The sequence below is a fragment of the Excalfactoria chinensis genome, chromosome 2 (assembly GCF_039878825.1).
Source record: "Excalfactoria chinensis isolate bCotChi1 chromosome 2, bCotChi1.hap2, whole genome shotgun sequence".
NCBI lineage: Eukaryota > Metazoa > Chordata > Aves > Galliformes > Phasianidae > Excalfactoria > Excalfactoria chinensis.
In genome coordinates this window covers 11,528,478-11,672,656 of record NC_092826.1, presented here as the reverse complement: position 1 = coordinate 11,672,656, position 144,179 = coordinate 11,528,478, and the positions used below count along the sequence as shown (strand labels likewise).

General features: G+C 44.2%; 1 protein-coding gene across 3 annotated transcripts; it reads left to right on the top strand.

Moving 5' to 3' along the window:
* Positions 1 to 63,016: 63,016 nt before the first annotated feature.
* On the top strand, positions 63,017 to 130,314 carry ZHX2 (zinc fingers and homeoboxes 2). 3 transcript variants are annotated; one of them, XM_072329326.1, is made up of 4 exons: positions 63,017 to 65,968; positions 95,103 to 95,168; positions 120,277 to 122,925; positions 128,913 to 130,314. In XM_072329326.1, exon 3 carries the CDS (start codon positions 120,432 to 120,434, stop codon positions 122,919 to 122,921), a length of 2,490 nt encoding a protein of 829 aa, XP_072185427.1. In that variant the 5' UTR covers positions 63,017 to 65,968; positions 95,103 to 95,168; positions 120,277 to 120,431; the 3' UTR covers positions 122,922 to 122,925; positions 128,913 to 130,314. The 3 variants fall into 3 exon arrangements, with proteins under 3 accessions (XP_072185427.1, XP_072185426.1, XP_072185424.1); XM_072329325.1 differs by having other exon boundaries at positions 63,017 to 66,274; XM_072329323.1 differs by lacking the exon at positions 63,017 to 65,968 and adding an exon at positions 66,514 to 66,640.
* The last annotated feature ends 13,865 nt before the right edge of the window (positions 130,315 to 144,179 follow it).

The window sequence follows — 144,179 nt, the reverse complement described above, 5'->3', positions numbered from 1 at the left end:
TGAAAGTGGTAAATCATCACTCTATTAAGATATGTGGAACAGTAAACTAATTGCACAGATCACAGATTTTTGTCATGGTAGTAATGACAATGACCTCTTACTGCCACAACTCAGTAAAAGGTAAACTACAGTGATTTAGTTTGTGCTCAAAGCTACACATATATTCACATTTGCAAGCATGAGATTTTAGGGTTAAGATCCACCATTATCATTAATCCCTTGGTAGCAGAGAGTTTAAGACTTCTATTTTCCCTGGGAATGTCGTAGTAGCATGCCTTTGACTACCTATGAAACAAACGCTGAGTGTCACTCCACACTAGCACTTCTAAGTTCCTGCTATCTCCTAATTATTTTTCTACATTCCTGGTGGCTACCATCTCTGTGACTTTGCCAGAAGAATGTAATTTGGTGGGGGACGCTGGCAAGGCTTTGGTTTGCAAAGAAAATATCTGACTGCAGATGGTACCATGAATAAAGGTTATAACATCCAGGAGAGTTAAGAGAATATGAAGTATTTGCTGTTTATTTCTCATAATGCACTTGTTTCAGGATGCTTGAAGAAGCCAGCAATGACCAGGTTTAAAACAAACCTAAAGACAACATTTCCCCTGGCACATAAGCACAGTGTAGGATTTCTTCCAGAGAATGCTGTGTGACCTCCAGACATGAACCAATTTTCTCAAAAGACCTCCACCAAAATTCCTGGAGCTACCCTTGAGTGCTAAAAACCATCCTTGGCTTGGTGCTGGAAGCCCAAATTGCTGGCCATGAGAAGTGAGGAGGGTAAGCTATGGAAAGAATGATGTAAACGAGCAGTCAGTGATGTAGTTTTCTCTACTGCAGCAGCTGCTTCAGTAATCAAAGGGTGGTGGGAGAAGTGTGCTCCATGTTATTTTAAATCTACCTGTGAACACCCAGTTCTTTACACTCGAGCTATGGTTGGTAAGCAAAGGTAAAGTTCCAGTTACTTTGTTTTTAAGTCTTTTAAGAGAATATATTCTATACAGGTTTTGAAATCCATTAAAAATTAAATTCATCTTCAGCAAAACAACTTTTTATACCAACACTGTAGTAAGCTTGTTACTATTTGTGTATACTTTTCTTCCAAAGGTCTTAGAAAGAAAATGTTCCTTTTTTAAGCTATTTTTACTAGAAGAGACATATTTTATTATGTTTATTAGACTAATAACTTATAATTACCTATATGGAAAAGAAAAGAACCTGCCTTTGAGGCACTTATTCATCGTGAATCTTTTTTTTCCCCAATGTATATCTTGATTCAGGAATGGTTTTCACACCAGCTAACTCACCGTCAGCATTCATTTTCATGCTTTCATTTGTTTAGTTATCATGTGCTTCCCATTTTCTGAAATATGATTAATGAGTGAAAAGTATTACTTTAATTGTACAGCATACATCATCTGAACCACAAAAATATAAAACTATTGCTGACCAAGATCTCAGACAGATTCTACAGCTAATCAAGCTCTCCCTGCCCTGGAGGTAGGCCCAAACCAAAATCTCTGCTCCAGACAATAGGAGGCTCTTGGAAACTTTCAATCCAGAGTAAAACATCATTTAGATTCACATCTAATTATAACAACCTGAGCTTAAAACACAAATGTAGTGTCTCTTCTGCACCTTTGCTGTGCAGAGTCAATGGCAAAACTCTTACTTTCTCCAGCAGTAAGATCAACTCAGTAGTGGAATCAACAAAGATAGTTAGGAAAAGTAAATGTAAAAAGGAAGAAAGGAATGAATGAATCACGATTTATTTTCTTTTTTTGAGTGAAAGACAAAATTTCTGTGCCCGTTTTTGTTAAAGGGAAAGCCTGCTTTCTGGATAGGAATGCTTAAATGAGTCTTACCCCTCAACACTCTAGAAAAAGAGTATTTCCAAATCCTTTTGTTTTTCTTGCAGACTTTTAACACATAGGCACTTCTGTAGTTAATCCACAAATAGCAGCTATGTTAATAACATGCTGCTTTCTTTTTTCTTGTTTCCTTCTGAGCTTTTGAAGATCCCCTTGGCATTTATTATCACTGTACTTAAGTATAGACACTTAAAGTGCCCGAAAGCAAGCTGTGTAGGTATAAGCATATTAACATGGATACCACCATGCTGACACTGATTTTGTTAGATTAGCTACACAGCTGCAGGGAAAGCAAAAGGACTTCTGGGCTCAGGCAAAGTCTCAGCTACACTTATTTGTGAATTCCTGATGCCCACATTTATTTCAGTCCATAACCTCATGTTCAGGACATAAGTTGATTGCTCCATTCTCTTTCCTAGTTTCTCAGTCTTTATGCTATCCTCAAAATACGTAGATTTTACCCATTCTTCTAAGAAACCCACAGTGTATATGGAAAATACACATCATTTTCCAATATGAGAATGTCCCAGCACACAAGCCAAGAAATGTACATCTTGAAGCCTTAACGGATTAGGTCTGTTTTGGCAGTTACTGTAAATACAAAGGAATTCCACAGAATTTATAACCACAGTGCAGTTTAACGAGCCTTCAGGTTAATATCATATTCCCTCCCTTCAGTTCAGACTGTGTGATCCTTTCAAGAGGGATGAATTATCTATAAAATTCTGTAGAAAAAAAAATAATTAAGATTATTCATGGACCACATGGTAAACATTGCCTTACTACCTGTCTGTAGTGCAACTTCATTGCACCTAAGCGTATACGTGCATTCCCACACATCCAAAGATACCTGGGAAAATACTTTCTCTTAAGTGAGAAAATTGCTCCATCACAAAATGCGCAGTGTGGGAAGAACAAGTCTCGATCCATGACCATTTTGTTCATCGTGCTGGAACACTGCTGAAAACTGAGCTAGAGTGTTTGTAAGATATCAACAGAAACTACTTTTTCATTTGAGATTTAAAAGTTTTCTTAACATTCATTACATTGATTTTGCTAATAATTTTCACACACCAGATGCTGAGGTCAAGGAGAACCTATCTGACCTAAAAATCACAGCAATAAATTCTGCAAGACACTAGGGAAAGAAGAAGAGACTGTGCCTGCAAACACAACATGGAAAGTAGGTGGATTTCGCAGGATAATAACCACAACTGGCAGTATATCAGAGCTGTACTGCCCTGAGTAGAGAAATTTCCTCCTATTGGGAAAGGTGAACACTTGCTAATGCCCTTTATTTAAAGTTCCCCTCCTGTAAACCCACAACGCATTCAGTGCTACAGCAGAAATGGCACTGCAATAGTTTGAAATCAAAAATGCATCACGTGACAAAAGAATGAGGCCTAATAATAATCAGACCAGGTTAGAGTCCAATATTCCACAGGGAAAATCCATTTTCATACATGCTATTGGAATAGGCAGTCATGTCAAGAGTGTGTTTGCAGCAAATTTTGAAGATGTCTATTATTTTCCCCAAGTATTTCAGTGTGGAGCTCCCCTAGCCCTGAGATGCCCCATTGCTCAGTAATTATAACACTTTCTTTCCACATTTTCTAATTAGACATTTTAAACAGTTCTTTTTGGCATGATGCTTTAATTCCAACAGTGGTCTAATTTTGGGGGGGAAAGATACTAAATTACTCTTAGGTTAATTATATAATTAATCTCCTCTAGAACTAAAAGCATCTTGGCATAGAAATGAGAATAGAAAAAAAGCTGATATTTAAGAATTACTGATGTAAAATTTCAGACACTCAGACATTTTGGTCAATAGCAAGATTATCACATAGGGGCTCTGTTGTTAATGACGTCTGACCAAAACCTTTAGACCAAGGCAGTCTTATTTGGGAAAGCACATTCTTTATCATACATACACTCAAGAAATTTGCTTTAAGTTAAAAATTAAAATTAGTTTTACGAGATTGAGTTCCTTTGCAATTTGCAAGTATTGATAGATAACCATATTGACTGACTTTTGGTCAAAACAGTTTGGCAATATAATTATTCTCCTTTTTCCAGGTAAATCGCATATGGGAAAAAAATAATTGAGACAACTTCAAATTGGAAGGAAAAGTGGGAATATGGCAAAGTCAGGAAATTGCAAGCTTTCAAGATGAAAGCACAGCTTTATATTTGCCTTCTGGTGTCTACCTCTAATAAAATAGTTCAGATTTTAGATCATTCTCTGTTAAACATCAACTGATGCAGAATAGAATTACAAGATTTTGTATGTTGTACTTCTTGAAGATACAAAGATCACTGAGATTAGTAAAGCTTGTTAATTTACTTCCAAAAATACTTACAGATGACAATAACCAGTTCTAATTCAACTTAAAAGATCAGAAAAGATGATTTTTAATTAATTTAATTATTTTTTAACTTGAATCAACCAATAATTTCCCCAGGATGACATTGATTCTCCTATTTAAATAAATGGACTTGCTTCATGTAAACAAAGGCTCTTGTGAGGCACTTCCTCAATGAGATTTGGCCAGATTTCATGAACAGCTCTGATATGAAACTTCTGTGAGGAAAATATGAGAAAAATGTTATTAATTAGAACACAAAATGTGTTTTGAAATTAACCTAACATACCTCATTCAAATGCTCTGGGTGAACCCTCCCGCCATTGGAACCTATAATTACACAGGCAGTTTTGGGCCATAAGTTTCCCTTTAGCCAGTGCTTTTAACTAAATGTCTTGAGTCTGCTGGCTTAAGATCTGTAAGAAAACCTGCTCTTCTGCATCATGCAGGTTATGCCTGTTCGTAGGAACGTAACAGGAAATGTATCCCTCAGACTTCCCTCCTCTCTCTTTTCCCTTTCTTTTTGAGGTCATCCCTGCTGCTCCCATTGGGTTCCCTTGGCCCTGGCCATTGATCCTGCCTGTGATGTTGTGCAGCACCTCTAGAGGAAAAAAGGTTATGCAAAGGTTATCTGTGAGGGCAGATTATTTGATGACTTCTTTTCAATCCTACTCACTATAGAAGAGGTTGGATTATCTGAGGGCTGGGTCATCCACAGTGCCACAGGACTGATCCACACCCTGGTGATGTCAAGGAGCTTTGATTTCCTATCTGATGGCAGTAGCCCTTCAAAATACTTTCATCTACCTCACTCTTAATTCACTGGTTATCTTGTGCCAGTGCTGCATCTTTGTTGCTTGTACAGTGCCTGTCTTGAAACAGCGCCAGTTTTGAAAATAGGGAGAGTAGAATTTGAGCCATGAGTGTCCAAGGGAGATGAGCAAAGGAAAATATCCCTGCTCCACCAGATTCCTTTTTGGAGCAGATGAAATAACCAGAAGCTGGAGCAACAGTGAAGCAGGTGGTATTCTCTTGGTAAATCCCTACGTCCCCAGCACAGTGAGCTGTCATTATAAGGGAGCCAAATCTGCATTGAACCATGATAGCTCCCAAGGACCATGTGAGCAATTTGCTTAGAGTTTGAGATGTAGCATCTTCTTATTAAAGTGACCTTATTTAGCCTCTGGTCACTTTTGAAGTTTCCAGGGAAGAAAGAGTCTCCTGCCTGAGAGAAGAATTGCAGATTCAATAACTAAAGCACCTCTAAGATAACGTTGTTTCTTCTCTCTTGTGATTACTGCGTTGTATGCCTGGTGGGGCCTCTCCAACCTAGATTTCTAAAGAAAACTGAGTGTTTTTCTTTGAGCCAAGTGAGGAGGGATCGATGCAGTTACTTTTTCAGTACTGCTGGTAAGGCACTTCAGCCATGTTGTAGATGCCTGAGTACATAGAAACAGGGTATCAGTCAGCATGTCCCATTCTCACCCTCACTGCCTGTCGCCAGGAGCCTAAGGGATGCTTCATGCACCTTTCATGTACACACAGAGACACACATACACATACATAGACAGACATACACACATACATACACACCCTGCTGAGCTGTTTGTGCAGAAGAACTCTCCCTCTGCGTGCTCTCCACAGGGACCTCCTGCTATGCTGGAGCAGCCCATCACTGATCACCTCCATGCCTTGTCTGGAGGCCTCTCACCATCTGGACCACCTGTGAGAAAATGTTTTCTTAAAGAGGGGAAGATTAAGGAACGGGGATTTACACCTCGGTCCCCGAGGTAATTACCAGATGGCAAATGGCTTGTTTTCACTTGATGATTCAGAGCAACTGAACCAGGCCTACCGAAGCAGCTTGGATTTCACCTCCAACCAAGTTTGTTGCTTTACAACCCAAAGGGTTTGCTTCCCACTCTTCAGATAATGATTTTAAGGCAGAGATCACATTCAAAGCAGAACCCTGGTGCTAGTTGGGTGGACGGCTGCATGCTGCGACCCCTGCCCTAGTGCTTCTCATATTGTGTTAACTCTTTTCTTGCCACTGGTGGGTCTCACCCAGAGCTTGTGGTGGGGATCTGCTCATCTGAGTGATCAAAGAAAAAGGTGGCTATCTCTCCCAGAAGTTAGCAAAAAGACTGTAAAAATGAGGATTGTCATCAGTCCTTCATTTTAAACTTTATGCGCTGATCAGAAAGATGAAATTGAAGTGGTTGCCTTCCGAGGAATTTAAGCTTTTCAAAAATAGCAGTAGAAGAAACAATACTAATAGTGAGTATCAATGAAACAGGAAGTAACAGAACACATTCCATGAAAAGTTGTAGCCAGTGCTTTATTTCATTTAAAAAAAAAAAAAAAAAAAAAAAAAAAAAAAAAAAAAAAAGAGTGAAACATCTAATTAAACCTAATATAAATGTTCTATTTAAGGCCTTCTTGTAAATGTAAGCTCCCTCCCCTAAATTGAAGTAACATGACATTCAATTGTCATCTTCCAAAATGCTAAAGCCAACTAAACTACAGATTTGATGTCTAATTTGGCATTTATTCTGTTCCTAAATCTTCTGCTAACTTTCTATATGTTAGCTGGAATATACAGTACAATTTGTATGGTTTGTTGTTGGTTTCTTTTCACTTCATAATTTCTATTCAAAGAGTTTTCTGAAATGAATAACAAATGCAAGCAATCACCAAAGAGAATGCCAAGTAGTACTGGGACCCTCTCTAGCTTTGCTTTACAGAGTTTCATTATGGGCTTGCTGTAGCAATTGCCATAGCAGTTTAGTCATTTGTCTTTTGGCCTTTTCTCATTCACTGCCCTGCCTCATAGCTATGGGAAATAAATAAATAAATAAATAAATAAATAAATAAATAAATAAATAAAAGAGATTATATTATATTATTATATAATATAATATATTATATAATATATTATATAATATAATATATTATATTATATTATTATATTATATATTATTATATTATATTATTAGCAGAGGTTTGTTGTTGTGGTATTGTTTTGTGGTTGTTTTTTAAGAGATAGGCTACTGGTTAGGCTGCGGTTGGACTTGATGATCTTCAAGGTCTTTTCCAACCTGAGTAATTCTATGATTCTATGATTCTATGATTCTATTAGAAGTTTCTTCCTTAGCCCTGCCATACAGGACGTATTCTCTCCCTTTGATGTATTTTTTTTCTATCGGTTTAGAGGTTTCTGTTTATATCCTTTTGAATTCCAGGATTTCAGATTTCTTATTTCCATGTGCTGGAAGGGTCATATTACTCCATTTTCTGCCTTGGAAGCTTATTCCCAGATCAAGAGAAACATTTTCAGCTGAATTAAAATATTGCCTTTTCAAAGTATATGGTCAACCATAAACCAAAGCATTGAGAAACAAAGCAAAGTTGTCTGTTAACTGGTGCCCAGATAAAAGCAACCCAAGGAGCTGGCAGCTTCAGAGTAGAGAGCTGGGTCAGTAGAGAGCTCTGCAGAACACTATTCATTCCTCCCAGGGCATGGAACACATCAGCCTCTAGAGGTGTCTGCCAAACAAGGTTGTGCTAAGTGCCTACCACTTAGGTGGTGACATTTACATGGGATGTGTCTCACTATATATGCAGATGCATTGAAAATAATAGATTTTTATTATGATGTGCCTTTTACATTTTCCAGTCAAATGCAGGACTGGTGCTAATCAGTACCTTTCCTGTTTCATTTACACCTTAAGGGGACCAACGTGAAAGTGTGTTACAGTACAATACTTCAGTATTAACCATCACAAGTTAAGTGGGCACCATACTACTGATTACGTTGATATGCTGTCCAGGTGTTGGTATTGATGGACTTCTACTTTAGGCACAAGTTTGATTACACTGAGCTTGTCAGTGCATGTGGGAATATCTGAGCAATAGAACCTGCTCCAAGAGTCTGATGAAAAATGTGACACTGCATCTAGTTTCGGATGTACCATGTTGCACTGTGATTAATGAAGTAGAAAAAAAAAAGAGCTTGGTCCATGCTCCATGGATTGTAACTCTCTACTTCTTAGGCATCAAAATCTACATGCATCCAATCTAAAACAATGGACAAGGACTATTTTTTGGCTTTACATACAGTAGCACAGAACAGTTTGCATTCGTATGTCTACACTAGTTTTTCACTTAAAAAAATATAGAGAAATTAATCTAAAGTCCCTTTTAGAAAGAGTTCCTGACCTGTTCCTGAACCATGCTGGGACTCCATCTGGGAGAATATTCTCTGGCATGGGCCAACACCATGCTAACAAGGAAGCCAACAATTACACAATGTAGGCTATTGTAGGACAGTGCTCACCCTATGCTCAAGTCTTGTTTAGTTTAGTTACTGATAGCCAAAATAGCCAGAATATAAGGCAAGGATTTTCCCTGAAATTAAAGTCTGGAAAATTCAACTCAGCCTCTGTTGATAGACTACATTACTTGCAAGATCTTTAACATACCCTAGCAACGGGCACTATAAAGGCTGTTGAAACTCAGGAATAACAGGAGCAGCACATGCTGGTTGGGAAAAAGCAGGCAGTGCTAAAGCATGTCTCTCCTTCCTGACTCTACTTGCCCAGATCTGCCTAGTCCTGAGTTCAATGAAGAAAAATCCCTCCACATCATGTGCTCTGGGCAGACACACCATGCTTGTCAGCCACCAAAGTGCACACTTCAGGCTCCTCAGAGCCCAGACCAAGGAGTGAATTTTCTTTTTTTTTTCACTCCATTCTTGTCAAACAAACATGCCCTTTCACCTGGACCAAGTCCATGCAGGACACCATGGAGTTACATATTATGATGTGGAAATGTGCCTAACATTGACTGATGCCAATGCAAGGTCACAGTCAACATGTACTAGTGGAACAGAGTAACCAGCAATAGAAACCCTTCTAGCTCAGTAGATCAAGATACAAGATCTGATGCTTGGCAGCTGATGGGACAAAGTCAGGACTGGTAGATGTGATGTTTATATGAACAGTGATAATGGAAATGACATACGGGACTTTCCCTTTGTTTTAAGACAAAGGGTGGCACAGCAATGTCAAATAGTTTTTATTGTTTCAGTGCCTTTGGTGAGTCCCTGCTATTATACATGTTGCTTATTTAGGTATATACGTGTTGCTTATTTAGGTACCAAAGATGTACACTGTCAAAGAAACTGAAGTCTAGAAGGCAGCATCTTCTCCTGGCAATGGAAAACATCAATGTTCACTCTGCGTTTGAAGAAAGGTCTGTAATGAGCATTATGCTTGCTAATGGTAAACACTTTGGAAGTTTACAAAAGCAAGGTATTACAGTGATATCCAAAAAAATAATCATGTGCCATATTTTTTGAAAAGAAAATTGACATGATAAACAGCAGGAGTAATTTATCTACTGCTGTATACATGGATGTATACGGTATACATGGATGACTCTCCTTCTCCAGCACAGAGGAAAGCTGAAATTCAGGATCTGAAATTTATCTTCTCCTTGCCCCAGATCTCTGCTGCTTGTGTATCAGTTCTTATTAGAAATCAGACCTTTATTACCAGCTCTTACTGTGTTGCAGCATTGTTCAATATTTTTATCTAATTTAGGCAACAATTATTTTAGACCAGTTTATGATATGACATCATCATCTATTCTCCTTAATAACTTTTGAATCCCTAAGTCAAATTGCACAGGAGGGAAGATGTCTCAAAACCTTTACATTCCTACAGTATTCGTGGAATAGACAGACTTGCCTATTGAAACCATCTTCTATGAAAAAGGCATCATTATAAGATCTGGCGTAAGACAATCTACTTCTACACTTATTCTCTAAACAAATGTTCTTAAGGAAATGTAGCTACTCTCATCATGCCACTTATGGCACTGCTTTGTGGATAATGGAATCTAGGCAGGTACACATCAGAGGAAGATACCTAACTCAGCTTGATGAGACAGTAATACAGTGAAGCAGATACTCAGCCTGCATGGAGCATCCACGACAGCATCATTTGAAACTTGCTGTTAGAAAATCACAGAGATCAGTCTGAGCTTTATGTTACTGTGTCAGGTGACAATAACAGTTGATTGACTAAAGTGCTTAGAGCAGAAGACAAGCATGAGAGTTGTCTCTACAGTAGCCCATAGCATAACAGGCTGTGTCCTCCATCCTATGAACTACCTCTGACTAACCAGTCACCTTGTTAAAGAATCGCCATTGTTGTTAGAACTCATCCCTCTTCACATGGTGGATGGGCAGGAAACTGCCTGAAATAAAAAGGCAACTGAACTATATCTGCTTGATTCCTCAGTGATCTAGAGCTCTGTCAAGATGCTTGCATGACCCCTTTCATAGTTGGATCTGATCCAACCATGTTCTAGACATGCCAGGACTGTTACCTGTGGCTCAAAGACAGCACTGCATTGTAAGTAGCTCCACTGTTCAGGCAGAGGGTTGCACTGATAGTTGTATTTAGTAGTAGTGTCTAAAGGTGGCAAAAAATTCTCCACTTATGAGGACTTTGGGTAATGATTAATTTCCACTAAATGAAAATCAGGTTGCCTCGGATGTTTAAGTTCTGCTGCATCTTAAGGTCACTGGAGCTTTCTCAGATTGTGGAAATTCATTTCTGTTGATAGAATAAATTGCCATAACAGTACTAAAAACCACAAGATTTCCTAATGATTTTGATGTAAATTTACCATTGTATATTCACTGTTCTAAAATAATCTTGCATTTCTGAAGCAAAATATCCACACACAAGACCATCAACAGGGCACAGCAGCCAAACAGCATTGCTGAAGTCAGAAGTTCAGAGCTCACTGCAGACTACTACTCAATACCACTGCCCCCAGCAAGAAATATTTCATGACTGAGGTACAAAAATCAAAGGCAAAGATCTATTTCAAGCTTTATTCCTGCAGCCATTAGTTACAGAACCTGACCTGTCTGGACCAATAATAGCCCAAAGGTCTTTGATAGGCTTTGACTTTAAACTTCATTATGAAATTCAGATTGCAAGGAGAGTCTTTGAATTTCCAGAGGATTAAATCCAGGAGGAACCTAGCTATATGCAATGTACTGAAAGCACTCTGTGTACACAGGGAAAGCTGAGCCCAGTGTATTTCAATTTGTGATGTAAAAATACAGTGCAGCATAAACACTAACATACAATTTACATTGCAGTTTCTATGACCTGAGTTTCGGTTATCTGAAACATCTTTTATATTTCTCCCCAAAAAAATAACGGGATCATTTTCTCTGCTGCCTATTAAGTAATCTGGAAGTATCTCATCTGTTTTTAAACACATATATGCCTGAATTCATATCAGCTCCTTTTAGAGAATAGATCCGCATGAAACACACCTCACCCTACTTATCATCAGTTCATACACTGAAAATGCAGGGCAAGTTAATGATGATAATGAATCTCAGGCAAGTTTTGTGTTTGCGCTTTCTTCTCCCCAGATGGCTCACCCAGCCCTAAACCTCGCAAATACATAATACCATTCCTTAGAGTAAACATTTTGTAACTCAATTTTCTTCCCCCAAGCAAGCAAGCAGATGAATGGCCTTGGTGGATTACTCTGTAACAGAAACACTCATAAGAGGTCTGTGATAAGCAAGCCAATGGAAATGGAGTAGTGCACTGTTTAAAATCATCTAAACATTTTCTCTTAACATGAAACATTTTAAAATGTGTAGCTCAGTGTTTGATGAAACACAGTACCCTGTTGTCTGTAGCCCAGTTCTAGCCCCTTCTTTAAATGTAATCTTTTATCAAAGTCACATATGTTTTCAATAAATTCACATGTGGATGCAGTTACACCAGGAAAACTGATTCACAAGTACTTTAGAGGCTCCTCTATCTTTCAGGCCCACCTAAGTTTCTTTCAATTTTTTAGAATATTTTTCTAGTAAGCGTACGGAGGGAAATAATCAGTTTTGCTTGCTTACAACACAGCCTCCCTCCTCTGAATCATAAGTACAGCATTGTTCAAAGGAACAGCTGGTACCAACTCTGAAAGTTTAAGTGTTCCCCTCCAAACAAAAAACTCTGTTGAGTCTGTTAGTCATCATCTCCCACAGGTATTGATTCAAGGCTACAGTTCTGCCGATTTCTACCATGTCTAAAAAGATTACTTGCAAGGTTTTCAGAAAGGAACATTTTCATGCACAAGCAAACATACAACTGTTTCTTTCTTGTCTGCTAATCTACATGATTCTTGTAACTTTCCAATTTATTTATTTTTTTTTTTAAACCACATGTAGGGCAATCACGCTTTAATAGCAATAATGGAGCACTATGAAGTGGTTTCTGCAGCAATGGATTTACAAAGATAGTTTTGCCCTCAGGAGCTTAAACTACATTAACACATAACTTTGCTGTAAATCCTGCTCAGTTCTGCCAGCTTTTTCTACCAAGAAAGACAAATTCAGGGGTAGGGTCTGTTTAAAGTATATTTTCAGAACTGAACTCCTATTGCACCAGAGTTTCAAAGCAAGCTTAATATGGGTCACATTCTCATTTCCAGGAGTCTAATTTTATTGCTCCCTCCAAGCCATGCTAGATACAGGAGCTCTAAAAAGCACTTAAGCCACTTCAGGGACTGTGCTTAGATTGTGCAGTCAGCTGAACTTCTGCTAACAACAAAATAGGAAACTTTTAACTTCTTTCACTGTTTTTTAAGGACATCTCCTTGGCAGCAAATGTTTGAATATAAGCAATTTGCCTTCACTAGTGTCAGACCCTGATTTCTGCTGGGCTGTGTAGATGTTTCCCAAGACTCCTTTCAAGCAAGCAAAGTAGTTTAACCATATCCCACATAACCATCCAGTGTGAAATGGTGGTTTGATCCTAGACACCAAAGTAAACTACTTCCTCCAATTCATTACAAGAACCTCCAACATTAGAAGAAGTCAGGAAGAAAGTGGGGATTCAGACACTAGACTTCTGTGGCAAGGATCTAATATGACCAACATCCTTAATCTGTAGCTGAAAAGCAAAAACTATAAGGATCAAGGAGTTTCAGGAAAAGATTTTGAGTTTCAATTGCTCTGCTGCAGAGAATTTCCTAGATAAAGTGGAAATAAATAGTTATTGCTGGAAGATGCAGGAAAGCTGGAGGTGCCCAGATCTTTTCAGTCAGAGATCTGTATTTGTAGACTCTGTTTGGACTTGAAAAACAAGTATTCTTAAATTGCTGACTGGCAATTTAAGACTATAAAATAACAGACAAATTGAGAGAGGTTGCAAAAGTTCATTTGCCACATGGTCTGTGGATCAGCCAGCCCTTTTCTCCTTGGTGAGGAGACCTCTTTGTTGCTATGAAACCAGATGGCACACAACAAGGTATTTCATGCCATGGAGTGAGGACATGCACTTCCTGGCTATGCTGTTGGGCAACTTATGGGGGTGGCAGCAAGACATCACTCAGCCCAACAGATGGAGAAAGGTTATCTCTGACCACTGCCTTTTCCTGACTGACCTGCAGCCTGTGCAAAACCCATGTGTAGCTTCAAACGCCATGCTGATCAGTGCAGAGAAATAAAGTGTGAATGTCCTTCCAAAGGAATGACTATCCAAGCTCCACATCATCCCCTCAGTGACTTGTCAGACTTGGGGATCATTGTAATTTAAGTCTGGATCATAGTAAGCATATGAGCATGCTGACTCTTAAGCAAAAGAAAATGGGTGTAGACTTTAAAAAGGCTGAACACCCTGAGACAGATCCAGGAAAATGTTTAAAAACATGCTTAAATTTTATTCATGTGGAATCAATGGGACAAAATATGTAAGTTAAAGCATGGACATCACAACACAGTGTTTGCACCTTAGATGATCAGAATTTGCAAAGAAAGGCTTTTCTCACAAAGTTACAGATGTACAGAGTAAGAAATGGGAGAAGTAGAGTATGGAATACAGCAGAATCAAAATCATAGAATCATAACATTGTAGAATCATGGAATTGTTTGCTTTGGAATGGACTTTTGAAGGTCATCTAGTCCAACTCCCCTGCAATGAACAGGGACAGTACCTTTAGAATAAAATCAATGGACACATAAACTGGTCTGCTCCCACTAGGCTGGTGCCAAAGAAGGCTGTCAGCCCATCACCTTCACCAGAAGTTCGTGCTGCACAAAAACTAACCATGAACCCAGGAATTCAGTTTCCCAAAATTACATGTAGAGAATGCAGATGCTTATGTATACTCCTGGTCCTAAATGAGCCTAGTAATTACAGTAAATGTAAAATAACTTCAAACTAATATACTTGACAACATCACATCCTGTAATATGAATATAGTTCTGATTCTGTTGTCCAAGGGTTTTCCTAAGATTTTTGAGAAAATTATAACATTTTAATATGTGTTTTTCTTAAAATATACCTACTCAAACTAGTCTGACTGAATCTGACCTTATTAGAGGATATTTGTATGAATAAATGGATTTAGAACTCTTTTACAAAGTTAATCAGCAGACAACTTCCACTCCTTGGAGGAAAATTTTGTGGGACACTTTAGGGGCATTTATTCATCTGATCTTTTGAGAAAGACAGAGACAAAATCTCTCTGGATGCCCTCATCTGTGGTTGCACATAACCTATTTTCTCTTATTCCAAGAAAGTTCTATTCTGTTCAAAAGCAAAGGTCCTATATGATTGTGTTTATAACATGAAATCCAGAAGTTAATGTTTCACTCTGCCTAGTACAATTGAAAAATAGTAAGTGAAATCTAACAGTAACTTTGAGATCTATTTGAAACCATCTTCCCAAGTTTGTCTTTCAAAAATCAGTGTCAGAATACAAATTTGTTTTACTTGAAATTTAAATGATTTATAATCAGTGAAGTTATTTAGAGCAGCACATCTTCACAATAAGTTTCCTTACAGCCATACTCAACCTACTAATTATTCCACACTGTTTCAAGGGAATCACAAATCTCATAGATGTAGATGGAGATTAAAAAAAAACAACAGCAGGGTTTCAGTGGAACTGCTGTGGTTTTATACTGAAATAACAAAGCAGAATCTGGTCTGGAGAACTAAATTCCCATGGAAATCTTCATGACAAATTCAGGAGGGGTATAGGTTACATGGTAAGTATAGGTTGATCAGAAATTGTAGAAGTGCTGAAGTAGTGGTAAGCAGGATCTTGGACTATTTTATCCCCCAGTGACTGCAAAAAAAAAGGGGGGGGGGGGGTTATGAACGTACTAAGGAACAGAGAGTAGAAACTAAAATGAGAAATGAAGAGAAAGCGAGTCATTCTGCTCTCTTGGCTAAAATCCCTCTTATTCTACAGATGAGGAGCTACTGACTTCGCTACAGAGACTCTTCTCATTCCACACTACTCAGCAGTGATGGTGGTACATGAAGGGAAACTGCTGCCTAACACAGAGTAAAAACAGTTTCACTGTCTTCGTGTTCTGTTACTCTCCACATATTTGAAGCAATCAGAGGGTAGGACTTCAGGCAGGGAATACAGCTGCAAGAACAAATCATCCTTCAGGGCAAAAAAATAAAGGTATCTTAAGTAAACCTTCATCAAGGGCAATACTTCCAAAAATGCATCAAAATGTGAACATGTCTACTTGTAAAAGAAGATCAGAAGGACAGAAAACTGGAAGAATATTGTGTGTAATTCATTTCTTAAGTAATTCATTTCTTAAGGGGAAAGTCAGGACAACTCCCCCTCCTTCCCTTTTTAGTCTCCACAATGTCCGGTTCTCTGGTTTAAAATTCAGTTCAGGACCTTCCCAGACAGGGAATATGATTTCCTCCCTCCATTATGGATTACTCTGGTTTGCATTATCATTCAATAAATATATTGCAAAATTGTTATTTGCCTCTGTTCACTGCTTTTGGGTTGTTGGAGTGATCTTAAAGGCATCACAAATTAAATTACCAGATTCCACTCTGAACACATCAGGGTACATTTGGGGAGAGAAAAATCAAGCAATCCCACTGCATCTGGTGCTCAGTGTTTCTATGTTCCAGTAACAAACTGTGCTAATACCCTTCTGGAAAAGCATCAGTGAGGAAGAATTTGCCCAATTAACTGTAATGACCAGCGCTGTTCTCATAGTCTTGCAGTCAACATGATGCTTGAGGGATTTTAATGTATGCAGACATGTTTTTGATTAGGTGATCTTTGTTTTTAGCAGGAACTACCTAAGTCAATCATGGTAAATGATCAGAACCTGGGATGAAATCTAAGAACTGTATGCATTACTTGTGTACAAAATCAGTCCTGACTTTCAAGCAGGTATGCTGCAAAAAAAGGGATAGGCTTATATAGGAATGGATTTTTCAGGTTAACCATACAAGCAAGTAAAAGATTAATCAAGTATTGTCAGTAGGCACTTAGAAGCAGCACTGCGGAATCACAAACAATGCAATGGATAAACCCATTCTATTGAGACACTGGTCATTGCATCATCTACTAAACAACCAAAAGAAAAAAAAAAAGAACATTGCTTTTCTGGGTGTGTGTTTTCTCCACAGTGCAGACATGCGGGGATGAGTCCCATGTGAACTCATGGAGATGCTCCAGACAGGGATGAAAGCAGCAAAAGTGCATGAGAGAGAACCTTTCTGTGCAAGAGATGACAGGGACAGAGTCAGGCAACCTCTTTTACCTGCATGCTGTTCATTGCTACACGGAGAACACCAGAGCCAAGACAGACAACATCATGCAAAGGTGTCAAGATGGTCCTTCAGCACTGCCTGGAAGTCTCCCTGTGGACAGCACCTCTACAAAGATCTCTCTCCTTGAATCTGCTGCACAGAGTTGTTGACTGATGTGTCCTCCTGACTGTAAAGCACAGAAACACAAATCAGACCCTCTCCATGGGTTGACATGGCACCAGCAAACTACTAGCAGTGAAAACTGATGCAAATTCCTGGATAGTAGAGCACGATCTGAAGCAAATAACCATCTGCGCCTCTGAGGAGAACTCTACAATTTCACCTAATTTTCATACAACCCATTTCGTCAGTGGTGCAGGGACAGCCATGAGACCAGACCAGGCTGCTCAGAGCTTAGGTCTTGAAAAAAACCTCTCAGGATGGAGATGGCACAACTTCTCTGGACTGTATAGTCCTCCCAGAGAAAATAATTTTCCCCTTTTCAAGTCAGAAGCTACTGTTTCCATTTCAGTCTTAATATTACAAAAATATGCAGGGCTTCTCACTCACCTTTGCCTTCAGTACTTAAGAGCTAGATATTTTAATACTACACCAGCAACTGTTTACTGTCTTGGGGAACAACTAATTTACATTCAGAGACATTCTATAACCATATACAGCATCTTGCATCTCAGTGTCCTTTACAGTAAAACAGACCCCCCATGCTCTTAAATATATATCACACAACCCTGCCTTAACAGGCGGTTTCGTCCTTGGTAAATTCTGGAATCTGTTTAACCACAAACAGAAAATACAGAAAAAATAGTTTAGGAGAAGACTTGGGAAATGCTGCAGGAATTTGGCTTGTCCTTCTGTGGTGATGTTTCACTGTGAAGATCCTTCATCAGCACTTCCTTCAGAAAAGTCTTCGTTCTTCTGCAGCTGAAGACACCTAAATAGTAAAGTTCAGCAGCTCACAGAGATGTTAGTCAGAATTTGGTTTCTCAGTCTGATCAAGAAGAAGAAAAAATGTTTTTAGTGACTGAAATCCAGATTTAGACACCTCATACAAAGTTTCTGCAATTCAGAAATGCCTTTTTCTCCATTTTTTGTTCTGCACACCATTACATATTACTTCACTAAACTCAACAGGCACTACTCAGCAAAGCACAACACAGTGGGTAACAAACTACTTCTTGGATTGGATTTTGAAGTGGTGTTTCCTGAAAAACACCTTGGGATGTCTTCATTCAAAGAATCATAGAACAGCTTAGGTTGGAGGGGACTTTAAAGATCATCCAGTTCCAACTCCCTGCCCTGGGCAGGGCTGCTACCCACCAGCTCAAGCTGCCCAGGGTCCCATCCAACTTGGACTCAAACGCCTCCAGGGATGGGGTATCCTTCTCTGGGCAACCAGTTCCAGTGCCTTACCACCCTCTGAATAATTTCTACCTAATATCTAACCTTTTAGTTTGAAGCCATTATCCCTTGTCTGATCACTGTCTACCAACGTAAAAAATTAGTCTTTCTCCCTCCTGTTTCTAAGCTCCCCTCAAGTACTGGAAGGCTGCAGTAAGGTCTCCTGGAGCCTTCTATTCTCCAAGCTAAGCAAGCCCAGTTCCCCCAGTCCTTCTTCATAAGAGAGATGTTTCAGCTCTCTGGCCATCTTCATGGCCCTGCTTCGACACTTTCACTGTACAAGAACGATGAAGATCACAACTCTTCATCACTTCAAAAACACTCACACACCATAAACAGAACAAATTTTGTCAGAAGAAACAAGTTGTAATCTAACAATGACCCATCAGAAGCAATGATTGCTCTTTGTTCATCTGCACAACATGTTCAAATGCTTGCCTTGTAAACACAGTCTCGAAATGTTTGCTAAATTTTTTGTCTCCACCTCTGCTAAAAGAGAAGAATAGAGACACCAAATGGTAAACAAGTCTCAAGCTCTGGTTCACCTCCACAATATATTTGAATGAGGAACAACAGAAACGATTATGTATTTTTTTCTAGGATTGTTCAGTTGCATGGATTATAGTTCATATTTTCTGGAAGCTATTCGGCTGCAACTGAGCACTCTGTAAACAAGAACAGATGCTCTGTTACTAGTCAGTACCATTCTCTGCTACACCGAGCTAGTGTGCTACAAAGGAATATTAGTGCAGTGCTTAGGGCTGGGCTTTTTGCCTTTTAATGGACAGTATATCATAATGAAGAAGAGTGAGCAAAAGAAAAGAATCAGCAACAGCTTTCATAATTGAGACAGTGAACTAATCTGGTGACAGGATTTGCTTAGAGGCTCTGGATATTTTATTTTGACATTCCAGGTTAATTTCTGTTGTTTTATCTGTCTTTAGTGCAATTTGCAACACTCACAAAATAACACAGTAACATCAGAGAGCTATCTTCCAGGAAGTAACCTGGATTCCACACCAAACCCATCAACATCACTACATCAACTGTGGGAGAGAATCTTCACCCATTGCCTGGACGCCCCTGGCCAACATTCAGAAGGATGGGCCATCAATTAAGACAACAGTGGAGGAAAATGCAAGTTCTCCCTCAACTCCCATGCTTAGCAGATGAGGCATTCCTAGGCTACCTCAAAGTGTTTTGACCCTCCTGCCACCACTGAAACAGTGTGAAACGTTTTCAAGACTCTTTGCCAAAGTTCTCGGAATACCTAAAGGACAAATATCCATGAGATTACTGTTGTAAATAGCCAGAAAGAAAACAAACAAACAAAAAAAAAAAAAAAAAAAAAAAACACAACAAAAAAAAAACAACACAGTTATTTGTGGTTCTTCCCCACTGGTCAAAGCAAAACTGTAAACAGGTTTTTATGACATTAAGAAGACAGTGATAATAATAGATGGACAGTCTGAATCGAGCACAGAGATGAAAATGATATTTGCTAACAGGATTTTACACTAGTTCAGCAGTGACCCTCAAGCAATTGTTTTTCCTACAACTGATTTCATGGAAGTCCTGAGCAGCTTTAGCTCCCCTGACATCACAGGTTTGTGTTCATGAGAACAACCTGCAAATAGCTGAATCCAGTGGCAAGGAGAGCATACAGTGCCAACATGGTGTTTTCCAAATCTTTGTTTTTCAAAGCAGATTTTCACAAGATAGAAATAGTCCATTCAGAGTATGTAAACAGTTGATACTTCAGTTTAAAAACACTGAAGGTCTTACCTATCTCCTTAAGATATTTTTTTCCATCTTCTTTACTTGTTACTTAATGGTGTTTCACAGATAGAAGAGCTCCTTAGTGACAAAGTTAAATCTTACCATTACGAACACAGAATACAATTCAGTAGGCAAAAAAAGCTATGTCTGTTAATACCTCATGAGTGAAAGTTGAGCTGTCAATTAAAGAAATACTTCCTTTCTTTTGAATGTTGGAGAGTAGAATTAATGCCACAACTCAATTGCTATGGTACAGTGTAATAACACAATTATGAAGCTGAGAAAATCCTAAAACTTATTTTGCTTGGCCTCCAGCCTGACAGTTTTCAAAACTGTGCAATGGATGAGTATGTTTCCCATTAAAAAATTATTTTTAAGCTTCATTCATTCAAGATGCAGGAAGAGACAGTTCATTGGCTTATCCATTTCATCTGAACATCACTTGATTTTTTTGCTTGGCTGTACTCACATTACAGTCTTCCTAAGTAGCTGCAACAATCCATATTCAAGTGATACCTCCATACTTGTAGCAGACAGCAATGAATTACAAACCTGTCAGGTCTCACACTCTGAACTTAGGACTCACACAGACTCCCCTCTGCAGCTGGGCTTTCTTCTTGGACATTCACTGTGCATCACAGCAAGTTGGCCCTGTCAATGAACTGCAGGTCCATTCCATCCAAAACAAATGGAGAGATTCCGGTCCAAATGAAAACATCTGAAGACAAAAATCATAGAATCATTAAGACTGAAAAAGACCACTAAAATCATCTAGCCCAAAATCTTCAGGCACTACTCCAGAATGGCATTTGTCCCTTGTAGAACTGTTTTTTCTAGATCCACCCAAATGTCATGAGTACTCAAGAGCATCTCACAAGTTCTGAAACTGAGCCCTTGACTTCACCTTGGCTGAATCCCACCTACAGAGTTCAAGGGTCAGACCTTTTCAGCTGCAGAAAGGAATCCAACTCTCAGCTAGCAGTGACTGTTTTCCTCGCAGTAAAATGAGTCATTATATCCCAATAGGCTATATATATGCATAGTATATAAATTAAAACAAAACAAATTTTAAAATTAAAATAAAATAGAAGATGGGCTTATGCTATATGCTAGTCACATTCTGAGCTAGTTCAAAATTTAGAAGACTTCAAGATTAAGGGCTGTATGGGTCTTGGATGCTGATTCCCTATCATGGGAAGATGGCATCTTTTCAAAAACTACAAATCAGACTTGGGCTCATAATACTGCTAAAACTGTGGGAATATTGGAATAGAAGGATTGAGTCAGGACTGTTTCCAAGTATTAGAAAAATATTTGAAATCAAATTCCTAAATAGAAAAGTCTGTTCAATGAGGTACATGGAAGAAGAGTAATAATAAATCATCTACTGTATTTGTAATAGTTCATTTTTCTTTTCTTATTTTTTCAAAAGTTGCTCAGTTGATCACCATTTTAGCTTCTGTGTGGTCCTATTGTGATCTGTGATCAAAGCTGATCATGATACTTGTCTTGATACTAATGATTCTAGTGTGTCCATTTATACTGCATCTTATTTTCATTGCCACACAGACTCCAACACTGATTAAACCAACCACAGAGAAGTTGTACAAGAATTAATTATCAAAGACTAACTGGGAAGCAGGGAAGATTATGAGGAGCAGGTGAGACCAGGGTAGGCTGAGACATCAGACCACAGGTATGAGTAAGATCATGCCTCATGAGGTGAACCAGGGTTATGCACATCCCTGGAATGTCCAAACAAAGCCATATGGACAGGGAAGGTCTCAGTGGAATCCATGTCCAGGAAGGGTAGAACTGTGACAAAGCTGGAGACCAGCATCCTACTGCATCTGTGGGACAGGGATGGCCCACAATGATGGCCCCAAGTTATGTTGAAATAAAGCTTCAACACCATGGACAGAAGTGGAAGGACATTCCAGACGAGCCTGGTGAGGCACAGTGTGGACTGTTAGTACCCTTGACTGTAAGTACTTTGTAGCCTTGAACTTCATAATCTTAATAATACATCAGGAGCCTCGGGTATGATTCAGCTAAAGAGTAAGACACAAGTTTATGTTCCTGCAGGTATTCATCATATCAGGAGGTTCAGTTCCCATTAAAGTCACTGGAGACACAGATCTTATGTCCTTTGGATCCTAAGGAATCCATTAAGATGCCCAGCCAGTACCCATAAAGTTCAGCTGAAAAATAATACAGATGAATGCAGACAGGTTAAGACACCTGAATGCAGGTGCAGAGTCTCAAATACCACCATCATCATCCAAGATCTAGATCTTGATTCAGCTGCTAAACACAGGGCTCTTGTGACAAGGAATCCTGAGATTCCAAGACAAGGTATCCTGAACATCTGAGACATCTGCAAAGTGCTGATAGGTGTGACATAGAACCAGTAGTGGACAAGAAGATGGAGGTGCAGAGCGTTACTAGGAAGTATTAGGTACCTCCCAGGAGCTGTTTATAGACACAAGAAGAAAGGTCCTTACAACATGATCAGTGTAATAATTCAGTTCATTGGGCAGTGAATGCCTTGCTTAACTTGAGTGTATCAGTTTTCATGGAGGGTAATGGTTGTTGGAACCCTTGCAAGCCAAAATGAGGTAACACCTGAGCTCAGGTGAACAAGCGAAATATAGCAGAAAGCGTTAAATGAAAGAAAAAAACTACATGGCCCTTTCTGTTGATGAAGAGATGTTCTGCCAAAGAGAAGAGTGGAAGTCAGAAGAGATTCAGTGTGCAGGAGGACGTGTTAAGATGGGTAGGAACAAAACCTGCTGGCTGAGGGGGGACAAACTTCAGGGAATATCCAAAGTATTTTACAAGTGGCAGCCAGAAAAATCCTGGAGCTGATAAGAAGGCATTAAAGTTCTGGCAATAGACGTATAGATTGCTCTTTCTTCCTTTTCTACCACTCCCATGGACTTTACCCAATAAATCTTAGCGGGGGGGTTACTGACTGCTCAGTACATAACCACAGTCACGAAGGGTATTTTGGTGTCTTTCATTAACTCATTTAAGAGAGCAGTGCTCTCTGAGCATATTATACAACCACAGAATGGTGGATGATGCTCACCAGCAGTTCTTTTTTTGTTTCCCTCTTGGTTTGGATTTATTTAGCTTAGTTAATATTCAGCCTGAGGAGCTCACTTTCCATTTAGTCAGATGAATGAAGCAGAATTCAGAGCAAAGACTGCTTTCCACATGCAACCAATAGTCAGTTTTCAAATGTATATGTCCTGCTACACCAGGTAGGACTCATGGATCAGTAATGAGGGAGTGAAGTACTACCAATTCTAAGCCCATTGCAAGTGCTGCATGGTCACAGGTCACAAACTGTTCTTAGAAAAGAAGGATGTTCTAAGGAAAATCAGGGAACTCGACCTCAGTTTCTAGCTCTGCTGCACCATGGTAAGAAGTGTGTTATGGCTCCTCAATTTTCTAGCACGCTGATTCATGTCCTCTTCACCTGCACATGACCATATGCTGAAGTGCACTGCCAAATTTGCTATATATTGCATTTAACAGTTATAGCAAAAGAAGAGACATGGGTACCCACAGTAAGGGGATTTCAGTGTAGCACCAGGCTGGAGGCAGGGACAGTAATGAGAGACTACTGAAATCAAAAATGGTAGGTGTCAAATATTCTATTTTACCTAGAGCTGGAAAAGATCTTGATGACTCCAAGTGCCACAGCACCTAAGGATTAGGAAGCTGTCTCCAGCTGAGTGACCTATATCATCAAAGCTGGGGTCCAGACATCACTGGAGAGAATCAGCCATCCCAAAAGGCAATGCATAAAGCCTAATTATCTGTCTAGATATAGGCATCAGGAAATGCTAGCTCTATCTAAACAGAGCACCAGTGTCTTAGTCCTGATGCCTTGCCTGTTCTAGGGCCAGCAACATGCATGCTATCTGAATCCATGGCACTGACTGGGCCAGGCTTGCTTTTCTGACACCATTGGTAACACCAGAAAGTTCTCCCAGTGTTATCTTCTACCCTTTTGTAACCCACTGCCCAAGGACTAGAAAAAAAACTATTTTAAGGTTTTCCAAGCAGCAGAAAGACTTTAGGCCTAGTATCCTACCTCCTGGCAAGCAACCAGCCAATTCTTACACTAGCAGCAGGGCCACTTCTTCCTTCCATCTTGGTTCAGCATCACATAGGAGCTCAGCACCCGGGCAAAAATCCAGCCTTTCAGGGTGGTATTTGACTGCAATAAGCATTAGGCCACACTTTCCTTTTCTGAAATCCCTTGGCTTGCTCCCTTCACACTTTCCAAATTCTGCAGCTAATGAGGCTGGGACCATACAGACAATAGCCACGGTCCCACATCATCTCAATTAACATTTTTCACCCTTTGCGCTGCATGTAACGAAGATCCTGTGAAAGAAATAATATATGTTAGGGTATAATTGTTTTTCTGCTCACTCCCCCTATGCCAGAATGGATTAGTTCTCCTTTATTATGGATCCTTTGTCAACCAGCCCAGGGAACTATAGCTTTATTACTGTGAGTTGAAATTATTATGTCTATCTTAACAAGAGAAAACATGGCTTTAATTTTATAACAGATGATCTTGAGGACTTCAAGCTTGCTCTGTCACTGCAGTTGGCCATAACAGTCAAACTGACTAGTTTTATTGCAAATTTAAATTACAAAAATCTCATTAAGTTCTGAGCACTCGCTATGTAAGACACATGTATCACACAGCCTATTCACATTTCTATGGTATAGGCTGCTTCCTTATATATACCTGGTTTTGCACAAGAGCTCAAGTGCCAGCCTGGCCGTGTGGAATGAAGGTTTCTGTATGGCTTTTGCATTTTGCAAATAACTGCTTTTCTTTTAAAAACTGGTTATTTTTTTCTCTTCCCTTTAGGTGGCTGCTTTCTTCTGCACCAAATCTGAGAAGGCTCTGCAGACAAAGAGTGTTGCCATCATCACCGCTCCCTGCTTTTTCTCCTGCCTGGGATAACAAAGCTGGTAGCAGAATGCTCCTTTTGAACAGGTTCAGCAGAAAGAATCCAAAGTTCAAACCCAAAGCATGAGAGTGTTGTCCAAATGCTTTTTGAACTCCAGCCTTGCCCACTGCCCTGTGCAGCCCATTCCATGCCCACCACCCTCTGGTGCAGACCCGGTCTCTGACCCCCACCCTCCCCTCCCCTGACAGCTCTATGCCGTTCCCTCAGGCCCTGTCACTGTCACACAAAGCAGAGCTCAGCGCTACCCTCTGCTCCCTGTGATCAGTCGCAGCCACCATCAGGCCTCCTCTCAGCTCCTCTGCTCAGGGCTGAACAAAGCAAGTGGCTACAACCACTCCTCATGCATCTTGCTCTATAGACCTTTCACCATCTTCATAGTCTACTTTGGACATTCTCTAATAGTTTTACACCCTTCTCATATTGCTGTGTCCAAACCTGCACCCAGTGCTCAAGGTGAGGCCATGCAGCACAGAGTAGAGTGAGACAATCCCTCCCCTTGATCAGCCAGCAGTGCTGGGCCTCATGCACCCCACTGTCCAGTTGACATTTTTGTCTGCCAAGGCACGCTGCTGACTCCTGACTCACATTCAACTTGCTGTCAAGCAGAAACTCCAGATCTCCTTTTAGTTGTGCTGTTTTGCTGGTGGTTATTCGGGATTCTTCAGGCCCACCTGGCTTCCAGATACCAGTGAGCTTCAAGCAGGAACATGGTGCATATCAGAGTGTTTCTTGTCTAGGACCCACTCAAGTCCACATCACACGACTTACAGTCACTGATGGCTCCATCCCAAGGACTGACAAAGCTGAGTGCCTGTTTCATCTTAATCAACTCCCACTGACTAGCTTTAACTACTTCTTATGAATTGGTCTTATAGCTCTCCAGTTGTATTTTTCCTGCCAAGATTGTTCATTTAAATGTTTTTCATTTAAGTGTCTCAGGAGCATAGTTCATATGACTCCATATAAATCTCGAAATTTACAGCTTGTCTAAGTTATACACAAGATGGTCAGGAAATTATGCCTAATGGATGACTGTCAGCAGCAGATTATATGAGAAGTGTACAGGACAGGTAACAATAAGGCAAGAGAGAAATACAGAGACCTGTGGGAAAGCAAAAGAAGGAGTAGTGTGTCCAGTCACAGGCCGGCATTTATACCAACTTAATCACATCAACTGGTGGTGCTGTTCTTACAGCATTTTTCTATTGGCAAGAGCAATCGTTATTATGCTGATAACAGCCTAAAAATATTAGACTTTGCTACTGAAACTTAGGGAAATTGAACAAAGCAAAAAAAAATACCTTTTTTATTGGTAGAGTCTACTTCTAAATCCAAAGTTGACTAACTCACCATCCCACCAGCAGCTCTTCCCACAGTACTTAACTTCAGTCTGAGTTTGCTCATGAGTGAAGACAACATGGCAGGTGAAGATAGGCATGGCAGATCCATGCCTGATAACCACATAAATGTGCTTAGGCTTTCCTCCCTCTGTCTATCCCAGTCCCAAGGTCAGCACCTTTCTCTTTCATTGCTGTTTTCAACTGATTTAAGTTCTCTGTCTTACCCAGGCAGACAGTAAGGAGGTTTGGTTTTAATAATGCAGCTGACAGGCAGAACAGATCTCAGAAAACCTATTTCTGGCAGCTCTCAATGCCCTCCCCTTTTAACCCTGATAAGAGGTGAGTGTAAGAGAAGTTGCTGGGTTGCAAAGTTCTTGGTGTAGCATGAGATGAAAATTACCAGCAATGAAAGAGTGAGAAAGAAAAAGATATTATCCTGGAAATTCAGAAAAGCAAATCAAGAGGGTCACAATAAACCATCAGGGAAAATGTTCAGTGCTTAAAACCCAGTTGCCTGCTCCTCTCCCATCACACTTACTTAGATGCCTGGTCACTAAACCCATCTACCCTGGAGTGCTTTGGTCCCAGCCTCCAGCAAAAATAACTCTGTTTCAAAGCAGGATCATATGCTGAGGGAAAACCATGGGCTATCCTGCTGGACCAGCTCAGACAGTCACAGATTTCTGCATCCAAATTGGTCATGTAGCATGGACAGTGGTAAAGATTTGTTCCTCCCTTAAGCACTTCTGTAACAAGAAGATGTCTGAGGTTCAGTTTCAGTAGAGTCTGTGGGTGCATATGGTTATGCCACTGTTATGTGTTTAGTTATTCCCACTTTTTAATATAGATTCTGTCTCTTCTTCCTCCAGTACTTGCTTCAGATTTGATCTTCCAGGCAGGACATTTATTCAGCTGACATGGAGCTAAACAGCTGTGATTTGAAGTTAAAGTAGACTTTTTAAGTGAATCTTGTTGCGGAGAAAGTTTATGTGAGAAGAGGAAAGGTTTATCCTGTGTTTTTCCACTACGACACCCCAAAACCATCAGCTACCATCCTTTTGCCTTCAGCACTTCTTCTTTTGCTTTTCTTTTCAGAGGGCTAGGATCCAGGTCCCATTCCCTCTACACTTTTAACAGGTTTTGAACACTCAGTCAGGAGCAGTAGTTTTTTCCATCCATTACCTGAAACAGAAACTATGCTCTGCCATCATATGGCAGGAAAAAAAAGCAGTGTCCATTCAGGGACACACTGCAGAGAAGTCACTGCTAAAATAGACATAGAAACTGAAATATTCACTACTGACAAAATACAACTGTCTGGCTAATTGTTAAAACTTCATCTTTGGCTTGCAGCTTATTTAAGTTAATAAAGTCTGAGGTGCTCGAATCTTGCAGAATTGTTCTGAAATAGGCACTCTAGGTCTTGGTTTGAAGTCTCTACATATTTCTACCTCAAGCTCAAAGAAAGGTGAATCTAGTCCTTAGCACAAATATTAGGAGGGAGAAAATACTGCCTTTCATGCAGTGATTGTGTCCTTGACCCCCCACACACATTTTCCTAGCTGATAGAGTTTTATTTGCATTTGGGTCCCTCTAGTGGAAAAAGGAAGAAGCCCAAAAACAGCTGTAAACTGTGTGTGAATTGCTTTGTCTCAGAACTGCACAATTTGCAACTGGTGGGATTTCTGTGTGTTTGGATGTGCTGGGATGGAGCAGCACCACCATGTAGTAGTACAGACTGAGAGACAGTTCTGCAGTCGTAGGATCCTAGTGGACACCAGCTGAATGTGGATCAGCAGTGCCTCCTTTCCAACCCAATAATGAGCCATATTAGCAAAAACGAAGCCGTTGGGTCAGGGGAGGGAATTTTCCTCTCAATCCAACAATAGTGCAGCCACTGTTTCTGGAAAATTGTGTCCAGATTTGGGTTCCCAGACACAATGCAGACATTGACAGACTGTAGTGAATCTCACACTTGGTCATAAGGGCAGTCAAGGACTAGAGCACACATTGTGGGAGGAAATGTGAATGATCTGGGCTTGTTCACCTTGAAGAAGAGACAGCTCAGGGGAGATCTTGCTGCCATCTACAACTATCTAATGGGAAGGCTTAGTGAAGATGAAGTCCATCTCTTCTCAGAGATGGATGGTAAAGAGATGCAAGTAATATTATAAAAAATTACAAGGAAAAAGATTTCATCTTGAGCATGGTTCAGCACTGAAGAAAGTACCCAGAGAGGGTGGGGAATCTTCAGCACTGGGGATGTATGAGACTTGACCAGAGGCCCAGAGCTACAGAGCTTTGATTTCCAAGCTGATTCTGATTTGAGCCAGGGGCAGGTCCAGATGAAATCCAAAGGCTCCAAGCAACACGAATTATTCAGTTTTACATCTCTCACCTACTGAATAATCCAGCTAGGCCCTGGTCTTGGTGAAGAGAACTTTGCAAAGGAGCAGCAGCAATTCAAGAAATTAGACAAAAAGACTGATCCAACATATGAAATCACATAACAGAGCCAGCATCAGAAGAAAAACTGTCCATCTACATTCATCCCACTGAACCTCAGGTACCTGTAGTAGGAATATGACCAGGTACCTGTAGTAGGAATATGACCATTAAGTCCTAACTCACACTGAGTCAGCTTCTATCTCCCCATCACTGAAGAAGGCTAAAACACTAGGATTAATTTCTTCACTGACATATTCTCATCAGCAACTCAGAAGCTTTGGTGAGCACTTCTTTCATGCTTCAAATCAAGACACGCTAGTATTTGGAGATGACATGAGAGGACTTCAGTGGGTAGAAGAGGCAGTTAATTTTTTCGCACTTCAGAGTGTAAAAATGGTTAAGTTTATTTGAAAAACAAATTGCTGGCAAGCCTGTTTGCCACACTAATTGTTTCCATGTTCTTTGGGTTGTTATTTCTGGTTTTGTTGGTTGTTGTGTTGTTTTTCTTTTTTTGCTAGTTGTTTCTTCATTCTTCTGGAGCTTTTTCTGACTACATAATGTTATTAGGAATTACAGCCTTGTTTTATTTTCACTGAAATGAATGGAGAACTCTCACTGATTTCTCTGCTGCCATACTGAGAATTTTATGGCCTGCTGCCAGCAGGCTTCCACAGCAGTCAGCCCAAAGGGTTCAGCAAACCCTTCTCCAGATAAATGTGTTAGCTGTCTATGCAGATGGCTGCATGGGTATTTCCTCTCTTAGACAAAGGCTGAGCTTTGTGCCATCCCCTCATCTCACATGCAACTGAATGCTCTCTATAAAACCTTTCAACAAATGTTCAACCAGTCCCAGTGGAAAAGTTGAGGGTCCAAGGGTTAAAAGCTGGCAGAGCTGAGAGTTCAAAACAGCGTTAACTGTGAAGGGCCAGGAACAAAATAGAGATACCTTTATACCAGGGGCTTCCTGATCTCTATAATTATCAATAGTAGAAATGCCAACCACGATAGGAGATTTAAAAGCTGGTCAAAACAGAGGGACCAGATTCATTCCTCCTCCTCAATAACGTCCTCACCCATGTGGATATCTTGGTTTCCATCAAGTGGGACTCAGGGGAGAGGGGAAAGCACCGGGAGAATGAAGGCAGGACTAAGCCAGCAGAAGGCTTTAGCCCCCTAGATCAGAAATATAGAGCAGCTTCAGTGGACCTCTTCCATCCTTCTCTACCCTGACTCCTAGGGTGTGAAAAAGGAACAGGAAATCACCAAGATAAGAGAGATCTGAGAAAGAAAAGGAAGAAAACACAGAAGTGGGCCATTAGGGAAATGAATGCCAGACCTTTGCTTAAGCAAATCTATTGCAAATTGCTTTCCTAGATAGAGATGCTGGTGCACCTTGAACGCAGCTTCCCCATCCAAGGCTCTGATCCTTTCAGCTCCATGGTAAGGGGTGGAGTGCAGCATACAGGCCTTGCTGGTATATCACTGGTATCAAATGCTTTTACAAGCTGCAGTTAAAAAGAGAGGCACAAATGCATGATGTCAGTATCTCTGATTTCTTGGCAGTTGTACATCCATTGAGTCCATGTCCATGTAAGCTGTATGCCTTCATGCTTACCTCCTGCTTACAATTACATACTTCCCATCACTATGATAGCTTTACAGCCATCTGATCACTTACTCACAATACACAGCACCAGATACCAGCTGCCCTAGCCCCTGCATCACAGCCCCCTGCAGGCAAATTTCCCATCCCACTGCCAGGTCTATTGTTTGGAATTACACCCTGGGCTCCCAGCCCACTAGGACAGCTTTGCATCCTCACTGCAGGACCTTCACAGCCCATGGCTTTGCTTTCTGGAAGCATCACTCCATTCCTCAATCTCTACTGCCTGTCTCTGTGAGATCTCATTGGTGGTTACTCCCCTTTTGTCCACAATAGTGAGTGATCCAGTGTGACCCAGCAGCCTCTGCTCCTCACAGGAGACTTCTCCTTTCATAGAATCACAGAATATCTTGAGTTGGAAGGGACACATAAAGATCATCGAATCCAATTCCTGTCTCCTGTCTCATAGTAAGAGATCAAAGTTTGAGCCCAGAAGAGCTCAATTGGTTGAAAAAGTAGTAGTAATGTAAATCTGATCAAAATTAATCCAAATTTTGTGCTTTCATCACATTTTACTACAGTTCTTGGGGAAAAAAAGTAGACATATCACAGTGTTAAGATCACTCTACCATGCAGTTTTAGGTGCTTGCTCCCAATAGGAGAACTCAAGTTTCACATCAAAACATTTTTTAGGAAACTTTGGTATGAGCAAAGAAATATTTTTCTCCAGAATCTGGCCTGCAATTGGCTGAAATTTGCTTCCAAAATTCACTGTCCAGAGCAGCAGGAGAACTGATGGGTTTCAGTTGCAGCATTTTAAGCACTGGGGAGATTCAAGTGAGGAAAAAATAGGTCTTATGGAGGAAACATGTTTGGCAATTCAGGCACTGCAATTGCTACCAGCTCCACCTATAACATGTTCAAATTAATATAGACCACATTGTCTGTAGTAAAACGTAGATTAGAGAGCTCAAGTGTTTCCACTGTTATTTGCACTGATCCTTGCCATGATCCTCTTTATTCATCTATGAATAAAAACATCAAGCCTAAGCATTTCTGGCACTTCATATAAAACTTCCCTTTTCTCCCACATGTTAACGTGGAGATTCGCAGGCAACCAGCCAAGCAGACCGAAGAAGCTAAATTCGCTGTATAAATAATTCAGGATCAAAACCACTGGTGGTAAATCTGGAAAGTCACCATCTGACCTACCATATGTGGTTACTATGGAAATAACTTTCTCCTTTAGCTTAATGTACTCAGTAGTGGGAACCATTTCCCTATGATTCACATGAATCTCTGGCATGTGCTCCACTGCTAAGCACCAGCAGAAAGCTGCTTGTTGCAGTGATATTATAATACCTTGACAAGATTAGAGGGCTGGAAACTTCTACAACTGGCTCTGAGATATCCACAGATGAAGTTAAAATGCATGTCAGCAAAAGCAAATCAGAAGAGAGCTTGGCACCAACTCTTGCTATATGGTCATGTCAAATGTCAGAAATATCAGCCCCAAGATGCTTATAAACCTGTAGCTTGCAATGAACAGGCACAGCTCACTTCCAACCCAGAGATGAGACTCACAGCCACCTGCCTGTGAGATGTGCTCTCGTTTGGATCTCAAGGAAGCATTTGTCACTGAAGGATTAAGCACAGTGCACTGATTCAAGAACTCTTGACTTCTTACCTGTCCTTGCTGCCATTACACTGTCTGAGGAAGTCATTTCTCTTGCTAATACTATAAAATGAAAATGCTTACCTGCGTATACCTGTGTATTCTCAGTGTTTGAAGAGTTCAAATGGACTGGTGACTGTAGCATCAGTCAGGAAGAAAATAAAATAATTTTGGGATTAGATTTTTGGAGGTTTGGGATAAAAGGAAGAAGGGTCAGGTACTGGTGTCCTCAGGGAGCCTGGCAGGACAGAGGGCAGATCTTTGTCCCTGGGTTGGCAGGTGGAAAGCAGAGAGACTTCCAGAGAGTTCAGGTCTCAGCACCTCCAGTATCTCTCAACACAACATACAGTGTTCCGAGTCTTTGATGGAATCCACAAGTCTGCAGTCAAAGAGTGCAAATCTGGAGAGTCCCTTGGCATTTGGCTCTTCAGTCATTCCTGACTCACGCTGACTCCTTGCTTCTCTCCGCATCATTTCCTCTTTTCATCATCAAGCAAGAACACAGGGTTTCAAATTCATACAAAGTCAAGCAAACAAAAAGCTCAAGAAAGATTCTTCATTGACACATTTGGAACAACAGTGAGCATAACACTTTGGTGTGATTTAAGTTAAGTGTGATTGTTTGCTATCTACAGACATGGGAAAGCCATCGTTTGAGACAGCTGTCTCACACCACCAGTACCTACAAACACAATGGAGATCACATACAGCCAGACATGATACAGATTGTGACATAAAGATGCTTTCATCATTTTGTTGATAGAATTTGACAGTATATGTAAAACTATCAATGTGACAGTGAAATGTAATTGTCACCCAGGTATTCAGGCATCCCACTGTTCAAGTATGACAAATTTCAGTGCCTCTGGCAGAGTTCATTAACGATTCATGGACCCAAGAAAGGGTTCTCAGCTCAGCTTCTCAGAGCACTGAAAAGCTCAGCTGCACAGCTGCTGTACAGGCAAAAATCCAAATGATAAGTGTGAAACACACAGTGTGGCTCCCAGAAGAAAAATAGGTGGTGGAAATATCCTGTGTTTGTTCATATTTTATTTGTTCAGGTATGTGAGCTGTGTCCCAAATGGGGAGCAACACTGCCTTTTGCATTTACTGGGAGACCTGCTTTTGTTCAAAATCTTTCACGTCCAGATGTGATGAAATGTAGTGTTCTTGATTCTGAATTCAGAGTCTCTTTCGTGAAGAGCTTAGTCATGACAGAGGTGAAAAAGCCTTCAAATGGACCAGTTCTGCCGCAGCTCTGCAACACAAAGACCATCAGCCTACATACTTATACCTATTACCTGAAGAACTGTGCGTCTTTCAAACTCAGACAAATAGAGCTTGATCATACCTGTTAAAACAATATCAACAAAACACACATCAAGAAGTAACAAAAAGTTCTTCACTGTAGATGTTAGCAACATGAAAAACCTTTTGATTTGGTCTCATCTCAGCGTTGCCCTTTCCCCAGGTGCCACATGTAGCACAGTTTCTTGTTTTTTTCTGGGCAGATGATGTGCCCACAGCAGCATTTACTAAGTGACAGCAAAGACACCATGTGCTATCAACACCTCTTGGGAACTGGTCTGGATAAAACAGACAATGCAGAGCTCACCTAGTCCAGAAGGAGTGTTGAAGGCAGCAGACCATGGAAAGGGCCCTTCATCTCCACCTTGATCTCCACCTCCATTCCTGGAGCAGGTGGGCTGCTCAGCTCTCACAGAACAGCACAGGGAAAGGACAGCCCCAGGGTGCTGGCAGTACCCTGGGGATGATGTCCCCACACCTTCACATGCGGGGCGGCTGCAGGTGAGAAAGGGCTAAGAGCTACCTGCACCCTATGCAACTATCTCAGTCTGACCATTTGCATTAAATGATTGCATTCTGCTGTGGGATGGGGGACAGTACTCAGTTGGAGGCAAATTCCTGTCCTAAGGTCTGCCAGTTTCACATCTTTGTTATGGTTGACTGCAAGGCACGTGAGTTCTTTGTGAATTATGGAGTGGGATGGCACAGAACTTCCTGGGCCAGGCAATCTCTGTCAGAACTTTGAGTGCTACAGACCTATAAGGCAGGCAGATAGACCTCTTGTAAGAAAGTAATGACCCTGAAACCTTTCATTACCTCGCAATCACATATGATTAGGCTACATCTCCTTACCTTCTTAACTTTCATGTGAGAACTACTCAGTTGTTTAATTCTGAAAATGATATATGGTCTTTAAATGGGCAAAGAATCTCAATTTCCTCAGGTGCAATTAATATTACCTAGTCTAAGCAGACCTACGCTGCATATCTGAGAGCTCTGCACTTAATTCTCTCCTTTCCTCCAGCACACTGAGATTCAAAAGCCACTTCAACAATGTAAGCCACAGCTGAGCATTTTTGCACCATGATTTATGGTGTCCAAACTAAGTACTTTAGTAGAGGAAAATCCTGAGCTCACAGCTGTTGATGGATAATCAGTCTGTATGGTTGTGTCCAGCCATTTCTAAGGGGATGCATAAGAACTTGCATTACTAGGACAGCCTCACAAATAGTCCAGCAAAAGGTTATTTAGTTTCGTCTAAAAAAATTCAAGATTCATCCAAAAAATTTCAAGTTTCATCTGCTGAGAAAAGAAATGTCTTTGGCCCTCAACCCAATTTGCAAATAAAAAATGCCATGGCCTTTAGCTGTCAGGAACCAAAGAAATCATTGTTTCACTTTTGCATTGTTTTGTTTGTTTTTCAAGAAAAACAGGATTTTTCCACATCAGTTTCTATTTTGACAATGAAGTGATTTGTTTTAAAGCAGAGTTTCCAGAGGAATACTCCAACTGGTTTTAGCTGTCTGCATTTTTGTCCAATAAAGAAACAGAAAATGTCAGGGCAAGAAGCAAGAACTGCAGAACCACAAAGATGAGAGATCAAGAATGCATTTTATTTGGCTGTTTCCAAAAACCTGTTCCTCAATAAACAGCAGTTCTTAGTTCACATTAATCTACAGATCCCAAGTCACATTTCTCAAGACATTTGTCCTTGAAATAAAAAATCACTACTTTCACTTGCTTTCCAGAAAAAGGATGTACATACACTTCACATGCAAAATTATTTCTAGCCACCCACACTTCAGTTAACTTCAGTAACCACATATTCCAATTTCCATAACCCATTTTCTTCCCTACTCTTTCTCCTCACTGAACTGTCAAATCCTTCATTGCACTGCAATCTCCTTTTCCGTATAATTTCCTTTCAAGAAACTCATCTATTTTCAGGTGCTATCAAATAAATAATCATTGCCAAAATTGATCACCGAAGCTGAAGTCGGAGCTTGCTACTTCTCCATTCCACATTGTCACATACACACACAAGCATAGACATGAAGAATATTAGGAAAACTCTGGCACTGAAGTAACTCAAAGGACTTACCATTTTGGATTTTACTTTCTCTTAAGGTTATGTTACTGATTAAGGCAATAGATGTTCATCTATCTGACTAATAACATTAACACTGTCAATAGCTGCATACCTCCCTCTCCCAGTCTCAGCCCACCCAAAGTACTGTATCCACCAGAGTACCAACTGCATTTAGCCAGGTGACCTAAGTCCCCATGTACCCATCTCCAAGACCCATGCTGGCTTCTGAATGCCATGTGAGGTACCCAGCACCAAACCCCACACATGGAGTGATGCAGGCTGAACATTTATCATATACAGGATCTCACTGAAAAGACACAGCATGCTCTACAAGAAACTGAATTATTCATTTTCCTATTTAACTTTCCTATCTCCATTTTTCAATCTAAATGAAGTTGCTATAAAATCTCTAATCCACTGTAGCCATATACATCTATTTGGTGCATTACAGAGTGGAATAGGAGGATAAGAATTTCCAAAAGCACAAATGGAACGAAAGGGGCCAACCTTTGTGACAGCAGAACTCCATTTAAAGTAGGTTCCTGCTTTAACCTAAGTCTGCTACTGTTCCTTGCTTACCAGGTAGTGTTTTGGTAAGCCCATCCCAGATCTGCCTGGACAATCAGCCCAGGGGCACACTTGTGGTAACAGCTGATTGGCAAGTTTTCTTTACAGTGGTTTTTTTGCGGAGGGAGCTGGGGGAAAAGAAAAAAGACCTGGTTTTGTCATAATTCATGCATTTTCAGAAATACAATAGCATCTGCCCTAGGAAAGAAATGAATGGCATATTGTGAAGTTCACATACTCTATTTTCCCCTTTTTGAGCAGCAGTTTTGATTTTCTTTCTCCTAACACAGAATTTAAAAACAAAAAATCAGTATCCAAAGTTATAGAAGATGGAAATTAGGACCAAACATTTTGTCTCATTTATCTGCCTTCCTGGAATTTCACTTATTGGGAAAAGGCAGTCTTTTTCTTTCCAGTTGAGAATGGAAAATCGGACTTTCCTTGAAACAGAAGATCTGGTCCACACCCACACTATTTGCCATCAAATGTGCTTACAAGCACTAGGAAAGGATTTTCAAATAATCAAAACCATACCCAACTAGCCCAAAGCTTCATCAGTGTTACACAGAGGAAATAGCACTGATACATGTGATGAGGCTGAATCCCACAGTGCAGCATGCCGTCCCAAACAGTGGGTCTGCCCCAGCATCTTCCTCCATTAGAAGACTCCCAGACTGGAAAAAAGATCAGAAAGTAATGCCTTACTTCCACAGACAGGCATCAAAAAATTGATCATATCCGATCACATCTTACATAAGGAGATAACAGTGTTTGGAAAGGGTCGGTGTTGGTGACCTTTGAGGTTTGAATCAGAGCTCTGAAGAATCCCTCAGAGCAGAGTAGCTGGATTGTCTCCAGATCAGGAGATCATTTCTCCTTTTATGTGACAAAACTCTGGCAGGCTACAGAACGATTCACTTCCAAAATTCAGAAACCTGAAAGCATAGTTACTGCAGCAATCACAGAAACTTTTAAATTAGATGGCATAAAAGGTTGGGTCCACATTACAGTTAAATTAATGGGTACAAATAGACTCTGGATTGAGCACCCAGTGCCAGCCTCTGAGGTCTCAGTCTTCCCCTTACTCAATAAGTAAGGGGTTGTCCTATTAGGGCACGTACCAGGAATTTTTTTCCACCCCCAAATAATTACAAGGAAGAGAGAAATTCTCCACTGAGACAAAATTAATGAGTACGCAGGGAACTGAGTGCTATTACCACACCCAAAACAAGTGAATCATGGGAGAACACTTTGAAGAATGTCACGTTTTACAAAATGAGATTCCCACATTCTTTTTTGAGGTGTTTCAGGGGAAGAAAAGCGCCCATGATGTCACCAGGCCTGTCATGTACTTCAGCTGGACACACACTACCAACTATTCCCGGAGCGCTGATATAATTTTGGCTGTGTCACTCTTGCTATGTCAGCTGTGCTGCTGCAAAAGCAGCTCTCGTGTCATTCCAGCTGGGCTGTTGCTGTCTTTCAAATTCCTCATCGTGTGTGACGCTACAAATGGACAAGTCAGGAAGGTACTCACTGTAAATAATATTTTAATTGCACGTTTGGGTAGAATCATAGAATCATAGTATCAGAGAGTGGCTTATGTTGGAAGGGACCTCCAAGGTCATCCAATTCCAGCCCCCTGCCATGGGCAGGGCTGCCAACCACCAGACCACACTGTCCACCATCAGACCACGCTGCCCAGGGCCCCATCCATCCTGGCCGTTAACACCTCCAGGGATGGGGCACCCACAGCAGCTTTGAGCAGCTGTGCCAGTGCCTCACCACCCTCTGACAGGACTGATAAAGTTAGGATTGATTATGCTTCATTATGCTTTAATACTGTTAGCAGCTGTCACAGAACCCCATCTGGGGCTAACGGAATTAAATAACAGCCTGAGTAAGATGAGGTTTTGCAGACTGATGTTAGCCAAATGTGTAAATGCTTGCTTGCTCCAGGTATCCACTGAATGGCTCCATGGATAAAGGCCTCCAAATAGGTACTTTGCCTGAGAGAATGGCTTCTGTTTCTTTTGAACATTCCACTTCTGCAATTTAAAACAGGTCAAACGGGGCCTCTTGTCATGTGATGGACATAGAAATTCTAATATTTGCCAACTCCTCCTTTAAGCAGCAGTTCTCCCCTGGTAGCTCCAGTAGATGGAGCAGCTCCTGTCCAAGCTCCACTCCCCAGGCTCCTGCTGCAGCAATTCACAGAATCATGGAATAATTAAGGCTGGAAAAGATCTCTAAGATCATCTAGTCCAACAATCAACCCATCACCACCATGCCCATTAACCACATCCCTCAGGACCACATCCACATACTTCTTGAATACATCCAGGGATAGTGACTCCATCACCTCTCTGGACAACTTGTTCCAGTGCCTCACCACCCTTTCTGGGAATATTTTTTCTTAATATCCAGGCTGAATCTCCCCTGGTATAACTTATAGCCTGGTACAACTTATAGCCATTATCTCTTGTCCTATAAATATTACCTGGAAGAAGAGGCTGACCCCACCTTACTACACCCTCCTTTCGGGGAGCTGTAGAGGCTCCCCTAGGCTTCCTCTTCTCAGGCTCTATTTCACACAAACCATCTGATGTCATTTAGCTCCTCAGTGAGTGAAATGCAGCTGGGGTGCAAATCTTATAGAGGGGGCCCCAAGACCCCGTCCCAGCGGCTCACTTTGCAGCCTAACACTGATACAGGGCTCAGTGCAGCCAGCCAGGAAGTAAGCCAGGACCTGCAGTTCCATCTCCATGCCATGATGCAGGCACAGTCCTCGGGCCTGACCTTCACCTTCCTTAGACTCCAGAGCATAGTTATTTAATGGCAGATTTTGAATTCCCATGCTTCCATTGAGCAAACCTTGGTGTCCACTTTCACAGCCCAAAGCAATACTGTGTAATTCAAGTACGCTTTGCCTTCACCAATCTTTTCCAGAAGCAGACACGCTCCTGAAGCCCAGAATGCCACTGAAAAACTAATCATATCAAAGACAGCTCTCTATCAGAAACTGAAACTTACAGAACTAGGAGGACTGGTGCTCACAAAGAGGGAACCAGAAGGTGCAGCCTCCAGCTCATTCCTTCTTCCTTGTTTATGGAAACAGGAGGTAGAATGAGGTAGAAACCACCGTATGGGAGAAATCAGCTATGCTGTCCTAAGCAGGAGAAAAGAAGAGACCTCGCTGAGAACAAAGATATTGAATGAATATCCTTCTAGCTACACTGAAAGTCAGTCATCTTAAACAGTGACCCCACACAACTGAAGTCAAGTATTTCTCCATTGACTCCATTGACTCCATTTCCATCCCCAGTGGAAATATGAACTCCTTCCAGTTTGAAATGAACCACCTATGTGGAAGTACAGATAAATCTAAGATTGTGAATTTAAGTACTGAATAAATGTAAATACTCTGAGTTGCAGTCAGACTGCTGCATTGCATTTCTAAAAGAGAATATGGTTTGTTGCTCTTTTTTCCTTTTTTTTCCTCCTAAATAAATGAACTAGAGGGGCAAATCCAAACTTGAACCAAGGCTAGGGTCACAGGTGACGAAGTGAGACAGGGTGTCTTGGTTGAAGGAGGAAGACCAGTCTTGGTCCTACAAGAATGTTATTGATATCAGTGACTGCTAAACTCAAGGAGGGAAGGCTCAGACTACATTTCAGAGGGAAGTTCTTTACAAAGAGAGTGGTGAGGTGCCGGCACAGGCTGCCCCGAGAGGTTGTGGATGCGTCATCTCTAGAGGTGTTCAAGACCAGGTTGGATGGGGCCCTGGGCAGCCTAGTCTAGTAGCCTGCCTACTAGACTAGTAGTTAGTGGCCTGGCCTGTGGCACGGGGGTTGGAACTTGATGATCTTTAGGCTCCCTTCCAACCCAAGCCATTCTATGATTCTATGATTCTGTGACTGTTGAATCCTTCTTCTGCAGTCAGGGATTTCTCTGCTATTGTACTGGAAGGTCAGTGGCTTTTCCTTTGGATAATTTTGAGAATATCTTCCTTGTCCTAGAATTTAGCAGGCAAAAATTCGTGTGCTTGTGAAGACTTGCAGAAGGTCTCTGGAGGTCACAAACAGTCCCACTAACGCAACCTGCTTTTGAATTCATCCTGGATGAAGATCTTACCCTTCTTTCTTTGCAAATACTTAAGGAAGTTCTTTCATAGGAGAAAATCAGGGCATCTCACTGTTTCCTGAGGAGGATTAGTTAGATCACCCCTTTTTTAATCATTTTAAGATTTTAGGGCAAGGAAAATTATTGTAAATGAGACAGAGCGAGATCCATCATCCCTTCAGCACTGAGCATGTTTCTCTGTACGCTGTAATTTTAGCTTTGGAAATTCCAGCAATGTCAATCAGAGCAAACTGAGAGTCCCAAAGAATAATGAAATGAAATGAAATACACATTGCTGCATCTAGCACAACTTAGGAATGATTTGAACACTAGCATGGAATTTTTTACAAAACCCTGAGGAAGTTTTACATTCTGTAGTGTCAGCAAACCAGGACTAACCATCCCTCCCTCCCTCTGCAGAAATTCATTAAGAGCTATAAACACCTACAGTAAACCTAAGGATTGTGAATACTTCTTCAAATGCATGTGCTGGAGGATTTTTGATATAAATCCCAGGGTACCCTCTCTATGATTATATTTTATTATACTACTTAAATAAGCTTTAAAATATATACCGAGGAGTAGGTAAATTGACTTCCATAGAAGCTGTAATACAGTAACAAGAGTCCACAGGAGGGAAAACCTTCACTGGAAAAGGGTCTTACATTGTTGCATGTTTCAATACGCATTAATTATTTTAGCTTCATTTTTATGTGTTGGATGAAAAACTACTCTCTGAAAATTATTCACTGAGTTTCTAGGAGTTTTAAGAAAACAATCTAGGATCTTTTATGGAGATGGACAGCTGAAATAATAGCCATCTCCAGCCTAAACATGACCTCCACTTCTCCTCATCACTGCTGCAGCCCATTGAATATGCCTGGAGATGATACCCACATCCAGGTGGGATGCCTGTGGAGATGCTGCATCCCCAAAGGCAGAAAAGTCCACAGGCAAAGTTCGGACCATGAGGTCAATGCATTTTCAGTCTCAGGACATGCCTGCTGCCAGCTCCCTGTCTGCTCAGTGTTAACTGATGACACTGAACTCAGTGGATATGCTCACTTATTCACTTACACTCTGCTTATTCACAGCTCCATTAAATACCGCGTGCTTGGACCCTGAATTTGGAAGCCAAAAAAATATCACCAAGATGGTGTAATGATTGCCTAAGTGTATGACAAAGGAGAAACTGGTACAAAAAGAAGAATTATGGAAGTGCACTGTAGTGCTAGTAAAAGCAGAACACTGTAAAAAATCAAGCAACTGTGAACTACTGTGAAACCTCAAGTCCAGTGGACATAAAATGAAAGGCAGTATAATATTTAAGTCAGTTATTGAGTCAAATTGAAGCTGTGATGGGACTTAGACTGTATTGGCATTCATTGGGCTACCAGTCTGAAGGCTCCTGCAGCACAGCATACCCCATTTCATAGAAATATCACAGCACAAATACCCTCATGCAGACTGCACAGAGATGCTCTTCCAGAGAGGTTCTAGGAACCCACAAGACACCAGACTGAAACAGAAGCAATCCTGCCTACAAGGCCTCCCAGCTAATCTCAATCTGACCTATTTGTGACAATTCCCCAGTAGAGGCAGCTCCATGATCTCCCAGGGCAGCCCATTTCTCCCAGTAGAGCATCCCACCCACATCAGAGACACTGTGCAGATGTTGAGTATTAATGCCAATATCTATTTATTTAACAGGTTTGTTGAGAACAGAGAATAAGGGTTAATTTACAAACTTGATCTGTTGCTTCCATCTCGCTGGTGCTCATTGCATCGGAGTGCCTTTCTCATTGGAGCCACGTGGGTCCACATCTCCTAGCCCATAGTGTACCCCAAGGTACCCAGACAATCATTCAATCCCATACAAAATGCTGTGAACCAAACACAAATGGTCTAGGGCTTTGAGATCTGTTCTATGCCACTTGAAATGATGAACACAGTACAGACCTGCATGGAAGTTACATTTTTATGCTAACCTATAATTGTCACACATATGGGAGTGTAGTGGGCTGGCCAGAAATTTTTCTTGAGTTGCTGTCCTGGATCAGAGCAGAAATTGATATATCTCACACCCTTGCTATTTTGTTTGTTTGGCTGTCATTTTTTTGTAACCCAGCAAGTACTCTGTGTGTCAGAAGAAAGCTTTTCAAATATCACACAATACAGTACAGATCACAATACAGTACAGTTACAGGTACAGATTGAGCTAAGCCCTGCATTAGATTTCAGTGTTAAATCTAATTTTTAGAGACTGGATTATCCCAAAAGAGCAAGATAAACTGCAAAATCTCAGAGCAAAAATAAGTGTTTAAATAGCTTTAAACTAATTTAGAAATAAATTTGGTGGTGGTGGACACAGACAGAATTAGCAAGAGATAGGTGAGCTCCATCTGTCTCATCTTAGATCCTGATCCAAAGGAAAGTTTGCATTTCTAACTGGCCTGGATGTAAGGAAATCTCTGTTAAATCAGTGGGATCTTAGCATCCAAATAGAAGCCAGGCACACCTCTTCTAGCTTTCTTCCCCCTACACCAGCTCAACATTCTTGCATCCAACTTCAGCCAGACTTGGATGAATCCTGATCTCCTGATCCAGAAAATATTTGTATTTTGACCAACAGATGTACTGATCCACTGCAGTCAGGCAAGTTTCAATTCTGTATGATCACAGAATCACAGAATGGCTGAGGCTGGAGGGGACCTCTGGGGTTTGTCTGGTGCAGCACTCCTGCTTAAGCAGGGCTACGTTGGGTATAGTCCATCCTCTTGGCTGAGACCCCTTACAAGTAACAAATATGTTAGCTATTTGTGTATATCTTTGTATGGAAGATCCTCCAACATATCCTAAGAGGAAATCGACGTTGTTGCTGCAATATGTTTAATTCCAGATCTTCATCTTAGGAAGGGGAAATAATCAAAGAGTGGCAATTCCAAGTTCTCTTGTGAGTAGCCACCAGAAAATGACTGCAGCCATCTGTCCTGTGAAATAGGTATGTCAGAAATGCCATGTCATATTGAGCTCCACTAGCAAACAATTTCCTGAATAAGATCAGCGATGACATCTCATTTATAGATGTCCCTGAATGCTAACCAATGTTAAAGACTGGAAATTAGAGATACATAACTTTTGGGGTAAAACTCAGTTCCAGATTCAGAGGGAGAAGCTTAGGCATCCACATGTGTACTAGGAATGTAGATTCACATTGAAGTCATTTTCAGAACTTGGTTTTGTTGGACAAATATAATTGTCTAATGATGTTTGATATGTTTTGGGGGATCCAAAAGATCCACACAGAGTTGGATAATATGGCACTGGACCAAGATAAGCTTAGTTCTTCCCTGAGCAGAATCAGAGATCAAGCGTGATCTCCTGAACAGATATCCTAAAGCACCTTGGGCCATGCTGCTAGTGACTTAGTCATCTAATGAAGGCATTTAGTGCCTGCACCGTCTGTGGAGTGCTCCATTGGAGCAATGTCTGGCTCCAGCTATGGCTCCAGGAAGGTCTCTTTGAGGTCCTGTGCCTCATCTGCCAGCCCCACACAGTTAAGTCAAATGCACTACAGCATCTCAAATGCCATTCGGTGTGTTAGAAGGGGCACAACTGATATCCCTTTATAGTTAATGGAGAGAATGTAGTTCACGTTGTTTAGACAGCTTCTTTGTCATTATATGAATCATATAATGGATGTGACTATTGCTATTCACTGAGCATGCAGAGACTCCAAATGCTGAACACAGATAAAGGCATTACTGTTACAGACACCTTCATCTGATGCGGTGAGAAACGCCCCAAGGAGCATAGTTCCTCATGTTACAGGGTTTTTCCTGGAGGATGTTCTTCCTCCTGTATCAAACAAAAAAAGAACCCACCAAAAACTCATTTTAGCATGGCTGATGTACATTTTAATATCCTTAATCATAAGAAAGTTGTAAACACCTTTTGTTCAGCAGGATTCTTTCCCTTTGGTAAAGAATACAACATCGCATTTCAGAGATGGAAGTCTTCATATTTTTCATAAAATCTGAATTCACTAAATTAAGTTACAGGCAAAGGTGAAAGAGTCGAAGTTATCTGATATAACAAACTGCAGAAATAGATTAAGGGATGAACATAAATAGAATTACATGCTTCTCTGCAGCCTTTACCAATGAATATTCCATCCAGTCAAAGTGAATACATGCTTGATAGAATCAAGGAAAAATGAGTGGGATGGGTAATTATTGAATGGAACAGGTAGTGACATCTCATCACTAAGGTCATCAAAATGGGCATTCCAAAGTTGAACTAAAGCCTGTAAATGAATAATTGAGAGCATTTTAAAAATGTGGTATCCCAGGAAGACAAGCTACCACAGGTACCTAACACACATTGCAAGACCCAAGTGGGAAGTGTTCCAAGAGGAGCAGTGATTCAGTCATTAAGAGTATCACAAAACAAGCTCACACTTTCCATTATTTACTTAAGTCAGTTTGATGTGGGCCTCTGTATACTGAGAATGTTTGAGTTTATGTAATCCTGAGAGATGGGAGATAACCTCTGAGAAGAAAGTCTGGTTCACCGTTGTTTAAATTTAATGTTAGTTTTACAGAGCAGAACAACAACAAAAAATAGAGAGATTTGTTTTTAATTTCTAAGCCAGGAAAATGCAGACACTCTTCTTGCACCAGATTGGGCCAAATATTATATCTGATTACAATCAACAAGTCTGACTTCTACACAGAATATGAGAGTAGCAAAGGGTTATTTAATATATATAAACTCTCTGCTTTTTGTCATTTTCCTATAGCAAAAGCAGATTAATTTGGTCCCTGCTAGCACATGAGAGAGACATCACAGGAATCAAGAAACTTCGTAATGTCTGGTTGTTATTTTTGGTTTCAGGTGGGCTTTATACTTACTGGAAAACCCCAAAATCTGATAAATACCAGCATCTACCCTTGAGTTGTGTTAAAATATTAGGCAGAGAGAGAGATTTTAAATCACTTCAACAAGTTCTGTCAGGAATTCTGCCTAAGATTCCAAGCAGCAAATGCACAACCAGTTGCCACAGTTCAGCTGAGGGGCAGTTTCCAGGATGTGACTGATTCCATCAGCTGAAAAGTAATAGGACCCTGCTGAAAAGGGATTATGGTGGACACCATCTGAATAAGAGTCAGCAATGTATTCCCAAAGAGAAAAAGAAAAATCTTCATTTTGGGCTATATATGGAGAAGCAAGGCCCTTCAGAGAGCATCAACGTTTGTCCATGTCTGCTTGATGTTAGGTTACTGGCTTTGCATTTTGGACCTCCATCTGGTAAAGGATTTGGGCAATCCTGCTATCTCAGGATACTAGAGAAAAAGACCTTGGAGGAGATACTGAGGAAGAAGTTTGATCAACAAGAGTCTAAGGGACAACTTAACAGAGGCCAGCAGCTACCTTAATGGGGCACTACTAGAGTTACAGGCTTGGAAGGATCAAGTTGGACCCTCCGTTACTAGGCAGATAGGCAGCATGAGCAAAAACTTTCTACAGAAGGAACTGCCCTGAACTAGCATACACAAAAACAAAAGCAATGCCATGCCTCTTAAATCATTTGTCTGTGAGTAATGTGAACTGGTAATGTCTGTGTTTTGGTCAGAAAGAGAAGGCAAGGGGAAGAACTGGCAGTCATAAAAACACATGTTCTGGTAGCAGTGAGAAGGCACCATATAGCTTCAATCTTATCAGCAAATTGGCTTCTTTATGACAAAATACCTAGTGACAGCTTGAAAATATGCTTTTGAAAGGGAAAAGTAACTTTAGAATCATAGAATCATAGAATCATAGAATCATAGAATCATAGAATCATAGAATCATAGAATCATAGAATCATAGAATCATAGAATCATAGAATCATAGAATCATAGAATCATAGAATCATAGAATCATAGAATCATAGGGTGGCCTGGGTTGAAAAGGACCATAATGATCATCTAGTTTCAGCCCCCCCCCTCCCACCCCACCCCACCTCCCCCTCCCATATGCAGGGCCACCAACCACTAGACCAGGAACTTTAGATATGTATTATGAAGACAGGGACAATTAAACACTGTTCTTGCCTTGTTCACACCTGCAAAGTGCTCACAGAAATACTCTTCACTGTTTCTTAAGTGAAATGCCTCCCAGTGCACATTAAAGCACAGACTTCCAAGAGCGAAGAGTAAAGAAAGCCTGCAGTGATCAAGAAACTTTACACTGCATACACTTGGCCATTCTGATTCGCTCTTTCCTTCTTTGCTCCTCGAACACGAGCACAAAAGGAGGCAGAATTGTATATGCAGAGCACCGTTCAAAACTGCACAGTCTGCCCTGGTTGTTTTGTAGATCTACAAGGTTTAAGGTTTTGGGTAGCGATAAAAACACAACCTGCAGTGTTGCAGAAGAGCAATTGCAGAATTGCCATTCCTGCAGCATGCCTGCTGATCCACTGATCCACAGCAGAGCTCTGTGATAGCTCTTGCTTTCTTTTTATGGTTTAAATTAAAGAAAAAAGAAAAAGAAAAAAAAAGAGGGAAAGAGAGATCAGCAAAGTACAGATACTGAAGTGCAGTAAATGCTCTATTCTTAATCTCCCCCATGGGTTTGAGAAAGTAAATGAAAGCCAAGTAAAGGGAATGGTACACAAAGGACCGTATTTTCTAAGTGCAGCTCTTAAGACGTCACCCATTACAAGTCCCATGCACATTAGAGCCATTTGTGTCACATTTGCACTTGCAGATTGAAGGCCTCTTGTGCAATAACTGTACATTTTACACCAGTAGAGCATTGACACCTCAAGCCAAAGTGGTCCTTTGAAACAGAGGCAGCTCTGCAGAAGTAGATCCCACTGTTTATCAAACACATTTTTCTTGATGTGTTTGAGATGCTTTTCCATGCATTAAAAAAAGCAATTCTTGCATGCACAGTACAAGAAGGGCTACAGGGGGGAGGTGGGGAAAAGTAGGACTACAGTCCTAATGCAAAACTCTTGCTGCTGCTTCACAAGTTGTTGCAAATGAATTACCACCATTTACAACATAGGATATTACAGTAAAATTGTTCTGATTTCAGGAACCTTTTGTATATTAGGCTGCAATTTAAGTCACTGCAGGTGTTGCTGAGCCACCTCTGCAAAAAGTGGAGGAGGAACCTTTGTGAATATTTGAAAACAAAGCAGGACACAGAAGTGCAACTGCCAGGTTGGCCCTATCCCAAAATGCCATGAGGAAGCATCTTCCTGCACAAATGCACATTTCAAATGCTGGAAATGACTGAGAAAAAATAAATAAATAAATAAATCTGAGATTCATATTGACACAAACAAGGGAAAATAAATAACAACTATGAATAGAGTTGCCAGGTCTGTACATATCCCATATGGCAAAAGGCATAGCCTGTCTGAATTACAGGAATGAGTGCCCGGAATATGGATGATTTTAGTAGAAAACTTAGAATACAGAAAGAATAATCTTGGCCATATTTTGCCCATTAAGCTCCATGAAGTGCTTTGGGATACGGAAATGAGTGAGAGAATCCCTGGCCAGATTCCACTTTGGCTTCTATCTAATGCAGCCAACTTCACAGATAATTCTTGTACACCCCCCGCTCCAACAGAGCATTTACTTAAATAACTTTAAGTACATAATTATCCCCCCTCCATTTAGGTATTTAACAAACGCTCAAGTTTTGCTGGAGCAGAGCCCCTAGCAATAAGAATAAGCATGAATACAGCAGTAGCCAACAAAATAAATACCTAACTTTCTGCCATGGAGTTTCTTCAGGTAAGGGACTCTTGTCCTTGGTGGGCAAGAGTTGAGTTTATGAGACTTTGCCAGCCTCTCAGTCATAGCAATGGGATCCAGTTCACCCAATAGCAGATCCTCCCAGTGCAGGAGCTGACGTCTTATCATCATCTTAAACTCCCTTTGTAAGAATTTGAGAGAAAAAAATCTGCCCTTTAACTGTTTGTCATGTGATGTCTTTAGAGGTCTACCTGGTGGAGGGCAGAATATATCCTATAGCCTGTATATTGAGGCCCAATCTGGGATAGACATGATCTTTAGGGAATGAATCTTCTTATCTACTTGCAGAAGGCAGGGTTTTTTCTCCCAGACATTTTTGGGGGAACAGAGACCCAGAAATGAGAGTCAGTGGGAAACCTTGACCTGTCCCAGCAAAACTGTGGCTGTCACACCACTTTCTGGAGAACAAGGAGAGCAAAAATCCCTACTTCTCATCAAAAGTTGATCTGAAAATCAACAGAAGGCAGCAAGTTGTGTCCTGAATGGGTACTAATCCTTCCTCTAGATGTGCAGAGCAAATGCTTCATGAGATGGCTGCCAGATGACAGCAATGCCTGGGACCTATCTATCTCCACCCCCTTGGACTGCCCATCCAGAAATGAGGTGGAGACCTCTCCCCTCACCTCCATCCCCTGCCCTTGGCCCAAAGAATGCCTTTCCCAGTTCTGTCTGACAGGGAAATGAGAAGTGATATCAGTGTGTGTTACAGTTCTGCTTGTCAGAGTCCAAATCCTGACTAGATGGGATGACCCTGTATATATAACTTACCACTGAGGAGATGAGAAGGACAACCCAGAGGCACTGAGTTACTGATGGTGATATGTGTCACTCCTAAGGACACCCACAACCCAAACAGCCCCTGAGAGAAAACAGTGAACCACTCACAGCCCCATTAACTGGAGGGGAACCAGCCCAGCTCAGTGCCAGTGTCCTGGAAGAGGATGCAAAAATCAGCCAACAAAAGAAGTGTTTACCCATGATTTTCCTATATCACAGATACTACCTCTGTGATCATCAGGGCTGCAGGCTGGAGATGGGTGAGCCAAATGAGCTTGAGTGGTAACTTGGTTGAAGGAGGTACCCCAGTGAGAAGCACTTGACAGTTCTAATTAGATCTTATCTTTTGTGCTGGCAGTACTGTGATTGCAGTTCTTGTTGAGGTGAGTTTATCAACTCTGACTCTTATGCTGTTTGTTTTCTATTGAAGTTCTTTTATCCTCAGCTGGTTTAAATTACTTAGAGGTTCTATCTCAGGAGCAAACTAGGTGCCCAATGGCACAACAGTGATGTTCCCATTGTAAAAGCTGCTGTGCAACTGTCTAAGGCAGAGAGCCCCACTGCTCTCCTTTTTACGGCTGGAGAGCTGAGGTCCATACAGACCAGCTAGCCAGTGTCCTCTGTGACATCTGTAGCAGGAGCAGGGATATAGCTCATTCATCTTGAGCATTATCCTCACAGCATCCTTAAGCAAGGACTGCCACTCACTTGGTTTTTATCTACCTTGCAAGTTTTGTGGTGTCTGGTGAAAGAGATGAATCTCCAAGTGCAAGCTGCAATGCTAAATTGGGATGCATTGCAGGTATGGTGCTTTAGTCAGGAGTGGATGTGGCTACGCTGTGTCCAACAAAAGCTCTCTCAGATTGCTTGTAAGATCCTTTGTCAAGCCATGCTGGGTTTAGATGAGACCTAGGTCAGGGGCTATGGAGATGCTGTCCAAGAGGTCCCTGTAGCTCATGTAGGGAAGAAGCCAACTGTGTTTTCCACAGAATTCACTCCTCATCCCTAGCAGCTGTGAACAGAGGTGATAAAATGCTTCTGGAAAGTGAGCACTCTTCTGATGACTTCCAGGTTCCTCCCCGGTGAGCAAAGAGGCCCTTATCAAACATCAAGAACACAGGTGAACAGCTGCCATGGGAGGAAACCACAAAAGTTATGAGGTTTGTTTTTAATTCTTCCCCCAAACTCAGCTCCATATGTTGCTACATTTTTCCAGCCTCTGCAGAATGATTCATGTGGCATGTTGCCTAACATTGCACAAAGTGTGCCCATACGAGGTCTCAGCAGTGCGTGGGAAGAGCTCTGCATAAGGCCGGTCCTACCTCTCCAAGGACAGGCAGGACTTGCGCCGTTGCCCATACTACTACTGCTGCCCTTGTTCCAGTTAAATATGGAGACCCTAAACAGCCTGGGTATTTCTCAGCATGCGGAGCTTCAGGACCAATCCTGCCTGAAGTTCCTGTCCTTTCTGCAATGCTGTTTCTGCTGTTGCTTCTAGCTGAGGGAAGGCACTGTAACTCCAGGAGCAAAGTCTGTCTCCTTGGCCGTAAATATCTTGCAGATAATCTTCTGGTATCTTCAGCCAAGCACCGTGCGTGATGTTCCCACCTAGGTGGTTGTCCAAGATTTGAAGAGCAACAGAATACAAACAGTATCTTCTACCTGGAAACATAATTGCAAACTCTCCATTGATTTTGCGCCAAGAAAAGATGCACCATAAAACTCAAGCAGGCTATTAATGAGAAAGACATTAGCAATAAAACCCATATAACTCTGCACATAAAGATGAGTGATCATTATGAGAGCAGGAGACAGAGATGCAAATGTTACGTGTTGTTTACTTGAGGTGGTTTTGCTAATATTTGGAGCTCTACTGTAGTAATTCTTCACACGAATACAACAAGGCTCTGCTGCACAATTAGACCATCTTGGATGTCATCTGTCCTTTTTCACAAAACACAGGTAATTTCTGGAGGGAATATTTGGGACTCAGCTGCTCAGGACTGGGTTCAATTGTTTTTGCAGCAGCATGACATGAGTGTATGTTAAAGGTATGTCAACTCCAAGGGTTGCAAATAAACTTAATAAATTGGATCCACACTGACACCACATCCTGGGGGGTGGAGAGAGAGCATTACAAAGCTGGCTAAAATTGTACTGAAGTTAAAGTGTGCCTGATGCAGTAAAAGTCTGCATCTGGTGGTGAGATGTCTGACACAGTGACAAGGTGGACAAGGAGAGGGCAGTGGAAAGCATACACCTTGACTTCCATGAGGCCTTTAATGTAGTCACCCATGGCATTCTTATCATCAGATTGGTGCAATGAGGGCTGGATAAGAGGATGATAGAATGGATGGAAAACTGACTGTGCTGCTGCTGGACTCAAGGAGGTTTAACCAGCAATGCGATGTCCAACTAGCAGTCAGCACTGGTGGTGTCCCTCAGGGACCAGCCCTGGGACCAGAACTGCTTCACATCTCCTGTAATGACCAGCAGGATGGGACTTGAATCTGCAGGCTTGAAGATACCAAATCAGGGAGTAGATGAGACACTGGAGGGCAGGTTGCTGTTCAGTGGGACCTGGAGAGGTTGGAAAATGGAGTGGCCAACTTAGAGACTTGCAGGTGAATGGCTCTTCCTCAGATTGTGGGTTCTCACTTGATCCCCAAAGATGCTGTGCACAAACAACCCTCACCCAAAGTCTTAGCTGTCTCATGTGTCAAAGTCCTTCCCATCCAAGCACAACATTGCTGATCTTACATCTAGAGCATTGAGAGTCTGAATACCTTTGAATATCTCCAACTGAGCCTCTTGGCCTGAGTCCCTTTGGTTTCAATTGGCAGTTTCAAGAAGAAATAGCCAAATAAATCCAACAATTAATTACTAATTAATTTTAAAAAGAAAGATTTTCCTCCAAAATGCAACCCTCAAATAATGGTGAATTTCCCCATTATCCAGTGCTCTGATCTGGCTTTGTATTCATCATATAGCAAACATGCCTGGCAGGCAATGTAAGGAAAGGTAACCACACAGGTGTTTTCACATTGTCTGGGCCAGGGGAGCTCTTTGACAGGCTTCCTGGCATATGCCGAACTGAGGCCAGCTCTGCATGGGGCAGCTGGAAGGATTAGGCCCTTACTGAGCAGTGAGAAAAGGTATGAGACAAAAGTGGAAAAAGGGGAACCAAGAGGCTGTTATACATGGGTAGGCAACCCTGAGCCTGACTGTTTTCTTCCTCACCTTTGTGTACAAGTTTGCATGAAAATGGCAGCTTCTAGCCCACATTCTATCAATGATGTCTAACTTTAGGTGTGTATGGTATTCACTCAGCCTTTGCGTCGCCCAGAGGTTTGTCTGCTGAACCTGGACGGCTCCATGCCCTTCATTTGTCCATGCATGGTGTTTTGTATCCTGCCAAAACACCCTCTGCAAATGCATCAGATCAGGGAAATTTCTAGTGTAGAATTTCTTCACGGAATTTCATCCCCATTTGGTGTGTTTTAGGGTTGGAGTCACGTAACAACAAGGCTATCAAGTACACAGTGGTGCAGCATTTGAGTTTTAGTCTTGAATCTGAAGTTTTCTGGCCTGGCTCATGCACCTGTAAATGGAAACTGTGGTATCCAAATTCTTGAAAGTATATGGGATGGAGGCTGGGGAGAGTTTCCTACACCATACCCAAGTGTGAGAGAGTATCTCCTGCTAAGAATATGGGGGAGTTGGGGTACAAAATCAGGACTAGGAGGAGAGAAGGCAAAGTCTCCCTCTTTACCCTCCCCAAAACACAACATTCATTTTTTTTTTCTGCAGTGCTGAGTTCTCAAATAAACTACTTGTTTAAGGCAACAAGCTGAGGCATTTACAGTGATGCCATTCATAACACAACAGTTAAGCATCTGTTGGCTCTTATAGTATAATCTTTATTCTAGGCTAAGGGAAAAAGAAAAAATCTCTAAGCAAATTTGGGTGAAGAGCTCTGACCCCAGAGCCCAGAGGCAGCAGATCCCTCTTTCTACTAACTCAGATTTGTCCTCACTGCACCGCACATTGTTTGCACAGCCATTTGTAATTTTGAGAGTCCTGTAAGGCAGTCAGACACAAAGGAAGCCCTCACTACATGTCAATTTTTCCTCCTCACTTTAGACAATTTAGGCCACATGCTAATGGACACACTGAGGGAACAGCCTCCAGTCTAATCCAAGGTTTCCAAACTTTCTGGACTATCTGGCATTCAGACTGCTTCATTTACTCCAACCTATAGCTTGTACTGCCATGGATCTTTCTTATCTCAGCTTTCAATAGGAAGTGGTACAAAGTGCCATGGTTCTGCAGGTTAGTCAGACTACTTAAAGATGGATCCGGGAACTGACTAATAACTAGGTGCTATAAACTAAACTCTGTGGAAATCCATAACTCTCAAATGCCCCTGCATTTCTGTCATGCTCTCCTGCCCATTGTACATTCTCAGGAAGAAGCACTGGGCAGGTAATAGTTGCAAGAGCCACCCAAAACATTGCACAATTAGTCTGTGTCAATAATTTGGGGCTGAAGTTCAGTGACCTTAAAGGTCCTTTCCAATCTTAGCCATTCTATGACTCTAAGCAAAGAGCTAGAAGAAATATCCAACAAATGCCCTCACCAGAGACACCATGTAATCCAGACCACCAGCTATCAAGATCTCCTTTGATAATAGTTTATAAATGTCCATAACTCATCACTCCTCCTAACAAGCAGGACCTGTGTAGCTCCCAGCTCCAAGGCAAAGTGGCACAGCAGTTCCAGATGCTGGCAGTCCAGGACAGAAACTGGCTTGTCTACAGGCTGTTGTTTTTAGAGAAGAAATTCAGGTTGCAAAAGACTAAGTGTAATTTGCCCCCTAAAAATATGGAGCAAGGTTATTTTCTAAATGCATTTCTCCAGTGTCCTTATCTTCACTGCTGAGCTGCAAAGGAAGCTGTGAAACCACTAGCATGGAACAGCTCTATCCCCCTTTACCACCACCACAGCAACATGTCCATAAAAAGAGTGTTATCATTTAGTAAGCAGTTTTTCCTTAACCAATTAAAAACACCTTTTGGCAAAATGTATCTACAAAACCAGATATTTTTAACTGCTTCCTGGAGAGAGATGCTCAAGCTATAATGTGACCTGAAGTTTTACAGAAGTTCAAACAACAAAAGCATCCACTGCCCAACATCAAGCAGCAAAAGACAGCCAGGTTGGCCATTGCCTCGGGCCAGAGTTTCCCCTTTGGCAGCAGAGCAGCTCAGACAATACTTTGGGAAGACGCACTGAAAAGTTCAAGTCAAAGTTCAGCTATTTTGGAGTAGTTAATGTTAAAAAAAAAATAGCACTTTAACACAGGAAAAATTCCAGGAGACTTTCTCACATGCATTCATCACTCAGAAAAGCTGCTTATTCAAACTTTCCATCCTGGTTATAATTATAACAGCACCTTGGAACCCCAATAAGGAGAGCCAGGCTGCAGCGGGCACATTGCACGCGTATGATAAAGAAGACAGTCTGTTCTCTTCGTGTTGACAATGAAGCAGATAAGAGAAATAAATAGAACAGTTTCAGAAGGACAAGCCGCAAGGAAAGCGTCAGGCAAAATTATAATACCTTGAGTAAGCTGCGAACACATGGAGATTGCTTTCTAACTGGTATTCTTTCAAAATGCAAACTGTACTGCTTGTCTTCAAGTGGACAGAACAGTATCACCAAATCCTTCAGTACGTTCAGCACAAGCCTGACAGCTACCGATTAGCCCAGCCATTAACTGAACAGCTCAGGGAAATAAAAACAGCCAGAGCATCACGATCCTCAGCACTACTGTGCTGATTAATGTCGTTCCATAAATTACCGCTGGGCCACCTGTACCAGTCTGCTTCCCTGCTGTTTAAAGTTTCTTTGCTGTGTTTCAGTTCCAATAGAAAAGTCTTCTGATGATGATTTTAGAATTTTAAAAAATAAATCTTCCTTCTTCAGAAAGGTGCAGGAGGCCCTTCTAGCTTACAAGTAATAGGGAAGTGAAGCAGGTCTGGAGAACAGAGGCCACTTTTATACCATTTGCTGTACTTAGATGAGGCTTGCGCTCACCTTCAGAGGTCAACAGAAGATCTGTGATGGGTCCCACTGTGCATAGCTTCATAAAGCACTGGTGTCTAGAGATGTTTTAAAACATCTGTGTTACTGAGTCCTGGACTCACTTTGTCAATACAGATATTCATACCCACATATAAAGCCTTGCGTGCAAGTTCTCTAGCTCATGAACAGTAGTTATAAAGATATGGCAGCAGAATGCACTTGCACTTTCAACAGAAGCAGGTAAAATAAGAAAGAAGGGAGAAAAGATGAGGAAGAAAGACATGTTTCTCTATTTCATTATGTAGAACTGCTGAAAATGGAAGAAGAAAACAAACCTGAAAGGAATCAGAAACACAGAACTACTAAAGTTGGAAAACACCGCTAAGATCACCTAGTCCAGCCATTAACCCTTAATCATAACCATGCCCTCATAAGACCCATAGAATCATTATGATTGGAAAAGGCTGCTAAGAACTGAGTCTATTCCAGAAGGAAAGATTTCTCAGGAAAGACAAAGGTTGGTCAGACCAGTAGGAGGGAGAAGTAGATGTGTAGCCCTAAGAACCTGGGCACACCTCCTAAATATCCACCCATGACAGGTCAGAAAGATGGCACCCAGTAAACTGTTAGCCATGTCTTGGGAAGTCCTCACAGGCACCAGCTGAGCTCTGGAGCAGATTGCTCAGAGAGGCTGTGGATGCCCCATCCCTGGAGGCATTCAAGGCCAGGCTGGATGTGGCTCTGTGCAGCCTGGTCTGGTGGTCGGAGACCCTGCATATAGCAGGGCGGTTGAACTCAATGATCTTTGTGGTCCTTTTCAACGCAAGCCATTCTGTGATTCTATGATTCTTTGACTCTATGAGCATCTGAGAACCAGATCCTAGAGCATCCCAGAAGCATGGAGCTCAGAATTTCCCTTACTGCTCTTAATGCTCACTCTTTTCTATCTTGTAAATGTATCCAGAGATGCTAGAGAAAGAGCTCAGAGCCTCTCACCACTCCAAGTTCCATCAGATCAATGTCGCATGCTTCAATACTTCTCTATCAAGGTGGTAGATGCAGCACTACAAGCTTGGATCACCACAACAAACCCATGAAACACAGGAGAAGCAAGTGGTGTTAGGAATATTTGGATTAGCATCCATTTCACAGGGAACTGGCAGCTCCAGCTGCTTTCTAAGAAACACCATATTGATTTTAATATGTTTATTTTCTGTGAGCGTGCTGAGCACCTCTCATCACCACATGGATGCAGAAGAGTCTTTTGTCTTTCCCTTCCCTTCCCTTCCCTTCCCTTCCCTTCCCTTCCCTTCCCTTCCCTTCCCTTCCCTTCCCTTTCCTTTCCCTTCCTTTCCTTTCTTTCCTTCCTTTCCTTCCTTTTAATACCAGATCAGGCTGCCCAGGGCCCCATCCAACCTGCCCTTGAACACCTCCAGGGACGGGGCACTCACAACCTCTCTGGGCAGCCTGTTCCAGCACCTCACCTCTCTCATAGTAAAGAACCTCCCCCTGACATCCCCTCCTTCAGCTTAAAACCATTTCCCATTGTCCTGCTGTTATCTGCCCTTTCAAAGAGTTGACTCCCCTCCTGTTTATAGACTCCCTTTAGGTACAGAAAGGCTGTAATAAGGTCACCCAAGAGCTTCTCTTTTCCAGGTCCTCAAAAAGGGCTATTGTGGCAACAGGTGCAAGAACTATCTGACTGCAGTGCTTCCTGTAATGTGATATGCACCCGTTTTATATCCACCAACAGAGACGCCCACTCCAAGCAACACTACTCCCTTTTCGGATCCATAGGGCACCCCCACCTTCAGGGCTGCTGGTGGAACAGCCACCAGACAGATGTACCAACAGATGGTGCTGGCAGGCAGGTGCTGTGCCCAGTCCAGCCTTACAAACATACATCTCCATTTGGTTCTTCCCATGAATAGAAGTTAATACTTGTCTTTGAAGAGATTTCTTTTTTACCTGTAACAAGGTAGGGGATGTTTTCTAGGCCCCCAATGAAGAAAAGGAAACTCTTCAACTCAAGCAGGAGATGCTGGTGTGTGGTACCTCTGGGAAGTAGTGGGTTAACATTGTAGGCCTCTTCTGCATGTGATTTAATATGGTATTTGTTCTTAGTTGCAGTGTGTGAATCTTTAATTACACATATACGACATTAAAGGCAAATTAGTATAGTCAAAATTCATTTTCTTTCCAGAGCCAGTCAAAAATAACCAAAGAGGTAGTAATTTGTTTTTACCACGCAGCAGGTGGTATTATATCCCTCATTAAATTATGCAGATATGATTAATATTAATCTACATTTTACCACTATCCGTCAAAATCAGTATCCATCACAACATCCTTAGCACAGCACTTGTTTTGAAATGCATTTCATCAAAGTGTTGAGACATAAGTTAAAGTGGTCTCTCTGGACACAGGGAGACCCTTGTCTCCCAAGACAATATAGCATTTGGGAAATCATTAGCACAACCTACTAATTTTTTACCCTACTACTGACTTCCAAAAGCTGTTACAAATAAATTCAAGGGGCTGAAAGAGAGGGATCCTTTATCTTTTTCTTTTTAATACTGAAAAGATTAGATGGGTTATACAATTCATAGCCAGAGAAATAATAGAATCACAGAATCATAGAAAAGCTTAGGTTGGAAGAAACTGTAAAGATTATTTAGTTCCAAATCTCCTGCCATAGGCAGGGCTGCCCACCACCACTCAGGCTGCCCAGGGCCCTCATCCAGCCTGGCCTTGAGCACCTCTGGGGATGGGGCACCCACAGCTACTCTGGGAAGCCTGTGCCAGTGCCTCAGTGACCTCTGAGTAAATAATTTCTTCCCAACATCTAACATAAATCTTCACTCTTTTAGATTAACACCATTCCTCCTTGTCCTTTCACTAACCGGAGTGTGCAAAAAAGTCAAGTCTCCTCCCAGCTTGTAAGCTATCTTCTAGTACTGAACGGCCACAATGAGGTCTCCCTGAAGTCTTCTCCAAGCTAAACAAGCTTCAACCTTTCTTCATAGGACAGGTGCTCCAACCTTCTGATCTTCGTGGCTCCTCTCCAACAGCTCTGCATCTTTCTTGTACTGGGAGCCCCAGGCCTGAACACAGTACTCCAGATGGGACCTCACAAGGTCAGAATAAAAGGGGACAATCACCTCCCTCTCCCTGCTGGCCACCTCTCTTTTGGTGCAGCCCAGGATACAGTTGGCTTTCAGGGCTGCAAACACACATTCACATCCTTATAAAGGTGTGTGCTTTTACAAATCACACTCCTAGTGCGTGCCCTCCCACTGCCTTAGCCAGGCTTCTCCCTGGGTCACCCCCACGCATCACAGCTCCCAGATCCCATCCTGCCTGCTCAGCTCTGGATACAACACCGCTGTTGGCAGCAGGATGCTAAATATAATTTGCATGTTGTAATGTAAATGCTCCCAGAGGTTGAAGCATCAGATTTTGCATACAGTATCATTTTTTTTTGTTCCCCAGACACACTCTGGATGCAGGAAAAACAGTATTTTACAGGCAGCACTTGAGCTGAGCTTAACCACCCCTGTGGAAAAATGTCACCATAAATTTGACACTGAACCAGGGTGACATTTAAGGTGGCCACTGTGACAAAATATTTTGCACTGAGAGAGCTGCTTTTCTGGGTTTTATCAAGATCAGAAAAGCTTTTCTCTTTAGTTGAAGTAAATACACGCAGCCTAGCCTGTAATTCAGTTTGTTCTCCAGCAGCTCACTTTTCAACTCTCCAGAACCTCCTGGAGATATTACTAGCATGGCCTTTCAGCAAAACAAACTCCTGGAGCTTCCCCAGCTCATAAGGAGAATCTGTGTGCTGAGACCCAAGGGCAGATCATGTACCAAAAGGGCATTAGCAACTGCTGGCTGAGCCACGGTGGCATAGAAGCTCCTGTTTATTTGTGTGAGCACTGCAGTGCTGCTTCAGTATTTCTGACAGCAATACAAGCACACAAAAGCAGGAAAATCCCTGCTGCCATTGCTAAGATGCAGGCCGTTCAGACATGTCTGCTGCAACATGCAGTGTGCTGGGCTGGGGCCGGCAGCAGAGACAAATGATGGTCATGGAGCAAAGCCAGTAGGTTTATGCTCAGGAGATCTGGCTGTGTCGCAGGTTCCTTGCATGGTGCTGGCAAAACTCAGCATTGGTGATTATGAACTCTTACCCAGTGCCAAAGGCACCGGAGAGTTTCATCTCCATAGGGGCTGATGGTGTGGGTTTGTTGTAGTGCTTCCCAAATTAATCTTTTATGTGTCTTGAGACCCTGGTCAAAGCTACAGAAATACTCTTATTTTTGAATTCATACAGCCAAAGACCAATAAGCTAATTACATCCCTCTTCATAAAAGAGAAGATATCAATCTTCTTATATTAAATCTGTCCAGAGTAAACAAATTTCTCTCCTCCTGCTGTTAAAACACGTTGCCATAAGTGTATAATGTAACATCTGACCCGTTTCTCTTGCATCTTCCTAGATTAGGGTCAGTCCATTTGCACTTCAATAGTTCCAGGGCTGTACTGCAGTGTCTGGGGCTGGAGCACAGCTCAGCTGTAAAAACTTGCTGGAGGCTGTGAAGCAGCATACAGAGGCTGGGACAGGGAGTATTTTTAAAGCCAGTTTTGGAAAGAGAAAATCATGGTGCTTGATTCCATTTTGTTTTCCTCACCTTTTTTTGGTTGTGAGACTGAAAATTTGTGAAGGTCTTTGAGGTCAGCCCTCCTAAATGGCTGACAGGCAGAACTGCAGCGAGCATTTGTGCGCAGACAGGTAAAGCAAGCTCAGATGACCTGACTGATAATGCATGTGGGCTGTATGGATGATATATGTATGAAAAGGGATAGCAGAGGTACAGATGTGCCGGGACTTTCAGCTTTGTGCACCAGCTCTACCGTAAGGGACAGGGGAACCAATAGCAGCCAAAGGCTGTGTGCTCTGATATCTCCATGCAGATTCTGGCACCACAGCTCCGGTGGGGTCCCATGGACATTACCAGTATATAGAAATATCATGGCCTAATACTTCTCTGCTGCAGAGAAGTGTGTAATTTCACCTGGATCTTCTCCCCCTCTTTCCCTGAAATCCTCTCCTGTCATGCTCAGCTTTGTTACATATCATTCAATAGGCACATATTGTTTAAGTCCTCAGAGAGAACTCCGTATCCATTTGGCAAGGAATAAAAGAGCCAACTCAGGCTGCATATTCAGCTTCCAGATCTGCAGAGAGGTGGCACATGGTGTCACCAACCCGCCTGCATTCCTGGATTGGCAAATATCCCCATTAGTTCTGTTTGTACTGTTGGTCTGGATGTTCTACAGTCAAGGGGATAGATAAAGACATAGCCTTAAGATCAGTACTATAGACAAACATCCAAACAGCCTCAGTGAATTACCTAAACATGCAAATAGCTTTCTAGAAAAGCAAACTCAGTTTGATGGTTAAAATCTGCTCCCAAATCCACGGGAATCACTGAAAGACAAGAAAACAAAATCCTCTACTTTGAAGCAGAGGCTCTGATCCAGCTCTTTGGTTAATTAAGAATGGATAATGCTGCCGTGACACCTGCGGGGCGGCCTTTGGTCACTAATCCCCTCCAGTTGTCACAAAGAGTTGCAACAGTTGTCGCCCTCTACACCAGGCTCAGTGGGAGGCAAGGGATGAATGCCCTGGCATGCAGAACCGTTGCCCCAGTCCCCTTATCTGCTGGATGGGGCCAGGGCATAGCTGCAGGGTGTAGAGGTGAAGCACGCATTGCCAGCAGCCATGTGGTACCCAGCTTCTAGCAGGTAATAGGGAGTTTGGTCTCCAGCACTTATAATCTATGGGTACACAGGAAAAAATATATATATATATATTAAAAAAGAAGGGAAAAAATCATTAAAACATTCCCAGGAATTGAGCTAGTGTAATAAAATGACTGCTCAGAGAAAGTATCTATAAGGAGAAAAAGGTTTGGCTTTCAGGTGGATGATGCCCCGGCCTAGCATGGGAGTCCTGAGCTAGTCCTGGGGAAGGCTCTCACCTCTCTGCTCCAGGATAAATCCCACTGTCTTGAAGCGCAGAGCCCACTTGGGTTGATGCAAGAGCTGCTTTTGTTCCTCCCCCAGAGCAGCCCGGACCGCCTGGTCCTGCAGTGAGGTCATAACTCAGGGCTGATCGCATCACAGCGCGTTGCCATGGCGATGCCTGAGCTGTCACAAAAGGATGAGTGTGATGATTTCACAGCAGATGGGCTGTGAGGGAGGAAGCCCTCATTTAAATTTTAAAAATTGCTTTGGTAATTAGCAAGAGCAATAGGAAAAAAAAAAAATGTTTTAAAAAAAAAACAAAAAACAAGGAAAAAGAAAAATCCCTGAAACTGGCACTCTCGGCAAAGGGTAATGAATGCTGCAGGAAGGGGAGGGAAGCAGGGGCTGCGCTCCCACTGCCCAGCTGCAGGATCCCCCCATCCCAGCACATCTCACAGCCTGCTCAGCCGCTCATCCAGCCAGCCCCGCAGTAGGGAAGGCAGCAGGCAGGTGAGGATGCTGCGGGATCGGGGCTGCATTGTGGCACCAAGTGCCCAGGGGAGGGGAGATGTAACCCCCTGACTTCACCAGCCCTTAGCAAGGAGCTGGATGGGGCCCTCCAGGACCCTTGGTAATGCAGCACATGAGGAGCATGAATGTACTCCTGTCCTTGTGATATGAGGAACAGCTGGAGTCCCTGGCTGTGCTCAGCCCAGAGCTGAGGGGAGGCCTGATGGCGGCTGCAGCTCCTCACAGGGAGCAGAGGGGCAGCACTGAGCTCTGCTCTGTGTGACAGCGACAGGGCCCGAGGGAACGGCATGGAGCTGTCAGGGAAGGGAAGGGTGGGGGTCAGGGACAGGGTCTGCACCAGAGGGCGGTGGGCATGGAACGAGCTGCACAGGGTGGTGGGCACAGCTCTGAGCTGCCAGGGTTCAAAGGGCAGCTGGACAGTGCTCTCAGACATAGGTACCACTTTGGGGTGGTCCTGTGTGGAGACAGGAGTCAGACTCAGTGATGTCCTTCCAACTCAGGACACTCTGAGAAGCTCAGCAGCCCCCAGCAGGATAAAATCTCTCCTCTGCCTGCAGCAGCATCTCAAAGACTTTGGGCTGAGTCCTATTCATCGAACAGAGCAGACTCCAGGGAAGCAAGTTCTTCACTCGTCTGGTGACTAACTGTTGATCTTCCAAAGAATAAGCCAGATGGTTCCCGTGAGAAGTGATCAGCTTTCCTAGAGTCTATGAACCAGAAAATGACAGAGTCTGGGCACCTCTTGCCAGGACCTGTCTGAAGCTGATGTGATGAGCACAGGTGCAACAGAAGCCTGGGGGATCTCCTCCACCTCAGCTCATCAGCCCCACAAACTGAAGGGACAGCTTCCCCCAGTTTAATGGCATCACAGAACATAAGGTCAGCCCTACAGATTGTGTTCAGACCTCAGCAGTGCTTTGCACTTCTGCAAAGTCCTTTTAGCATCTCATTCTGCAGACAGCGCTCTGCCTCAACTTGAAAGAAAAGCAAGAGGACTGACAGAGTGCTTTAGCAGAGGGGAAAGGATGGTTTTGGTAGTTGTTTTGCTGAGAAAAATTATTTATATAGGTTGGGGAGGGAGTGGCAAATATAGTTGGCTAAAGAGCTGTGCATTGACCAGCAGCCAATGCTGCTTCCTGCCATGGCACTGGGATCAAGGTCTCCACAAGAGAGGGGAAAAAATAGCAGTGTTTATCGGCTGACCTCTTTTAAAATTGCTCTTACCTTAATTTCTGCTGAGGGCCATACCGAAAGCTGGCTTTCAATGCATAATGACAAACAACTGAGAGCCATGGCACTGCCGTACTGGTGTGGGGGTCGAAGAAGGGTGGGATGCAGTTAGCAGCAAGGTGCATGCCAAGTAGTTGCAGCCTGGTTGTTCCTGCAAGGCAGCAGCTCAGCCTTCAGCCCAAGGCCTCCCCTGGAGGAGCAAAGACATCCCAAAGCTCTCAGCTACCCCCCCTGCTACTTGCATCCCATACAAAAACCAAACCCCTAATGCCACAGTTCCAGGCAGCACACACATGAGCAGCACGCAGCCATACTCAGCAGAAAATGACTCTCCGGCTCTTTTATTTATATGCCTGTGTTTTGGCTTCTGAAGGATGCACGTCTCCTTCGAGGATACACACAGAGTCTCCCCGGAGCACAGATCTGAGCTGTAGCTCAGGGAAAGGGAATGAGATCTGCTGTGCTGACTCAGCCTCGGCTGCAAAGGAATAAACAGTCGGAAAGGAACCATTAATTCGATCAGACTGAAACATATGTGACAATGCATATGTCAGACACTCATCTCCTCACTGTAAATAATATACAGATACATTGCAGCACACAGTTCATTGTCTCTGACCAACGTATTACTTCACAGGGGAGTTTACAACTTTATTTGAGGTCTTTACAGAGCGGATGTCACCTTAAATCTAAAGAAAGTGGACAGAGGAAATGGGGAGAGCATGAGAATTAAAGCAAGCCAGCATTCTGCCTATGCTTTCCTGGGAGGCTGTGTGCACACTCACCATGCCCTGTGATTGGTGTGCCTTCCATAGTACTATGCACTGAAAAGAGAGGCCTTCAGTAAAAAAAAAAATGCAAACTTCCTTTTTGCATTTTCTGTATAAGCAATTTCCATTTCCTGATGATACCCAGCATTGTTTTAATAGGAGGTTTCCAGAGATCGGTTACACACAGAATATGTTACATGGTGTGTAAGTGAGGAAGGGGATGCAGCAGTAGGGGTTGGGCTCTGCTCCTCATCACCAGTGACACAACACATGGGAATGGCCCAAAGCTGTACCAGAGGGGGGCAAGACCGGACATCAAGAACAATTTCTTTACCATGGGGATGGACAGATACTGAAACAGGATTCTAAGAAGTGGCTGATGCCTCGTGGCTGCCAGTGGCAAGAGGAATTTGGACCGTGCCCCTGTTAATTAAGAGGTCAGGCAATTGGACTCAATGATATTTGAAGGTCCTTTCCAGTGAACTATTCTGTTATTCTCTCCTATTCCATTCTATTATTCTATTCCATTCTGTTCCATTCCATTCTATGTCTGACAGAGGGGCAGAAGTCGGAGATAACCTGCCAACTGTTTCCTAAAGCACAGCATCAGGGCTGAGGTGCCACATGAGTTGTTGGTCTCATTGCTCAACATTCAGACAGAGGAGGAATTTGATGACTGAGACTGAGCTCCATTTTGTGGGGCATGGGAAAACATGAGGTCACAGAGAATCATAGAATCATAGAACTGTTTGAGTTGGAAGGGACTCTTAGAGGCCATCTAGTCCAACCCCCCTGCAATGAGCACGGACACCTACAGCTTGATCAGGTTGCTCAGTCTCAAGCCTGACCTTGAATGTCTCCAGGGATGGGGCATTCACCACCTCTCTGGGTAATGGGTTGCAGTGCCTTACCAGCCTTATCATAAAAAGAAAAACAAAAACTTTTTCCTTATATCTGATCTAAATCTCCTGTTTTAGTTTGAAACCATTTCCCCTTGTCCCATCTCCACAGACCCTGCTAAAGAGTCTGTCCCCTTCTTTCTTAAAGCACCTCTTTAGATGCTGAAAGGAGCCCTGGGCACCCTTGGCTTTATCTCCACGATCAGTTCCTCAGAGCATTATCATTGAGTACACAATGGCCTACACAATAAGTAGCTCTTAGCTTTTTCATCGCGGTTGGCAATAGGAACAGTCACAGTTTTAAAGCCCGCGTCCTCCTCGCTTCAAACCTGTGCTCAGTTTGAATGACTTCGTACGACATCAGCCGCGTAGTGGGGAAGGCAAAGGAGCCTGCGAAGGGGCCCTGCGCAGCGCAGACTGCTTGAGCCCAATGGTGGGCCCCAAAGAAGGCTCCGGGCTCTTACCCACGGCCCCCCTTTGCACTTAAAAGCACCAAGGGCAGCACCGCCTCATGGGCCAAAGGACCCTTTGCGCTCGGCAAGGCAGAAAAGAAAAGCTAAAGAGGCCTTAAAGTAAGTGTGAATTAGAACAACTGCAAGGAGAGACTTTTCCACCATCGATGTGGCCCGTAAAGAACCCTTCACATGCACAAGCGTAACGGTCATTAAAACACTTTGGCTTTTTCTTGTCTTAATCTTAGGAAATTGAGACCGTAGAAAAACAAAACGTTCATCTTTCAGGGGAGAAGGGGTTGCTAACATAGATAGGCTTTCTTTTTTTCCTTTCCTTCCAAAAGGCAGCTGAACAGCTCTTGAAGAGTTAAAAGACTCGGCGGTATTTATAAGAAAGTGGAAATTCCATTTAAAAAAGAAAAGAAAATATAAAAGAAAAGAAAAAATCTCACGGGAAAACTCAGAGCTCAGAGAGCATCAGCGGAGCTCAGAGAGCATCAGCGGAGCTCCGGCGCTTATCGCCGGGTTTCCCGCATCCCTCCCACCCGCAGCCGGGAGCTCGGAGCCGGCCCGGGCTGCAGGCGGGCACGGAGCACCCCATCCCGCCAGCAAACGCTGCACAGACCGCGCTCCGTCCGGCACTCGGATACACGTCCGCTCCGATAGGGGTATCCCTGCGAAGAGATCTCTCTGACATTGCCTGGACACAAGTACTTTCTGTTCGGCAGCGGGAACTTGGAGCTCCTCCGACGCTGTCGCGCACCGCCATGGGACGCGGGCACGGCTGAGCCCTGGGAGCCGTCCTGATACCATCAGGATGGATGTGACGGGAGGTTCCGCCTCGCATGCAGCGCGCCCGGAGCTCCGCGGTGCTCTGCCGCCCGCGGTCCCGTTACCCAGAGCCGGCTGGTACCCAGCAGCGTGATGCGGACGGTGAATTACTTCTTGTCGTTAATCCACCGAAGTAAAAAACAGAGGATAGCCCGGCTGCCGTCCGCTACACCTCCTCGATAGCGACGCGGAGACACGAGAGTTTAACGACAGTTTTAAATGGGAGATAGGATTCCCGCGATGCAGCAGAGCGGCACCGCTTGGAAACACGCAGCACCTCCCGCAAAAGCCCGACTGAGCGCCCCGCAGCCCACCTCGCTCCGGGTGCGTCCCAAAGCTCCGGAGACACCGAGAGGGGCAGCGCAGCTCTGCCCCGGAGCGCCGGTGTTTGCCGCGCGGCCAGCGGCGGAGCCCACGCTCGGAGCACGGAGCGGAGGGGGGATGCGGGGGGGCGTGGGGGGGGGGGCGTGGGAAATCCGCTTGGCAGCCCCGGAGGAGGCGCTCCCGGGGCCGGGAGGGGGGGGGGGAACCCAGAGCAGCGCTCCCAACTTTCCGCCGTGCCGAGAGACCCCGGCGGCCGCGCCGGCGGTGGTATCGTATGCAAATACGCAGGCTGACGTCAGAGATCATGTGGGTTTTGGCGTAGATCCCCGCCGATCGAGGGCTCCTTTTTTTTTTTTTTTTTTTTTTTTTGCCTTTTTTTTTTTCGCTTTTTTTTTTTTTTTTTGGCCTCTTTTTTTTTTTCTTTTTTTTTTTCTTTTTTTTTCGCTTTTTTTTTTTTTTCCTTAATTTCGCGCCGGGGTCGGGGCGGTACGTACGTCCGCGCGTGGCGGCTGCCCGCGGGGCCGGCGCGGCGGGGGCGGGGGGCGCGGGGTCCCGCGGGCGCGGGGCTCTGCCGCGGCGGCGCGGAGCGGAGCGACGCGGAACGGAACCGGGGGGGAGCGCGGAGCCGCGCCGCTCCGCCTGGGACACGCGGTGCCGCCGCCCTGAGCGCAGGTAGGAAACTTCCCAGGCGGGGTTCCCCCCACCCCACCCCCCCCGCCCTCCTCCTTGCCCACGCGCGCCGCCGCCCCGGTCGCTCGCACCCAACTTTTCCTCCCGGATAAAGCGCTCCGCTTCTGGGACGCCGCTGGGGCTGCGGGGCGAGGGGGGGGGTTACCGAGAGGTGGGAGCCGGGAGGGGGCTCGGAATGGGTTTTTTACGTTTTGTCTCGTCGCAGCGCCGTGCCCCCCGCGCAGCCCTTCTCCGCGCTGCCCCGCAGATCGCAAGTTCGGGGAAAGGGGGGACGGCGACAGGAGGAGGCGGGGGGGGGGGAGGGGGGAGAAAAAACATGTCTACGTTTGTCTATGTCGACATCAGCAACACAAAATATGGCGTCCGCTTTCGACAGGGCGTTACGTAGAGGCGAGTAGAGCGAATTTGTCGGGGCGGTGTGTAAAAACGGAGCCGGCGGCTTCCAGTGAGGGGGAACAACAGCCGAAAAAAAATGAAAAAGGCGCCTGGGGGGGCTGCGGGTGTCGGGCAGTGGGGTCCAGGGGCCGCCCCGCTCTCCGCGGCCGGAGTTGGCCGGGACTGTCGTGCCGTGATTCCGTGCGGTTTTATTACCCCCTCACCCTCCTCCCAACCCCCTCCGTCTCCACCGTCTTTGCGCCGAGCGGAGCTCTCCGACCGCGGCTGCCGGGGGGCAGCGGGGAGCAGAGGCGGCAGCGCCGAGCCGCCCGCCCCGCTGCGATCGCGAAAGTCTCTTGCTTGTGCCCCTTAACATCGGGATCGGGAGATTTCGGGAAGCTCGGCCTTGGACATGTCGCGTCCACTTATTTATTTATTTGTTTTTGGAGGGGGTGTCCTTCCTTTTGGTTTCAGTTGTTTTCCAAAACCGTGGTACAACCATCTCCTTATTTATTTATTTATTTTTTCTTCCCTCTCTCTGCTCCTCTGGGATGAGGGTGCAAGCGCAAGGCTTCAGTTTTGCCCCCCTTTGCTGGGAATAAAACTTGGAAGCTCAGTCGGGATGCATGAAGAGCTCCACCTGCCCGGCTCTGGGCTCCTGCTGCCCTTCTCTTTTACTTTGTGCCCAGGAATCCCTCACGCTGGAGGTGTCACCCTAGTTTTTGCCACTTCCTGGGGTTCATCGGGCACCTCTCCAATGGAGCATCCCCACAAGCAGGTGCTCCTTTATGGTTTTCCTCCGCAAAAGGGAATCTAGATAAAGATTCTGGGCTCAGAGTGCAGAAAAGGGACAAAGCATCCAAAGGTGTAGGGCTGGGGGGAAGAGGACTTGCAAGGTGTGGGACAGTGTTGGGGTGCGGTGACTCCAGCAGCTGCTGCTGTGGTGCTCTGCCTGGAGCCATCCTACAGCTCAGCTGGGGCTGTCAGCTGGGCAGGCACGGTATTTCCCACTTGAATTTTATGTCCCGTCCCAATCGAGCATCGGTTTGAAGAGTTTTGGCTTATCTTTTAGAAAAGAAATGACAGGAACTCTAGCAAAGTCCGTTTCCAAACTCGGCTTGAGAACTAAGATGTCAAGTGCCTCTGTAACAATGTTTTACAACCGATGATTGTAAATCACTGTTGCTCATCATCTGGCTCACCTACAGAGAGTTCTGTTTGTTATAAAACTCCGGGTTAAGCTTTGGGCAGGGGTTGTTCCCAGGCTGGAGATGGTGTGGATGGGAGCAGTGGGGGCCCAGCTGTCCTTAACTGAAACTCGGTTGGAAGTGGCACTGCCAGAGCGTGCCTGGGTACCCAGTGGGGTGTTGGGAGCAGCCCGGCAGAAGAGGGATTCTGTTGTTTAAGAGGTATCTGTGACCCAAGTTCTTTGCCTCTGTGATACATTTCTATCCCGGTGAAGCTTTTCTCATGTAGATGTGGCTTCAGTCAGTAGGAAGAGGTCAGCAGCCCTTTGAAATGCAGAATTGCAAATGGACCTCCGGACTGGTTCGAGCCAGCTAAGGGCCAGCAAGTTGCGAGAGTATCAATGCTAAGAAGCCCATGCATTTCTAAAGTCATTGGCCAGTTCCTACTTTGCTTCGGTGTGTCCGCTGCAGAGATGCAGGGCCGCGAGCTCTCGGTGTTTGTCCGTTCCTCTGCTACCTGCGGTGAGCTCAGTCCCGGAACGTGCACAGCCCGCAGCACTCAGCCCAAAGTCCTTGTGATTACTCACCTCCATAAAATGACGTTTCTCCTGCCTGGCCTCCACGAGAAGTTCTGCTGTCTGAGTTGTCCTCAGCTGTGGGTATATGGGAGGAGAGCTCTCCTTTGGCCACTCTGTCTGCAAGTCCTACAGATCTGATTTTCCCTCCTCCTGGCCGCAAGCTGTGATTTCCAGTGTCTGTAGAAGCAATAACCCATTGCAGGAGACAGCCCAAGTTGGCAGTGTCACACTTTGATTCTTTTTCTTTGACAGGATTTTAATGTGTTTTTAGTGAAAGCCCCAAAATAGAGAGCTGATGTTAACTATGACAAGGGGTACTTCCTTCTTTGTACATTTCAAACTGCAGTAGACCGGACTGCAGAACCCAGCAAGTTTAGTTCACCCTCATACAAAACAAAGCACTTATGCCAGGTGTGACAGTGTTTGCATGTGTGACATCCTCTCCTGTTACTCCTTTCCCTCTGCTCTGACTGGGATCACCCTCAGAGATCGTGCTTGCAGGCTGTTGTGGTTGGGATCTTGTGACCCATATTTCTGTGCGTCCACTTAAGAAATGAAAACAGCCACTGAGAATAAATAAAAGTAGCGTTTTGATTATAATTTGGTTAGAAATGGACGTGGTCTCGAGTGAATTTCCTGAGATTTTAGCATGGCTGTCACGTGGCAGCAGAGCTGCATTTACTTTTTATGTGCAGAGTGTAATTTTAGTTGAACTTTCTAGTATCACCATAATCCGGAGAGAGTGACTGTAAAGCCAGCGCTGTGGCATGCACATGGAATCACAGCATCACAGAACTGCAGAGTGTGGAAGGGACTGCTGGAGGTCATTGTGTTCAACCTCCTTGCTAAAGCAGGTCACACAGATAGGCATCCAGATGAGTCTTGAATATCTCCATAGAAGGAGACTCCACAACCTCTCTGGGCAACCTGTTCCAGTTCTTAGTTACCCTTACTGTAAACAACTTCTTCAAATCTCTGTTACTGCTTGTCCAAGTAGGTAATAAACAAAATAAGGCATTAAAGGCTTTAGCTTACATCCATTAAAATAATTCCTGATCTTCTATCAAGGTATGTGTGTGTGCGTTCTGTCGGCTGAAACTCACATGTGTGGTGTTGCTGTATGTAGGTCTGGAGCTTACTGGAAGTGCCAGTTTTGTGTTTTCAGAGGACAGCAGCAGGTTTTAGGTTCTTGTGTAGAAGCTGCAAAAGCTGTTGGTTTCCAGAACATTGAAAGTACTTTTAACACACAGTGGTGCTTGTTGGTGCGGAGCCCCAGATGGGATGACATGAACTGGGCCCTTGCAAGGTAAAATCAAATGAGTTCAGTTCCAGCATTGTTGTCCTCAGTTCAGGAATTGCCATTCCAGCCTCCTCTCCAAGACTGCCATGGCTTTACACATCATGAGGTTGGCTTGGTTTAGTTTTTCGGTTTGTTTGTTTTGTGATTAAGAAAAGAGACCCTGTTGTTTCGAGAAGCACTGTGGTTCCTCAGTCAGGACAGTTCACTCAGCAAGCTGTTCTCTGGAACTGAGAGATCCCCCAGAATGACTCTGAAACAAAACCTGAAGTCTCTGACTGCAGAAGTTGTCACTCTACATACACCAGCACCACAAGCATGTTTGTGCACTGGGAGACCTGGTCTGACAGGACGATGTGTGGTTTCTGGGTGAGATGTGTGAACAGGAGGGAACTCATGGAAAGTCCTCCTGGAGGTCCTTGGAGAGTTTGTACATATGTATGTATGAGGCACTGAGGGCCATGGCTTAGTGAGCATAGTTGGGATGGGTTGATGGTTGGGTTAGGTGAGATTTGTGGTCTTTTCCAACCTTAGTGATTCTATGATGCTATGAGCATTTCAGTGGTCAGAATTCCACAGCCACACCAAAAATGTGCACCTCATGTGAATTCACACTGATGATGGGTTTGCCCACCCGGATCCATTCATGGTTTTGATGAGCTGCATCAGCAAAAGTGCTGGTGGGACTTGACCTGTGCTGTGTGTTTGGCACTGCAGAAACCACTGAAGCTATATGTATTATTAAGTTTATTGATATATTTTTATATATATATTTATATGTATACATGTAAAATGTTTAGCATTTCAATGTGATTTATGGTGTGGTCCCATCTGGCATCAATGGCAAGGAGAACTAACTTCACATCAACAGAGGGAGATGAGTTTGGAACTCCTCCAGTGCCCAGATTTGCCCATTGTGGGCCTCAAATCTCAGTTTTCCTTCCCCTTTTTTCTCCCAATCTTTCTCTCCTGACCTTACTTCTTCTCTTAAATACCAGATGCTTTTTAAACTTGAAACCTCAAGTTACCTGTAGATTTTGGCATCACTTCTGTTGTTGTTAATTGTCTGTTGTTTCCACAATTCTCTAGTAAGTGCTTGCTGTGTATTTGACTTGCTGGAGGGAGAAAAAAGAGATTTTCTTGCATGTTCTACGTCAGTGGCCGTAACCCCTCAAGTTCAGGATTGTTTCACTTCTCGTGCAGTCTGATGCGTGGAGGAGGAAGCCGGAAATCCGATGGGTATCTCTTAAGCAGAGCTGAATAGGAAAAAAAATAAATGATTCCTTTATTTTCACATAGAATCTTTCTGTGATTTTTCTATCTAAATAACACTCTGATGAAGCAGGTTCTGAACTGAAGGCATTGTTCAGAGGGGCTCAGTAAAACACCAGTATTTCTCAAGAGGCCTTGTGCCCCATCTCGGTGCCTCCAACCCGTGTGTTCCCTTTTCTCACTCTCCCAAGTTCTAGAGATTATTTTTTTTTTTTTTTTTTGTATCTCTCAACCTAATTTCATGCTTATTAGTTTCAGTTACTTTCTGTTATGCTTCATTCAGGCAACAAAAGTGGGAAAATACTCATTCTTTAAAAAGAAAAAAAAAACAAACCCACAAACTATTTGCAGGAAGAAAATCCAAGCATAACCAGCTCAAAGCAGTGAAGGGTTTTTGGTTTTGGGGCTCTTGGTCAGAAGAATTGAGGAGTGGCATCTCCAAGGTTTGCTTCCTTGCTGGGGAGCACTGCTGATCCGCTCTCGCATGAAATAAAGGAAATTTCTGATGGCTGCAGACTGAAGTGTTTTTGACAAGATGCTTTCCCCATCCCTCTTTCTGCCTCCCACCTCCAAAGCAAATATGTTTTGTTGTTTGGTATTTTTTCAGTATCCTCTCCAGCACAAACTGTCAGGAATCACAGGGAATTTTTACCCATCTTTTGTCTCCTTGAAAAGTGATGTATTTAAATGATATGCTCAGAGCGCGCTGCTGATGAGGGCTCTGGTGCCTGTTGTCCTCCACGCTGTGTTAGTTTCCTTGAGAACTGGGGAAGCTCAGCCCAAGGCAGTGACACCGTCCTTTGTCCTGCATCCCTTCTCTTGTCCCCACCAGGCATTCCTGTGGCATTTCCTGCAGCCACACTGCCGATGCCATTTGTCATTACTGTCACACGGCACAGCTTTTCTTGGGGAAGTCAGTGGTGACAAGACACTGGAAGAGCATCATGTGGGGTTTCTGTGCCAGAGATGGTATCTAGTTGGGCTGCTGGGTGCTGGGCTGCTGCTCCCTGGGGACCTGTGGGATTGTGTTCAGCTGGCAGGAGTCAATTAGCGTGATGCGGAATCACAGAATGGCTTGGATTGGAAGGGATATCAAAGCCCACCCAGTTCCAGCCCCCTGCCTTGTGCTGTTTGCCTCCCACCAGCTCAGGCTGCCCAGGGCCCCATCCAGCCTAGCCTTGAATGTCTTCAGGGATGGGGTACTCACAGCTCTCAGAGCAGCCCTTTCAGTGAAGAATTTCCTTCTAACATCTAACTGAATTTCCCCCTTTTAGTTTAAAACGATTCCCCCTTGTCCTGTAACTATCAGACCATGTAAAAAAAGTCAATCCCTTTCCTGCTTTCTTCAACTTTCAGGGAACTGCTTTCTTCAACTACCTTTACAGGACATCTTTTTTGTTTGGAGTTTAGGGCATCCTTGTAGTTCTGCCATCATTCAGAACAGTTTGTGCCTTTCTTGCCTGCGGATCTGCCAGCATCTCATCTGTGTGCTTGTAGTTAAATTAGGGGTGGTTTGAGAAATACTGCTTAGGGCAAATACAAGTTTCAAAATCCACAGTTAAGCAGATACAAAATAAATAAATAAAATCTTAGCTCTCTGTAGTGTTTTGCTTTCAAGCCTAAATGTTCTTGAGGTGCCTTAAATTCTGCTCATTTGTCCTGTTATCCAGTATCTCAGTGTTTAGCTCTACTTACCTTATTTTCATGCTTTCCTACAGTGGGAAAACACCTCTGGGGAGACAGAGGGGCTGTCTGAAGCCTGGTGGGAGACTGGGCTATGCCGGCTGTGACTGCTGCTCCAGGGTCTGTGCCCCTTGGTGCCACGCGCCTGCAGAGCCCGTGAGCCCCCGGCGCGCGTCTGAGCCAGAGAGCGATGTCACAAGGCATTATTTATGCTGAGCAGAGCATGCATTAGCTCCAGCCCCCTCTCTTCTGACTTAGAAGATCAGAGCACTGAGTTTCTGGGTTTAAACTTTATCTCCTGAAGTCTGAATTTGTTTTCTTTCCCTCCATTCTTGCTCCTTTGTAAATGGATGCTCTTCACTCTGTAAGGCACTCAAGAGCCCCATAGGGTGCTCAAGTATGGGTGCTCACAGCCAGATTCAACAGCTCCAGCTCCCAACCAAGCTGAGTACACCCTGCTCAAAAATCTCCAGGGGATGGGCACACATATACACACATGGAAGCCACAAACCTATACAATTTCACCTACCAAAAAATGGTCAGTGTCATTTAGTGAATGGTCTGTTCAGTGGCTTTCTGTGTTGGAGAAGCCATGGCAAGGAAAAGCCTTTTCGCAGGGGGTGGTAGGGTGCTGGTACAGGCTGCCCAGAGTAGCTGTGATTGAGTGAAGGACCTGCTCGGTAACATGCTATTAAATATGAAGCACCTCACTGAAAGTATGTGAGTTGCATTGCAAGGAGGGCACTGGATTTTTGATCCTAGTAGTGCTGTCTCCAGAAACTGGTGTTATTGCAGTAAAGGCCTGTGACACTTCATGGCAAAGGATTTGGGGCTGTTTGCAGAGTGCTGTGCTTGCAGAGGTAGCAGCGAGCGAATGGGGATGGAAATAGCATCCATCTCTGCCACCCGTCTGACTTTTTGGATGCTTTGTGCGCATTGGTACAAGGTGTAGTTTACTGTGTTTCAGAAAGGATGCATTTGCACAGGAAACCACTGCATGGTGGACTGTTAAATCCTGTGTACGTTTAAATTGCTTTTCAGAAACAGTGGTGAGGCACTGGAACAGGCTGCCCAAGGGAGTGATGGAGTCATCATCCCAACAGGCGTTTAGGAATCATGGAGATGGGCCTCTGAGGGTCATGGTTTGGTAGGCATGGTGGGGGTGAGTTGTTGGGTTGATGATGACTAGGTGATCTTACAGGTCTTTTTAACCTTAACAATTCTGTGATTCTGTAGCCAAGGGTTGCACTTTGATCATCTGTTTCCCTTTGCTACCTTGAACCCAGCGCATCCTTCCCTGTTGCCTCTCCCTGGTGCAGCCTAACTGGAGGATACTTCATTGCCTCCCTTTCATGCATGGCAGAAAAAAGGATTGTTACCTGCTATGGTTTATTACCAGTCCTTTACAATCCATGGATACCCATCTTAAAGCATTGCTCACCTTCTTTGTGTCTGCTTGGCTTGGCTTGCATGGCAGCTCGTTGAATGTCTGGCTGGTCCTTGGATGATCCTTGTGCCTGTTGGGTGTTTTAAAATCAGTTTAAAAATACTCTAAAAGTTGGAATCAGCAAATTTTAACCCACTCTTCTTAGTGAAATTTCACACTACTACTTGTAGAGGAGGGAAAATATCCATAATCACGTTACTTTCTTTTTTAATGAAAGGGAAAACTAAGATAGGAAGCTGAGGAAGTAACATTCGCAGTTGAGTATATCTTTTCAGTCATTAACCTTTTCTGACTTGTCAGCAGATTTAAAATACCCATTCTTGAATTATGTAAAACATCTGGTATGAGGGTGAGGGAAAGCCCAATGCGCATCTGGGTTTGACAGGATTCTTCATTCATGAAGTTTCATCCTTAAAATGATTTAAATAGTTCAAGGCGTTGAAGTCTTTAAATCAAGGTTTATGATGGCTCTAAGGTGCTCTCCAGTTGAAGCATGAACTAAAGTTGCTTGCTATGGACTTTAAAAGGAAGCACTGAACATTTATTGCTAGTTATTTACTTTTTATTATGTGTACACAGCAATATTTTTTTCAGAGTATGTTTGGTAAGTGACAGCTTTTAATCAAGTTACAGAATAAAATAATTGTTTCAAATTGGATGTGGTAAACCCTTATTCTACAGGTCTTCATACAGGGATGATCTGTTGAGGCTACCCTTGATCTACATTGAAATTAAGTGGGCAGTCTTGTCTAAGGGTAAGCAAAGACAGGGACCAGTTTGCTTACAATCTAGCATGTGTTGTGCCAGGAGGTTCTCATCCAGAAGCACACATTTTAGGTGAAAGCTGGATGTGAAGACAGAGAATCCTTTTGTCTCTCCTACCAGTACCTGCAGATAGCTTGGGCATTTAAAGGAAGGGCCCTGCGCTGCAGTTGTACTTGACTTCAACACTGTTTAGCAACTCTGTTCTGAAGGGCAGTATGAAGATTATGACTTTGAAATTAAGCTTTCTTTTTCCATATTATTTCTTCCCAATAATTGCAAGGCTGCTGATGGCCCAAAGTGTAATCTGCACTCTGTTCTAAGGCAGAGATTGCTTACAAACCCCTCAGTATGTGCTGACTAGTAATGGGTCTGTGTTGTCCTTATCCCCCTCAGGGTCATCAAAGAGCCTCCTCCCTACAGATCGTTGCTGCTTTTTACAGACCTCTAACAATTGGTCAGCAGGCAAAGCTTCATGTATGAGAATCCAGCCTTGATTCTCAGGCTGTGGGAACAGCAGACCAATGAAGACCACTTTCTGGTGGGTTTGGCTCTTGAGGTTGAATTCCTTTGTCCTGTTCTCTAAATGGCTTTGCTCACCAGGACCTGCCCTTTCACCACTGGGGCTGCACACATACACCTGCACATACACATTGCGTGTTTCTATCTGGATACCATGCTGAGTGGTCCAGTTGATATACTGGAAGGAAGGGAAGCCATCCAGAGGGACCTGGACAGGCTGGAGAAGTGGGCCCATGTTAACCTAATGAGGTTCAATAAGGCCATATGCAGGATGCTGCACTTGGGTCGGGGCAGTCCCAGGTATTTATACAGGCTGGGGGAAGATCTTGAGAGCAGCCCTGTGGAGAAGGACTCTGGGGGTCCTGGTGGATGAGAAGCTGGACATGAGGCAGCAGTGTGCACTTGCAGACCGGAAGGCCAACTGTGTTCTGGGCTGCATTAAAAGAGGAGCAGCCAGCAGGGAGAGGGAGGTGATTGTCCCCCTCTGCTCAGCTCTTGTGAGGCCCCATCTGCAGTACTGCGACCAGGCCTGGGGTCCCCAGTACAGGAAAAACATGGAGCTCTTGGAGCGGGTCCAGAGGAGGGCCACTAAGATGATCAGAGGGCTGGAGCACCTCTCCTATGAGGAAAGGTTGAGGGAACTGGGCTTGTTTAGCTTGGAGAAGAGAAGGCTCTGGGGAGACCTCATTGAACCTTCCAGTACTTGAAGGAAGTATATAAAAAGGAGAGGGAATGCCTGTTCACATGGGTGGATAGTGACAGGGCAAGGGGGAATGGTTTTAAACTAAGACAGGAGGTTTAGGTTGTATACTGGGAGGAAGTTTTTCACAGAGGATGTTGACACACTGTAACAGGTTGCCCAAGGAGGTTGTGGATGCCCCATCCCTGAAGGCATTCAAGGCCAGGCTGGATGTGGCTCTGGGCAGCCTGGTCTGGTGGTTGACGACCCTGCAGAGAGCAGGGGGGTTGAAACTAGGTGATCACTGTGGTCCTTTTCAACCCAGGCCATTCTATGATTCTGTGACATGCTTTTGGGACGCTGTGCATATGTTCCAGTTTCCTCACCCAGTGCAGTACTGGGACAGCAGTGCAACTCCTCTGCAACAGACTCCACCTCTGGGGCCTGCACAGGGGTATGGTCTGCAGAGGGGCTGGGCGCAGCTGTACGGGGGCCTTCCACCCATCTCCACGGTCCCGTCCTGTTGGGGAGGATCTGATAAAAGGATCGAGCTGATCCTTCACATTATCACACTGTAGTGAGTGGGCAAACACTGCTGTTCTCATCTTGCCTGTACCTCTGAGATCACCAGCAGCTGTTTCATTAACTATTAATGGCCTGCTCATTAATGCTGTAAAAGCCTACGACCAATCTTGCAAATTTTCTGGACTCTTCCCTTGAAATATTTATGACTCGCTCCCTGTGCAAAAGGGCAGGAGCAACAGCAGTGAACATGCCTTCAAGTTTTGTTGAGCATTATTAAAGAGCTCATGAATATGAAGAAGTTGGCTGCTTCTCTCTTTTTTTTGGCTTTCTGAGCTCGCACTGTGTCTGGCTGCAGTGGCACAGGCTGCCTGTAGCACACGCTTGCTGCAGTGCTGCTAGTTCAGTCGCTCCCTTGGTGCCCATAACTCCAGGCACCACAGCTGCTTCATAGTCAGGCTGACCCACTCTAGTGCCTGCTCTTAAGAGTTTTGGCTGCTTTGCTTGTGATCTGTGGGTCCTGTAGTGCTTTTTGCACAATGCCTTACAAAAGCCAAGGTGTGAAAATTCCCTCCAGAAGAGGTTATGTTACTTTTGCTTAATAGATGGGGAAATTGAGGCACAAACATTGAACAGTTTGTAACCAAGCAATAGCAGAGCTATATAGAGCTATAGCTAACCAAGCTAGCAGAGGATGGAATGTTTTGCCAAAACCGTCTTGGTATTTTTGATTAAAATCTGATTAGTGTGAAAGAGGGAGGATTCAGGCCAGGGAATATTAGCAGGTTTTCCGTGTGCTTGGAGGAATTCTCTTGCAGGCAACCTGAGCTTGGTGTCAAGTGACCTTCTATCTCCTACTTTTTCCCACTTCTTTTTTTTTGCTCAGGTTTAATGTGATGTGGAGCCATTGGGAAACTGAGATCCCCATGCCATATCCCCAGTAAGCACTGAGTCCCTTTGCAACCACTCCAAGTGGAGGTGCCTTCATCACCCTTTCTATTCTCCTTGAGCTTGGAGCCTGATCTGCTAATTCAAAAGCCACAAACTGTGTTAAGCCTGGCTCAGGGAATCTGTAAGGCTCACAGAGGTGCAGACTGGGAAAGCTTCAGTCCTGGAACCACTGACTATGAACTTGACTCCTTGCGGGTAGAGGATTAGATACTATGTCTCTGAATGTTGAGTTCATGGCGAGATTGAATGGGGCCCTAGGCAACCTGATCTAGTGTCTGATTTAGTGATCAGCAACTCTGGCAGGGGGATTGGGACTGAGTGATCTTTTATGTCCCTTCTAACCCAAGCCACTCTGATTCTGTGGTTCTGTGGTTCAATAGAAGAGTGGTAAAACAGAGATAGGAGCCCCATGAGGCTCCTGGAAGCTGACAGTCCCACAAGGCTCCCCAAGCCTCCTCAGAAACTGCTGCTCTCAGTCATTCCCATCTCATGCCAGACAAGGCTTCTACGTGATCAGACAGACGAGCACTGAACAGTGCTTTCCTTGTGAAAGTGTCAGTTGTTCTGACTCTACCGGTACCAAGGAGCAGCAGGAAAGTTATCTTATTTGGATTCTGGAGATAAAATGGTCTGTCACATCTACCAGCAGTAAGGAGCCTGTCCACTAAATCTCAACTGCGTTCAGCTGGTGGTGCACCAGACAGATTAGAATCTATATTTCTTTCCCACAGATGTCTGCAGAGCAAACAGTGGTGTAAATAAATGTGAAAGGCTTTTCTTTTCTTTTTTTTTCCCTCCTTTATTTTTTTGTTAAAAGATAGATTGGCTTTAAAGAGAACAAGTATGTCTTGTGGACTGCCTTTACCATAAGCCGTTTTCTGAAGTGATTTCAGAAGTGAGAACTAGTCTGTACACAGAGTTCAATGTCTTTTCCACGTGCAGCTGCCCTCTAAAGTAAAAAGCCTCTGGTGTGTCTGGAAGATGGGGTTGTATCAGGAACAAGCAGCCTGTGGTGCTCTGCAAGCTTCTGTACTTGCAGATAGCACTGAAGTGGAGCGAAGTGGCAAAACAGATCCATGTCAGAAGCACTCTCTGGTAGAACATTCTTATTATTATCTCTTACAGAGTGCAATATGTTACCCACATCTTATCAAAGAGGGTTTGGTTGCTTTCCTGAAGCTGTTACTTTTAGATGATGAAGCAAAGTGTAAGTGGGTCCAGGACAGAATTTTAAAATCCTATCCTTCAGTAAAGTCATGTTCAAGAGTTTAGCTTGACACCTTACTTTTATACTGCAAGAATAAATCAAGGTGCCTGCTTGGGTAGCCTGGCCGTAGGTACAGCTCGGTGGCACAATGTAGTTGTATCATGCTCTGTATGGGACTCCACCATCACGCTGTTCTCTGGGAAAATCCCAATGATATGCTTAATGTTGCTTGGGTTTTCCCTCAGAAGCAGCATAATTGTCTTTCAGGAAGACTTCTGGGACTGTGTTGATGCTAGAGTCGCATCCAGATCTTGAGTGATTCTCGCTGCTCTATTGACGCAATTCCTCCACAAGCCGGAAAATAAGCAGATGTAAAAATTGGGTCCCTGCCCCTTTACTGGTGGAGTTTTTCCAGGGGCAGTTGCAGTGAAGGCTGCAGAGCTTTTTTCAGTTGCCCATTGTGCTATTACCTCTGCTTTTATAGGGCTGTTCAGTTCCTTCTGGTCCTGAGGGATCTTCCCTCTCATCTTACCAAGGGCATGAGGCTCCTTGTATAAGTTTGGACAGCCTTTCCTTTACTTCTTCCATGGCAATTAGGAGGAGTCAGCCCAAAACAGACTTCTCCTCTCTCAGTTTGGGACTGAATCACAGGTGAGGGATGTTGCAAAATCCTGAGCAGAGGGAAGCCCAATATAGTTCAAAACACTGGGGACAGCATCCTACCAGAAGCATCAACGATCAAGTATCAATAATGTGAGAAAACACAACATTTGCAGTAAGTAGAAACTTAACATCCTACAAAATAACTGGAAGAAGAACTTGCTTTATCTGGCTGTCCCTTCTACAAATGGTGAAGCTCTTTGAGGAGTGCCACAAGGGCTGAATTTTGTATTTTGTAAAACAAAAGTTGTGATGCATGCTGGAAAGTTAGATTGCATCTCGTTTTCTTCTGAAAATAGCTTGGGGTTACGCCATGCCTTCACTGCAGACTTCTGCCAGCAAGGCTGTACTGGCCAAAAGCACAAAGAGGTGTGATTCCTGAGTGACACATGCATGCTGGCATGGCCCCAAGGAAAGGCTTGCTTAGCTGGAAAAAACCACCCTTCCTCAGTCCTATGAGGTTGTTTTGCTGTGCTTTTGTAGAGGGTGGGCTTTCTGCATTGGCTCCATCTACTTTACCAGTATGACGGGGATATTCATCTGCTGCTGAGATGCTTCTTGTGTCGTGATGTTCTTAGTACCTATAATTTTTAAAGGAGTGCTTTCAAATTCTCCTCCAGAACAAAGAGGTGAAAGCCACAGTTTAATGTTGCATGTCCTCTTCTGTCAGCTCTCTTTGTGGAGCCGGTTTTGATGTCTCTCTGCTCTCTGGGATAGGGCACAGCAGCTGTTATTCTGACTGAGTGCTATTTAGTACTGGATAATGTTGCAAGATCCAAAAATAAAAAGAAGAAAAATATGTGGACAGAGGAAACAAAGTACCATTTTACCTCTTGGACAGAGCATCTCCCTTTCCTCTGCCCCCCTAGTTCTGAAAGTCCATTAAGTTTCTATTCAACTAGTCTGGTTTCTCAGTACACTATAGGAGGCCCTGATTTCCACGTGGTCCCTAAGGATGTGCCAGCTGAGTGCCATGGGCAGCTAAGGCGACACCAGACTTGCAAGCCTCTTATTAATCTGTTTGTACATTTGGAGTTACCTGTTACCTTTAGCAGAGCTGGTTGAATAACTCAATCTTTTGGCATTACCCAGTTAAGTCTCATATCAGATCATAGTTTATTGAGATGTGATTGTACAGAGGAAAACATCAAGATCACCAACTTGGCCTTTGTGGGGATTGTGGACATGAAATAAGTATGTGGCAAGGCTATGATTTTGGCTTATTTTTCTCACATAGTAAGAAAGAGAACTGTGTCATCTTTGTATCAGTCTTTCCTCCCCATACAGTGAAAATAGTCATTTATTCTTCTTGTAAAGCGGGCCCCAAAATGATTTTACTAAAGCAAGATCCAAGCCGAATGGAAAGGTGCTGTGGAGGAGCTGAGCCTGAAGCACTGAAATGTGGCTGCTGTACCACATATATGTCACTGCTGAACTGGGACACGTCACGTCCCAGAGCGTGAAGCACTCATGTTTAGCTAGTCTCCATAGATCACAGGGCATGGGACCTCAGTGCAATGCCCTTAATCACATCTCATTTCCCCATTCCCCCTCTTCCATACTTCGTTCTGCCAGGAACTCATTCTTACTGGAGAGATTCATACCAACATCCCAATGCTTAAAAACAATATTCACTATTTTTACCTTTTCATATATATATATATGTGTGTGTATATATATATATATGTTAATCTAAACACTAAGCACAAAAGAAGTTGATGAGCAAAGCATTTAAATGAATATGCAGTCATTATAACTGATATCAAGGCACAGGAATGCAAACAATCCAGTGTGTGGCTTGATGCTTTTAGCTCCTGACCCTTTGTCTTGTTTTTAATTTTGAGCACAGGAAGGGGCCAATATATGACCATATGCTTACAAAATGCTGGTTGCAAATGCCTTCCAAACATTGTTGTCCTAGTAATGATATGTCATGTATGTGTCACATTTTATCACATCGTGAACGTATTCACGGGACTACAAGCATTACTGTGTTTTCTTGTCCTATTCTTTGCCATCAGTAACATTATTATTATTATTATTTCTTTTCTGGAGAATTTCTGAATAAACAGAAAATGTTATTTATTTGAGTTTGTTCGGTACTGGTGGAAAATTCATACCCTGGGCAATTCACAAGTATATTGTAAGGAAAGTGTTAAGCACGTGCTTAAGCATCATTGCTGTTGCTCAAGTTAAGTGTGTAGTTATACCTTAGGACCTATTGCTTCTTTCCAAACATTGGTCTTAATGCACATTCTGAAAGAAGAAGAATTGATCTCTGCTTGCAAGGTTGTAAAGTGGGAAGTGTTCCTTGAGAGGAGCAACAATTAGCCAGAGCTGATGCAGGTATTACCATGAATGTTATCTTGGCTGTACCTTTTCATTTTCCAAAGGTAAGATCTTTTCAGCGTGATCTGAAGATTCCTTCATTTCCAAAAAGCAGAAAAATTTCTCCCCTTGTGATTTGTTTTCCCTTATTTCTCTTGTCATGTAATTGCCTTCACATGCTTTTAACAAGGTTTTGAAGCTAACACCGCTTTGAGGCAGTGATATCTAGGCCAAAGAGGTTCACACCTCTCTGGTGCGAGTGAGTTCTTGTGATTTTTGGGGAGGGAGGTCTTGTGATCAGGACACAGAGGAGCAGGCAGTCGAGGCTTCAGGTCCAGATTCGATCTCTGTGGCTTCCCTCCTGTGAGCCTTTGGCAAATGCAAGAATAATGCGAACTACATATAACAATCTTTAAAATAGATCTCCCTTGGGGAGAGTGTGGATTAATTAACATTTCAGAGGCGCTTTGAGCTCCTTTGATAGGTGTTGCAGTAATGCAAAAGGGTTTTTCTTCTTGCTAGATGTAGGCTGTCTAAAGGACAAATTTTAATGATGTTGATTTACCTCCTAAGAGCTTCTTTCTAAACAGAGGACAGTTTAACTTCTTACGTATGTACCAATATGAGGTTTTACTTCCAATTTAAGCCAAAATAGCAAAACAAAATACACAGTGCCTTAACCAAGACTGGATCTGGTAACTTCACATCACAGAGGCACATGCTGATAATTTGCCAGTAGCCTCAGGGCTCTGATAGCAATTTACCAGATGATATACTGAGCCTAATTTGCATCTGTATTTACTTAAATGCTTTAATTAAGATTATATGCACCAAACTAAGATAGATCAGAAGCACTACCCGGTATTTGTTGGCATTCCATGACAATAAAGCCCTACCTTGGTTGCTGTTTGCAGACAGTATAACCTGACAGGGCTTGGAGAGATCTTAATCTTCCAGCACCACATTCTGCCTTTATTTTAGTACCAGAGGTGATTTGAGCATCTTGAAGCTACAGATGAAATTTGGTCCATGGATGCTTTAGGTTTCAGGCAATGCTATGTAGTCGTGATTTATTGCAATTTATTGCGTATCTTGCAATCCATTCATGCTTTGTCACACATGTAAAATGTGAAACCCCTCTGAGGACAGTAGGAAAACATTTCAAATATAGTTTCCACCAAGAATGAAATGTCTGAGCAGGGTGTTACGGACCCCTTGTAGTGCTAAGAGCTCTACATAAAGGGATTTCTGGGGCCTGGTCATTTCAGTGGAATATGTGTGGGTTTGTGGCAGAGTTAGTATCAAGGTAATAGAGACACTGAGGGTTTTGCTTTGTCCTCTGCATTTAATCTGGGAAATGCTAGCATGTAAATCAATACAGGCTGAGTTGCGTCTAATCTGAGTATTTTGCTCTGCAACAACAAAGGTTGCAATGGGGACTCACACTGGTCACTGTTGCTGCTTCTCCATAGTTATTGGAAAGTCATCACAGAGTGTCAAAAGGAGACAATTTCTGAGGCAAACTTGTACTATGCCAGGTACTTCCAAACCACCATTTCCTGCACTGAGGCGTTGTGTATAAATCTGAGCACAATATTTGCCTGTAGTTGTCTGTGAGTTCAGTTTAAGAGAGTCTGCCCAAGTTCCACGTGTACCTACACCCTATCCCTGACTCATTTGCCCAACAGCTCTGTCAAAGACAACCACCCCATGTATGGTGACTTGCTATGGAACAGGTGGCTAAAACCTGCTCATTGAAGTGCACGTGGAAAAGCACAAGCATAAAAAGCATTGTGGTAGTTACACAGTTGCCTGAATAGTTAAATACAGAGGCCATAGGCAGAAAAGGGTTTGGGGTGTGTGTGGTGGTGAGGAGTGGCCAGGCCTGTGGCCCACAGAGCTGGGCGCTGGTGTTTTGTGAGAACATGGCCAGGCATTACTTTGTGCTGTTGGGACATGGAGACTTTAATGGAGACATGGGTGTGATAAAACCAAACTTCCAGTCAGCCTTGCTTTACATCATGTGTAATAAGGAGATCAGAGTATTTCCCGCATTAGATCTACTGAGGTGGTGGGTCACTGATACTTGACAGGAAAGTGATGGAGGCAGCTGAGGTAGAGCAGTCCTGCACATCCCCATGGAGGTGATGGAGAGGAGGGACAGGTCTGTGTTGGTCTCTCATCTTGCACAGGGCCAAAAGGAGCTAATGGAGGAGCAGCAGGCTGGAGAGGTTTCTTTTGAAGCCGCAATTTCTCTCCTGTTTTAAAACTCACCACTAATGCTTTGAGCTTTCCCAGTGCTGTGAGCTGGTCTTTAATCAGTTGGCCTTGTCACAACCTGTATGTATTTTAAGAATCGTGCCAACTGTTACTGCTGCAGGGATACATGGAGATTTTGTGGAGAGAAGCCTGGCCTAGTTTTTACGGCACAGCTAGGAAGACGTTTTCATTTCCCTGTTTAATGTGATTCTCCCCAGCCTAATTTTTCAAGGTGTTTTCTTCGAAAGATTGCAAAGCTCCAAGCAATCAATTAATAACAGCAAAAGGCAGAAGGCTGGATATAATACAGCAACAATTCTGCAATTAGCAGTGTATTAGAAACTGCACTTCAGCTCTGAGTGTAACATGACTTGACGGGGAGCAGAAAGGTGGCTGGTCCAGGATGATGAAGAGGTTAAGGCTGGAAATTAGGAAAGATTTCTTCTCAGAATCGATGTTGAGGCATTGGAACAGGCTGCCCAGGGAGAATGTGGAGTCACCAATCCCGAAGTGTTCAAGAAAAGGGCAAACGTGGTACTTAGGGACATGGTCTGGAGCAATCAACAGCATGGGTTGGTGGTTGGTTTAGAAGATCTTTAGTGATCTTTCCAATCTCAGTGATTCTATGATTCCATGATTCAGACCAGCCCCTTGAGCCCATTTTCAGGAGACAAGCAGGATTTGGGGAAGCGTCTCCTTGTACTGAGCAGGAGCTGCATCCATGTCTCCTCATATTGCAGTGGGTAATGATGACCTTGTGATGCTTGGAGTAAAAGCAGATGGAGCTGCCAGCAAAGTGCTGGAGCACGAAGAACATAGAGTTTAGCAGGGAGGCATGAGGGAGAGGGGAGCACCATCCCAGTGTTGGGGTTTAGTCATTCAGGTATCCAAAATCATTTTTCTGCTGGGTTGGGAGTGCTGATGGCATCACACAGATGCTGTAGAGGAAACTGACTCATTTTTCCATCTCAGCTCTCAAGATGGGAAAAATGGAATGTAAGTATGCAACTCTGACAGAGCTTAGGGATCCATCCTGGTGATCCTCCAAGATGGTGTTCCAGAGCCAGGAAGGAGATGCTTAGCTGAGTCAGATCCTTCTCCACCTCTGAGTCAGAAGCACTCATGCAAATGGCCCCACTTGCCACATGCCTGGTTCCCTGCAAAACCAAGTCTTGCCAGAATGTGCATCTAGCTTCCAGCAGAAGTAAACTTGCTAATCAGGCTCTTGGGCAATGCTTAGTTATTCCCAGGTATTCCCACCACCATCAAAATGTGTAAAAAGTGTCTCAAAATTAAAAGGACTGCATGCTGGAAAAGCACTTGTGAGTCAGTTAGTTCATTAGTTTTGTTTTCACCAGGAGTTAATTAGACTTCCCAAGTACTTTTTTTTTCAGCTGTCATCTGGAGTTGCAAGCAGTCTTTTAAGTTGCTACTACTACAGACTGTCACCTGTTGGTAGGCTCTGTCTTAGAAGCACCCCTTCTCCATTTACCAACTGTGTGTGCAGATGGAGGTGATAAGAGATATCTCATCCTAAAACAAAATCCAGACTTTCATTACCCGAGGCCAGCTCTTATTTGTTATTTCTGTTACAGAGCACCTTAAGACAGGCATTAGGGTTGATGAGACAACATAAAGCAAAGCTGGAAGCTGTGCCAGAGAGGTCATAACCATGGAACAAGACTTGTCAGTTGGCAGAGAAACGGGGAGATACATTAACGATAAAACGTGTGAGTGATTTTTATGTGCTTGTGTCACATTAGCTTTCCTAGACATTATGAGCTGTCTCATGCATGTAACAGCGAGGATTAGATGTGGCCAGTAAAGAAAGATGTGGCATGGTGAAATGGTACTTAATGAATTTAGAAATCAATCTAGATGCTCTTTCAGTGTTAGTTAGACTTTATTATATCTACCAACAGAACTAGTCCTTGGCTCTGGTGGGTGTTTGACTTAAGGTCTGGTCTTCTCTTTTTCTTCTTTTTGAACAAAAAAATAAAATAAAAAATAAAAACCTTAGCTTAAAAAAAAAAGAAAAAAAGAAAAAAAAAAAAAGAAAAAGAAAAAAGAAAGAAATGGTATTTGCAGAATCAATAGAAAAGCTGACCCAGATAAAAGTGTGCAGAAATTGGTTCCATGCCCTAGAACTTTTCCTGCATGCTTTTTGATGCGGTGTATCTGATCTTTCAAAAAGAAGGAGACATACAGTGATCTCCACAGCTTTGAAGAATTGTTCTGGAAGAATAACAAGGAGCACTGGAGAAAGGGTGTGCATAAAGGGGTGTGCATGTGTGGCGTGTGTGCTTCTTTTCCCCCTCGTTAAATATATTATGAGGAGGAGGAAATTAATGTCATATTGCAGGTTATTTTGAAAGATAGGGTAAATGTTGTATGAACTACCTTTTTATCTGATTTCTAAATGGTGAAAGTGTGTTTCTTCTCAACAGCTATTCACAGTAGGATGTGAATTGAGCTTTATTTTCCTTCATTTAGGACTTCTCCTCCTGGAGTGTGTAGCAGAGATGCATTTAAGCAGTACGTGGATTTGCTCTCAGAAATGTAATTGTGCCCTGGATCCCAAATCAGGTAGAATGCTGGAAAAAGCATCTGCTGCTGCAGACTTTTCTTCAAGACAAGACCCCAAATCTTAATTTACATGCAGCATTTAGATCAGTGGGAAATAGTAAAAGGTCCTGTCCGAATATATGTATAGAAGCTTCAGTGTCTGAGCCTGTATTCTCTCGGCTTCCAAAAATATCAGAGGGTGTTTGGTTATGTGGGACCTGGAGGCGTAACGAATCCACATTCAATTCAGCCATGAGGGACAGACTGGTTGGGCCGCAGGATGGGCAGGAAGTTTTGTTCCATCTCTTTGTGTGCTCTGCCTTTAAAAAACATTTAAAAAATAAGTAAAATTTAAGATCTAGCTGGAGGGATAGGATGGGACCCAAATTACTGATTCCTAACAGAATATGCTGATACAGTGCCCAGACTGTGCTGGGTATCCTCAGGACAAAGAGCAACAGCCACAAAAGTCACAGGCTCATGGGTTTTTCCTACAAACCTTCTAGTCCTAGGGACAAGCAAAACTATCAGAGCCTTGGGGTACCCGGGGAGCCACACCAGGACAGGGATCTCCGCCACAAGAGGTTGCCAGCCCTGCTTTATGTGGTAATCATGGAAAACATCAGTTTTGCCCTTGGATGCTGTTTTTCAGTGCTCAATATGTGCAGCCTTTCCCCTTTCACAGCATTTCTGCAAGACATTGGCACCTGAGCAGAGGTTGCTGGTGCTTCGGCTCCAGCTTCCCTGATGTCAATACGGAGATGCTCTTTCTGAAAATAAAAAGACTTACCAGCACCTACCGGTGCTGATTTTCCACAGTAGCTGAGAAACAAACACAGTTACTTGAACGGAGTGAAGTGATTTCTTGCTTTATATTTACACCCTATGCTCATTTTGTTTCTCATACCACTTTTGCACTGACGGCTGCTGTGTTTGGCAGGGATTTGCAAATGCATTGATACTTGCAGCCAAAAGTAGGAATGGTCTAAACAGCCGGATGAGGGAAACCCCTTCCTCTCCTATTTATTTTTACAGCAGCAAAATGTAACTGCTGGCTGCCCTCAATTGGCTTTTTTTTTTTTTCTTTTCCTTTTTTTTTTTTTTTTTTTTTTTTAAGTTGTTTTTCTTCTCTTTTCAGCCTGGGAGTTGAGGGAAACAAAGGAGGAATGAATTAAGAGCAGGAGAAAGACCGCTGTATGGCTGAGTGTCATTTGGTGAGGAAATCAGGCTGAAACTGGAGAGACCAGGCCAAACCCAACAACAGTACTGGGAGGCTTTAAATTGTGTCATTCTGACGCTGAGTCTAAGTGGTAAAAATGGCTAGTGATGTTTCTGGCTGCGGTCTAACTCAAATAGGTTTGTACCCATATGGAGAAATGCTCATTGACTGCTGTTTGCATCATTTGGCATATGCTCCTGGAAGATCCCAACTGTAGGGAATCACTATTGGTAACCCTTGTCCTTTCCAAGCTGGCACATGCATTTAAACTGTGATGGCTGATGGGGATTTAGGATGCTTTTTGCATTCTGTTCATTGCTGTTATCTTTCTCTGTTGATCTTTTCATTTTTAGCATCACCACTGTTTTGAGCTTAAATATTTGTGGGGAGAAGGAAGGAGTGTGTGATACTTGTCTACATCCCCAGTGTATGACAGCCTCTGTGTCTCCCTGGCAAACTTGTTTGATGACACCTGGATGGATCTGAACACCGAGTCTGGGCATCACTTGGAGCTGAAAACTAGGTGTTACATAGGTTGCTCTGGAAGGAATGTCTCCCATTTATTTCCATGGAAACTACAACAGATACAAAGAGCACAATAGCACCATACGATAGAGCAAATTCTTAGCTACAAAATGTTCCTTTTCTACATAGTCACCACGATTTTTGCCAGCAATGAACCGGAGCCGGCATGGCACAGTCCTAAAGATCTGCACCACTGGGGGTGACCACTGTTTCACAGATGCTGTGTCAGCGTCATAGATAGGAAAATATTGTCCATGTTGTCCATCTTTCATCAGCCCTTTCCTAACCCAGAAGACAGTGCACGTGACTTTACCTGCTGAGGGCTGCATACCGACTTTTTTCTTTGATGGAGAATTCACACTGCCAGTCCTAGGATGGCTGTTTTGACTCCAGCTTGTAATGGTGACACCACATCTCATCTCCAGTAATGATGTGATACAGGAAACTATCGCCTTCCCCTCAGATTGGTTCAACAGATCCTGACAAACTTGCATACAGGGTTCTTTCTGCTCCAGTATGAGCATTCATAGGACTCACTTGGTGCAAATTTTGTGATATTCCAATATTGCTACCATTGTTTCCAACACATTGAAGCTAATATTCAGCTCTGTACACAGTTCCCTGGTTGTAATCCACTGATTTGTGCAGATGAGCTGATCAAGACAGTCTTGATTTCATGATATGACAGCTGTGCATCACCATGTGGAACATGGCTTATCTTTCATGTTGCTGTCACCACTACTGAAATGCACTACCCACCACTCCACTGCGCTCACGTCTGCTGTTTGGTCTCCAGAAACATTCAGCAAGCATTGATGAATGTCAGTGGGTGCCATTTTTTTTTTCCATATGGGGGAGTTCAGTGGCACACCTTTACTTCAAACATGCTTCCATGTCAGATAGAATTTTGTCAGACTGCCCCTCTGCTGCCATCTGTCACATGGCAACAACATACAACTGAATATTGATGGGAAGGCTCAACCACTACTGCCCTATCACCAGCATCCACCTCTGACCAAATGCCAAGTCCTGCACTTCGGCCACAACAACCCCAGGCAGCGCTATAGGCTTGGGACAGAGTGGCTGGAGGACTGTGTGGAGGAAATGGACCTGGGGGTACTGATTGATGCACGGCTGAACATGAGCCGACAGTGTGCCCGGGTGGCCAAGAAGGCCAACGGCATCCTGGCTTGCATCAAGAATGGTGCGGTGAGCAGGACTAAGGAAGTCATCCTGCCCCTGTACTCAGCATTGGTGAGGCCTCACCTCGAGTACTATGTCCAGTTTTGGGCACCTCAGCACCAGAAAGATATGGAAGTACTGGAGCAGGTCCAGAAAAGGGCAACGAGGCTTGTGAAGGGCTTGGAGAATCAGCCCTACGAGGAGAGGCTAAGGAAGCTGGGGCTGTTTAGTCTGAGGAAGAGGGGGCTGAGGGGAGACCTTATCACCATCTTCCAGTACCTGAAAGGTTCTTACAGCGAGAGTGGGGCAGGTCTCTTCTCACTAGTGACAAGTGACAGGGGAAATGGCCTCAAGTTGCGCCAGGGCAAGTTCAGGTTGGATATTAGGAAGAACTTCTTTACAGAAAGGGTGGTTAGGTACTGGAATAGGCTCCCCAAGGAGGTGGTTGAATCGCCATCCCTGGATGTGTTTAAGAGCCGTTTGGATGTGGTACTCAGGGATATGATTTAGCAGAGGTTTTTTTTTTAGAGATGGGGTACTGGTTAGGCTGTGGTTGGACTTGATGATCTTCAAGGTCTTTTCCAACCTGGGTAATTCTATGATTCTATGATTCTATGATTCTATGACATTGTGGGCCAACGTTATAAAATAGGAGGCATGACCTTCAGAGCCACCCTCATAGATGAACAGTCCACACTAGGTTGTTTGTAATAAAAACTGTTGCTGTACATATGCTAGGTAGCAAAAGTGTCTTACAATAGTCCTACTGTAGCAACCAGTGGTGAAAAACAGTTATCAGTCCTGGTTCTGGCAGAAAGAAAGTAGGACAGCTTTCCAGCTCTGGGTGAGCCTTCGGTACCTCATCTCATAGGTAACTATTTAGGCAAGGGATAGGAATAATGTGAATTCACCCTTAAAGAAAACACTTGGATTTGTTGAAGGAAACTAGGAAAAATTAAGATAATAGAATAGAATAGAATAGAATAGAATAGAATAGAATAGAATAGAATAGAATAGAATAGAATAGAATAGAATAGAATAGAATAGAATAGAATGTAGTATATCTTTCTCTTGTGCTAACATCCACAGATAGGTAATGTGTTGAAAAGTAAATATTGTTGACTTTGAGCAGTGCTTTCCCATTCTCTTTCATTTTGGTTCTATAACTTGGTTCTCGATGAGCCATATCACAGGGAGGGGAAGTGTGGAAAGGCTCTATGGCCTGAGTGGAGAAGCAACATGGATCATAACCCTGTGCTCATGGCTGTCATGCTGCCAGGGTGTAGAGGATGGTCCCTCGCAGGAGCTGCCTGCCATGCCTATCTATGCCAGAAGCCACAGCACCCTTCTCTCTCCCAGCCCAGCCTTGCCTGCCTCCCACTGTAGAACCGTAGAGTCATTAAGGTGAAAATTAAGGTCCAAAATATCACTAAGATCATTTGATCCAACCATTGACCCATCACTGCCATGTCCATCACACCTGGGAGGCTGTGGAGCCACTGCCATCCATCTCCTCATCCATCTCAGTGCTGTAGAAGGGCAGCTGAGTGCCCTGCAGGACATGGATGAGGTCTCAGAATGAAGAAGTGCAGGGGCATCCAGGCATCATTGGGTGTTCCCAGTCACAAAACGTGGCATCCGGTGCACATGCTCGGTGGCCTCAGGGCAATGTTCTCTATTTTAACAGCTTGTCCAGTGCATATGCAGGTATTTGATGGAAACTCTGGACTTCTCTTACAGGTTTGTTAAGGGATAGAAGCAGTAATGATTTTAATTAGACCTTGCACTGAACCTTCCAGCTGTGCATTCATTATTTGCATTGCAAACAGAGGAACTGTGAAGTGGTTTTGCTTAGCCCAGGGTAGGACTTTGACACTGCCAGAAGTACTATCCATGTGTTCTCCTTGAGTCTGTGCTCAGCTATTCTTGTATTATTTAAGCACGGGTCATACATATGGGAACACATATACTTTATAAAAGTGTGTTGGAGTGAAGGATCTTCATGAATGCATTCTTTCCTTCTGCTGAGGGCCACCATTTTTCGGTGAATACCCAAAGTGGAACAGCTACAACACACAGAAGTGCCTTAATAGACACAAAGGTGCTCAGGACCCACCAGGATAATGGGGATTTTCAGTGCACTGAGACAGACAACTTCCAGGAAAGCTCGTGTCTGCTAATCTTGCCATAATAACAGTCTGTGATCTCCAAGCTGTAAACTACCCTTTTCCTACACAGCTGTGAATATTTAATTTGATAGAAGGCATTTCTGTTCTAGTGCTCAAAGTAAATTCAGCTCAACTAAGGTGGTAATATTTATCATGATAGTTTTGAGGGAAATACAGATATAAGCTAGACTGAAAACTTAATAAATGCCTCTTGGGATACAGACAGCAGGGGCTGAGGAGCTGATTTGGGTGTTTGTTGTCCCATGGCCTTCATGTCTTGTATCTCAGGCAAGGTATGGCCAGGCAAGATTAGATGTCAGATAGAGGGTTGAGAATACAACCCATTTCATCTCCCTTAGCCAGAGCATTTTGGGACTACCCAAATCTGAGTGATGAGGCAGCCCATTGTGGGAGCGTGGTGATGGGTCACCGAAGGCTCATAGGGCTGCTGGCAGCTGGCAGGGGGTCGGTGTTGAGAGGTGCTCCGAGTCAGTGTTTTGGGCAGGCAGGCTGTGGGGTTAAACTGCCAAACTGACATCTTTCAGGAAGAGAGGTTGAGGAGCAGTTTGGCTTTTATTTCATTTTATTTTGACTCCAGCACAGCTGGGGAAAGCAAGTGCTTTCAGGACTCCCAACTCCATTTCTCCTTGTAAAATGTTCCTTTGCAAAATTGATTATTTCCTTAGGTTGAGAGAGTCTCAGAGGAACTTGACTGTCGAGCTGCTAAACAGTACAACTATTTCTCTTTCATGCCCTAAGAGCAGCTCCAGATTTACATTTTAGCTCGCTAAAGTTACTTCAACAGTTTTTTGGAAGAAATCTTGTTGTGAACAGTGAAAAATAATCCTGTTTTTAGGTGCTTGGAGCTGTGATGCTTGGAACCTGACGGTGTTCGTGAAGTGAAATACTTTTAGGAGTCTTTTTGTTTATTTCTGGGCTTTTTTAGTTTAGTTTTGCGTTTTTTATGGCATGCTACTTCTTTGTGGCAAGCACCCCACATGACCGTGCAGGGCTTGGGCTGGTGCTTGGGTTGTGCTGATCCATTTGCTGCCCAAGGAGAATTGCTCAGGTTGAACAAAGCTGAGCAAGAGCCAGTTTCTTTGTATTAGTAATCACCCACCAGTTGCAAAAACAAAAATAAAACCAAAAAGACTTCTCTGTGTGAAATGTGTTTGTGACTCCTTTTGCTGTTGCCTCACTCCAAACTTTCAAACGCAGTAGTACATCTCCCAGCACCAGGAGACTGTGAGATCTGAAATATGTATATATGCATATCTATGTGTATATGTATATTCCCAACTTGTTTCTGAGCTGCTGTGTTAAATCATGTTTTCATAGCAGCAAAGGGTAGAATTTCTTACCGTGCATTCTGAAGAGGATTGCATGGTATGAGCACAACAGTGAGGGGCTGGATTTAGTCACTCTGGAGATTTCTTCCTTCTTTATGTTTCCTAAAGCTGGGAACCTCACAAAAACTGCACCAGTTGGGTCTCTAGGAAAAGCACCAACAACTGGAAGGCTCATTATGCTGTCCTAAGAAACGATGACACTGTATTTAATATATTTATTTTAATTAACTCTCTAACTAGAAAGAAATGGCAGGGCTACTCAGCACTGTAGGTATTTGGTTGGTGGTTAAAAGCATTTTATTTAAGAGGTGGTCTGAGGCCTCTTAGCAAGGCAGTCACTTGTATGTTGGATGCAGCACTGGAAAGGCAGACTTCAGAGAGTGGGTTCTGTATAAGATCACTGAACTGATCCCATTAAATACTGAAACTGCTCGGCACCAGGATTATAGCACAAGCTGGGAGATTCTGTCCCCAAATCCCCGTGCCAGACAGTTTCCACCCCTTCAGCAGGTAGAGGTGTTCTCTCTGTTACAATGCAGAGAAACTAGCATCTAGCCTTACTTTGAGATGGAGCAAAATGGGAAGCAGTTTCCCATTTATCTGTGAATAAACGTGCAGCTTTTTCTATTCTAGGCTCTTAAAAAGCATTTTTTGGTTGTGTAGCTCCTGGCTACTTGAGTAGCTTTGATACTCTTTCAGGAAATCCAGTTGTATCTTGTATCTGGAAGCTGTGTCTGGAACTGGCTGCCCAGGGAGGTGGCAGAGTCACTGTCCCTGGAGATTTGAAGAAACACAGCACTGAGGGACATGGTTTATGGGCATTCTGGGAATGGGTTGATGGTTGGACTGGATGATCTTAGACATCTTTTCCAACCTTAATGATTCTGTGATTCCTTTGAAAAGAGCCTCAGACTCCCTGGCCTGCTGGAAAGGAGCGCAAGACTTCAGGTTATGTCTCTGACTTGCTGTCAAGTTTCCCAGCCAACCTTTCCATATCCAGATAGAACAGTGTGTGTGTAGTCTCAAATTCAAATTCTTTAGCTTTAGCTGTGTTCTGGGCACTGCCAAAACAATTGATAGGCTTCTGTCTCGCCAGGGGGGAGTTTGACTGGATGTATTGCTTTCACTCAGATCACCCTGTGACCACTCGTTTTCCTTCACATATCATCGGTGTTTATGCCCTCACCCTCAGGCAGGGCATTTCTCAGACCTTTCTCTCCCGTCTGCAGGAGAAAAGGAAAAGAAGGGGGAAAAAAATAGAAAATGAAGAAAACCAATGTTAGCTTTAGGACCCAGTCAGTGAGTCCCTTGATGGAGGAGAAGGGCAGTGGGCCAGAAGTGTTTTGTCGAGGCTCCCAGTAACCAGAGATATGTGTCTACTGCAGCAGATGTTTGTGGGTATTTCCAGCTCAACAGCAGCCATATCTCAGGACATCCCTATGTGAGCACTCCCCACTGTCTGCCTAGCCTTGGAAATGTGGATTTTCTTTTTCCCAAGGGACTCCCAAGGTATGCAGCACTCCATCCTGGAGCACATCTGTGTGGTCCTGTCAGCAGTCATGGAAGAGGCATTGCTGCAGTTCCCATCAGTCAGCATTCTTGGGTGCTGTCAAATAAACTCAATTGCAGCAGAGTGGGATGGTTACTGTTTTGCTGTTTTTCTCCCCAGTTCTCCTGGACTTACACAGCTTTCCCTCTCTGTTGTAGGTGTCTGAAGTTCTGCTCACCTTCAAAAGTACTGCTGAATCCCCAGGATGTAAGAAATGCAGTGCAGTGAGTAGTGTTTTATTTCTATTTTCCTTTTAAGTGGGAAACCTGAGCTTGCTTGAACAGAAGGAAGAATAAAAAGACAATCTTTTTAGAAGACACTTTTAGAACTGTTTACAGCAAGTAACTCCAGTACTTTGGAACCAGTTGTGTGTCTCTGGCACCTCTTTGCAACCCACAAAATAAAGTCAGCATTGTATTACCACATAGGCTGAGTAATTATCTCCTTGCAGATATGAACCACATGAATGCATTTAACTTTGAATATGGTCAATAGAATGGGCCATTAGCACCGTCTGAAGCATGTTTGTTGTTTTCAAGCCCTACCAGACATTAAAAGACAAAAAAACATTAATGGAGACTTGAGGCAAGGAATTCCTCAGGAAGAAAGCTTGTGTGTTCTGAAAGGGGAGGAAAACATGGATTTGCTACAAAGATGTTTTTGAGTGCATGTGCATGCATACAGAAACCCAGCCCTGTCATCAGCACAGAAAACAACCCAAGATTTGGATCCTGTCTGATCTGATTGAGGAACTTCAGAGGTACTTTGGCACCATGTGAGACATCTGCATGCCTGGCTCCATTCCTTGCTTCAAAGCAGCTCAGCGTGTATCTTATGTGTGTGTGTATATGTATATATACAGGACTTACATAGTGTATATATATGTGTGTGTATATATGTTGTATATGTATACTATGCATATGTACACGCACACTATATATAACTATACATAGCTATGTAGTTATGTATATAGCTAAACAGGTATCTAGTTATATATAGAAGCAATGACCACACCAGGAGTTTTCCTTTTGCAGTGCCAGAATTCACTGCTTTCCATATACTTTCCTATCAGAGCACTTGTACAGGGGCTGGGTTTTTCTGAGGTTTTTAAAATCAGCCCAGGTCCAATTTTGTTTTTACCCTCTTCTGTTGGTGGTAGAAATCTATGGTTACTTGAAAATCGGCAGAATTTTGTTTCCATTTTTATTTCGGTGGCATAAAGCCTGTTTTCTGTTACACCAACACAAATCTATTTGGGCTACAGCAGAATAAAACCCCAAATTGAAATCAGCCTGAAAAAAGAAAGGGCTTTGTTATGTTAACAGGAATGAAATGGAGTCCATCAGTGTTCAGAAAAAAAAAAGACGTGGCAAAAATTGCTAAATAAATAACTGGCAGGCATTCAGAAATGGGTAAGCAAAAGCCCTGCAATAGGGAATCCTGTTTTCTGCCTTTTGTGATGGATTCCAGCAATGAGTCCAGTTATTACTGGCAGAAAAATGGCATGAAATCATGATGGTGTTTGGGGTTTGTCCTCAGTAAGTTCCATCGTCTAGTCTCCCTTTGAATCAAAAGTGTTTTCTCCTTCCTTGGTGCTCAAGCTGCCACAGGAGAGCTGCTAATCAAGCTGTGGGTTTATTTTTTGTCAGTCATTTACAAAGCATCGCTCAGAGGGGCTCTGGCCTCATTCTCTGCACTGTGCTGGCTGCAGAGAGATGGGATGGGTAGAGACCGAGTTAGAAAGATACATTCAGCAGAAAGGTGCTGTGTAGCACGTTGTGTCTCTCAAAGTGTAACTGTACATTAGGAATGCTGTTCAGGCAACGTTTGCTCTCAGATGTTTCATTCTCTGTTAAGTAGGCAGTGTTGAAATTTGGCCTCTGCTCTGCAAGCATCTCTGAAGTCCTGACGAATGTGTGTTCTAATGCACCCTCATGGTGCTCACTGCTGCAAGAGGAGCAAATGGGGACCTGCTTGTGCTGTGTTCAAGCACTTCAAAGGCAGAGTGCTGGTGCCACACAAATGCAGTCTGTGTTGTTAAGTCAAAGCAAAGCAGCGATGCAGGAGCTCTGATATATCATGGCTGTGTTAAGAGGGTGAGAGATAAAGCAGAATTGCTTGGAAGCTGCCCAGGTAACTCATGTAATCTCAGATGGCTCTGAAGTTATTGCAGTGAGATGCAGTCATTGTTCAGCAGAGAAAGGAGACAGTAAATTCCCATTTTCCTGTCTTCTCGTGCTCTGGCTTGTGAAAGGCTGTTTGACCAAAGCCAAGAGGAACTGGGCAGCGGGAGGTGGCTGCAGCATGGCAATGCCAACAGAGAAACAAAAGGGTGGAGGAGAAACCAGAGGTGGAAGAGCTCATCTCCTTTATCTCTGCTCTCTGGTGTTGTCCTGCAAAATGCTTTGGGAATTCAGCCTGGAAAGGTGTGCTGGCAAGAGGACGAAAAGAAGGCTGCTTTGCTTTTCTGGTTTCCTTCGTCCACCCCCAGTTATCTCCTGACACTCACAGAGTGTGACCTGCCTGCTGGAGAGAGTTTATGTTACGTGGCAGCTCTCAAAGGCTGTCCCTCTGCAAGGGACAGACTGGATATAAGGAAGAAGTACTTTACAATAAGGGCAGTGAAGCACTGGAACAGAGGTGTTGGATGCTCCATCCCTGGAGATATTCAAGGTCAGGCTGGACAGGGCTCTGAGCAACCTGGTCTAGATGTAGGTGTCCCTGTTCATTGCAGCAGAGTTGGCCTAAATGATGTCTAAAGGTGTCTTCCAACTCAGATCATTCTGTGATTCTATGAGGGAGACACATCACAGCAGAGTGGCACCTGTTCCACACCGGGATGCTGTGCAGGGAACAAGGAGTTACCAGCACAGGTTGCAGCTTTGGGCTGGTGAGACATGGCAGGTCCAGCCGGGGAGCGTGGAGGGCAAAGAAGCACATTTTGTGGATTGGAAAAGCTTGGAAAAAGTCACTTGGAAAAATGAACCGTTTTCTGATGGAACTTCTGGACGTGTGCTGTGAAGGAGATTCTTGTTGCAGGAAGCCTTTCTCTGCCACATATGATTTGGATTAGTTTTGAGGGCTGCAGGTTTGTTTTTTGTTATTTGGAGATTGAGCGGTGAATTTACAAACACTTTTTACCACAGCAAAGCAAAGCTTTGCCAGCACTGTGTGGCAGCACCCTGTGCAGGGCTTTAACTCTGGATGATGTCCTCGGCCCCCAGCCAGGAGAGGGTGAGGAGATTTCCTCCATGTAACATCAGATCCCCTTTTGCCCTGCAGCCGGAGGCAGCTTTTCCCCAGTGCTCAGCACATCCCAGGCTTTGCTAATGCCAGAGCTACTCCAGCTTTCCAGCAGCCCCAGCGCAGCCATCCCCCCAAGGACCCAGCTTGGGAGGAATGAGGAAAAGAGAAGAAAGCAGGTTTTGTTCCATTCTTCCTATTTCTGGTTGTGTCTCTTCTTCCTTTTCCATTAAGCATGATGTCACAAATGACATCAGTCCAATAACTGCTTGCGGTTGTCATAGTCACAGTCTGTGACACCCAAACAAAGCAGCAGGAAACCAGTGCTGGAGTACAAATGCTGTAATATTCATCACATTCCCTTTGATTAATAACTGTGCGATTAGGTATTTTTTTTTTTCCATTAGAAAAAGATGAGCAGAGGGGAGGCTAAACGAACAAAATGAAGCTGTTGGGGAGGGGAATGTTGTCCCTGGCTCCATCTGAGCCATGCAACCACACTTCTGCCTCTGTTTCCACTTCCTTATATAAGAGTTGCCTGGGTCCTTGATGACTTGGCTCAGCACACTGTGCCTGGCAGTAGGGAAGCACCTGCTCCAGAACAGGCCCCAGCAATTTTAAGAACCCTTCACTTAGAAGACAGGGAGGCACACGCAGGCTGTCCTGGGGAGCTGTAGTTGCCCCATCCCTGCAGGTGCTCAGGACCAGGTTGGCTGGGACCCTGGGTTGCCAGGTCTGGTGGGGTGCAAGCAGCCCATGGCAGGGGTTGGTGCTGGATTGGCTTTGAAGTCCCTTCCATTCTGTGATAAGACTCAGTGATATTTTATGAAATAGATGGGAACCTGCACTGGAGCTCGTGGCTCCCATGCTTGGCCAGAATCAGGAGCTGGCCTTGCTGAACCTGGGGCAGAGTCCAGCAGCAAGCACTACCCCGATGGGGGGCCACAGGGCCTGGCAGGGGGGGGTGCTCATGATATAATAGCTGGAGGTTGATTAATATGCTGTGAGTCAGAAACACCGGGGTGTTTTAGCTTTCTCCAGTTGCTATGGCAACGTTATTTTAACAAATAGCTTTTTAATATTTAATTAAAACTCAGCTTTTGGCGAGCCGGAGTAAAAACTATTACAAACACTACTACAAAGGGTTAGCAATGAAGTGTATTCAGAGCCACAGGTTTTGGTGGCTTTTTTTTTCTTCCCCCCCAGCCCCTCCTCCCCCAAACTGTCAGCTTCCCAAAGGAGAAAACCGAATAAATCACTGTAATTCATTAGTTGTGAGAAACGTATGCGTGTTCCCAAGACACAAAGCAAATGTAATGCAAATCTGCAGTTACACTTGACAACTGAAGGTTGTCGCTTCTTTAATGCCTAACACCAAGCTGCTCTGTGAGGACGGGGTTTGGTAGCGTTTCTTAAATGCTGCTTTGTTGCCGGACTTCCTCGCTTTACCGTTGCCTGCTGGATGAGCTCATGCCCATTTTGTTCGCTGCCTGTTCTTCCATGCGAGGTTGGATGCTTTTCCCTCGCCAGCTTGTGGAGGAGGCTGGTGCTGGGGCCGGTCCCTGGACTGGTTCCTGGTCTTTTTTTAGGTGAGCTCCTCTGCTTCCCGGTGCTGTGCAGACACAAATGAACAGAGAACTCGGTCTCAAGAGAAAAATAAATATTGAACAGCTCTCTTTGTAAATACCTGTTATTTATAGAATGGTCGCGGGTTCGGTGAGTGGGGTTGCTTCTTATGCAGGAATGCTGCCTTCAGGGATTCGGTGAATACTTAATGTCATTTGTGGTATAATAATGAAATAAATGTGTCGCTCCCATGGGATTTCCTCCCGGCCCCTATTTTCTCTGATTAACTCCAGTATTGCACACTTTGTCTCCATTTGCATCGCATCACTTAATCTTGTAGTGAAACGGCATTTGGAAAATAACACCTTTGTTTCCTGGAGGGAGGGGAAAGCTGTTCAGTGTTTTGACAGACACAGAAGAGTCTGAAACTATAGGTAGTGCATCACATATCTCTGTCGTGCCTCACCAGGTCCCTGGCGCTGGTACTCTCCCAGAAGGCTGGGATGGGGTTGAGCAGCACAGCATTGAGACATTAAGCTTTCCTTCCTATTTATGCTGAAGTCATGCTGTATAGCAACACCAATTTCAGTGATAATATTGAACCCTGTGTCGTACTGCTAACTCTCAACACTGCTGTAGTACTGCACATAGTGCATTAAACAGTTCTTTAAAGCATTCTTCTGCATTCCCATGTTTCTGTACTTGGGATCCCTCTGTTTAAGCCTGTCTGATAGCTGGTGGCTGTCTCAGGGAGCCCAGACATGATCCAGGGGTGCAGTGGGAGTTGTGATTCCATTGATGTGTCATGTGGACTCTTCCTAAAAAAGCTGAAATATGATTTGCAAGGGGAAATAAAAGCTCTGCTGCAAACGTAGACTGCAGTAGGAGAGCTCAACTGCTTGTTCCCTGGCACAGCCTCAGCAGCTTGGCCTCCTCGTGTGGGTGAACTGCAATGCAAGGTGCTATATGGGCTTCAACTCACAGTAAGTAAGCCAGCAAAAAGGTCCAAGCTGGCACAAAGGACGCATCTCCCAGTGCTCAGAGCTATTGCAGTGACAGGGATGCCCAAAGCAAAAAGAGACCAAATACCTGTTAGTGGTTTAGGATCCATGCACACCCTCAGTATCACAAGTCCAGTAATATGGCCCCAATCCCCATCCCAGTGATCTTTAAGGTCCCTTCCAGCTTAAGCCATTCTGTGATTCTGTAAGGGCTGTTTTTATATTAAACACATTATAAACCTGAGCACCCCACAGCTCTAGGGTAATGTGTAGCGCTGCCTATTGCAGCCCTAAGTTTGTGCTTGGGTGTGCTACTGTAGAAGCTGTGCTGCTTCCCTTACTAAGAGAAGCTCCAAAAGCAATGAAGTGTGCATTTTCTGTGTGTCATGAGGATGGCTGAGTATCTCCTTCCAGCCACGTCTGGCTGAGTAATTGTGTCACTCGGATGAACTACTGACTGTGACGAGAGGCTTGGGCGAGTGCTGAGGTGGTGGGGAGGCTGTGAGGAAGAAGATGTGGTACAAAGCCACCAGAGCCTTGGCCTGCAAAGGCGGGAAAGGGTCTGGAGGGCAAGGACTGAAGAGCAGCTGAGGTCGCTGGGTTTGTGCAGCCCAGAGCAGAGGAGCTGAGGGGAGGCCTGATGGTGGCTGTAGCTCTTCACAGGGAGCCGAGGGGCAGCTCTGAGCTCTGCTCTGTGTGACAGCGACAGGGCCCGAGGGAACGGCATGGAGCTGTGCCAGGGGAGGGGAGGGTGGGGGTCAGGGACAGGGTCTGCACCAGAGGGCGGTGGGCATAGAATGGGCTGCACAGGGCAGTGGGCACGGAATGGGCTGCACAGGGCAGTGGGCACAGCCCCGAGCTGCTGGGGCTCAAGGGGCATCTAGACAGTGCTCACAGACACAGGGACCATTTTGGGGTGGTCCTGTGTGGAGACAGGAGTTGAACTCAGTGATCCCTTTGGGTACCCTCCAACTTGGGATGTTCTTTTCTGTGTTCTTGCTGGATGTCAGAGGAGGGTTAGAGTTCCAGGAGTGCTGTGCACCTGCGATAAGCACAAGGTGATGGTGATGCACATCTCCCTTCCAGTGGAGAACAGCTCCAATGAGACCAACCAGCCAAAAATAAATCCAAGATGGATTCAGTGCCACTCTGCAGCAGTACTGTAGCGTGGTCTGGGATGCAGTGAGCAGCGATGGTGATGCCATACAGCTGGGTTGCAGCAGGGGCTTTGTGTGGCTGGGGTTTCCCTTAGCTCCCTCCCATATGAGGTCTCTGCCAGGGCTCATCACCTCCTCCTGAAGCTGCCGCTTTGTGCCATGGCTGCGTTTGCAGATCCCCTTCTGCTCGGCTGCACTCAGCATGCTGCACGGCTTCTGGGCAACCCAGCTGCCCTCCTGTCCTGTTTGTGCGTGGTTTTATTGCTTTCTCAACCCAGTGCATTTAATGGCAAGTCTTCAGAGCAAATTAAAAAATCCAGTAAGTTTAGCTGGTGTAGCACACCTGCAAATTACAAACTCCATGTTCCTGTTTCTGACATCACCCTTCTGCAACACATCTCCCAACCCATGCGTTGCTGTGCTCATCAGGTCTCTGGGCAGCAGTAGAATTGAAAATGATGCTTCTCCTCCTGAAAGCCCCACTATGCTCCAGCTTGCATCAGTAGCTGTGCTCAGGTGTAGTGTCCTATTTTGTGTCCACATACCTTCAGATGCAGGGATGGTGACTCACTGGGATCCAATTGTGCTTTCCTTTTCAGATGTCACCTCATGTATTTGAGCATAGGAGCCTGATGTCCTGTTTGCCTCAGTGAGGGTGAAAGCAGTGTGGGTGGGATGCCTGCACATGTGCTGGAGTTTTAGTGGGTACCACTTGCTCTGTGCTCTCTGTGGGGCAGAAATACCCTCAGCTCTTTGCCTTCGTTGGGCTGAAGGGACTGAACAAAACATATCTGACTGAGTGAGTGGAAATTTGTTAGGTTTAACCTTCCAGCAGATTTGCCTGCAAGGCAAATCACAGACAGTAACACTTGGTGCTGCTTGTTGTTCCTGAGCCACCAATTGTAAAGCATCTAGCTTATTGCTCTAAATTACTATTTTTATCATAGTATAAATGGTTAGTAGAGCATCTTGAGGAGTCTGTGTTGACTCATGGGGACAGCAATATTTAGCACATATTTAGCACACCATTTTTCTTTTCTTTTTTTTTTTTTTCCTTTTTTTCTTTTTACCTTCAAAGCAGTTTGCAGCTGGTAATCCATCTAACTCTGCTTTGAGGAAGGAAACAGTGTAAACTCTTTGGGGTAGGGATTGGTGCTTGTTTGTTTTTGTAGCACTCAAACTGGAATTGAGGAAAAACTGCTGGTCTGGGAAAACAGTCTCATTATAAAAATCCTACATCATATCATACAGAGAAGTCATTCTACAAGAATAGCTCCAAAATGCTGGAGAAGGTATTGGGATTGGGATACTCCCAGTGCTAACGGTTAAATAGTATTCTGTCTTCCTCAGATTTATGAAAGGCATTTTTATCTGTCTCGTGAGGTTTTCTTTTGTTGTTTAAAGTTCCATAAATCTGCATGGGAGATCTTAAAATTGGATGAGGGCTGTGTGACTAACTGAGGCATTTCTGAGTTAAGTTGTAACATGAAGCGTAAGAAAATAGAGGCTCTCTTGGCTGGTTGCATTAGAAGGATATATTTGAACCAGTGTGTTGCATGTCATTAAACATATGGTGAATCACATCTGACACACATGCCAAGAAGAGTCTGAGATAATGGGACCAAAATGTCATTCAATAACAGTATTCACATAACGGAGTAATTTCCTGGAATATAATCTACAGGGATTGTGAAATTCAATTTGAAAAAAAGAAAAAAATGCATCCAATCTTGCCCTTTGCAAAGTATAACCATCAGAAATTCTTAACTCCTTATTTGTTCCTACTGCAATCTATGACTTCCTAGAATCTATTTGATTAAATGCATTTGCACGTAGTTGTGTTTTGTGTGCAGTTGAGTGTACAGCAAATCTGTGCCAGCACAGTGGTGTTCTCTGGGGATCTTATGCACCTTAAGAGAAAGTATAGTCTCATCTAATTATTGCTAAACTATCCTAAGTCTGCATTAACTAAACTGAAGAGATTACTGAGGTTGTAGTATAGGGTTTTCTGAAAGCCAGACTCCAAATCTGCTCAGTCTGTGCCTAATCTGTGCTTCAAATCTTGACTTGTGCTCCTTGCAAACATTCTTTAGCTTCATTGGTGTTAGTCAGGTGGCTAATTTATTGGAAACTCTTACAGGCTCCACTCTGTTTGCACAGTCCTTATTGAATTAGATTGGAAAAGCACTGTGGAACGTCAAAGAAAAGCAGAATGTGGATTCATAGTCTTTTTGTAGTCCTTTTGGAAGATGATGCCTAAGGTGTCTTTTCATCTATGTGTAGATGCAAATCACCATTGAAAATGGAGCAAAGTGTTTTACGTACACTGCCTAGGCCAGTGTTGAGGCTTGGAAGCAGAGGTGGGCATGGGCAGAATTGAGGGCATATGGTAGCTCCTGCTCTGGGTTCAGGTGGAGACAAGGGTGCAGGTTAGTTATTCTCCTGTTCCCTTCTGTCCAGGACTTTTGAAGCCCCTTGTCGCTCCTTTCCCCTGCCCAACTCTAAAAAAGCTGAGGTGCAACCCAACACCTGCTGTTTTCGTCATTACCCCAAAATCACCCTTTTTTCCCCATTGGAAGACCCTCCACTATCATCCGTGCAGTGATATGTATGCATACACACATACACAATATACTTTCAACTCCACAAAGATCAAATTTGTATTGAAATCATATATGTAACATCATCAAAGCTTCAGTTTAAGCAGGCCAGATGGAAATGCCCTGCTGACCTACTGCCCATTAGAAAAACGTATCTGCAACTAGTTGTCAACAGGCTGCTTTCTTTTCCTTTCTTTCCTTTTCTTATCATTTCTCTGCTTTCTCTTCATAAGAACTTCAGTGCCACATTAAAGAGATTACAGGTACTTTTCATCTTTATCTATTTTTCTCCAATTTTACTTCTTCCCAGCAAGCCTCAGGGATTTTTCTTGTATTTTTGGGGTGTTTTTTTTATTATTATTATTATTTTCCAGTTATTATTATCCTATTTTAAAGTGACTGATCTATAGCTCTCCTACTTCCTGAGCAAAACTGACCCTCTACTGAACATCTTCAGACAGCCCTTCTTTTGAGTCACTTGGGACTGGAAGCAGAGGGTTGGGTTCAGAGATGCTTCTTTCCTTGCACTGTTTACTCCCTACAAAAACAGTGATGGTGTGTGCTATTACTATATAGTTTGATATATGTCAAGCATGTGTGCACCCACATGTTGAAACAGGATTGTCCAAGGAGGAAAGGCCTATATTTCACTTACACCCTCTTGATTTCTTACTTCAGAACTTGTAAAAATCTCAAATCATTCTTTTAACATTTTTTAGTATGTTATGAGATGACTCATAGCAACCTCTTTAATTTACTGATGTGAGGCCACAGAGATAACAGAGGAATTGGACGCATTGGGTCACATTGGGCATGATTGCCTCCCAAGGTAGAAGGACCCTTCCTCCCCAGAGATTCAGGAGCATTGCTGAAGGCCACACAGAGCAGGAGCTATGTGAGTAGTTTCTCCTGTTCCTTCTGACCAAGCTGCCTCAATCCCTTCTTGTTTTGGTGGGGATGAAGAAGGTAAAATACATCAAAAAAGATGCAGGTCATAGGATGGCTTGGGTTGAAAGGGTCTTTAATGACCACCTCGTTCCCGCAGCTGATGGCAGGGACTTCTTTCACCAGACAAGGTTTCTCAAGGACACATCTAGCCTGGTCTTGAACACTTCCAATGATGGGGCATCCAGAACTTCTCTGGGCAACCTGTTCCAGTGATCCTTCCATGAAAAAAAGGAAATTGTGAAAACAAATTTTGATTGAGATAATGCTTTGAACACTCCTTGGAGATGTGGTTTCAAATCTTTGTCAGACCCAACCTTAATCACTGCACTATTGCTGCTTCTCTTCTCACCTTATTTGGATTTTGGGGTTGGGTGATTTCAGATAACAGCCTCAGCTCTTGCCTTTTTTTCAGCTGTGGAACATAGTATTCCCTGAACTTCAGAAACTGTTGTGCAACTAAACTTTCACATAAAGCGTCAGGAGAAATAACTCTAGATGGCTCCAGCCTGAAATCCGAGCACTTAGGGCAGAGTCTTGCAGGTGATAAGATGGAGAGGGAATGCTATTGGGAGGGGTGAAAAAGTTGGCTTGAGTGCCAACTTTGGATCCTGAGCAGTTACACAAAGGATTTGGCTTGTTAGCTAGACTGAAGAATATCCTAAGATGAGATGTGCCTGGAGGTCTCAGCTCCTGCAAATGTCTCAGGGTGCTGAATTCCTAAAATACTCAATAAAGGGCTAGGGAGAGGGGGCTGTGTCAGAGGAAGACTTGTGGTTGTGAAGACAAGCTTGAAAGCACAGCATGTGTTCAATGGGTGCTGAAGCCACAGCAGGTCAGTGCTAGTAGTGCAGCATCCAGTGGTGCCTTAGGAGGCACCAAAGGAGGTGGTCTGTGTCCTCAGGCTGGAGACTTCACATGTCTTATGGTATACATGGTCCAGTTTCCTTAATTGTGCTCCCTTTTGCTGCTGCAAAGGTAGTTTTCCATGCTGTTTGGGAAACCAAATACATGAACTGTGTGTTTTACCAAGCAAGCAGATAACCAACGTGCAAATGACTAAGCGAGTGACCAGTGGTTTGAGCTGAGGTTCCTTCCCTACATGTCCTGGTGGTGGGATTGCCAGACTGGCCTCAACCACTGGAGATCTTTTTGCATGCGCTTTCCCCACCCTGATTCGTTTTGCAGTGAGGTCCACGCAGAAATGCACACTTGACGCTGATGGGTTGCCATGACAAGAACTGCCACATTGTACCAACTTTAGAGTAGGGTTTTTGTTGGTTATTTGTTTTAAAGAGAGAAATTTTCACAAACATCATAAAACTGAGAGACGAACTTAATGAACACAAGCAGGTCACAAAATCAGTGGCTTTTGAAATCGTGCAGTTGAGGATCTTTTTATTCTCCTTCCTCCCCTGGAAGGAACACACGTGTTTTGGCAAACATATCCTGAACATCAGCGTCTCGCTGAGAGTCGGTGACTGGTTGGTTGGAGCCTATTTTCAGCACACAGGAAAGGAGGGAGGAGTGTCTGCTGAAATCAGTGGAAATGAGTGCATGTTCTGGTTGCTTTGCTGCAGACCTGCTTCTGGCCATTTTCCTGTTTTTCACGCTCCGTGGCCCTGGTAGGCAGCACTGTGGATTGGTAACATGCTGTGTCAGATGAGATGTGAGTCTGAACTTCTTGCAGAACTTTGCTGTTAGCCTGCATGGGCTGAGTGGAGATTATTGCAGTGCCAGCACCATGCAATAGCACTCAAGTTTGAGGTTCATATGGAATGAGCGCTTCATGAGCTGTTGCTGAATGCTTTCCATGATGGTTGTGCTCAGGGTTTTGCAGGGTTTCCATCTTCGATTGGCTGCAGAGGCAACAAGAGCTGCCCAAATCAGAGGGTTTTTTGGAATCAGTGAAACTTAGCACTTCTGTCACACCATTCCTCTGCAGACAGGGCCGGAGCCTGCGCCTGACGTGGGGTGAGGGTATGGGTTAATGCTTTCCTTCTGACTGCAATTTGGCCTTCTTTGAAAATTTTAGCAAGACAATCCATGAGTAAGGCAAGCAAGGGTGAGCTTTGGGGGTTAAAGCAAGAAGTAGATGTGGGTTTGGTTTGGAAAGAAGCTTGAAATGTACAAAAAGAGAAGAAAACTGAACTAATGAGGCTTGTGGGATGTTACAGACTCAAGCTCAGGTTGCTTTCCTTCTGATGATGCAGAGAGCAGCAGGATTGCCTTCTGAGTTGGTTCCTGTTTTTGTGCTTCTGCCTTCCTGTGGCTTCTTTGCATTACATTCCGCTGTCATCTTTTTGGAGAACAGTGGTTAGATTTTCTTGCTTTTGGGGACAATTGATTACGTGTAAGAAACTACTCAAAAATAAATTCTTCAGATACTTTTTTAGTGGAGCGGAATTGCTCAACAGGAGATTTCTGACATGCCAACAACATGAAATAATCCATTGACCTTGTAAGAGGCGACTGAGACGCATTCCCCCAGGGAGATGTTTTTCATGTGTATAAACCAGCCTTGATTTTTTTTCAACCGAGATCCCTCCTACTCACCAGAAACAGGAGGAGAAACCCAGTTGAATAAAAAAAAATAGAAGGATTTAGACAAATATTCCTCAGTAAGATGTCGCCGTAGTGAGCGGTTCCCTTCTTCTGCTCTTCTGCATTTCTGAAGTATTGCTCAAGAACCATTGTTACAGTTTGTTCATCTGGACGTGATATGAAGCAGCCCAAGGGGGATCCAGGGAGACAGAAAGGCCAGTACTTGTAATGTCTCCGTGCAGGAAACAGTGAGTACGTGAAATTAAAGCGTGTGGGAGGAGACAGGAGGAGGTGATTGTCAAGTATGCTCCTTCATGCTTAAGGTGTCCCGATGGCAAGTGTTTACACTGGTAAGGAAGAAATGAATGGGAGGTTTTGCCAATTCTTTCTTGTTGTCGCCATTGACAGTTTATTCCTTGGCACGGTAATAATCTGTCTGGGTGAAACATTGTCTCTCTGTGTTTTGGGAGTCTAAGGGGCATTCCAGGCAGATGCCAAAGCATCTGAACTTTGGCTGTTCCAAATCAGAGTTGGGTTTGGAAATAGGGACTGGTTTGTTCTGAATCCTGTGATGTTTGAAATGGGAAATGGAAGAAATGAAGCGTGTCCTTCTCTGTGTCTCACTCTGTGGCAGAAGTCTGTGAAGGTGTGGGTCCTGCTAGTCTGATCCTATTTCCAGGTGTGTCTCTTGACTGTATTTGGTACGTGGTCAGATCTTTTGGAACTTCATTTCTTTCCAGAGATGCTTTTCACTTCCTTCTGCTTTTTTTTTTTTTTTTTCCAAAAAGAAGCACTGTTTCTTTTGAACTGACTTTAAATAATTTGTGAGTGATCCAGCAATCATCTCTTCTTTGTATTTCACAGTGAAATGAAAACACAGAGAAACTCCCATGCTGCCAAATCCCACTCCTTCCCAGCAGCATCATCTCAGGCTGTGCTCACCCTCCCCTGCCCCACATTGGTGTCTTTTCCTGGAGCTCCCATCCTCAACCCTGGGACACTTCTTGCTCTCACTACTTACAGGGCTGCATTCTGAGCCCCGCTGCACTGGCACACACACACATGGGCTGCCGGATTTTGTGCAAATGGAGAAATGTGACTCAGAGGAATTATGTTAGGTCAATTTACCTGTCATGTTCCTGGCCTCTGGAGGACAAGAATGTACCTGGAAATCAGAGAGTCTTACTCAGGTGGTTTTGCAGCAGCCTGGTAGCAAAAGTCCTGTGAAGAAGAAACTGAGGGCAGAGCTCTGGCACTCACAGATCTATCACGTGCTGCTGATCATGTTGGAGTTTGTAGAATTCATGCCCCAAAAAAGCAGTGCCTGACTCCCCTCTGTCCCCTCCTTTCTTCAGTGCTGCCATGGGAAGCAGGAGGTGACACTGCAGTGGGGGGAGAGCTTCTGACCCAGCCATGGAAACCCAGCAGTGTGTGACAAGGGGGAAGGATTGCATTGTGCACCCAGGGCCTGGTGTGAACAAAGGTCCTTTGTGGCCCTGCCAAGTGCTCCCAACAGCAAAGCATTGCAGTGTGCAGAGGGCAGTGGCTCTGCCCTGTGACAGATCAGAGCAGCAAAGGGGTACGGTCAGGCCCATTCCCCATCAGTAAGCATGGATTTGGGAGGCTTTTAACTCTGTGCTTGGCTTTCCTTTGAAGAGTTGTGTGTATAATCTGCGATTATCTTCAAGAAAGTAAATATTCATATTTAATACAAGGTTATTAGTTGCATATTAGCATATTAGTTGGATGACAAGTTAGAACAGTGGTACAGAACAAGAATGTGTTACTTCATGAATAACATAAGATCCAAACAACTATTAATTTCAAGCTTTAGATGGAGTATACATCAGGGGCATCAGTGATGCTTCAGCTGGCTTCTGTTGATAGGCAGTGTTTAGTGGCTTTTGATTTTGTATTAGATACCCTAAACCCCATTAAACTGGGGGATATATTTTTGTGACCTGCTATGGAGAGGATGCATGTAAATGTTTGCAAGTCTTCTATTTTGTGTCTCTTTACCTCTTCTGCTGAAGGTGTTGTAGGTCCTCTGCCTCTATCATACTGCCCATAGAATTATACTAAAGCAAAGTGTTTTATATGGTATGAGTTTTGGGGGATAACTGGATATGTGTTGAAAACAAAGTGCTGAGATAAAAATGGAAGCCAGTAAGGTGGAAATGATGTGCAGAAGTGGTCTAAATGGGAATTGCAGGAGATGAAGAACAGAGGTATAATAAAACAACTTCTGCAGACATGGTGTGTGATAATGGTGATGGAAAACAGTGGCTGAGCAACTTATAGAGGGTCACTCCTTCAGTTTTTTACCTCAGAGCTGACCAAGTAACTGATTAAAGGATAATGTGATGCACACTAGGAACACTGAGTTTGTATTACCAATAACAGGAGAAAGGCTGCCTTTGACTGAAAGGTGTCGGGGAGGGCATGGGTCAGCTTCAGGATTTTCAGGGCTTCCAGAACCATCAAGAGAGAGCAAGTTTATTGAATGAGATGTTGTCATGAGAAGGTCTTTGTCACATGGAATGGCACCCTGTGATATTGGATTTTTCCAGAATTTGGCCAAAAATGAAAAAGAAAGAATGAGAGCTGTAACATTCAAGCAAAGGAAGACCAGGAGGAACTGTTGCAGCCTGGATAGCTGTGTGTTTTTGCAGCTGCAGAACTTCCACTGTGTTTTCAGCTTGTATAAGGACTGAGGGAGGCTTGGCACCATCAGAAGCAGAGGGCCTCTCTGCAGCCTGCATGCAGAGCCAGCTGTGTCTGCTGTTGGGCCTGATGAGTGGTTTCTAAGGGAAGGCAGATAGGTCAGGCCTTTGATCTTCAGACATTTGCTTCCTGCCATGAGCCTGCTGGGGTGTGAGAGTTGGGGTTGTTTTGTGACTTTGGTACGTGAGGTGAGTCCTCTCTTGAAACCATCGATCCTTTAAACAGGTAGAGCACAAGGAAATTTAAGATGTGACAGGATGAGAGCGAACCTTAAGTACACCAAGATACACAGCAGGGAGCTTGGGACTAGATTATATTTGAGGTCTCTTCCAATTTAATCCAGTCTGTGATTGCCTTTCTCATGGCTGGGAATGGCAGAGAGGTGGCCTGCTGATCTTACACCGGGTTATTGCCTCTGTCTTGGTTTGGAGAGGGGAAACCAGCTATGGTTAGAAAGAAGTTGCATCAGACTTAAGCAATAAGCTGCATTTTCCCAGCAATACTGGGGAAAATAAGATGTTTCAAGTGCTTCATCAGTATCACAAAAGTCTCTTAAGTACAGATCCAGGTTGGGAGACACACCTCCATCACCTGCCAGCAGTTTAGGGTTGTTCACCTGAACTTGGATAGTGAGCAGGTGATCTTATGTGACCATGGGCTGCCAACCTGTCAGAAACATGTATGTTGGGGTCTATTTGCACGCCCAGACCAATATGTGGCATTTTGATGTGGGTCACCTGAGTTTTGCCTCCTGAATTCGTTAGAGTATCTGTCTATTCATTAGACCAAAAACTGACTCTTCATCTGCTTAAAGCTGGTGCTTTCTGGAAGTGTTTGGAGCATCAGGTTTGTCTGACATCCTCTGGCTTCATCTGGAGGATGCTGAGTGTCCAGGTTCTGTGAAAACCTGGCTGGTAGTTTTTGGGGTGGTTGAAATTCCTGCTTCTGGAAATCTCAAGGTGGAACATTTCTGTTCATCACTGTGCAAGTCTTTGTTGTGCATTGTACCTCAAACCCCATGATAGCTTATGACACTGTAAGTCAGGACTTTCCAGTTGGATGGTGAATATTTTTAGGTGTTACAGTTATAAGCAAAGCCTAATGTTATAAAATGGGAAACTGTTCTGAAGCCTTTTGTAGTAGTGCCAAGGTTCAGGCTGCAGTGTCAATCTGAAAGGCGTGAAGTGATAGACGCTGAGTTCAACAGAGCATAGGCAACTGGAAGTGGAAATGGGAGCAGGAGGGAAGAGTGGCACGGTGTAGGGGGCAAGGTTAGAGCCATTCCGTGGGAGGGAAATGTTACATCATTCTGTTTGTAGCATTTTCTCCTCTGATCTCCTCATCTGGGAATGCAAAGATACACAGAGAAGCCCTTGGGGGTGGGGGAAAAGGGAAGAGGTGCAGTGAGTCACCAGCATTATTAATCACAAACCATCTGCGTTTTTCTACCACATCTTGAATGAGTCAAAGGGGGAGGTGTGCGGCTATAGACACACAGGTTACTAATGTTGTGTGCTCCTCGTTGAGCTCCTTCCTCTCTTCTGGGAACTCCGTAGACGCCTTCAGTGCTGCTGCTGTGTTGGATGAGGCTGATCCAAGGGATGCTCCACGTGTCGGACAAATAGTGTTGGCCAAACATCCAGTAAGTTGGCGTCTGTCATTCAGACTCAGCACCCTGGTACCCAGACTTCCCCTTTCTCTCTCTCTCCCTCAAACATAAATCTAAACCCAGCTGAGAAATGGTCACCACCCGTCTCCTGCCCTCAGCCCACATTCCTTCCCTTCTGTCAGGTCCTCCAGGCACTTTTCCCTTTTGTGCTGTGATGTGTGCTGCCTTGTGCCAGAAGTGGGATTTAGAGACTGCTTTTTGATAAATTAAAACTTTCTTTTTAATAACATTGGATCTCATTTCTCTTCTGAAGTCTTACAAGAGGAATACCCAGTATGCACATGTGATTTTTGCTTCCCCTTTGCAATTCACTGGCAAAAGTGTTTGTGAGTGCCTTTGTTTTACTTGAAAAATGTGATGCTTTGCTGGGTACTGTGATTCCCAGGGCAGGAGTAATTGCTGGAGGAGATGAGCAGTGTGAGAAGTCCCAAAGCAGGAAAACTTCTGTGTTGTCCCTTAAATTCTGCAAGTTTGTAAAGAAACTAAATGCTTTGATTCTGTAGTAGCCTGTTTTCTTCCTGCTCTGTAGACATTTACCTGATGGTGTCCCTGTAATAACTAACTGTTAAGTCTAAACAGAAAGAATGCATAATAATATATGAAATCTATAATAATAAATACAATAAATAACTGCCTAAGTAGAAGGAGGACCAGACATTACTGTAGAGGTTTAATCTGCACAAATGGGAAATGGTTTCTAGAAGTTGCTTGAGCAAAGAGTACCACTGTTAGCCCCATAAGGAATCCTTTGCTTAATGCATAACTCAAAATAACAATAAGAAATTACCTGAATATTCAAGTGAAATAATCTGGTTTTAATGTGTAAAATCAAATGTGGCTACCTGTGGATTTTGGCCACGTAGCTGAAGGTACTGTGTACAAATAATTTTTGTTCTGCGTTTGTGAATTTCTTGTCCTTCCACCACATGGTGCTGGGTAAAACTCAATATGAAAAATTACTTAAATCCAGTGATTTTAATCCACTCCAGTGAGGAGGATTCAGGGAGCTGCACAGACAAGTAATTAAACTAATTAGAATGAATGTTTTTATAGTGTCTCTGTTTCTCCCTTAAGAAATCTGTTGCTTTTTATTCCTCTCCGATGAACATGCAAGTACCCACCCTACAAGCAGACATGTTGCTGATGAGAGGAGACAATTTTGACACAGTGCGTTACTGATCTCTGGAACTCACTGCCTCTGGAAACCACTGATGGAGAGTGTTGGAAAGAGGCTTTACCCCTGGGTGGGTACTGAACAACTGTGCTTGTATCCAGTGGCATTCTGGGGGTGATTCATGCATCCCATTGCTTGGAAGAGGCCAATTGACATTTTTCCCTCCCCAGGCAGAAAGCAAGACCACTGGCACCTTCTGAGTTTTGAGCCTGGGCAGCCAAAGGCACTACAGGGATTGTAGGTCCTTTCTTGTCATGTGTGGAAAGCACGTTGGTGTCCACTGGGTGACTCCAGTGGGTAGCACCAGCAAAGCCATATGTCCAGTAGGACCCTAAAACCTCTTGCGGAAGCACAAACTATGAAGGAAAATGGCTTTCCCCAGGCTGTGCCGAGTTCATCAATCAGTGGGAGATTTGGCCTTTGTGTGCCAGTCATGGTTGCCACGTACCTCATTTGGTGTTCAAGCTGTAGGCAGCCAACTCATATTCCAGAAGAGGAAGCAATGGTCAGGAAGTGAAGAATCCTGGCTGTGTTCCCCATCTCCACCACATGCACAGGACATGACCTCAGGCCCATTGGGCTTTCCCCATCCCATCAGCCCTGGAGGGTGATATCTCCCAGGGGCAAAACCTGTCTCTTAAATGTGACAAGCAAATGTTGCTGCAATATAAATATTGAACCAGATGGTGCTTTTCATTCCAAGTAGGATATTCTTATCACTTTGTAGAGAGCAAAAATGCTAAAATCAGGCCCAGTCCATGCTCAACTTGCCCATTTCTTGGATGGGATTGGCCACATCCATGCATGCAACCAACAGCACAGAAAACCCACAATTTTTGCCATTTCTTTGGCTTTGCAACAGAGTGAAAGTGAGCATTTTAGTTCAGCAAATGTACTGTGAGCAGTATACTGTGAAATATGTCTAGAGCAGGGTGCTGGCTAACACAACTTCATCTAGGAAAGCTTTACTGAGGTTTTCTCCAGGACACCTGTGTTTTCCGGAATACATTTGTCCACATCTTTCCTCTGCAGAAATAGAAGCTGAGATGTAAATGCAAAAAGGCAGCATTTGTGTGAACTGGCTTTGGCACGCTGTTCTCCAGGCTTTTCTCTTATTGTTAGCACCTTTTGAGGCATTTCATCCCACCCACAGTCTTTCAGTGTTTTGTGTGTAGTGTTTTATGATTGCATTTGTCAGAGCCTCTTGGTGGCCGTGTTGCAGGCATGGATTCCCCCAAGCTGGGCACGCATCATGTTTGCATCTGCCCCGCTTCGCGGAGGTATTGGCACCCAGTTTCACAAGTTGTGTTGACGTGAGTCAGAAGTCCTGGAGGCACTTTGCTTTGCTATTCACCTGTGAAATGAAAGAGAAATCATAAACTGTTTCTCCCACGTAGGCAGAAGTTCATGGCCATCACACACATTGCCATTGTATGTGGCACCTGCCACATGAATCTACATGGTTATTTTCTAATTAGAAATGTCTACAGCAACTCACAAGAACCGAAAATACGTAGCGTTTTCAAATCTATTTTTCATGTCTCAAAAAGTGATTGTTGTGGCAATCTGTATACCTCCCCATCGGTTTTGTTTAATTCAGCTTATAAAGAGCAGAGAAAGAGTTAGAGCTCTTGGCTGCTCTCACTTAAATGATGTTTAAAAGCTCAACTCTGCAGTTCACAAAACCTTCCTTTCTTTCTGTGGTTTTTGAATATTTACAGCCCTGATCCATCACGCAGGAATTATTTGCCCTGGTTTGCTTCTGCTTATTCTCCTGCATGTAATTAAGCAATGTTTTTAAGTGTATTGTTGCAGTGGAGACCAACAGCATTTTTGCTGTGCTAGCTGATATGCTTTTTGATAATGCTGCAGCAGCTGCATGCTGAAAACAGTTGTAAAGCAGGAAAAACATCACCCGAGGCATGTTCCTCCTTGCACCATGAAATAATCTCTCATCTCTCATCACTGCATTTGTAGGAGAGTAATATTACTGCAATGTTAAGGATTATAATAGGGAGCAGAAGAGCAGCACCTTCCCACCCCAGCAGTCTCTATGAGAGTGGAGTAAAAGGCCATAAAGAGGTTATGGGGCTGTCCAGTAACAGCAGTTCCTTCTCTGAGCCAAACCATAAGCGTGACATTGGTTGTAGTCGACTGGTTTTTGATTTGCTGCTTGGTAAGGCAAGGTAATATTCCAAAACATGGGGTCTTGTGTCCTGTGTCCTAGCTGGAAAGGACTTGGTGGAAAAACACAAGCATTGTAACATTTTTTTTACTAACAAAACAAAAAACAAAACCACAATATACCTGAGAACAGCAAAGACCCATTTACACTGAGTGCAGGTTTCAACTCTTCCAGTCTCTTTTACACCTATTTCTTCCAGCCCTGGAAGTGAGGTGCAATGTGAAGTAGTGGCATTTCCCTTTACATGGGAGTTCTGGGTTTCCCTGCATTTTTGATTTGACATTCCTCATGTTTGGAATAGCCTTCAAACAGCCTTTCCCAGTCTCTCTCATGGTTCTGGGGATCCTAACACCAAAGCCCATGGAGAACAGCTCAGCAACAGGGAGTTCAGCCTCTATCTGAATACTTGCTTTTTCTTTTCCTTGTTGTTGTTGTTGAGGGAGTAGGAGAGAGTAAAAAGATTGCAAAGTCCAGCACTAGAAAGCTTTGTGATTTATTTTTCCAGCTGTTTACATGAACCACGCTGTTTGTAAGGCCAGTGCACACCAGCAGCTCTGGTTCTGTTAGTACCACTGGTGTACACAGGTCACATTGGGGTTTTATTTTTGACAGCTCTGAACTGAGGAATGCACTAAGAGCGTTAGAGCTTTACCAAAGTGAAAGTTCTTTCACCACCCAAACTTTCTTCACTTGAAAAACCCATAGAGGCAGAAGATACCTTTCTCTGCTGAAAGGTAGCATTACTACCCAAACAGACATTTTTCCAGTGACAGGCAGACCCGAAAACATGACTTATTTTCCCTGCATGGTGCTCTGCAGTTTCCCAGTCTGGGAGCCAAGCAAGCAGCAAGGGGATCTGGCATTGCTCTGCTCGTGCACCAGGTCACCACTGAGTTGCCACTTTGTTCTTCTGCCTGATGCTCTGGAGCCCTTTGAGCTGGGCTTTGAAAGATCAGAGGGCTGTGGCTGGGTTCGTTTGTTAGCTCTTGGAAATTAAACAAAGCCAGGCTGGGGCCTCTCTCATAACTGTACTTTTTGAGCAGAGATGCTGAAAAGAATACATTGCTTCTGACCTACGTGCTCCCATCGTGACTGCTTTGCAGAAGCAAAGCAAACTGAAAGCTCCTGTTGCTGCAGACAGTCTCTGTGGTTTGCTTTGGAGCTGGTTCTCAGAGGCAGCTGTCTGCTTGGAGGCGAGTGCTTTTGGTTTTAACCTGGCTGCCTGTTGCTGCTTCGTGCATCTGCTCATTTAAAAACAAAAATTCAAATTTAAAACAATAAAATTATTTTTTATGATCTCTTTTCCCCCATTCAGCATGGCAAACACCACAGAAGATAAGGCAGGGCAGCTGTGGGGGCAAGGGCTGCCTTTCTCTGTTCCCAAAACTGAGGTCACTTTCCTTGATCCAACCCATGAATTTAGTGACAGAGTTTGCCAGAAGAAGTCTGTCCCTGGTGTAGCTCCATACATTGAGCACTGAGTGTGAATTTTGTCCCTTGAAATATGGTGAACATGGGCCAGGTGGTGAAGTGTGACTTGTGTTCCTACCTTGACATGGTGCTTGCTAAGCTTTGGTTGTTGCTGAGGGGTATCTTGTGTCTCCCAACAAATGCTGGGAGTCACCGCTAACTGGAGGACCAGCTACCAGTGAGTACAACCCAATGGTTTGTGCAATCATTGTGTATTTACCTTGTCCATCTCTCATAGCTGTGGTATGGCTGGTCTGTGTTCTTTGTTAGAACTGACCAGAAGATCCAGAGCAACTTCACATGGATTTATCCCAGGTGAGACACTCACCGAGGTCCTCAGGGGACAGTGGCTTGGAGGTCTCAATGAACTCCGCACTCACACAGTTGCTGGGCCTCACTTTCCTTCCCCTCCTGCAGGAAGCTCCTTGCATTGAGGTTGAAGGACAAAGGGGATCTGACTGGTTGTGGTCTCTTCACGCTTCCCTTTTGAAAACAAGCACATCTTGAGTTGGAACTCATTTGTTTTGGTCTTGACTTCCAAAACTATTCATCCACTATGGTGGATAAGGATTCCTGTGTGGCAGAAAAACTAGTGTGCAGAGTTAGCAAAGCAGTTAGAAATATGGAAAAACACTGTGTCATAAAAGAGAAACAGCGTGTAAAAATTTCTATTAAAACTGTCACAGACTGGATTTTTCTCCCACCCACCATTGTATGTATGTTTTGGAGAGAGCTTGGCCTTTGCTTAGTGTCAAAGCATCCTTGCCTAAGGCTGATCCTCATACCCTGATGAGAGGTGGGAGTTTGGCACAGCTACCTGACGTGGCACAACTTGCTGAGCTTCCAGAAAGTCAGCACATTCAATGTTTTTAAGAAACATTTGATTCATCCAAAGCAGGTGGATGATCTTGTAGGTCTTTTCCAACCTTGTTGATTCTGTGATTCTGTAACCTAGATAGTTCTTTTTCTCCACTCTTTTTCTCCCATCCCATTCCTTTATCTTTTTGATCCTAGCACTTTCTTACTTCTTTTTTTTTTTCTTTTTTTTAGGGGGGAGGGCAAGTAGGAGGAGGGTGATAGTGAAATATAAATAAGCCTCGCTCTGTCTTTGATGCCTTTTGACTTTCTTCCTTTCGCTGATGTTGCCACATGAATTTTGCAGAAGGTCACACATCAGAAAAGGAGCAGACCATTAAGTGAAGCAGTATGGCCTGGGTGGAAAAGAAGTAAAGGAGCATCAGGGAGCTGTGTTCCGTTCTCTTCCCATCACCCTTTTCCAGGATGAGGCATTACATTTCGCTTCCCTTGTCTACAAACATCACCATCACAAGTGCAGTGGGATCTGCAGGGCAGAAGGGAGTGACCCCATTACCTGCACCTTGTTTCCAGCAGCAGCCTGGCTTAGGCAGCTGATTCTGCACCCTTCTCTCACCTTTTGACCCATTTCAGCCACATCCGATACAAGGGAAGGAGCATCAGAAATAATTAAGTTCTGCATACTTCATTAAAAATGAGTGGGCAGGAAGAGGAGTGTTCAGACAGTTGTGTGTCTGTGCTTCTGATCCCATCTGCAGTGGGACACAGCAAGCTGTAGAGCTCAGACAAAATACTCAATGGGTGGGAGGATGACTGTGCAGGGAAACAGGGAATTTTGAAGGAATATGTGGAAATAACAGAATATTCAGAGTAATCCAGTTTAAAGGTCAGTCAGCACAAATCTGCAGAAAACTGGGCATCACTTGTTCCATTGTACATCAACTTGCTTATTATTAAAAGGGGATTTTATTTTTTATTTTTTTATTTCTAAAGAGAGAGATGGCAGAAACCCAAAACATGGTTTGATCGTAGGTGCTGATGCTTTCGGTAACGATGATGACAGTCTGTAAGCCCCCACACCCCATCCCATGGATGGGAAACAGTGTTTTTCACATCAGTCTTGGAAGTGTTACAGATTCAAGCCTGTCTCGTCAGGAAGAGTAGCAAAGTAGAGTCAAAGACTCATTAGAAAAGGTATCTTGTCAAATAGGAGAGTTACATCGATTTATTTTTTTATTTTTTGCATGATGAGACTGCTGTAGTTATTAAATTACACTCCATCCACTCAGTCCTGATGAGCATGGGTAGATCGTAACACAGACAGCATAGTTTTTCTTCCTTTGTGGTTATACTGACTGATATTGACTTCGTAACCTTTTAAATATACGTGTTTCAATGAAATTATTGCATTTGGGAACTCCAAAACCACTTTGCTGTGTGAATCGTGCTTTAAAAATGGATTAAAGTGTTTAATTCTGTAGGCATTCAAGGGCACAGATCAGGACTTGATGGGAATGTCAGTAGGGTCACAGGAAGGGACCCCATTGAAAAGGGATCTGAGGACATCTTGGACCTTTGCTAACTGTCTGTCAGTCAATATTCAGTGAAAAGTGGTGTATTGCGGAAACTTTCATTCCAGAAGAGACTTGATAGGCCTCCACTGATCTGCTCTAATCAAGACACAGACTCTGAAAATGTTCATTTGCATCAACTCCTCTCTCTGCCTTTACTTTTACAAGCAAGGCAAGCCCCATAGCTTTATTTAGAAATCACCCATCATTAGTTACCACAATCATTTACTAGACATATTTACAAGGTAAGTGACAGTGGGAAGTAATTAAGTTTAATAATCATACTCAATTTCAAATCTGCATGCTTCAAAATAATAATTAATAGAAACTACAGCTTCTATAAAAAGGTACAGTATTTATAGCAGCGTCTGCTTTCTTTTTCAGCTAAATGCATTGACTCTCATGGAGATTAAAACCTCCTGTCTGTACAGCTTCCCCCATTTGTTTCAAAGCCATGTTCTACCTGTGGCACACTTCATAGTGAATTGTCCTCTGCTTTTATTCTGTGTGGACAGATTTTTCCTCTTAAGTTGATGGGGAGAATACCAAGAGGAAGAGCTCAGTGTTGTCCAAAATGGTATTGTAAATGCACCCATCTTGAGTGGTGGCTTTCTGCAAAAGCCGTGTTTTATAGATCAGTGCCTAATGGGTGTGCTTTGTTTCACAGGTGTCATGCAGCCGATGTGAGCTGATGGTCACAGCTGGGGCTGAAATCCTTAATTAAACAAAACAAGAGTCAAGCGAACAAGGAAGGTTGGAGCTGTTCACAAGATCTTTCCAGTTTATTGCTCAACCTGTCAAAGAAGTCACCTTGCGGGTGCCATGGCTAGCAAAAGAAAGTCAACAACACCCTGTATGGTGCGAACCTCTGAAGTGGTGGAGCAGGAAGTTCCAGAGGGTGCAGAAACTGCTAAAGAGAAGGGGCCTGACACACCACAGCAGGATGCTAAAAAAACTTGGCCTTCAGAAAGCTCAGTGAAAGAGTGCGAAGTGGTTGAGGCTAAGCCCCCTGCTGAAAATCAGTCTAAGAAACCTCAGGGTGGTTATGAGTGTAAATACTGCCCTTACTCTACACAAAACTTAAATGAGTTTACAGAGCATGTTGACACTCAGCATCCAAATGTCATTCTCAACCCCCTGTATGTCTGTGCTGAATGCAACTTCACAACCAAAAAATATGATTCTTTATCGGACCACAACACAAAGTACCACCCAGGAGAGAGTAACTTTAAACTGAAATTAATTAAACGCAATAACCAGACTGTTTTAGAGCAGTCCATTGAGACCACCACTAATGATGTCACCGTCACGAGCAGTGGGCTGGAAAATGCAGAGTGTGAGGATTCTCTTCATGGGGGAATTAGCGTGAGTAAAACGCCAATGATGAAATTGGGAAAGCCTAAAGGGGAAACCAAGAAGGGTCCCAAAAAGCCAGAAGAGGGAGTTACGGAAAACCACATGGATGGTTCTCTCCCCCGCATCATAACTGAAGCCACTGAAGCTATCGCATGTATAAACGGAGACCTTCTCCAGGATGTGTTAGCTCATGTTATGCCCTCTGTACAGCTACCACCAAATATTAACCTTGTACCCAAGGTCCCGGTACCTCTGAACAGTACCAAATACAACTCTGCACTGGACACTAATGCAACCATGATCAACTCCTTTAACAAATTTCCTTACCCCACGCAAGCAGAATTGTCGTGGTTGACAGCAGCATCAAAGCATCCTGAAGAACAGATCCGAATCTGGTTTGCTACGCAACGTTTGAAGCATGGTATCAGCTGGTCGCCTGAAGAAGTGGAAGAGGCAAGAAAGAAAATGTTCAATGGTACTATCCAGGCAGTCCCCCAAACCATCACTGTCCTGCCAGCTCCTTTGACAACTGCAAAAATTCCCCCTCCTATCATCCAGACAGCTTTGCCTTGTCAGATACTGGGCCAGACTGGTCTGGTTTTAACTCCCGTTTCAAATGGGTCAGCAGTTTCCTGTTCACCAATCACACTTGCTGTTGCCCCAAACCAGGGACAAAAGAGGACAATACAGACCCTGTCAAATGTCCCAGAGGCCAAGCGACCTCATGTAGTTCAGGTGCCTGAGAGTCCTGCCAAGCTGACTGCTGTACCATTGACACCTGCCAGCGACCGAAAAAAAACAAAGGAGCAGATAGCAGAGCTGAGGGCCAGTTTCATAGCAAGCCAGTTTCCTGATGACGCAGAAGTCTACCGGCTGATAGAGGCAACGGGGCTCTCCAGGAGCGAGATCAAGAAGTGGTTCAGTGACCACAGGTACAGAAGTCAGCGGGGCATTGTGCAAGTGGCTGGTGATGCTTTAGGGAAGGATCCAGTAGCACCTTCCCTGGGCCGACACAGCCGCTCGTTCCACCCATATGCAGATTTTGCACCACAGAGGTTCAAAGAGAAAAGCCAAGAGCAGCTTAGGGCCCTCGAGGAGAGTTTCCTACGATGTTCTTTTCCAACCCAGGGAGAACTGGACAGGCTTCGAGTGGAAACAAAACTGAGCAGGAGAGAGATTGATTCCTGGTTCTCCGAGAGGAGAAAGATAAGGGACAGCATGGAGCAAGCTGTCTTGGACTCAATGGGATCGTACCGAAAAATTAAGGAACAAGGAACTCCCAATGGTGCAATAAACCAAGCAGAACTAATGAACAGCTCCCAGCTCCCTGGTGCTTTATCAGGATCCTCTGCCACACTTAAGAAAACCCAGGAGCAAATTCATCTACTGAAAAGTACATTTGCAAGAACCCAGTGGCCAACACCACAAGAGTATGACCAGCTAGCATCCCAGACTGGGCTCACAAGAACTGAAATCGTTCGCTGGTTCAAGGAAAACCGGTCTTCGCTAAGATCGGGGTTGCTTAAATGGGTTGACCAGTACCAGCAGCAGCATGCTGATGGCCATAACGAGCAGAATCAGAAAAAGGGATCAAAACTCATTGAGAGTCCAAAGAATGGTAATGAGGCGTCTCGACAGCATTACCAGGAGCACAAAAAGCTGAATGAAGAGAATGCGGGGAAGCTGGTGGTGAGACCAAAAAGAGACTGTGAACCACTGAAAGACTCTTTGCTGGGGAATCAAGCAGAGGGTGTGGACAGGTTGGAGTGCAACAGCCACGACGGACGTGAGGAAAACGAGGAGCCAGTGGAGGTCAGCTGGGTGGAGGTGACAGTGGGCGAGGATGACGCCGCATCAGACTGCACGGACACGTGGAGCCAGGCAGCACCTGAGGGCCAGGCAGAGCTGGCAGACTTTGACTCTGAAAGTATATCTGGAGACAATGCCCATGTATAGACAGGTAATGCTCGGGGTGCTCTGCTTCCCAGAGCTGGCCTCACTCTGGGGCACTTCCAGTGTCCCATAGCCCCTTTTCAGTGCATATCCCTGGAGCTGGATCCTGGCACCTGCTGGGTGCCTGAACACAAGGGATGGCCATCCTGTAAATAGAAGCAGCTGCTTGGTAGGCGGGGGTTAGCGCTGTTTGCCTGGTTCCTTCTCTCCTTGTAGGTCAAATCCCATTTAAGAGTAATATTTTTTTTTTGCATCAATCGATTAACTCCTGAAATGTCTGCCTTTAAATATAACTTCTGCTGAGGTTGATGTAAAACATACCAGTGGAGCCGTGCAGAGGCTGACTAGGTGACACTAGTTCCTGACATTCCTCTTGCTAAGGGGTTGTTGATCTCCTACAAACAGAGGCCATGCCTGGCTTTGCACCTCTTCTTCCTTTGACACAGAATAAAAGCTGTCTGGGGGAAGAGCCTGGGCCAGAGATATTTCTGTATGCAACAGCAAGCAAAAAATTGCTGTAGGGCCTGAAGTGGCTCATGCAAATGTGCTCTTTTCCTCTTGTAGGTGAGAAATGTCTCAACCCTGCTTTGTTCTGCTTGCTTACTCTATAGATGTTTAGGAAATGCCCCAGACTAAGCAGTGTGGGTGTTTTTGCAGCTTTTCTTCGCAGGATCCTGAATTTAAAAGGAAGATGAGGGGCCACTTTTTTAGGAGAGGAGTGTTACATGATATTTCAGTGTGAAAGGATGTGTTGTTCGGAGACCTGAAGTCTGTTTCTGATCACAGACAGACAGGTATAAACAGGAGCAAGTGCCATCAGCACTTCTTGATGGTGTGTTGAGCTGAGCTCACCAACCTTCAGTGTTTTGTGCATGTATGAGGATGTACGGGATCAGAGCTCGTCTCTCCAAGGCTGGGATCTCCTTCAGCTAGGATATACTCGACAGAAAGCTCAGCATTGACAATTAAAGAATGCATCTTTCAGAAAAAATTAATATTCCCCTGATGTCTAACAAGTACAAGGTACTTCAGTATTTGTTTTTAAAACTTTTCCAAAGGTAATACAGTAGCCAGGACTGGTAGAGGTCCCCACACTTGCACTAAGGCCATTTGCTATTGAAGAGCTAGTGCTGGGACTGAGCCACTCCATGCTGCAGGGGTGCAGATTTTTCTTAGCAGCCTGTGCTGGCTGTGTAGAGCTGGGGGCATCTCTTGTTGCTGTGCTGGTGCTGCAGAGGTATGTGGGGAGACACTGAGGCCCTGGAGTGTGTCCAGAGAAGGGTAGCAAAGCTGGGGAGGGTCTGGAGCACAAATCTTATGGGGAGCAGCTGAGAGAACAGACTTGAAAGGTGGACCCTAATGAGGTTCAACATGGCGAATTGCAAGGTTTTGCACTTGGGCCAGAGGAATCCCAGACATCTATACCAACTGGAAGGAGTAGTCCTTGAGAGCAGCCCTGCAAAGAAGGACCTGGGGGTCCTGATGGATTTGAAACTTAACATGAGCCAGCAGTGTGCTCTTGCAGCTCAGAAAGCAAATGGTATCCCAGGCTCCATCAGGAGAGGGGTGGCCAGCAGGGCCAGGGAGGTGATTGTCCCTCTCTGCTCTTGTGAGGCCCCATCTGGAGTACTGTGTCCAGGTGTGGAGCACCCAGTACAAGAAAGAAAGAGAGCTGTTGGAGAGGGTCCAGAGGAGGGCCACAAGGATGATCAGGGGACTGGAGCACCTCCCCTACGAAGATAGGCTGAGGGAGCTGGGCTTGTTCAGCCTGCAGAAAAGAAGGCTGCGGGGTGACCTCATTGCAGCCTTTCAGTACCTGAAGGGAGCCTATAAACAGGAGGGGAGTAAATTGTTTGACAGGGTGGATAACAGCAGAACAAGGGGAAATGGTTTTAAGTTGAAGGAGGGAAGGACTAGGCTGGATGTCAGGGGGAAGTTCTTTATTATGAGAGTGGTGAGGTACTGGAACAGGCTGCCCAGAGAGGTTGTGGATGCCCCAGGTGTGATGCCTGGAGATGTTCAAGGCCAGGTTGGATGGGGCCCTGGGCAACCTGGTCTAGTAAATGGGGAGGTTGGTGGCCCTGCCTGGCAGGGGGGTTGGAGATTCATGATCTTTGAGGTCCCTTCCAACCCGAGCCATTCTGTGATTCTGTGAACCAGGACTGTTCAGTCATAGAAGAGGAGGCTCAGGGGAGACCTCATTGCTCTCTACAACTCTGTGAAAGGGGGTTGTGGTGAGGTGGGGGTTGGCCTCTTCCCTCAGGTAACAGCGAGAGGATGAGAGGCAGTGACCTCAGGTTGTGCCACAAGAGGTTCAGGTTGGATTTTAGTTAAAATATCTTCTCAGAAGAGTGGTGAAGCATTGGCACAGGCTGCCCAGGGAGGTGATGGAGTCACTGTCCCTGGAGATCAAGAAATGTGGAGATGTTACTGTGAGAAATAAGGTTTAATGGGTAATGCTGCTGGTTGGTGGATGTTTAGACTAGATGGTCTTAGAGGCCTTTTTCAGCCTTAATGATTTATATGATTTTATAGCAGTGGAGGGGACCTAGGACTGTTTTCTCACAAAGCTCTCATGCTGCACCCTGGTGCTGACCATGGCACTCTACAGCTGGAGGGGGGCCCAAGGGCCATCTGAGTTGAACTTTAACAGGAACTTTGCAATAAACTTTCACCAGTTTATTCTTTTGCTGAGGAGCTTTCAAAGGGCTGTAAAATGCAGCTGCTGAGAAGTGATGCACCAGAGCAGGGTTTTCACGATATGGGTCACTCAGGAAGTTCAGACAACCATTTTGCAGGACGGAGGCCCAAAGCCTTTCTCTCTTTTGTTCTGCTTTACCCTCCCAGCACATCTCAGCCCAGAATTGTTGACACCAGCTTTCTGGTGCCCACATGGGACCAGCCATGGTGACATGTCAGATGGGAGCTCTCTACATTGATGAAAACAATGAAAAATCCACCTGGTTTTTCTTTCAGAATAGATGTTTACTCTCCGCTTAGTGAAGGCCATCTACTGTCTTGCTTAATTTTTAACTAAAACTTTGGAGTTGAACTAATGGGTCATTGTCTTAGGTGACACCCAGAGTATGGCCGAAAGACCAAGAGGCTTGAAGATGAGATTGTTCCTGCTTGTTCTTACATAGAAGTGTGATTATTCTTCACATCACGGCCCTCAGCACCTCGGAGGAGTAATGTTGCCATCTTGACTGCAGGCCAGAGGCACTGCAGAGTGCTGAACTGCTTACAGGGGAAGTTCTCCTCTTGATCAGCCACGATGTGAAACTTCCACTGCTGAACTTTACATTTTGCAGAGATGTTCCTTTGATATTAATGTTGTTGTTATGTTCTCAGCCTGGCATGCACCCTCTAAAATGAACATTTTTCTGCATTCAGTTTCCATATTTCTTTTGTGGCGTGAATTCCTGCACAGCTTCTGTAAAACCTGAACTGCTGCAGAACTTTTCAGGTCCCTTTTTGTTTCCCCATGTAGTTCTAGAAGCCATTAGGTTGTATTTGCATTACAGCCTAAATGCACCTCATACCGTAGAAAATGGTTTCTTCTAAAGTGATGTGTGTTCAGTGGTTGCTGTTTCTGTTGCAGCTGGTGGGACTTTCATGGCCACCTGACCTCAGTGGAGCAGAACTCACACATGGCTCTGAAATCTCATTCACGGGTTGATAAAATCTCTGTTGTGATTAGAACTGTGGAATCTTTAAGGTTGGAAGTGACTGTTAAAATCATCCAGTCTAACCATCAGCCCATCACCACCATGCCTACTGAACCATGTCCCTCACTGGCATAACTCCATGCTTCTTGAAACCTCTAGGGACAGTTCTGCCTGCTTGAAGCTTTTGCAAAAGTCCCATGAAATCCATGGAGCAAGATCAGGTGTCCTGAACGCTAGCCATTTCAGTAAGGTGCCTTCTTGATGCTGAGTGGCTGCAGCAAGGTGCATTGAAGCCATCACTATAAATGCTCCTGGTACTACATAATGAAGTCTCATGTCCCTTGTGTGCCAGTAGAGTGCCTTAACTTCACATCCATCAGTAGAGAGATTCCTGCCTTCTGACAGCCTGGGTCAAAATCAGCTCTCTTATCACCATTTGTGCAAGCCAGATGAACAGAAACTGCCCTTACGTTAAATCCATCAAATCATAGAATCATAGATTGGCTTAGGTTGGAAGGAACCTTAAAGATCATCTACTTCCAACTCCTTGCCATGGGCTAGCTGCCACCCACCAGCTTAGGCTGCCAAGGGCCCCATCCAGCCTGGCTTTGAACACCTCCAGGGATGGGGCATCTACAGCTGCTCTGGGCAGCCTGTGCTGTGCCTCATCACCCTCTGAGTAAAGAATCACAGCTCAGCCATGTGAGCAGGAGCCGGCTGGCAGCCATTGCTGGCTTTCTTCACAGTGTTGTCTCCCTGTGAGGTTTTCCCAAGATTTCCTCAGATCAGAACTTTTGTTTTTCCTCAGAAATTTACTTCTTCTTCACCAAAAAACTGCTGTTTCAGAGTTATTCCCACACCCTCCATCTGCCCCAGCCTCGCAAGGTGCAGCTCCAAAGTCTGCAGCTTGTGGTGGGAACGAGCAAAGTAGAAAATGCTCTTTGCAGCCATAGAAAAGCATACAGTGTCCTTAAGTATATCTCTGCTGCACTGTGCAGCTGTGACCCCACAGGGCACATCCTACAGCTCCAGGAGCTGTGCCAAGATGTGCCAAAGGACAGCCAGGTCTGGGACTGCACACCACAAAGCTCCAGAGAAAGGTTCTTCCCCAGAGGGTGGTGGACAGCCCCAAGCTGCCCTGGGGCAGCTACAAAGAACACCTGGGCAATGCTCTCAGACATAAGGTCTGATTTGTGGGTGGTGCTGTGTGGAGCCTGTAGTTGGATTTGATGATCCTTTTGGTTCCTTCCACCTTGGGGTAGTCTGTGATTCTATAATGTTTGTCCCTTCTGCATCGTGCTGATGAGCATCAGTGCGTCTGGGTTCTGCTGGTGTCCTCAGCTCTTTCCACCAGGAGCTGATGTCAGTTGTAGGTAGCATTGTACATTCTTCACCATCTGAGATGGTTAAGAGCCACCAGCACTGGAGTTTCTGTTCAAGTAAGTTCCCATTTTTCTTGTGGTTCGATGTTCTATCCATAACCATGGCTGAAGTGCCTGCTGCCCAGATTGGGCATCCTAAAGGCACTGTGGGACTTCCCAGTGGTTTCTGCAGAACTGATGCTGACTCGCCATTTCCCCAGAAAGCAGTAAGCCATGTTGGAGACACAGGCTGAACAGCAATGAAGGACTCCAGAGGGAGAAGCAAAACCAAAAACCAAAGTAACCATTAAACATTCTCAGTTTTTAAGGAGCAGGAGGTTGTCTGAGGAAAGGCTACAGGGACAGGGAGGACTTTGCTTGTTCTGTTGGCGTAGGTCCCTGCCCTTTTTTGGGGGGCTGGGCTGCTTTGCTCTTGGAGTTGTGGATGCCTAACAGAGCCCTCTGCTTCTGTGGGAGGTAACAGAGAAGCCTTCATAAAAGGTGTGAAATAAGGGTTATGGTGAGCATGGGTGCAGAGGAGCAAGCCTGTGCTGCTGCATGCAGCTTCAGCACAGGTACTTGCACTTCTTGTACTCTCACACTTCACTCAGTGGGGAAAACCATGCTGAAAGTCATCCCTAATGGAGAGACCTTGCCTTGTGTCCATGTCTGCTCCATCAGTGTGAGGCTCTGCCCAAGGGGTTTGTGGCAGCAAGGGATCAGCAAGAGGCAAAGCTGGGCTGTGTTGTCCCCGTCAGCAGTCTGCAGGGGGTATCATCAGAATACTCATACCACAGAACCAACCATCAGGCTATGATAGGGATCAGCTTCTGGTGTGGCTCCTAGCAAATGCAGTGTCACTGTGTGCATCCACAGGGGTGAAAGATGGATGCTGTGTTAGCTAACAGCTCAAGTGTTTGTTCAGAACATCTTTTAAAGTAATACGTTTCTTTAATCTTTTGCAGGGATACTCATCAGCTGCACTGTCCTGACAATGAAGGGGAAATTCTGTCTGAAAATAGAACATCTATTTTCCTGCCTGGGGTCAGACGGCGTGTTGTGACTCCACATCTCAAATCGTGCTTGCGGAGGCACAGTGAGAAATCCTCTGGTGGAACGTCGTCGTGGGGTTGTTCGTAGTGCCAAAGTCCTACTACTGCATTGAGAAAGAAAAGAGAGAAAAACATGGGTCCTTGTATATAGGTTACTCCTCAGCTTCTTTCCCACCCACTTTCCTGCCCAGTCTCTTCCTGTACTGGAACAGATTTGTACAATGTGGAAATTTTGTTAACTTTTTAATAGGTGCAAGTTATTCTTGCATACAATGCCATGGGAAAATGTTAGGGTTGGTTTGGGGGAGGGAAGTGTGTTTTGTGGGGAGGAGGGAGAGGAGATCTTTTTTGAATCACTGAATCCCATTATGGCTGATGCTGGCAGGGGCCTCAGGGGTTCATATGATCCACTCCGAGCTCCAGCAGGGACACCCAGAGCAGGGGGCCCATGGCTGCTTCCAGGCGGCTTTTGGAGTCCTCCAGGGAGGAGAGCCCACAGCCTCTCTGAAACCTTTGAGGAAAGTTTTGCAATCTTTTTGGAATCTCTTTGGTGCCAATCAACATCTGATCCCGGGTTTCCACCCCACAGCCGTTTACATTTCAGCCCACACAGTGCGCTATGGGTTATGGGGAGGGGGGGGTCGGTCTGGTTCGGTTGGGGCTTTGGGGTTTTGTTTTTTTTTCCTGTTTTGACTTCTTTTGTTTTGTTTTATGGCCATTTGCTACTGAAGTATTTAAATCTCTGCTTTCCTGTGCTCCCCTGAAGCGCGCCTTCTCCAGCTCCTGTGCTCCACTCCTCACAAAGCGGGCCAGGCCGCGGCTCTCCAACGATCTCGCTGGAACACCTTTTTCTGTTGGTTTGTTTGTTTTTAGCACTTTTTGTTTGAACACATAGAGGGGCTGGGGTGACAAAATGATGATGCTTCATAACCTGGACTTATTTGCCTTTCCTTGGCTGGCACAGAGATGGACGACAGAAACAAACGTCCATCCTCCGGCTCTAGAAGTTGTAGCACACAACTGACGTTTCCAGTTAACCCTTGCCACTAAATGGTTAGATCAGTTCTAGGTCCCCGAGTGCACTTGTTTTCAAGTACTGCTAGTTTTCCTTTTGTGCGGGTGTCTGTGCGTGCGGCTCTGAGGAGGAGCAGCGGTGGGTGCGGGAGCGCGAGCTGGCTGCATTGCCAGGCCCTACCCCTGTTTCAGCACACTGCGCAAGTACAACGCTAGGGAGTTTGAATAAATCCTACTTTTCTAACTTGTTGCTCATTTGTTGTAACTCAATAAAACAAAGGCTAGGCATTTTGGTAACTTTTTTCTTGTCTCTTTTTTTCTTAATTGAAAACAAACGTTGGCCTCTTCCCGCTCTGCGTTGCAAATGGGAGCTCGATCGTTTCAGAGCTGTGATTTGGGTTTGTGGTGATCGACAAACACCAGCCAGATGAAAATGAATGGCTCAGCCTGCTGCAGAGAGTTGGTTTCCTGGCATCAGGTGGTTGTTTCCCAAATGAAGGTGCCAGGGAATGGGGAACCAAACCTCTGTCCCATGCATGGGGTACTTGCAGGGTTTGTGAGAGGCATCTGTGGTGCCAGCAGCTGGAGGTACCACACCAGGGCACAGGGCTGTGCCAGGGGTGTCCCTTACCCCTGTGAGTGCTGCAGCAGCACAGCAGCTGAAGTTTAAGGTGAGGAAAGAACCCCACTGCTCCAGCAGCACCTGTGGCCTGTTGGTGAGCACGTACCTGGGCTGTGTCATTGACCGCAGCAGGACATGAGGCAGCCCAGGGCAACGGCTGCCTACGTATAGCTGGATTTCCCTCACAGCTTCACATGGGCTGTTGGGTGGGTGGATAGATGCAAGTGTCAGGTGGCAAAGGAGAAAATGCCTCTGACGCCTTTCCTCTGGGGCTGCAAGTTGTAATAGAAACTAATTGCCACTTCTGCTTGCTTTGCTTACATGAAAGGATGCTAATATTTTAATTGCCCTTGTGCACAGTTTTGAACAGCCACTTGGCAGCTTAATATTCCAGTTTGCGTCTCTCCTGGCTAATGTGCGTGTAAGGATGTGTGTCTGGAGTGCTGACCTACTTTGTTTAACCAGCAGTGCTCCGTGCATCTCAGGAGCTCTCAGCAGAACAAGACCCACCTGGGCTTTCTGTTAGCGCAGCACCAGACACAGAGGGCTTGGGGCAGGGACCAGCGCCCTGGAAGATTGCTGCAATTCAACTAGAACAACAGTGGCAGCCCTGGAAATTGCTATTGCAGAGATAACAAAGTCAGAGCTCTCCTGGAGCAAACAAACTTTGCTTTGCCAGCCTCAATTGGAAGCAGATGGGTTTGTATGAGCAGGTCATCGATGGGACCAAGACTTCAAATGCTCATCACAGAAAACCAATCCTGATTCCTCTTTAGGAACATCCCAGTGCCACAAAAGGACTGCTTTCAAGTGGACGCCTGAGCAAGTTTGCAAAACAGGCACCACAAGCAGGCTTCATTATAATTAGGAACACCACAGCGACTGCATTTCCAGGAGAGGGCAAGGCACAATCAGGGTGCTGTTTGTGCTCCACAGTGACCAGGGATGTCCTTGGGCACAGAACTGCATTGCTCATGGATGGAAGCAGACTGCTGATGCTGGATTTCCCTGTGCACAGCTCTGCCTCCCCTCTGCACGGCCTGTCTAAGGCAGGCATTTGTGCAATGCTATTTTATTTTTAATAATGTTGCTTGTAAACAAACAAACAAACAACAAAACACTCAGAGGACAGGAATGAGTTGAACGAAGTAATCCTTGCTTTCCTGATGTAGTCTCCTTGTACACTGAGATGAGGATGTTCTTTCTTTACATGCGTACACAACTTTCCTGCCTGCTCAATAACACACTTTGAATGAGCTGCCCAGAAAAGGGGTGAATTCCCATCCCTGGAGACATCCAAGATCAGGCTGTATGGGCTCTGAGCACCCTGATCTAGCCGTAGGTGTCCCTGTTCATTGCAATGGAGTTGGACCAGATGGCCTTCAAAGGCCCTTCCAACTCAAATAATTCTATCAAAGATTCTATGGTGATTGGGAACAAGCCACCATTTGCTTCCTATTGCCATTATTCAGGCCTTGCTTTGTGTTGTAGATGCTAACGAGGCTGAACTTTTTTTGAGCTTTGAAAGTAGGTTTTTCTATAGCTGATGTCACTGCAGCACAAGACTCCACCATGGCTGAAGAGCTTCTAGGATGGCATGCAATAGAGTGACAGGGCACTGATCCCTCTCACAGCCAGGAAGCTAAAGCAAAGGCACATCCAGGTCCTCTTAATGCAAGAATATGGTTGAAAACAGCCATCAACCACAAGGATGTTTTTTTTTGCTGTGCTTGACCTTTTCACAGACTCACAGAATCATAGAGGTTGGAAGGGACCTCCAGAGATCATCAAATCCAACCCCCCTGCCAAAGCAGGTTCCCTACACCAGGTCGCACAGCTCGGCTTCCAGAAGGGTCTTGAATATCTCCAGAGAAGGAGGCTCCACAACCCCACTGGGCATCCTGTTCCAGTGCTCTGTCACCCTCACTGTAAAGAAATGCTTGCATATGTTCATATGGAACTTCCTATGCTCCAGTTTCCCCTTGTCCTGTCTCCACACACTGCTGAGTTTTCTAGTATTTTTATTGTATATTATGGGATTACTGCTGACATGACTGCACCTCATGCTCTCACCTTGCCTGCAAACAAATCCCAGATGGAGCGTGAGGAACATCTGAATGAAGGATGAGCTGCTTTGGGTTTGATGCCAAACTGCCACCATTGCCAGTGGAAGGGCATGAAGACCAACATTCCTCTTCCTCTCAGTACTTCTACAACAGTGACACTGTTGCTGCTCTGTCTGGGCCCAGAGAGACCAAAACCAGTCAAATTGTATCTCCTGCACCAGTTCTCAGCAAGGTGGGCACCTGACAGCTCTGTCTGAGGAAGCCAGAAGCTGAATTTGAGCATTTGGGAAGTGCTGGACAGAGACCACAAGAACGATGGTGACCAGACTGCTTGAAGAGCCTCATAGGATTTGACAACTCCCCATCAATAAACACCACAGAATCCCTGGAAATTCACCATGTACTCAGCCTTGTCTTATAGAGGAACATGCTGTTGCTACCAGTTGCTCATAATTTGACCAAATTTCAATGTATTTTTCTAGAGGTGATGAAAAGCAGCACTGGCACATCCATTTCCCTTCTGCAGTAATTCCCCTGCAAGGCACCGGAGCTTTCCAAAATCAATGCCACTAGGAATTTCTGTTGCAGGCCAAATTGGTTAGCTTGATTTTATGGAAGTGGTTGAGAGGTTTTTTGGCTGAAGGTTTCCGTGTGTTTAAAGGGAATGAAACAAACACCTGATCTGGGCACCAGGCAGGAAAATTCCCATCTTAGAGCAGTAGCAGGTTTCCTGCCAGAGGACATGTGCTGTGAGTATCCCCTCCACAATGACACAGAAAAACACCCACCACAGAAAATGCCACTTTTAAACTTTGCCCATGATCGTGTCACTAATTTGATTCCAAACCTTGATGTATTGGATTGTGTGGTTTTTGATGTTCCATCCAGGAAGGGATGATGTGAGCACCTCTTGCCTGCCATCAGCTGAGGGCTGCTCTTGGCTGGTCACCAACACTCAGCTGCCACGCACTGCTTTTCCCAACCACAGTAGGGCTGCAACGTGCCACCAAGCATCTCTGCCCCAGCAATCACTTGTGACACATTTTAGTTGCACACGTCACAAAGGAGCGCTTGGGAAATAACAGTCCCATCTGCTACCCTCAGAGTTGAGAATTTCAGAGGGAGGAAAGTTTCAGGGCAGAAACGTCAGCATTTCAATAAAAACCCATTTTTCAACTAAGCCATTGCAGGGGCACTATTCCTAACCTCAAATTCCTGGTGGGAACCTTTAGAAGTATCACTTAAAGCAACGGGCAAGGGAGGCTGCATGCAGCAGCAGCACTGCAGATGCAGGGATCACCCCCAGAACAGGAGCTCAGTACCTTCCAGACCACTACAGACCAAGGCATAGGTTCTGAATGATTATGATCATAACAGTAATTACATGCTGGGAATTCAGAATTTAGAGAATTACACAGGTAAAGCAGCAACCAAGATAAATAATATTCATGCATTGAAATTGAATAAGTAGCATTCAAGACTTCCACCACTGCAACTTTGCCCATTATCTTCCAGTAGCTCTGGCTAATATCCAGTAGCAAAAATACACTCTTAAATGGGAAAGAACTAACCATAAAGGCACACACAATGTTGTAGCACAAGTCAGTGTGGTATCCATGCAGCAAGGGAAGTGTATGGAAAGGAAGCTTTTTGTTCTCTGAAATTGGAATCAATGAAATGAAGAACTTCCATGGTCATTTGATCAGTAATTAATGGAACTCTACAGATGAGGTCTATGGGTCTTGAACATCAATCTGTAAATGCTCACTGTCAGCAAATTGGCTTGGGCAAAGTAAGAAGGATAGCCATGAAACGTCTCTATACCCAAAACATTCCTCTTCATACTTTTTCAAAATTACTATTATTTTGTAGGAGCCATCTTACACTCGTATCCAATTCTTGCTGCCCTGCATTCCTTACTCTTTCTCACAAAGTCCTTTCCAAGAGGCAGTGACACAAAGGATGTCACAGACATTCAGCTCTGCTTCCAAGAACATCTACCTCCACTTGGGTCAGCTGTAGCTTCAATTCATGATCCACGCCAACTACTGTGGCCACGCCACATTATGGGTCACATTGACTCCGCAGGCCCACCTCTCCCAAATTCATCTCAAGGTAAGAAGATACTGATGAGGAAGCTGAAGCGAAGGAGCTCTGCCACAACCTGGAATTACCACTACATTGAATCAGCTGATACCACAACACTTGTAGAGTGGACAGTTTGGTTTGGTTGCAACTTGGGTTGGAAAGGACCTTACAGATCACCTGCTTCCAACCCCCTGCCATAGGCAGAGCTGCCCTCCACCAGATCAGGCCGCCCAGGGCCTCATCCAACCTGGCCTTGAATGCCTCCAGGGATGAGATAGCCACAGCCCCTCCAGGCAGCCTGTGCCAGTGCCTCACTACCCTCTAAGTAAAAAGATTTCCCTAAAAGGGGGCTCTGATGTTTCTGGAGCCATGACAGAAAAAAACACACCCCAGGTTGGACAAAACCAAGCTCCAAGCCTGTTCTCTAGTCCAGCTATGAACTGAACCCCAGCTGGGCAAACAGCCAGAAACACGGGCACCCAGACTGAGGGCCCGTGGGTTTGAGATCCATGCTGGTGCCAGAGCCCAGGTGCCCAGAGCAGCGCCAGGAACACAAGCCAGTCTGGACCCGGGCATCTCACCAGCAGTGTGCTTCCAAGGCTCCCTCTTAGGGATTTAAACAAAAGGAATTTTAATCTTTTTTTGTTGTTTGAATGCCAGTGTTTGAATGAGGGAGATGGAAATTTTAACACGAAGCCACACACTGAAGGTCACGGAAAGGCGATGCAGACATTGTCTTCAGTAACGCTAAAAGAAAGACCAGCCCTGCTGCGTCAGAGCAGAAAAAGAAAAAAAGGAAAACGAACAAAGAATACTTCTTTTGATTGGAAAGAAAGTTTCTCCATGGCCGGTTGTGGTGCAACATTGCACAACGGAGAGTGCTGTGGCTGGGAGCAAGGAGAATTAATTACTTTGCTTTCTGAAGCATGTGCAGCTCTGCTCTACTGTGCCAACTCCGGGAACGATAAGCACTCACCCAGAGAGCACAGGGATTTTTTTTCTCTGGTGTGAGCTTTGCCTGTCGAAATGACAGCAGGCTGCTGAGCCTTTGTTTTCTTCATGCTTGGCCTAAGTGTGAACCTGGGGAGCACGCCCTCTTTCCAGATGCACAGAGATGAATTCTGTGCTGTCTAGGGGAAGGGGAGTCGGACCAAGCACCTCCGATTGCTGGGAAGTGCCCACAGTGCTGACTGCCATCGAGATGGCAGATGACAGCATCTCATCACAGACAAGGTTGTGATGAACACAGATGCATTTCCAGCCCACTAAGTCTCTGTGGATTTTGCTTTCAAGGGCATTCCAGCATCCAAACAAAGCCGAGGCACGTCTCTCCCAAAGCAAGCAGGCAGTGGGGCGGCAGCATGGAAGGATGGCTCCTATGCTTTGTCCTCAGCTGCACAGCAGCAAGTCGCGTTGCAAAATGAGCTTACTGCTGATGTGCCTGGCCTTTCAGGGGCTTGAATTGTTTTGTTTTCTCAATACTCCTGCTCCCCTGACTTGTTTAGGATGAGTTTCATACATATATATGTCTGGGAGCTGAGTTCATATAAGTTGCTGAAGCTTTCCCCCTCTGCTCACAAATAACTTCCAGGTGTCCCTTGGCAGGAGAGAACTGGTCTCACTCAGCAGAAGCACCACCCACCAATTCAGGATAACCACAGATGCTGCCGCACTGACCTCCAGCGAGCAGAAATCACACCGTGTTTAAATTTTCACAGCGGTGTTGACACTCCTTTGAAGAAGAGCGATTCCCACCTTTCCCCAAGCCACTGCTTATGACCATCTGCAGCCGCAGTGTGCCAGAACTGTAACTTCTCGCTCTCTTCCTCTCCATTTTTTGACAAAAGCTGCCAACTTACCTAAACCATTGCAAAAGAGCTGAAGGATGCAGACATGGGATGACTCTTAACATCAACAGCTCCTGCTGACACATTGAGACTTGTGGCAGTACCTCCTCCTGGTTCCACAAATGCAGTGGAGCCAAAGCTGATGTCTCCCCAGCAACCCGCACGTTCACGCACTGAGTTCATCTCCACATTTTAAAAGAAGTTATTAAAGCCGTTACAAGCGTAACATTAAATATAAGAGCTACTCGGAGCTTATCAGGCTTTCGCCATCTATTTCTCGATGCTAGCTAGAACTGCCCTACTTCCATGCCTTGCATAACTGCTGTTAATTTGCTGCTCCTGAATAACAGCCATCAGCGCCTGAACAAGCCAAGGAACAAACTCTTGGACAAGATCAGCACTTTTTCCGGGGTGATGTTCTTCCTGAATCAACATATGCAAGCAGAAATTTCTTGATTGACAATTATGCTTGTTCAACACTAGATTAATGTTTCAATATGCTCCAGACTACCAGCTTCTCAAAACCATCACAGCTCAGGTTGCAAAACAGATGTTCAGGGCAAAAATTATGCCCACATCTTATCTGCTGCTGCTATTAAAAGAGAAATGAGAGCAACGTGTTTCTTCCTTCCAACTTTTTCCCATTTCACCTGTGCTCATCAGCTCTCAGTCGGGGTCGCATTCTCAGTCAGTGGCTGTTTGTTAGCACGCACCTAGCAAAGCTGAAGTCTGACACACAGTGGCATAGTCAGAAATAAATGCATGTCCACAGAATTGCCCTCATTTGGGCAGCATGTGATTTACCACTGCTCCATGCCTAGTGAGGAGCCTTTCACAGTAAGCAAGCTTGCATTTTCATGTTCACATGGGGGAAAAGAGTGCATCTTTCTAGACAAGATAGGTAGTGAAGTGGGACTGTCAGCACTCGTGATTTGGCCCACTGGCAAATTTAGCTTGAGTCGAAACAATAGCAGCAATGCAATAAGGTGCAGATTCAACATGAGTGATCTCAGTGGTGGCAACAGCGCTGAGTTAAAGGTCATCGCATACGGAGAATACCCTGCCCAATGACTGCTGCTCTGTGCCTGAGGGCATTTTCACTGCAGGGTGCTCCATCTGAGCCTGCCCCTCCCTATTCATTCGACAGAGGTTCCCCTAATGAGTTAGAGACAATAACTCCATTTCCACTTCTTAAAACAAAAAGACCAACAAACTCACAAGAGTGGAACTGAAATCCCTCCAGCTATGCCTAAGACACCCTGCCTGCAGCCATGGGTGTTACCCCTGCAATTGTACAGTTCCTCTCCTGCTACTTTTTCCTAGATTCCTCCCACTTTCCTTCCCCCTCGGCAACATTCCCACGCATCCTCTTCAGGGTCGGTGGTTTGTGGGTTTGGTTTCTTTGGGAGCAGTGCAGTTAGGGGTCATCATTAATCACATTGTTTTCCATTCTCCATTTCCCTGCTCATTGTCCCGTGCCACTTGTTAAGAACCTTATCTTTATTAGCTGGTCTTATCACGACTTGATTACACATTAACCGAAGCTCTCCTTACTCAGCAGGATTTCCTCAGGATTGTACTGCTTTCAGCTTCAGAAAGCAGCTCTGTGGAGCAAGCCACTCCACCAGAGCCAGCCTAGGAAGTTACTGATCTAATTTAAGATGCACAAGGGGACATGAAAGCTGCAGAATGACTTTGAGGAACGTGCAGGAACAGATTTAGAGGACAAAGCATTTCTATAGGGGAGCAAATGCATTAGCTTATGTTGTTTGCACTGACATTAAATTATACAGTAATTATTTGGCCTCAGTGAGCTGTGCTCTAATAGCAGCTACAGAGCTAAAATCCTGCAGCTGCAGCCAGCTAAATGTCCTCTATCCACTTAGTTACTCAACCAGATAACAGTTATAGGGGCCTGTTGCATCTGTCTGCCCTCAAGGAATCAGGCTGAAACAGTTCTTAGAGATTTACTCGACCATCAAGCACTGTATCACTACACCACATACACCACTGATAGAGGATTTTTCCCCTTCAAATCTACTATGACATTGCCCAGGAAAGTTGAACAGCACCAACTTGTATCAGTTTCTCTGGCCTCCTTCTTCCAATCCCCTGCCAAGCACATGGCATAGAAGAATACATCATTTGAAAAGGACAAAGTGAGAAGTAGGGAAATGCATTGTTACGGATGAAAACTTCTTGAGGGATGTCTTTCTGAACCACAAAAACCCACCTCTTATCACAGCAACGTGCTGTTCAAGGACTCCACAAACTACTGAAACCTCCCAGTGCCAGACACAAGGTCATTGCAGACAACCCAGGTAAGATGCGGGCACAGCTCAGCTTGCCACAGCCCCCCACACTCCCATCCGCTCCTGTGTTCCAACCTATGCAAGATCCAAGGACTGGCTCTCAGGAATGAGGAGATTTGGAGAACCTGTTATCCATTTGATTAGCAGAGCTGGAAAGAAGTGCACTAAAGATCCTCTGGAATATCAGCAGCAGCCAGCTCCAAATGCATGTGTAGAATTTGAGGGCAATTACTTAAGAGTTTACTGGTTACTTCCATCAGATCATGTGAGAGAATGAGTTGGTGATATCTGCAAAGCAGAGACGGATCTGAGCAAGGGATGAGGTATTAAAACAAGTTCTTCCCTGGGAGCGAGGAGGGGAGAGATTGATTGTTTACTTCCACCACAACAGCCAACAGAAGAGGCAAGAAAAGTCTGTAAGTTGTCATAAAACCAATACTGTCACTGAGTCCTGGAGTCTGAGCATCAAGACGTATCATTCTAAAAACCATTTGAAGTTCCTTCTTATATATGATGGCTGTCATGGTAGGCAAAGGATGAAGAGTCTCTGATACAACCTGCTCCTGTAAGCAGAATATTCCCATTCTGCAGATGGATCTGGTGGCTCCTGGTAGAAGCCTTCCCTGCCATGCCAGAACACAGGCTCAGAAACCTTGTCCTTCCTCCAGTCCTATCCTGGAACATTCAATTTGGATAACATTATCTAAGTTCAGTTTCAGACGAAAAAGAGGGAAGACTTTTAAAAAGATAACACTGTTCTCACTAAAACATACAGGAAAACTAAAAATGAGATTGCAACTACCCAACAAGAGCAGTAGATGGATTAGAAAACTCACCAAAAGCTCAGAAAGTCTGTCTAGAACCTCTAAGTTCTTAAGCATCTTTAAGTGCCTTCTATGCAAAGAGCAAGAGAAACAGTGATCCAAGCGAGGTCATTTTCTAAAACCTCTCCTTTTATTGCTTACTGCAATTAAAAGCCACTACCAAAGCACTTCTGAAAATGAAGGTGGCACAACTGTTTTGCCCTAGACAAAGCAGTATGCACTGACAGCAACTTTTAAGGGTCGATTTGAGCTCTAAATGCAAACAAGAAATTCACTGTATGCTCTAATCTACTTGAAAAGTCACTTTAGAAACAAAAACGCAAAGCATGGCATCCTCACTGTCATCCAACTGCAAGAACTTCCCACACCAAACACACAGATGCCTGATACTATTTAAGTGAAATCAACTCAGTGCAAGCACTTAGGGCTGATCTTCAGCTGTGAGCTTTCCCCACATACAAAACTGCTTTTTGTCCCTTTGCTTTCATCCTAAGAAGTAATTTCCCCTCTACAGACTTCAGAAACAGCAATTTACATCCCAAGAGGTTTCCCCAAATCCTGCTGAGAAAGGCTGGATTACAGATATGACAAACAAGGAGCTCCCAAGGTGTTTCAACCACAACTTCATCCTTGTCTGTACTACTGCTGGGTTGTACAACCCCAACAGTTAAGCCAACTAACAGTCAGATAAAGGAAGCTGACTGTCCTGTCATGCTTGACAGGACATGCTTCCTCTTATTTCCCACATTTTGCATTTGGGTGTGCTGGTTCCCATAAGGAGCCACTGCCCTTGGCTTTGGACTACTAAAGCCAGAGCAGACACTGAAACAGCTGGAAAGGAGTGCGCTGTTCCTACAAACAAGTGTAGACTACACTTCAGTTTGGGTTTTTCTATGGCAGATAAAAATAACTGTTGCACTGCATGATCCAGAGCAGAGTTTGAAAGCTTGCAACATCTTTCTCCTGTGCACGGGAATGTCCAGGATCTTCCAGGAATATCAGCTCCTGCAAGATTTAATCTGTTCTCTGAATTTACACAACAGAAGTGCTGAAAGAATATGAGTTCCAAATGCCATTAGCTGCATAAAGCATCTTATTCAAGCTTCTTGATGCTGCCCCAGCATCTTTGCTGTACTAATTGAATTTTTATCTTAAAGGATGTATCTCGGGGAAGAAGGGCGAGACAGATCAGAAAACATGGCAAGAATAACTTTCCTACTCATTTACACATACATTTGAAAACCCAAACCCTCTAGCATCCAGGTTTAAGAACATGTAATCTGTACTGAGAAGCTTCCAAGTAAAAATACTAAAGCAGCGACAGCGGTCAGTTAACTCCTTAGACCGAGTACCCCAAACAAAAGCAGCCAAGAGCCCAAGATGCACACATTGTCATTTTCTTTTCTCTGCTGCTGAAGTAGCAGCAATAAGCACAGACAGTGCAGAGTGAGCAAGTAACTGCTTAGAGAGACAGTCATGTTACAGGCACAAGCTCAAGGCTTCCTTGCTACGAAAGGCTTACCTGCATATCCCAGTTACAGGTACAGATACTACGTAGTGCCTCATCTCCCCCCATTATGGGTTAAGGATTCAGTAGACAAAGACAGAGACAAGCGTTGCTTTCCTCTCCAACCAGAGACTGTCACTTTTCACAGCCTGTACTGTGAAAAGATGCACTTGGAAAAATATTCTTTAAACAGACCATTCACAAGTCCAGTTAAAAATCTTCTCAGCACCTTCACATCTCCTTCTTGAACCCTGAATTCAGTAAGTTTAAATTCAGAGAACAAAATCCCTTCGAGATCTTTGAACCGAAATATTTTCACTCCAAAAAATCAGTATATTTCTCTACTTTGTGTATCCATTATCATACAGACAAGGCTCCATTTTAAAAAATAAAGCACCAACATAACCTCAGTTGTGATTTGCTGTCATGGTATGCACTGCCCACATTCTTGTGTCTACAATCACACACCACTGCTTGGGCACTGGGCAAGCTAGAACAGTTTTGATCATGTGGGTTTGAGAGCACCTCCTATGTCCAGAAACAGCAATATGCAGCAGGGAGACTACATGGACTGCAAGAAAGGATTATTAGTCCCTCCAGCCTCATCCAAGAGAGTAAGATCAGCATTTGCAGAGGTATGGATGAGCACAGGAAAACCCCTTACTCTTACCTCTCGTGGCTTCGAAATGAACTTTTTACCTAACCACCAGCTAAACTTCTTACGGCATCAGTACTGAGCAGTGCCAGTCAAATCCGAGTGAAAACAACTGCTACAAGGAGCATTTCCAATTGAAGTCAGTGGCTATTTTATTTTAAATCAAGCTGAGAGGTATGCTAGAGTTAACTATAGCTAACCAGCACAACAACTTGAAAACAGAGTGAAGCATCACTACAAAGCAGTTTCCAACACTTAGCTAGCTCTGTAAGATGATGTGAATCTCATAGTGTTAAGAGACCAGACAGCTTGACAAGGCTACGTGCTGGTGCAGACAGCATCCTTACACCCCTGGATACAACGACAAAAAAAATCATTAATGCTGGCACCTACTCATTGTTCATTAATCCACAGACAGTTGAAGACTAAATATGTACACTTCTTTAAAGAATTCTATGAAAACATTCAGATGCAAGAAGACTTCTTGTGTTTGTGCTTCTAAATACTACCTCCCGTTGCCAGGGTATTCATCATGAATGACCAACAGCTGACAGCTAGAGAAATTTGGCCTTATGAGGGAATTTGAGCTCTAATGGCATTTTGCAGGGATGCTGTTATTTTGGTCATGTGGAATGCCAAAACAAAAAGTACGAGAACTACGGCTTCATCATCACTTCTTCCCTCCCCAGTATCAACAAGATTCTGCATAGGCCTTGCCAGCATCCCAGTTACAGCTCCTTGTAAGCAACTTCTGCTCACAGGTCATTCCTCCGAGATCCTGTTCCAAATAATAAAAGGATGAGCTGCTGCTGCAAACCGAATTCATCACCAAAAACGGAGGCTTCAAAAAATGTAAACTGAAGAAGTCCTTTTATCTCTTCAAACCTAAAAAAACAGCACATAGACATCTTTTAGAGAGAAATACTTCCGCTTAATACTCACATCTTACTTAATTAACTTCATTAATAAAACCAAGATGATACACTCAACTCTGAATTTCAAGTCACACCGTTACTATCACCCGTGGCAAAGTATGAAGAATCTAGGGATGTGCAGAACTGAAAAAAGCTATTTACTACTGCATGCACTGACAACACTAAGATCTTCACCAAATTTAGTGCCCTGCTATACTGTGGGGAAAGTACAAATTGATCTATCACCCTAATCCTAGTACGGGGCTGAAAAGAATGTGAATCATCTTCATGTGACATATGAGAAACAGAAGTAAAGATATTGGGTGACTGGTCATCATAGAAACTTGAGACTAGAGAGTGTTTTTCTTCAGCTCATTATCCTGTCAAGGCAAAGTTGTCTACCTTCCTGTATGCTGTATATAGAAATACAGAAACACAGGAAAGATCTTGAACTATATAGCAAGTGGTATGCCATCCTGCAAGGTCAATCAGTCTCTCTCCCAAGGCAAGCTGGTGACAAAATGGGTCAAAGCAACTCATCATTTCTCATTAAATCATTGGCAACACCACATCACAGAATCATGGAATCACCCAGGTTGGAAAAGACCTACAAGATCATCCAGTCGAACCATCCACCCATCACCAATGGTTCTCATTAAAACATGTCCCTCAACACAACGTCCAAACATTCCTCCACGGTCATTGACTCCACCACCTCCCTGGGCAGCCATTCCAGCACCCAACCTCTCTTTCAGAGCAGTAGTATTTCCTAACACCCAGCCTGAATCTCCCCTGGCACAACTTGCTGCCATTGCCTCTTAGTCCTATCACTAGTTTCATGAGAGAAGAGGCCAACCCCCAGCTCACAACAACCTCCCTTCGGGTAGTTTTAGAGAGCAATAAGGTCTCCCCTGAGCCTCCTCTTTTCCAGACCAAACAACCCCAGCTCCCTCAGCCACTTCTTGTAAGGCCTGTGCTCCTGACCCCTCACCAGCTTTGTCGTCCTTCTCCAGACGTGCTCCAGGGTCTTGATGTCCCTTTCTTGCACAGAAAAATCACCAAGCTACCAGAGAATAGCTGCCACCAAGACAAAGTGATAGCAATGAAAGATGATTTCTGTAGCAGGGGTTTGATTTCACATTCCTGGCTCTCCCACTGATCACCAATGCAGCCTGAGCAAAACTAAAAAGCATGCACTTGTCATTTTGTGTTGGAAGTACTGAGCACGGACTAAGGTATTGCACTTAAAAGAACTCAAGATATTCACACAGCATGTTATGCACCAAGTCAGCGACCTTCTTTGGTACCTCTAAGATTACAAACAGAAAAAG

Bases quoted from the DNA above. Each gene is read 5' to 3' on its own strand.
- ZHX2 (XM_072329326.1), top strand. From the start codon at position 120,432: ATGGCTAGCAAAAGAAAGTCAACAACACCCTGTATGGTGCGAACCTCT.